Source organism: Lissotriton helveticus, chromosome 8, assembly GCF_964261635.1.
Source record: "Lissotriton helveticus chromosome 8, aLisHel1.1, whole genome shotgun sequence".
In the NCBI taxonomy this organism is placed as follows: Eukaryota; Metazoa; Chordata; class Amphibia; order Caudata; family Salamandridae; genus Lissotriton; species Lissotriton helveticus.
The window spans coordinates 715,479,178-715,623,356 of NC_136069.1; positions in this window are offsets into that span (position 1 = coordinate 715,479,178).

Consider the following 144,179-nt stretch of genomic DNA (forward strand, 5'->3'; position numbering starts at 1 on the left):
GAAGATACACCAAATTTTATGGGGCAATGGAAATGATGTGGCAATGAGCTTGTTGGGATATGTTTATGCGGACATAACGTACGCAGTTGGGGGGGGGGTGTTCCACTAGGTTAAAATGCAGGATGCCGACTCGACAGGGTTGACACACACTGCAGCTGATTCTTTGATGTTTGTGTGATTGACTACAGTTGCGCCGCCCGGCCTCCGGGATATGGGCTGATGGGCCGTGTCCACAACTATACCCTGGATCAGCATACAATTGATGGTTTAGAGATGCAGCCCGCGGGCTGAGGACATATGTGTTTTTTACCTGCAACAAAAATAAAGTTTTTTAAAAAAAAGCATGTCCCAGCATATTGTGGCCCTTGCCTTGTCCGTACTGGCACACACATGCCAATAAAGTCTCCGCAACTTCACTACTGTCCAACTGCAATGAGTATTGATTTGATGTACCAATCGTGTGGCACAATGAGCATCAAAACCTACACAGGGAGGGACTGAGTGATGTCTGTACAATGTCGGTGGGTCCATTTTGACTCCTCCACCTCTGTGAGCCAAACACTGTGTTTGGGATAGTTGTTGGCAGGCCTGTGCACTCACGTGTCTCCAGCAATGTGAGTATGGTGTCCAACCTCTGTCCATGTGGAGCAATGCTACGAATCATAACAGAATGTGTCCACACAGATGTGTGTGAGTAGGTATGCAAAGTGAATTTCTGGTGCCACATGTAATGTAGGACACCACTTCTGGCCTGCTACCGATTTGGTCATTCCTACACACAGATGTATTCAATACATGGACGTGTGCCTACGTTGGGGGGGTTGCAAGATTGTCATTAATGTGCAACAAGGCCATAGCTAGTACTCACCTTCACAGACAACCACTGGCCATGTGGCTCAGGGTTCAACATGTGCATTGATGTCATTTACAATGGTGTACCTTCTTGTGCAATCATTGTCCATACATACATACATACTTTCACACTTGAGTGAACATAGTCATGCCACATCTATGTGATTTCAAATGCTTTATTCACATTCTGGTGTATTCCGGAGCTGGAGCTGGAGCTGTGCATGGCCATGCCAAGCCCACATTACATGGGAGCCCGGTGGTGGGCCAACCAGAGTCCTCTGGGGATTGGTAAGTGATTTTGGAGAGGGGGAGTGCAGTTTGCTGCAGGATTGCTGTATTATTGTCAACCAGTGAAGATATGTCAGTACATGTCGGGGTCCAGGTGTATGTCACAGAGTGTTCTAGGGGTCAATGGAAGGTGTTGTCCCAGGGCATGATGCATAGGGCAGAACCAGGCAGAGACAGGTCATATGGCGGTGATGGATGCTACTACCTCATTTGTGGAGAAGTGTGGCTCAGGGGTTAGAGGCAGCAGACCCGGAAGCTGAGATCGGTCCTGGACCAGGGTTCAATTCCCCGCCTCGGCGGGTCTTGGGCTAAAAATTCCACGGACTCGATAAGTCTCGCCCCGGTGCCTCCTCGACTCACGGGTTCACACTCTGCGACTCTGGGCAATAGCTTGCTTAATCTCCACAACGGCCCCTCGCGGCGGGATGCCTGACTTTCACCTTGTGGATACCCTGCTATCTCACAGGGGAATATCAGGATGGGTTCCCTAAGGAAGCGCCGGGAAACCCACTGCGGGTAGCTGTGCGCTATATTCCTCACATAGTAATTACCATTCACATCTTAGTCCTCTGATATTTTCTCAGTGTCCGGTGTGTCTGGTGTGTGTGATGGGGTAATGGCTGCATCACTGGGTGCCACTGACACATCAGGGTGCAATGGTGATGGGGCTGCATCACTGTGTGCCACTGACAGGGGTTGGAGAGGTGAGTGTCACAGTTCCCACTGCAGTCATCTGGGACCAGCTCAGTGGCAGCAATGGCAGGATGATGAACTGTAAGGCATGGAAGATACCGCCTACATCTCGCTGGTGTTCAGCCGTGGCAGCTATACTTCCAGCCTGCATCTGCTCCATGGTCTCAATTGTCCTGCGTATCTGTGCCAACTCTGTGCTGTCATCACTGGTGCCTGTCTGACTAGACAGTTCTTGTATTTGAGAGATGGCCCCAGTGATGTCAGCCAAGGATTGTCGTGGAGCATGGTGCAGACAGTGTGTGTAGTTAGCGATTGTAAGTGGTCCTTGATGGGAATCAGACACCAACGTTTGGCATCGATGTTGGCTTCCACAAGCTCGAAACTCACCCGCAGCTGATCATGTGTTGTTCCTGGGGGTCCTGGTAGACAGCTGTGGTGATGTGTGTTTCCTGCTGTGTGGTCTTTGCAGGTGGTGGGGTCACCTCGAGGCAGCTGGACTGCCCTGCTCCCTGGGGGTGGGGTGCGGAGGCTGTCCATTAGCCGTTGGAGGGTGTCTGAACAGATGAGCAGGTTGTCCTCTTCATCATCACTGATGGGATTTGTGGTCTGCTCTGCAGTAGGTTTTGTTTGTCCCCCTGCAATGTTAAGGGGAGATGCATGTTAACAGAGATTCCCATGTATGTTGCAGCTTTGCAGCTGTTGACAAGCATACTGCATGACAATGCACATTGTGACTGTTTTGGTGGAGCTGGCTATTTTATGGCAGACTGGGTTTTCTGAGTACATGACGGATGTGTGGTAGTACCCGTACATTGTCATCACACAGTGTCAGGCAATGCCAGATGTGAGTGGGCAGTTACTGCGCACAAGCAAAACCTGTTGTGTCCTCTGTCCTGTGGTGCAGCTCTGATTTCGTGGACCCTTGTCCCTTTGAGGTGGTGTGCCTTTGAATTGTGTGCTTTTCGGGGGCTGGGATATTTGCGACTTGGGTAATTTTTGCCCTTGCACAGATTTTGTGGCCTTGTGCATTGTTTGTCTGCTGCGTGTTTTGGATGGCATGGGTTGTAGGTGCATGTGGATGTGTCAGAGTGTGACCTGCTCCTTTACGGATGTGATCCACCCTGGGCCACCTCGCTGTCGATTTGTGCACAATGTCATTTCTTTAGGTCGCTGCCATGCTATCGGTCATGCAGTGTCACTTGCTTAGTCAGTGTGGCTCAGACAGCCGCTGCTTTTCTGATTTCATCACATGTGCATGGGTTGGTAGTGTTGTTGGTTATTCGGAGGGGGCCCATATGTGCACATCGTGGACAGGGGCCTACTTGGTGTTTGTATGTGTGCTGCAGTGTGCCATGGGTTTCATGGACAAGATCGGCTGTCATTGTGCGTGTGCATCATGCTACACATGATTGTGCATGTGTGCCATTGTGTCCATCTCCCCCAGTCCCCCAGTCCCTGGTCGTCACTCACCCTGTTGTTGTTGGGTCAGGTCATATCAATCTGTGTCTAGGCCCCTGACTCCTGCCCCCATCTCCACATTGGTGACTGCGGCCACCATTTCCTCCAGCTCATCCAGCCCGTCTCGTGGCGCAGGACTCCAATCTCCAGTCGCCGTTGCTGCCTTCCTGTTGGCGGCGAGTTTCTGTTTGGTCTGCCTTTGCACATCATGCAGCGTCTCTTGTCTTCCTCCATTGACCTCCTCGCCACTCCGACTGCATTGACATTGGTGACGATGGTCTGCCATATTTCTGTTTGTGTTGCCTGTGCCGCAGTGGAGGTCACGAACAGTTGTTGGTAGTGTCCTATCACCTCCGTGACAATGATCCTGTCTTCCTGCGGACTGAACCCCGTCCTCCTCTTCTCCTCGCCCTTCCCCGAACACGGGGTTCCATGTTGTTCCTCCGTGAGGCTTGTGGGGTTTGGCTTCTCCTCTGAACTCGGTCCGGGTGCATCCATGGTGCTACGCAGTTTGAATTGGTGTTGGCGTGTTTTTTTGTTTTGACTTTTATAGTGTGTTTTCCCGCATGAAGCGTGGGTGTTGCAGGGCTGTTGCTGGTTATCGATGATTTTGGTATTGCGCTTTGGGGTATTGCAACTTTTTGGGCGTTCGTGTTTCACATTTTTTGTTAGTTTCGTTGACTTTTGCGCAATCATTTTGCACATTATCATGCTACTATTGCATGGTACCGCCGGGTTGGGAATAGGACGTTAAGAAGGTGTTATTTTCTCGCAATAGACTGCGATATGCACAGTTGCATTAAGTTACTTTTGCAATGGTTATCATACGTTCTTAAAAATATGCCCCTAAAAATGTAAACATTGTCAATCATGTTTGGTCTAGCAAACACCTACAAATGAACTGCAGATTAAATTTTGGACTCGTAGGTTGAAAATATATCTTATCTAGAGAACCATGCATTCATAATTTCTTAGACCTGACATCTTTGGCATGGTATTTACCCAAACTTTTTTAATTCACTTCCTCGCTGTGCTAAACTTGGTTTGTTGGTATTAGAGCTCTTTGTACTTTACCCCTGCTCACCAGTGCTAGAGTGCTTGTGTTTTCTCCTTAAAAGCACAGTACACTTGTCCTACACCTAATTGGCACATTAAATTTACTTTTACGTCTCAGTAATTGGTACTAATTTTTCCCAGGGCACTTATTGTGCTACGCACTAAGATAGCACCGTAAGACATGTCTCAGGCCTGACACTGGAGCCTATAGTGCAGTTTTAAACTGTCATTTCTACCTGACAAAATAAAACTTTTGTCAGACCTAAAACTTGCTTTTTATTACTTGTAGGCTACCCCTAAAGGCTCATAGTGGAGGTTGCATAGTATTTAAAAAGTAGGACGTTTGTTTAAGCTCTACATGTGCTAGCAGTGAACAACTCCAAAGTCAGCTTTCATTGTTGTAATGCCTGTCTTTCCCGTAGACTAACACTGGGTTACCTTATTTTAATTATTAAGTAATAACTTCAGAATGGGAGCAGATAGAGAGCTACTCTTTACACTCAAATTAATTTTAATTAAAAATCCTCTCTAACGATAAGGTCGGATGTTAGATTACAATTTTGAAAATGACACTTTTAAAAAGATGGCATTTTTTCTGTCTGAAGTTTCTGGGGTCTTTCTAGGAGTTTCCTGCTGCCTGAGCATTTTGATGGTTTCTCCTATCAAGAAGGTGTATTGGGTCCAGGCAGTGAACAATGGGACCCGTATGCAGCTGAGAGGGGCTTCCTGGCTGGATGGTTGGGAAGGAGCTGGGACCTGCCCTGATTATATTTTAAAGGTCCTTGCTTGCTGTACACACAAAGGAATCTGACACTGACCTGTCCTTGCCTTTGTCACCCTAGGCAGTTTGGATGTAGGATCAGGGGAAGAACTGACGAGAACTAGTTTTGGGGGTAGCCAAGGGAATTCCCCACACAACTGCTGGCACCAGGTATAAAAATAGGACCTTGGAAACCACTCATCAGAACACTCCTGGGCCTGTGGAAGATTCAGTAGGACTAATCTGCTGTGAGAAGAACTGCCCCGCTGCAGGAAGGACTGTCTTGCTATCTGAAGAAGGAAGACTGGACCTGCGTCCCTTGTATGTAAATGTAAATGTAGTTGAGCTTATATAGCGCACAGCTACCCGCAGTGGGTTTCCCGGCGCTTGCTTAGGGAACCCTTCCTGGTATTCCCCTGTGAGATAGCAGGGTATCCACAAGGTGAAAGTCAGGCATCCCACCGCGAGGGGCCGTTGTGGAGATTAAGCAAGCTATTGCCCAGAGTCGCAGAGTGTGAACCCGTGAGTCGAGGAGGCACCGGGGCGAGAATTATCGAGTCCGTGGAATTTTTAGCCCAAGACACCACCGAGGCGGGGAATTGAACCCTGGTCCAGGACCGATCTCAGCTTCCAGGTCTGCTGCCTCTAACCCCTGAGCCACACTTCTCCACTGATCCTAGGCTACTGAGAGTGACTCCAAGCATCAGTTGGATATCCTCCTGTGTGAGCTACAGTGGTGCAGTAAGTTTCCAATGGCCTCTCTGCAACTACCCAGCTGACCAACACTAACTGGACCTACCTTTGCCTGCCCTAGCCCTTCTCTGGGCCTCTGCTGGCGTAAGCCCTAATTCCCAAGAAGGGCCTCCCAAGTCCTGGAACTTTTACTGGCATCGGTGAGATTTCCTCCTTATTATAAGGTGAAAATCCTGAGGTTTGGGCTCCTGACCATGAAGTGATCTCTCTGTGATGAGAATCGACTACTTGAGAAAACCGCCAACTTGAAGCTCCACAGGGCCTGTTTGTCACACCCACAACAACTGTCCATGATGAGCGGCAATACGAGACCTGCTCTTCCAGCCAAAAGTGACAATCTCCTGGGCTACTCTAACAGAAATCGACCTCTTCACATCAGTCTTGAGAAGGTAACTTTTCAGTGGGACCAACCTGGTCCCTGTATCCAACCCACATTCCATCGCATTTGGCATAACCTCGTGAGTTTCACCTGATCTTGTGAGACCAGAAAACCGCAATTGATACCTTCAGCTTCACTAAAAACCAATAGCTCCTGTTCTACTATTGAATATTGTTCATTTTGGTGTCATTTTATTTAGTAAAATGTACTCTATTGTCTAAATTGGTTTGAAATGTTTCTTGTGTTATCACTTTATTACTGTTTGTGTGCAGCGTGAGAAGTTAGCCTGGCATATGTTGTCCACTATTCTAGTGGGCACCTTGCACCAGTCTAAACGACCCTTATGATGGTGGTTGTAAAGTCAACCTTATAGATCAGCTATCCTAGTAGTAGCATGGACCAGCAGTCTTAGGCTAAAACTTCAGAGAGCATGTGAAGCCAGCTGTGTCACCATATATAATCCCTTGAATACCAAATGAAAGGACACCACACAAGGTATATATCAGAAATATATGTATTTATTACTAACACAACCCCTCTGCACTCTTTATTAGGTCAGAGTTGGAGATACGTTTCAAGTTACTCATTTAGCATACTATAAGTTGCGCAAATACAATTCTGCCCTAGGGGCCTCACAAACCATATACTAAGTAAGTGGTATAAGGACCTCTTCAGGAATGGTGAATAGGCCTAGGGCCTACGGAATCGCTGGGGCTACACTACAGAACCAAAGGTTTGGAAGTAGGAGACCCACGTAAGACGCGTGCAGTGTGGGAACAAAGACGCAAGTTACCATTGACTTACAATGGAGAACGAAGAAGTCACAAAGTTACTGATTAAGGACACTTCCGGGTGGACTACGGTGAAACCCCTTTAAACTAGGACACTTGGATAGTCAATACCCACGGGAGCACCGGAGTACTCGAGTTCCCTCACCCAGGGAAGCCCGGTGCATAGGTGTCTTTTCGTGTCGGGTTTCGTCGATGCTTTCAATGGAGACCTGCAAAAGAAGTGCTGGAGGCGGCCAAAGGAAGAGTGTCCGGGTGGATCCAAGGGTGGATCAAGGAGCTGAGGAACCTGAAAGCAGAGGGGACACAGTCTGGGTCACTAGCCAGTGACCAGGAAGCAACCAGGATGGAACCAGGTGATGTTTGCCATGCAAACAAGTGAAGAGGTGAAGCTTGTCTCTGCAGCCACGAGGAACAGGAGGTGTCGACGACAACCAGGAGCTGGATTCGAGCTGTGCCACAAAGGTTCTAGTTGACTGCAGTGTTGGTATATGGATTGGACCCAACAAGCCTTGGCAACCGCAACCCATGCAGGAAGTGAAGATTGGCTTCAGGTCAGACCAGCAAGGTCTGAGGGGCTTCTCCTTTGCAGGGAAGCTGGAGCAAGCCTGGAGCAACCAGGAAAGCAAGATGATTTTAAAGTTTTACCTTCAGGGGGCTCACTAGCCAACGGGATAGCAACCGGGAAGACACGTCAAGCTGAAATGCAGGAGCGGGCCCCACCACAGCACTCGTGGAGTGTGGAGGGCTGAGCTTCGGTGCAAACAGCGCTCAGGTCTAGGTCTTCTTGTACACCAATGCACAACTGTGAGTTACCTCAGGAGTCGATGAAGTTAGCAATTTGCAGGATGTCCAGGGAGTCTGGTCCCAAGTCTCTTGTGTCCGCCACAGGTCTCAGCTATGCTGTGGATGTGGGTTGGAGTCCAAGAAGTCTGGAATTCCAGTCCTGAGTAGCTGAGTCTTCGGGTTCCATCTGGAGCGTCGACAAAGCAAACCGGCAAGTTACTGGTGGGGCCTGTTTGAACAGCGTGGTCACTCCTTGACCACAAGGGAGATGTCTTCCGTCTTCTAGTCGATGTAGAAAGTCGAAGGTCCAAGAGTTTTGTTTCAGAGTTTCAGTCCAGGATAATCTAATGTCTCTAGACACAGCTCCTATCTTTATACTAATCTAAGCGGCTGGATTACCTGCTAGGTCCCTCCTATGAGTGGACCCAGAGAAGGGGGTGGTTACACCCCTTTCTCTTTGTCCAGTTTCGTGCCAGAGATGAGGCTGGAGTGCCCCAGCAACTGGTTTGAACCGGGCTATGCATGGAGCATCTTATGTGCCTCAGGCAGTGTCTCATTTTGCAGCCCTCCCTGCCCCAATACACTAAAAGCCTGTCTGGGGAGGTGCTAGCACCTCCCAAGGCAGGAAACCTATTATCCATGCCTCCCCTACTGGAGTTTCGTCCAGCAGCAGGACGTCAGACTCATGTCTGTGGCAGCAGCATCCATTTTGTGATGCTGAGGCTCTGTTTAACTTTAAAAGGGTAAAGCAGTAACTACATGTCTTCTCCCTCTAGAAGGGTGGAATGCTACCCCCGCTGCCAGAACTGGTGGGGGGTATATTCCAAAGTGTGTGACACCTTACACGACATGTTTTGATAAAGCCAAACCAAAGTTAGCATTAACCGCAAAGATTATAATGCACTTTAGAGTATATAGTATGGCTATATCATATAACAGCTGTAAGGACATGGTTCCGAAAGATGCAGAGGGGCTCAGCTCATGCTAGGGCACCCTCTCACATAAAACCAAGCACTCTGCCTCCAGGATTGTTAAGACCTGCCATAGGAGTGACTTATAGGTTACTATGTGTCTATATATAAGGTAGATATAGATATACTATATCTAAGTAAGGGGTGATTACACCACCTTACCCAAGCTGAGTGATCAGCCTGTGGTGTCAGTTTGGATGGCCAGCCAGGGGTGGCATAATACATGCTGCAGCCCATGGTAGGCCTTGGATGCACCTATGTCCTGGGTACCTATGATACACTATACAGGGGCTCACTAAGGTGACCCAATACCCAATCAGGTATGTACCTAAAGTACATGGTATCAATTTAGAGAGAGAACAGCTGGGCTGTGGGTCTGATTAGCAGGCCCACAACCACACTAAAGTCGAAAAACCAGAAAAAAACAGCAAAAAGTGGGGGTGACCATAGGAAGCAGACCCTACTCCCCCATACCCCCCCCCAAACGCAGGGTTATTAAACTAACCTTGACCAGTTGAGTCTTCATGTTCTAAGTGGAAATATCTGGAGAGTCCAACTGCATTGGCATGGTCAGTCCCAGGTCTATGTTCCACTGTAAAGTCCATCCCCTGTAGGGAAATGGACCACCTAAGCAGTTTGGGATTTTCACCCTTCATCTGATTTAGCCACAAGAGGGGCTTATGGTCTGTCAGAATCTTGAAGTGAGTACCAAACAAGTATGGCCTCGGCTTCTTTAGGGCCCAAACCACAGCAAAGGCCTCCCTCTCAGTAGCTGACCAACGTTTCTCTCTAGGGGTCAGCCTTCTGCTAATAAAAGCTATTGGCTGGTCTTGACCATCTTCATTCAATTGTGAAAGAACAGCTCCCACACCCAACTCAGAAGCATCTGTTTGGACAATGAATTCTTTGGAGTAATCTGGACTTTGCAGAATAGGTGCAGTGCACATGGCCTGCTTCAGGTCATCAAATGCCTTTTGACAGCTTACTGTCCACTGAACTTTCTTTGGCATTTTCTTTAAGGTGAGGTCATTAAGAGGAGTCACAATGGACCCATAGTTCTTAACAAACTTCCTGTAGTAACCAGACAGGCCCACGAAAGCTCTGATCTGTGTCTGGGTGGTTGGAGGAGTCCAGTCCTTTATGGTCTGGATCTTGCTCTCCGGTGGTTTAACCTGACCCCCACCTACAAGGTGGCACAGGGAACACAATCTTACTCTGCCCTATCTGGCACTTGGTAGCCTTGATAGTTAGGCCTGCCTTCTGCAGGGCCTCCAAAACATTCTTCAGGTGGATCGGGTGATCTTCCCAAGTGGAGCTAAAACAGCAATATCATCAAGATAAGCTGCACAGTAGTCATCCAGACCTGAGAGGACTTGGTTCACCAACCTTTGGAATGTGGCAGGTGCATTCTTCAGACCAAAGGGCATTACCACAAATTGATAATGTCCTCCTGGGGTTGAAAATGCTGTTTTGGCTTTTGCATCCTCAGCTAGTCTGATTTGCCAGTAGCCAGCTGTCAAGTCAGATGTGCTCAAAAACTTGGCAGAAGCCAATCTGTCAATGAGCTCATCTGCCCTTGGTATTGGGAGGGCATCTGTCCTAGTGACAGCATTGAGACCTCTGTAGTCCACACAAAACCTCATCTCTCTCTTACCATCTTGGGGTTGGGTTTGAGGTTTAGACACTAGGACTACAGGACTGGCTCAAGGGCTCTCTGAGGGCTCAATAACGCCCAACTCCAACATCTTTTGGACCTCTGTCCTGATACAGTCCCTGACATGATCAGGTTGCCTGTAGATTTTACTCTTCACAGGCAGACTGTCACCAGTGTCTACCTCATGGGTGCACCAGCTTATCTGGCTTGGAGTCAGAGAAGACATATGTCTGTAGGACTGTAGAACTTGTCTGCAGTCCTGCTGCTGTTGGTCAGTGAGGCTGCCTGCCAAGGCCACTCCATCAACTGATCCGTCATCAGGGTTCTGAGAAAGCAGGTCTGGGAGAGGGTCACTCTCCTCCTCCCGTCCCTCATCTGTAGCCATGAGCAAGCCAATGTATGCCCTGTCAACATTTGCCTTCAATCTGTTGACATGAAGCACCCTGTGGGGGCTCCTGGGAGTTACAAGGTCAACTAAGTAGGTTACCTCTCCCTTTTGTTCAACAATAGTGTGGGGTCCAGACCATTTGTCTGGGAGTGCTGCTGGGGGCACTGGCCCCAACACCCACACTTTCTGTCCTGGCTGGTAAACAGTTAGCACAGCCTTTTGGTCATGCCAGGCTTTTTGAAGTTCCTGGCTAGCCTCAAGGTTTTTGGATGCCTTTTTTATGTACTCGGCCATCCTGGAGCGGAGACCAAGTACATAGTCCACAATGTCTTGTTTAGGCTTTTTGAGGGGTAACTCCCATCCTTCCTTCACCAGACAAAGGGGTCCTCTTACAGGATGCCCAAACAGAAGTTCAAAAGGGCTGTAGCCAACCCCCTTCTGTAGGACCTCTCTATTAGCAAGCAAAAGGCAGGGCAGAAGGATGTCCCATCTTCGCCTAAGCTTTTCAGGTAAACCCTTGGTCATGCCCTTTAAGGTCTTGTTGAATCTCTCCACCAGACCATTGCATTGTGGATGATAGGGTGCGGTGAACTTATAGTTCACTCCACACTCCTTCCACATAGCATTCAAATATCCAAACATAAAGTTTGCACCTCTGTCTGAGACAACCTCTTTCGGAAAACCCACTCTTGAGAAAACTCCCAGGAGAGCTCTTGCCACAACAGGTGCTGCTGTGGTCCTCAGAGCAATAGCTTCTGGGTATCTGGTGGCCTGATCCACTACCACCAGAATAAACCTGTGCCCAGATGCTGTTTGGGGATCCATTGATCCAACAATATAACCCCCACCACAGGTAGCGGTATTAGGGGGCCTTTGTGGTGCCACCTGATTTGTCACTGGCTTGGCAGGTGGCACAGGAGCGAGAAAACTCCTTGGTATCTTCTAACATGTGGTGCCAGTGGTAAGGTAAGTATTACTTTTATTTGATTTCGTTAAAAATCATAAAAGCATGAGAAAAACACATATTACATAATAATTAACGAAGGTTAAAATCTATGAAATGTAGACAAGTAAAACCATTGTCCTTTCGTAAGCTTTGGTCGCTGCAACAGTTAAAACGGTAACATTGTAAGAAGTTCATTGCGGTTCGATATGAAAAGAGCAGTATTTGATGCCTGTGCAGAAAGGGAGTGACCAGTCAGTCATATGCCTTTGCCGTGTGGACTATTGTCTTTTTTGTCCAGTTCTTTGGCTGCTATTTTCCAAAAGGTGATGGCTCGACATGACAGCTGAATTGACAGTCCACCAAGGCATTGTATCACTGCAGCTCTGCATGATCTCAATTGGTGCTTCCTAAAAATCTCCCGAAGAACTGTTTTTCGAGGTTCCAATAGCACGGGGCAGATGCATAAAAGGTGTAATAACAACCCTTCTCCTTGTTCACACAGGCGACATTCTTTAGTAGGCCATGTAGACTTCCATTTCGGGGTTAAATCCTTTGTGGGGAACGAACCCAACCGCAACAGCGTCAAATAGTGCTTTTTGTGATGCGAGAAGTGTTTGGACAAATACGGTTGGGGTTTCAGAAACTGGTATGATTGAATCACTGCCCATGCATGGTTTTTCTTAGCAAAGGCAGTTTTATCAGTTAGTAGCACTGTGGTGCCAGTGAAAGTGAGGGACAAACCTGTCCTAAGTCTTGTTCTGGCCCAGATGTCCTGCTAAGGGAATATCGTGGGCTACGGTAAGAAGGGAGCTCCTGAATCCCAAAGGTATGACCAACCTCCTGGAAGCACCAGGCATGGGGTCTTTAGCCTCTGAATAAAGGAGCCCTTCATCCCAATACACTTTATGGGTACCTGTAGCATTCCCAGCAGTCTCAGCAGCAGCTTGCAGTCTGAGGGGTTCAAGAGAGGGGCAGTCCAACGGCGCCTGCCTCAGATCTGCCCTTGAAGGTCCCCCTGTCCCAAGAAACTCAACCTGATCAGGCTCAAGCTCTTCTAGGACAGTTCCCTCTTGGGTCGCACAATCAGCTTCCTCAGAAGGCTGATCCTCATTCTGAGGCAGGGGGGAAGGCACTGCCTTAACCCTACTGCTCTTTCTCTTGGTAGGCAACTGGTCCATAGTTTCAGGATCCAGGGCCTGTTCAGTGTTGCACTTTTTGGCCTGTGACCAGGTCACAGCAAGGACATGTGCGGATATACCTAACATCTCTGCATGGGTCCTATACTCCACTTCAGACCAGACTGAAGATTCCAGATCATTGCCAAGCAGACATTCTACAGGGAGGTCTGAACTAACAACAACTCTTTTGAGGCCAGTTACCCCTCCCCAAGAGAAATTAACAATTGCCACACAATGGGTGGTAGTGACTTTGCTTCCATTGGTCCCCAGGTAATTGTCACCTAGTATTATCTGTCTAGGGTCCACAAAGTTAGGTATCACCATGGTGACACTGGCACATGTGTCCCTGTAGGCCTGAGCCACTTTGTTATTAATTGAAGGTGTCTGTTCGTACTTTCCCAAGTTGTTGGGGCTCACAGTAGAGGACATAGCCATGTCCACATCACAGACAAGAACAACTTGAGTTGGTATTCTAACTAGGCCAGAATGGATCTCAAAGACCCAGGGTTAACCCCACTATAGCCTTGGGTTGAGAACCACCACTATTAACTGTACTAGGTGGTGCAGGTGCCTTTGGGGCAATAGTGGTTGGAGCTGTCTCCTTTTTGGTGCAATCACTGGTCCAGTGAGTATTAACTTTACAATTTTTACACCAGGATTTCTTTGGGCCTTCCTTTTTCTTAGATTGTTGGGAACCCCCACCATTAGAAGCTTTTTGGGGACCTTGTGAAGACTTCTGGTCTTTTGCTTTCTCCCCACCCTTTTGGTCTTGCTTCTTCTGATCAACACCTTGGTTCTGGACCTTCTGCTTCACCCTGGTTCTGACCCATTTGTCTGCCTTCTTTCCCAGTTCTTGAGGAGAGGTCAGATCAGAGTCAAACAGGTGTTGATGCACTAACTGGTTCTGACAATTATTAAGAATGTGTTCTCTCATAATCAAATTATACAATTCTGTATAGTCTTTGACCTTACTGCCCAGTAACCATCCTTCCAGAGCCTTAGTGTCTCAATCTACAAAGTCAGTCCAGTCCTGAGTCTGTGTCTTCTGGGTGTCTCTGAACAGCAATCTATACTGTTAAGTGGTTAAGCCAAACCCATCTATCAGAGCACTCTTCAGGGCAGTGTAGTTGTTAGCATCCTCATCACTAACTGTGAGGAGCTTGTCTCTACCTTTTTCCGAAAAGGAGAGCCATAAGATTGCTGCCCACTGACTTTGGGGTACCTGCTGTACTTTGCAAGCCCTCTCCAAAGCAGTTATCCACTTGTGGATTTCATCCCCACTCTGGTAGGGAGGGACAATCTTACTTAGGTTTCTATGGTCATATGACCTTTCCCTATCTCTAGGGATGTTGCTGCCACCAGTGGAATCTAATCCACTCAACTTTTGCTCTCTAGCAAAAGCCAGGGTCTCTTTTACAAGGGCAATTTCTTGCCTCTTGATCCTAAGCTTGACTTCCCTCATTCTAGCCTTATGCTCTCTTCTCTGAGGGGAAGTCATTCTCCCCATTGCTGAGGTATCTGACCCTACTGAGTTACCAGAGTGGTGGGAGTCACTGGAAAGTGACCTCCCCCTTCTGTGCTCAGTGTTAGGCCTACTTGGGGGCCTGGATTGGATTCTCTCCTGCCCAGCCCCAAGTAGTCCTAGGTTGACCTGGTTCAGTTCTCCAACTTGGACCTGATCATCATCCTCCTCATCATCAGAACCCCCTGGATGGTCATCCTGGGAATCCTCTATTGTGGGATGCCCCCCCCTCTTCCACCACCTGTCTGATCTGGGTTTGCTGCCTTTTCTACATCATACTCCACTAATAGATCTATCAGGTGTCTCAGGGTTGGACACTTTCCTTGTCTCAGTCTCCTAAGTGAACACAAACGTCTAAGCTCATTAAAAGTAAATGTGTCATAGTTAGAAGGGACACTGGGAGGGTCCACTTCTGTGGGGAGAGACACAATAGGCTCTCCTCTCAAGGACATTCTCTAGTGAGGTGTGGTTTGTGCACCTACCTACACTACGTGTTACCTACTAGAACCTCTCTAGGAGTTGTAGTCAGGGTGTGCTAGGCCCTTTGCTCTACAACAACTAAGTTCAGTAGAACTTAAGTATTATAAGACTTGATTTATATGTACCTCTAGGTACCTTAATGTGATCTTTCAAATGACATCTTAAGATTATATGGTAAAACAACAGCAAGCTCTTATCCCAACCGCTGCGCACCAATGTGAGAAGTTAGCCTGGCATATGTTGTCCACTATTCTAGTGGGCACCTTGCACCAGTCTAAACGACCCTTATGATAGAGGTTGTAAAGTCAACCTTATAGATCAGCTATCCTAGTAGTAGCATGGACCAGCAGTCTTAGGCTAAAACTTCAGAGAGCATGTGAAGCCAGCTGTGTCACCATATATAATCCCTTGAATACCAAATGAAAGGACACCACACAAGGTATATATCAAATATATATGTATTTATTACTAACACAACCCCTCTGCACTCTTTATGAGGTCAGAGTTCGAGATACGTTTCAAGTTACTCATTTAGCATACTATAAGCTGCACAAATACAATTCTGCCCTAGGGGCCTCACGAACCATATACTAAGTAAGTGGTATAAGGACCACTTCAGGAATGGTGAATAGGCCTAGGGCCTAGGGAATCACTGGGGCTACACTACAGAACCAAAGGTTTGGAAGTGGGAACACAGACGCAAGTTACCATTGACTTACAATGGAGAACGAAGAAGTCACAAAGTTACTGATTAAGGACACTTCCGGGTGGACTACGGTGAAACCCCTTTAAACTAGGACACTTGGATAGTCAATACTCATGGGAGCACTGGAGTACTCGAGTTACCTCACCCAGGGAAGCCGGGTGCATAGGTGTCTTTTCGTGTCAGGTTTCGTCGATGCTTTCAATGGAGACCTGCAAAAGAAGTGCTGCAGGCAGCCGAAGGAAGAGTGTCCGGGTGGATCCAAGGGTTGATCGAGGAGCTGAAGAACCTGAAAGCAAAGGGGACAGAGTCTGGGTGACCAGCCAGTGACCAGGAAGGAACCAGGATTGAACCAGGTGAAGTTGCGATGCAAACAGGTGAAGAGGTGAAGCTTGTCCCTGCAGCCACGAGGAACAGGAGGCGTAAACGACAACCAGGAGCTGGGTTCGAGCTGTCCCACAAAGGATCTAGTTGACTGCAGTGTTGGTATCCAGATTGGACCCAACAAGCCTTGGCACCGCAACCCACGCAGGAAGTGAAGATTGGCTTCAGGTCGGACCAGTAAGGTCTGAGGGGCTTCTCCTTTGCAGGGAAGCTGGAGCAAGCCTGGAACAACTAGGAAACAAGATGATTTCAAAGGTTTGACTTCAGGGGGCTCACTAGCCAATGGACTAACAACCGGGAAGACGCATCAAGCTGAAATGCAGGAGCGGGCCCCATGCAGCACTTGTAGAGTGTGGAGGGCTGAGCTTCAGTGCAAATGGCGCTCGGGTCTAGGGCTTCCTGTACCCCAATGCACAACTGCGAATGACCTCAGGAGTTGATGCAGTTAGCAATTTGCAGGATGTCTGGGGAGTCTGGTCCCACGTCTCTCGTGTCTGCCATGGGTCTCAGCTTTGCTGTGTATGTGGGTCAGAGTGCAAGAAATCAAGAAGTCCAGTTCTGAGTAGCTGAGTCTTTGGGTTCCATCGGGAGCATTGACAAAGCAAACTGGCAAGTTACTGGTGGTGCCTGTTTCAACAGGGTGGTCAAGGAGTGACGACAAGAGAGATGTCTTCCGTCTTCTAGTCGATGTAGAAAGTCAAAGGTGCAAGAGTTTTGTTTCAGTCCAGGATAATCCTATGTCTCTAGACACAGCTCCTATATTTATTCTATTCTAAGGGGGTGGATTACCTGCTAGGTCCCTCCTATGAGTGGACCCTGAGAAGGGGGTGGTTACACCCCTTTCTCTTTGTTTAGTTTCGCGCCAGAGCTGAGGCTGGAGTGCCCCAGCAACTGGTTTGAACCGGGCTATGCATGGAGCACCTTGTGTGCCCCAGGCAGTGTCTCATTTTACAGCCCTCCCTGCCCCAATACACTAAAAGCCTGTCTGGGGAGGTGCTAGCACCTCCCAAGGCAGGAAACCTATTGTCCAGGCCTCCCTTGCCAGAGTTTCATCCAGCAGCATGACGTCAGACTCGTGTCGGTGGCAGCATAATCCATTTTGTGATGCTGAGCCTCTGTTTAACTTTAACCGGGTAAAGTAGTAACTACATGTCTTCTCCCTCTAGAAGGGTGGAATGCTACCTCCGCCGCCAGAACTGATTGACACCTTACTCGACATGTTTTGATAAAGCCAAACCAAAGTTAGCATTAACCGCGAGGATTATAATACACTTAAGAGTATATGGTATGGCTATATCATAGAACAGCTATAAGGACATAGTTCCTAAAGATGCAGAGGGGCTCAGCTCATGCTAGGGCACCCTCTCACATAAAACCAGGCACTCTGCCTCCAGGATTGTTAAGGCCTGACATAGGAGTGACTTATAGGTTACTATGTGTCTATATATAAGGTGGATATAGATATACTATATCTAAGTAAGGGGTGATTACACCATCATACCCAAGCTGAGTGATCAGTCTGTGGTGTCAGTTTGGATGGCCAGCCAGGGGTGGCATAATACATGCTGCAGCCCCTGGTAGGCCTTGGATGCACCTATGCCCTGGGTGAATCTATGACATAATATCGACAGACAGAATATAGACATATAAAAATATGTTCTATCTACATAAAGGTAAGTACAAAAATAGCAGAAAAAAATATCGTAGTACAAAAATATAGAAGTAAAAAATATCGTTTTTTTATGTATTAATAATAATGTAATAATAATTTAAAAATACACATAATTTAACAAATTATAGATATAAACATTAAAGCATATTTAAAAATGAATAACTAATACATATACATTTAAAATAAATTTAAAACTCTACATATAAATTAATATAAATACTTACTCTACATATTGCATCAGTAGTGAAAGCGTTGGATAGCGTAGGGTAAAAATTACTATTCCCACTCCAGAGGGTGCAACAGTAGGGAAAGCGCTGGATAGTGTAGGGGTAAAAAATTACTATTCCCACTCCAGAGGGTGCAATAGTAGGGTAAGCGCTGGATAGCGTAAGGGTAAAAATTACTATTCCCACTCCAGAGGGTGCAACAGTAGGGAAAGCGTTGTATAGCATAGGGGTAAAAAATACTATTCCCACTCCAAAGGGTGCAACTGTAGGTAAAGCATTGAATAGCGTAGGGGTACAAATTACTATTCCCACTCTAGAGGGTGCAATAGTAGCAAAAGCTCAGAATAGCGTAAGCATTATATTAACATACTTATCAATTAGATATTTTTTAACAAAAAAAATATATAAAATTTTATTTACAAAAATATATGACTAAATACCAAATATTTATAATTAATAATTACTTAAATAACAAAAAATTACTTCCCACGCTACTCCCCCTTTAACACACAACACACTACACATACAAAAAAACACAATTAATATAAATATCAATTAATCAATTAATAACACTTAATATTATTAAATTGATGTAATTATAAATTAACTAATTGACAAATATTAATTACCAATTAATAATTAATTACCAATGAATAATTAATTGACAAGATATTTACAAAAATAAACAAAATGTATTAATAAATTATTTATAATTAATATTATAAAATAATTTAAAAAAACAAATTACCAATGAGTTGATTAACAATTAATTAATAATAAATACAAATAAATAAATGCAATCTCTTTAATTAATTTAATTTAATTATTTCACACCCTATTCCCCTATAAACACACAACCCACTACACATAAATCAATCACATAAAAATGTAATTATCATTTAATCACTTAATAATAATTAATTACCAATTAATTATTAATTTACAATAACAAAAAATAAAACAATATTACTACATTAACTAATTAATTTAATTAACTAATTAATAATAATTAATTACCAATTAATGATTAATTAACAATTAATTATTAATAAAAAATATTAAATAAACATAATTAATTATTTATAATTAGGGCTCCCGGTTTTATGGTATTTATTTTTGGGCCGTTTCCGTCTGTATTTATCCATATTTATTTTTGGGGCATTTTATCTGTATTTATCCACATTTTTTTTGCAACAAGCAAAAGACGCCGCTACAGCTAGTATTTTCCCACATTTATTTAAATTGACCCCATATTTATGATGGAAGCACAGATCCCTGCTTAAATCTTACTTTGGGCTCCTGTTAAATGGCGTTGCTAGTTCATAGGAGATGGAATAGAGTTTCCCAGCGCCTGCATACCCTAACGGGTAACCAGAAACGTTCTAGAAATGTACCACTGATTGATTGACTGTAAGATGAACTAACACCTAGGTTCAGAAAGGGCGGATTTCCTCCTTCCCGAGCACATGGCAATAAATATGTTGTTCCAAATTCTGTGATAACAGTGGCACTTTGGAAGTCAGACATATAGTGCTTTATAGCGCATTGCGCCTCGGGACTGCTATTTCTAGGACATGTAAGTAACATGTCTAGTTTCTCATCCCCTTTTGCTCTGTGCCCATGGTCTGCTCTCCACCTGCTACCCTTAGGCACTTGGCTTTATCAAAATAAATTCTGCCAGGTACATGATGCCTTCTTGAACAGTGGCTCTCGTACCAGTGCCAAGGTTAGCCCTGCTATTGACCCAGAGTATGGAAAATTGGCATCCTATAGCACAGTGAGTTGGTGCGCCTGTTGTGTACACCAAGTGGGAACTCAGGCCATGTGATCAATTTTTTGCAAGGCTACTCCTCCTTTCATCCTTCCAAACTGCCCAAGGCTACTCCTCCTTTCATCTTTCCAAGATGCCTGCTACTTTCATGTGGTTTACTTTGCTAAGAAATAACATCCCAGCATGTTTCTTGGAGCTCTAACACTCCACAGCCTGCCAGGCTCTCAAAGGGTGTGACAGTTCAGGCGCGTAACGCCCATTGGGCTGAAAGGGATTCAGCTCCCCCCTTCCCTGTCGTGTGTGGCAGCCCGGGCGAAACAGCTTCCTGGGAACACACACGGCTGCAGCCGAGTACTTCACAGCTCTTTAAAGGACCATTTATGTGTTAACGAGGCTTGTTGTTTTTCACCCCTTAGAGCCCCTGCAGCTACACTCTGCATATTGCTGGAAGAGTCGCCCCCCCCCACGGAATTTTTAGTTGCCCCTCCCGAAATGTGGCCCAAGCTGCGCCTCTACTCTGACTGTCAACCTACAAGAGGAATTGTGCCTTACAAAGCAGGGGAGGGAGCTGTGCCATGTTGTACTTCTCAACCACGTTTTGACACTACCCCCTCCTCCCCCCCACCCCACCCTCGTAAAAACGGACTCAAAACAGAAATTTCACACTTACAGTAGTGGAAACGGGACTGCTGGTATAATGGGTGTCGAGGGAGATAAAATGAAGTCCCCTTACAATTATTATCTTGTCGGTTCCCTCCAGAAACTGCACATTCTCCCCCAGAAAGTGAGACTCGCCAATCTTCAATACAGCTCTCCCCGCAAACTTCTCTGCGATCAGAAGCAATTAATCCTGCCATCTTCCAGGAAGGCCAGTGGTGAAATAACAGTACACACCGAAGTACAGCAAGCAACAGTGGGTATCCAGGGAGACAGTAGGGGCCCTGGCCTGGCTCCATACTGGGGCGAGAGGCACAGGGGACCAGTAGAACTGGGCTAGGGAAGGGCGCAGCAGGCAAGCGGAGGCTGGGGTGCAAGGTGCACAAGGCCGTCTGCTACGAGGTGCACAAGGGCTTGCGAGAGGCCGTGGGAGAGGGAGTAGCTTCCTGCTCCTCGCTGATACCTGCCGCTTTTCCTGCACTGCTGCCCTCTCCCACTGGATACGACCAGGATTGGCTCAGGGTCACAGCCGTCATTAAAAGACCCTGAGCCAATAGGTCAACAGTAGGTTACTAAAAGACCCTGATTGGCAGGAACTGAAAGCAACTCTGAAGCACGGCAGCGCGGCAAAATGTACTAGTATTTTGCTGTTTCTAAATATAAATACAGAATGGTTTTCCGTCTGTATTTATATGTAGAAATCCGTATAAACGGAAAACCGTGAGCCTTAATTATAATTAAATTAATTCCCACCCTATTCCCCTATAAACCCAAAACCCGCTCTGATACTAAAACCCAAAATATAAACAAAATTACTAATTTCTAAACATACATTAAAAACATGTTTAACAAACATATGAAATACATAATAAAATACATAACACTAGACAAAATTTCGATATTAATAACATACATACCTTAAAATCGATAGTCTGTCCATCGATATTATTGCACATCGATATTCTATGCCATCGAAATTAAAACATCGATATTATTGTATATCGATATTTTAATTTCGATATTTTGTCTCCCTACCGCCCTGGGTACCTATGGTACACTATACAGGGGCTCACAAAGGTGACCCAATACCCGATCAGGTATGTACCTAAAGTACATGGTATCAATTTAGAGAGCGAACAGCTGGGCTGTGGGTCTGATTAGCAGGCCCACAGCCACACTAAAGTCATAAAACCAGAAAATCACAGCAAAAAGTGGGGGTGACCATAGGAAGCAGACCCTACTCTCCTACATGCAACATAAAAACTTTACACATTTCCTCTATTTAAGCCTGACTGCTTTGTGCCAAGCTACCAGAAGGTTAAGCACAGGTTCAATTATTGACTTCTTACAATGCCCTTGAGATCCAGTCACATTCTATGAAATGAAGGTAGGGCACATAATTATCATGTGCATGAGCACAAGTAGCTGCCTGCCAAGCACATCCAGAGCAAGACATGTTCCAATTCTTTAAACTCTTTGCTATTTTGTAAACATGACACTCTTAGCACATTTCTATTTAGGCAAATGTTGACATCTTTGGAGGAAGACCTATTATATCTGCAGAATACATGCATGTCCATCCAACCTTTCAGCCAGTGTTTAACCAATGCTGGCATGCTAGTCCACTCTGTTTTTCGGTGAATCAACAGGCATAGGCAATAAAGGTGAAATCAGATGCAGAGATTTTCTAGAAGAACTAGTTAATGAATTCCAATCAGGGGCGTAACACAGGCCCCCTCAGTGCGGGGGTGCTCGTGATCTGCAGGGGGCCCCCTCAGCACGGTACTCTGTGGCTGCTCAGAGTTCAACACGTGCCATCGATGAAGACAGAGTACTTAGCAGTGACCTCAGCCTTTTACCATCAATTGCCATCTGCTGGTGTCTCTGCACCGCTTCTCAGCCCCTCTTTCATTGGCGCTGTGAGTAGGGGTGATGCATCACCCCTATATGCTTGATGGAGTTCAACAAGAGAATTAACAATGAAGAGGCCTTATTATTAGTCTTGAAGCATTTTGTGTGTGTTCAGATACAAACTGTCTTGTGACAAACAGCATTAGTTTGACAAAGAGCTGCTAATTGTATTAACATATATATATCTGTGTTTGCAGTTCCTTTCTGTGACTGCCTGTTTAGGGTATTTTGCCATTTCAACTAGTGACGCACTTGCTGAGAAATAGCTGAAACAAGGCCATGGTACCCCCAAAGGATTTCTAACAAATACATACATAAAAACGTGCCTGCTTTAAAAAGCAAACTCCAAATATCTCAAAATATATATTTGCAGCATGGAAAGTTCACTAATGGTACTTAAGGGGACGCACTGGAATTGAAGGGGGCATCTTGGCTGCTTGCTCCTGTCTCTCAGCTGCACACTCTGGCGGGAGCCTAAGCCCAAAGTCACCATCTCCATCCCACATGCTGCATCGTATCTCCGAGACGCTTTTGGGGCTGCCATTAACCCTGGTGGGACAACAAGTCCCAGGGTGCATCAAGGGACACAACATTACCACTTCCACTACTGCAGGTGAGGGGGAGGCACTACCATCACGCTGCAAAGCGCAGCCAATCCCCTGCGGATGGGACACGCTGGAATTGAAGGGGCCATCTTGGTTGCTTGCTCCTGTCTCTCAGCTGCACACTCTGGCGGGAGACTAAGCCCAGAGTCACCATCTCCATCCCACACACTGAAACGTTTCCCTGAGACGCTTTTCGGGCTGCCATCCACCATGGTGGGACTATGAGTCCCAGGGTGCATCAAGGGACACAGCATTACCACTTCCGCTACCACAGGTGAGGGGGAGGCACTTCCATCGCGCTACAAAGCGCTGCCTCTCCCCCGTGGCGTGGGACGTGCCAGGGCAAAGCCCTGGCCAAGGGTGGGCCTGTCCTTGCTCGTCATTGCCGGTTGGAGTCTGGGCTGGGCCACCCCCCTGACAACGAGCCTTTGGAGCTGTTGAGCATCTCCCCAAATACAAACTACAGAAGGTACTGTTTACATCACCATTGGGGCTTTTTTTTAACACTGCCTAACATTTAAATTTTCGGCAAAAATCAAAAGAGGAACTTTGAGTACGTATAGCTACATTGACATTTTCTGGATCTTGTGCCTGCAGCCTCTGGTGTTACTGTATAGTGCTGTGTTACGTTGCAGACTTAGTTGCCTTGTAGAAAATATATATAGCTGATTAACAGTTGTAACAATGGGGAAACGGAAAGAGATTGAAGCTGATCAGGGAAGTGCTAGGAAAAAGCGATTAAAAAAAAACGGGCCTTGGCAACTGCAAAAGGTGTTGAGAGTAAAGGGGGACTGGCGAGGAAATTTCAGATCGTATAGAGAATATTGTCACCAATTGTGAGGAATTGTTGACATTACCCGTTCCAGCCCCTATTTCCTCAACAGCTGGAAATCCCCATATTATATCCCTCCCTGCCACTGCTGGATATGGAAACATCCCAAATCTATTCAAGCTTGCTTCTAAGGAAACCAAATTGTCTGCAGTTGCAGCTGAGCCTAACATAGTTCTATCTAGTGCGCTGGATATGGATGGTCCGTCTTGTCCAACAGAAAATAGCGGATTTGAAGAGTTCCCACTGCGCAATCGTTTTGCTGCCCTTGCTGTACCTACTGAGGATTCGCACATAGATATGCATTGTGTCGTCCCCATTCACGCACCCATATTGTCCATTACCCCAAGCCCAGATATTGTGCAGGGAGTAGGAGATGATAGTAGTGGTAGTACACCATTGACCCCTGACCTCCTGACTGAAATAGCATCATTAAAAACAGTATAGCGGCCTTAACTTCACTAGTTCTCAAACTTTACCAAATAATAGACTTCACCAATGAACTACATGCAATGCCAGCAGCTTTACCAATTGCTCTTTCCACCCAGGCTGGTCTTGTTGAGAGGCAGAAAGTTTTAAATGAGAACCAAAATGGACGAAACACACTGCCTACGGATTTAGATCCACACCGTTTTCAAACTACTAAGGCAACCACTATTGCCCTACTTGGGCATTACAGACCTTTTGAAGTACAAGGCAAGGGAAATGTAGTCGCAACACGGGACAAGGTAGCACCTAGCACATCACCAAGATTAGCTTCCCAGGCCCCTAGCAGGGCATCTGCATACCATAAAGCCCCTGAGGCATCCCAGGTATTCAACCACAAGCAAGATATTCCCCAACCAATCCCAATTTTTCTGACTAATGCTCCTAATGCCAACTTTAAATGCCTTAGACAGGAGAGTGGGGACGTCCTAAAAATTAAAGCCATACATTGGCAGAGACACGTCAGGGGGTGCAGATCTATAATAAGGGAGGACATCATCCATGCCAAGAGGTGCATCTTGGCTCATAGCCCAGTGGATGCAATTAAATTAACATTAACTACAAACCAACTAGTGCACAATCGAATTGCCTTGGAAGTAAGATCTCATTTCAATGCATCAACAAAGATTAGGCTGAGACTGACTGTCCCCCCCAGTCCAAATGCAAGTGCGAGTAAAGCACCCCTGGCTACCCCTACTTCAACACTCTCGCAGATTGATTGACTCATTCCCTCACCTCCCAGTCCAGCAAGGAATAGCTGTAGTATGGCCCAGACAATCTCTATAGTCCCTCCCCATCTACACTCTGAGGATTGTCCAACTGAGCAAGAGCAGAGGAGTTGTTCTCCAGTAGAGCCTGACCATTCCAACTTATCATTGGCAGCGAATACTCGCTCTCAGGTTAGCGATCCAGCTAGAAGGACTGACAGCCAAGTTGTGCTCATTTTGCAAGCTTTACCCTCTCCCCAGTTCCGGGTGGAATTAGTTAATGGGGATATGATGAACATCTTCTCATGGAACCTGGCAGGCATTAGTCGAAAGTGCAACTGTCCGTATTGGTTGGATCTGGTTTCTCGCCGGGAAATATGTTTATTCCAGGAAACCTGGTCCCAGATTTCCTTTACATATTCCTGGGTTTAAGTCCTTTTTCAAACCAGCAGTATCTGCCAAAGCGGGAAAGGCTTCAGGGGGGCTACTTATCTTGGTAAATCTGACCCTGAATTGTGAAACAAAAGACCTGGTTACCAATGTTCCGGACATTTTGGGGATTAGGCTAGCTAATTGGAATGGACAAACTGGTGATATGTATAACGTACATGCTAGGAGCCCCGGAGGTGGTAGTTTGACAACACTTCTTGCTTTGGATAACCTATTGGGAGACAGGAATGTCAGTTACCCGCTGCTAATTGTGGCGATTTTAATGTTACATTCAAACCCCTTGATTGGGTTGAGTCCTTTGACGTGACCGAAGAGGATAAAGTATGGAGGGTACCTCCGTTGGAATTACCTCCAATCAAAAAATGGTCACATGCTGCCCTCCAACTGAATGTAATATCCCTAGAATATAAGCTAAGGGCCACTAATGGTCAAACTAATTCCAACAGAAGTGGTGGAATGACCTTCATAGGAACAAATGGGTCAAGTCAGATTTACTGTATATTAGTGGATCTGATCCTGTGGCCCCTAGTTCAGGACATGCTTACACACCAGGCCTGTGACAGCGACCATAACTCCCTACACCTATCCATTAGTCATCTATGGGGGAGTATTCAGCAGGATTTCACTGCCCCACTATGCACAAGGGAGTTGAGTGCACAAATGACAAGAGTCAGCTTAAATGGCCCATGGTCTTGGCGGACAAATCTAAAATGCAAAAGATTAATGAACCACTAGTTGAGCATTTAGTGACATTAGAATCAGTAAGTAGTGATCCACACTCTATGAATATCTGTAGCGTCCTCCACAGAGCTTTCTTTGAGCAATTGGCCACATTCTTTTATATGCCCTCTAAAAAGATTAGATCCTCGCGGGGTAGTCGCCATGGAGTAAATCCTTGGTATAACAAAGACTGTAGGTCAGCGAGAGTGAGATTGATCACAGCAAGTATCCATGATTGCAGAAGGGCCTACAAACAGGCACAGGGTAATGCCAAAAAACAATGGGATGAAGGGAGATGGGAAGGGCTAGAGGAGGCTGTTGGTAATCCTTATCCTTGACAATTTGGGTTGTTAGTGGCCAAAACAAACTTCAACCGCTCTCCTCCCCTGGCCAACAGCATAACATTAATAGAATGGTACAATCACTTCAAGGAGCTATGGGGCATATTATCAAGGGGGGCGATAGGGAATTATCGCCGCTTTAGTGGCCGTTTTCGGCCGCTAAGTGGCGATAATTCTATCGCCCTATTAGCAAGCTGTCGCTAACAGCAGTTAGCGACAGCTTGTAGGCGATAGCGAGCAGTTTGGGGCCCGCTTTGCATGTCAGCGATATTTATTGCTAATGACATGCAAAGTGGGCTTCCCCAACCTGTTAGCGACTGATAGCAGTCGCTAACATCGCTATCGCCTATTACCAACACAGGCGTAGCGATGGAAATATTCTCGCTAAGCGCGAATATCTCCAAAAACTAACGCCTGCTCTGACCAGTTCTTAGCCATTATATCCAATGGGAGGTGGATATAATGGCTAAGACCCTGTTACCTATAATGCGTGAATACCCCTGTATTCTCAGCGATATTCGCGCATTTTGCCGCTATCACCGGGAATTTTATCGCTTTTGAGATAAACGTTACTAATAGCACGTTATCTCAGCGATTAAATCCGGTGATGCCCGGCGATAAAAAAATTGCCACTAAGCCTACTTAGCGATAAATATCGCTATTTGTTGGTATTATGCCTCTATATTCCATAGGTAATATTACTGATAGCTTTCGGATGCCCCCCCAGCTTGGATGCCCAAAGAAGCACAATTGTATTTACCAGGAAAGTGATAATGAGTTCCTTAGATGCCATTATACCCGCCAAAGCCTCAGGCCCAGGTGGCATCCCAGGCGATCTCTTTCGCACTGACAGGGCGAACTGGGCAACATATTTTATGAACTTGGCCAATGATATTGCTGGTGGAGGAAGGATTCCGGATTTGTGGAAGGGGGCTGAAGTGATCGCAATTTTTAAAAAAGGGGACAGGTATAAGCCCTCCAACTACCGCCCAAATAGCTTTATAGATTGCGCCCAAAAGGTCTTCTGTCTCACGCTCTTAACTAAAATCCAAACCTGGATGGATGAGAAGAACATCCTCTCTCCATTACAGGCCGGCTTTCGACAGAAGACCAGTACTATTGATCAGGCTTTTCACCTTCTCTTGCTATATTGGAAGGTGATCGTCTTGGGAAAAGGCAGCCTATATCTTGCCTTCATGGATCTTAAACCTGCCTTTGACCTTGTCTCAAAAGATCTTCTTTGTCAAACCCTCATGAATATGGGAATGCCCGTTGAAATTTTAGAACATTTGGTCAGGCTGCATGATGATAATTTTGCACATGTGAGGGGGGGTAATCAGGGGCAACTTATCGACCCAATCAAGATCCGGTGTGGGGTACGCCAAGGGTGCATTTTGGCCCCTACCCATTGCTTCCCTTTATGTCAACTAGATTGTCGTCCTTTTATGTTCAACTCCGGCTGATGCCCCTTCATTGGCGAACCAGAAAATAGCTACTTGGCTGTTCGCTGATGATACTCTTTTAGTATCCAAAACTCCTATTGGTCTCCAGAAGCTCCTGGACCATTTTAAGGCCTTCTGCGATGCAAGGGGCCTGGTTATCAACACTACTAAAACCAAGTTGATGTTAATGAACCCTCGTAAAACTTAAACTGAACCTGGTCTTAGATAATGTCCCATTGGAGAGGGTTAACTCCTTTGAGTATCTGGGCATAATGTTGTCTGATAGCATGACTTGCAATAATCATTTGAACAAGGCATCCCTAAAATTCTCTCAGCTATCAGGGGCCTTGCGGCGCGAGATTTGTTTATCATATACTAAGCCCATAGCCCCAGTCCCTAAGTTTAATAGCTCAAAGGTTGTGAGTAGTGTGCTCTATGGGCAGAACTGTGGGGTCTAGTGGATGCAAGGAAAATACCAACAGTTGAAAACAAGTTTCTTAAGAGTCTTGTAGCCCTGCCTCAAAGCCCCCCCTCCTTCCATTGAAACTGGACCAGGGAGTGAGGTCTATACATGATCAAGCGAGTCTGCGCCCCTTGCTTTTTTGGTATAGGTTGGTCACTACTCCCGACCTGGCCCCTTATGTTGCTGCTTTTAATGAAGTTTCTGCTTTAGACAGGAACAAAAAATAGGTATGATAAAATATGTCTCCCAAATGAGTCTGTTAGCTCCCCACCAATGTATTCTAAGGACCCGATAAAGCATCAATATTGGCTATGGGTAGAGCAGACCACCTACTTGAGGATTCGTCATGGTTGCTTAACTGAAGTTTTTCTAGATATAAAATCCTCTAAACATCTTGAGAAATATTTTGATATCATTAAAGTGCCTGGGTACAGGAAATTGTATACGCAGTTTAGGTTCAGCTGTTTACCTATCAATGCTTTTATCAATCTTTGGCTAAACAATAACAGCCAGCCCAAGGGATGCCCATCCTGCCCAGACCAAAATAAAACTGTAGGCCATTTTTCTTTGCATGTCCTGCATATGCTAGACCCAGAAGGAATTGGTTGGTTCCATTATGTAGACAGTTGGGGACTCATAGTCACCTTGACACCATATGGATTTTAAGATCAGATACGAGACTATCCTTTGTATGTGCAGTTGCAAATTTTCCTGGCTAGTTTTGGGCCATTAGACGAAGGCTGCTGTCTACTCTTCCTTGTGCTAGGGACTAGCTGCAGTAACAGTCCTATGACTTGAGAGCGCTTTAATTTTCAGGATCCCGTTTTTAACTTCCCTTTTAAAAGTTTTTATTACCATTTTTATAATTTTTACTTAAATTTATAAAGGCAAAAGGGTCTCTATTAGCAGCTTCAGAGAGTAAACTGTGGAGATCGTTAGACATTAATGCACTCGCACTTTATTTTTGTTTGATCTATTTTACTTGGTTCTAATTGAGTAAACACATAGCAAATGATGCATCTTAGTGATCTTTTCTGAATTTATCAATTACATTATGAGATACACTGACTATTCAATCCTGGTGTACTAAATATTTTTTTTATTTGTGATAACTGTATCGTGGGTTCCACTTTCAAGGAAGAATATGTGTGTATCTTTTATGGTTTTATCACCAAAATAAAGATTTAAACTGGTGGTGGTACTTAAGTCAGGTGATGTCTATGGCCGCCATCGCCATTGTAAAAACCGTCTCTTGGTAACTATTTGGTTACAGTTCTAGCCTATCACGGAAAAAGACACACCTGTGCCTCAGTGGCCTAACAAAACTTCAGGCCCCCCCCACCAAGTTACATGGAGGGGACCCCCCATGCTCCGAACCAATTCAAGCCTGCTGCCCATGCACAGTGCTGGAGGGGCCAACTGAAGCTCATGGTAACCCCCCTGCACCGCGGGAACTGCAGGGGCTATCATTACGCCATTTACCCATAGGGGATCTGTAGTTGTATAAGATAATTTGATGTGACACACCTCAAATCAACCCAGCTTCCCAAGTTGAATGTGAATGTAACAGTAGAAGACACATATTAGAAAAAGGTCCTAAAAGAGCAAAAACCGCAAAATTCAGGGTGCTTTTTTGAATGGCAACCTAAGACAGTAACTACGAGCTTTGTCAGAATTTCACAAAAGGGTAAAGTTACTAGTTGATTCCCTGTCAAACAGCACACACTGCACAGTAGTGTATGCAGATCATTGTTTTCAGGGTCAATTGATGTGATAAAATGCTGTAAAAATGCTTAGGTTGTTAAATCAAATGTCAGAGGTGGAAAACTGCATTCCTGTTGACATGGAGTGACCTTACAAAAATGTAGGGAAAGCCTGAGCCATCGTTAAATGAACACTATGTGTTGCTGGCTGAAAGAGTGCTAGATGACTTAATCAAGCTCAGTGGCATAGCTATCATTGGTGCAGCCCACTGCACAGTACAATGGCTGCATTTGACTACTCAACCTGTAAGCAGGAGGATGGTTTTCCTTACTTGCATTAGGGCTGTGTGCAGCCTTGCTACACACTGACCACCTGTGTAGTTTATGCAGCGGCTTAAGTGAAATCTCCTGGCAGTTGCTTATCTATTTTCTTAATTGAGTCAAGCCTTGGTATGCAGGACATTCAAAGATACCAGACTCTGCAGCTGATAAAAGAACGTTCTGTTTTAAGAAGACCCATTAATTACACCGTCTTTTAAAATGAAAGCAGGACAAATAAATCTGAGGTGTGTAACTATTGATTTTTAAAACATTTCATCAGAGACGTGTTTTACTAACAAAAACACAAAACAACTGGTCCTACAGAGTGTGTTTGTTAGCACTTAATCTTCAAACTAACGAAAACCAGGCACAAGACCCTACCCTCCATGGCTCCAGACACACTACGGGGGTATGCAATTCTTTATTTGGGGACAGGCACAGACCTACTCAGGGGCAAGTGTCAACTTCCCCCACCACTCTAGCTCAGGAAGACCCATCAGCCCAGTGATGGGCCATCGGAATATGCAGGGCACACCTCAGATCCCTTTGTGTGTTACTGTCTAGAGGGAATGCACCAAGCCCAACTGTCATCCAACCCAGACATTAATTCTATGGACAGGCAGAGGCACCGAATGGTTGACGTATGAAAATGTCATCTTTCAGGCATGGCCAGCATCATGGCAGAGTAGACGTGTTTCACGAGAGCTCCGCTGGCCCCGCTCGTGTTCCTGCCATTATCCTGCACCTCTTCACTGTCTGAACGGCAGCCCGGCAGGCAGAAACCCGTCAGAGTGAGGCGGTGTCGCAATCGGGATCTCCGATTGTATCCTGATCGAGAACTGAGCAGTTTTCGGATGCCCGGGGCCGGAGCGCGACTGCTTCTAAAATGGCAGCGCTGGCGCACTGAATCAAGCCCCGCCCGAGAGAACACGGTGCAGATGAAGCGACAGCTGGAGGTGGAAGCACGGCGCTGCCGTGTGAACCTATGCTTCGTGTGGAATTTTCTCCAACGTTGAGCGGCGCAGTGGAACAACCCCCAAGAAATCCAAGTGGAAGTGCGACTGTGAGGTGATGGCTGATCAGTAGTACGAGGCACGGGGGTAGCGCCTGCATCCGCATTGTTGAGCGCAACACAACCGATTGGCCACTGCAGCCTGTTCTGAATAACGAGGGTGCAATCGGTGCTCCAATGCTCCTTTGCTCCCCGGGGCTGGACTGCCTTGTGTGGGTGACGGCGCCGCATCCCTCTCCTGAGTCCTGATCAAAGTTGGGCCTCGCGCAGTCTGGGAGGCACCTCTGCCGCCCGGGGTGTGACTCCTGGAGTTGACGATGAGATGGGCTCCCCCCCTTCCCCCCACACTAACATGGTGTCCGGTGCCCCGGCGGAGGTGACTTGTTAAGTGGGGCGACCCTGACAGGAGCGCTGCTGGAATTTTGAAGCCCTCTCGTCGAGGCTGCCTCCCTGGAGTTGCTGCACTGTGACACCCCCCCACTCACCTTCGGGGCATTGACAACATGCTGGGGAACAATCTTGGCACGTGGGTCTGACATCCTGGTTGGGCCCCAACGGGGTCTGGAATCCGGCTGCTTCGCAGTGCCCTGGAGTTCGGGGAAGACACCATTCGCAAGTGGCGCCGCTGCATCAGGCTCCACGCACTGTCTGATGAAGAGTTGAGGGACACGGATGTTACTATTGGCCCCTTTTCATGGCACCAGTTGCGATTCACTTGGCCCCCTGTGGCCTATTTGACGGGTCCTGCACCCTCGTGCCTGCTTTCCTGAGCTGCTGAAGGCGTCCCCTCCCTCTGGCTGGGGAGCCTTCACTTGTGTCGCGTGATAGCGCTACAGGGGCGGACGCATCGCTGGATTGGTTAGTCTGGCGAGGTACCTGCGGAACCTTACATTGCCCGGAAATTCTCTGCAACAGCTTATCCGGGGTTGCGCCCTCCCCTGACTGTCCTAAGACCCTGTCAGTGCAACACCTGCAACTTAGCGGTGAGCGTAGCGGTCCATGCTAAAGTTGACTGGATTGCCACTCCCTCCATGCCTTTCCACCATTGTGAAGGACAAAGACAATCTAGACAGGGTAAATTGTATTGCTTTGCCAAGGCCCTACCAATTGCGCGGGGTGCGGAGGGCGGACCTGCCCCTCCCACAGATAAGCGATACCAAAGGGGACGACGGACGGAGCGTTTGAGCAAATCAAACACTCACCCCCAGTCAACTGATCTGGGTTTAATCCATCATTATTCTTTAGCTCACTCCACCACCCCAGTTCTGACATGGCCATATTCAAATCAGTCTGACCCTCTGCCTCATGGGAACAGTCCAGCCCGAACTGCCAAGCCATGTCTTCCCTGGACCGGAAAGAAGCATCTTGGGACCGGTTTCTGGCTAATCAGCCATCAAAGATTGATAATGGATTAAACCCAGATCAGTTGATTGGTGGTGAGTGTTCAAGATAGCCTGGCTGATGAGGGTTATAAACCCGAAACCGGTCCCAGGAGGATTGTTTCCGGTCCAGGGAAGACATGGCTTAGCAGTTTGGGCTGGACTGTTCCCATGAGGCACCGGGTCAGACTGATTTGCATAAGGTCATGTCTGAACTGGGGTAGTGGAGTGAGCTAAAGAATGGTGATGGATTAAACCCAGATTAGTTGACTGGGGGTGAGTGTTTGATTTGCTCAAACGCTCCGACCATCATCCCCTTTGGTATCGCTTTGTTCACCCTAAGTTGGCAGGGTATGCCCAGACGTGGGTCCCTTGCTCACTTTGCCACTGGATTCAAGATAGCCTGGCTAATGAGGGTTATGAACCAGAAACCGGTCCCAGGATGCTTGATTCCGGTCCAGGGCAGACCTGGCTTGGCAGTTCGGGCTGGACTGTTACCATGAGGCACAGGGTCAGACTGATTTGCATATGGCCATGTCTGAAGTGGGGTGGTGGAGTGAGCTAAAGAATGGTGATGGATTAAACCCAGATCAGTTGACTGGGGTGAGTGTTTGATTTGCTCAAATGCTCCATTCATCATCCCCTTTGGTATCATTTTGTTCGTCCTAAGTTGGCAGGGTATGCCCAGACGTGGGTCCCTTGCTCACATTGCCACTGGATTCAAGATAGCCTGGATGATGAGGGTTATGAACCCGAAAACGGTCCCATGATGCTTGTTTCTGGTCCAGGGATGGCATGGCTTGGCAGTTCGGGCTGGACTGCTCCCATGAGGCACAGGGTCAGACTGATTTGCATATGGCCATGTCTGAACTGGGGTGGTGGATTAAACCCACATCAGTTGACTGGGGGTGAGTGTTTGATTTGCTCAAAAGCTCCGTCCACCACACCCTTTGGTATCACTTTGTTCGCCCTAAGTTGGCAGGGTGTGCCCAGACGTGGGTCTCTTGCTCAGTTTGCCACTGGATTCAAGATAGCCTGGCTGATGAGGGTTATGAACCTAAAACTGGTCCCAGGATGCTTGTTTTCAGTCCAGGGAAGACATGGCTTGGCAGTTCAGGCTGGACTGTTCCCATGAGGCACCGGTCCCAAGATGCTTGTTTCCGGTCCAGGGAATTCATGGCTAGGTAGTTCGGGCTGGACTCTTCCCATGAGGCACAGGGTCAGACTGATTTGCATATGGCCATGTCTGAACTGGGGTGGTGGAGTGAGCTAAAGAATGGTGAAGGATTAAACCCAGATCAGCTGACTAGGGATGTGTGTTTGATTTGCTCAAACGCTCCGTCCATCATCCCCTTTGGTATCGCTTTGTTCGCCCTAAGTTGGCAGGGTTTGCCCAGACATGGGTCCCCTGCTCACTTTGCCGCTGGATTCAAGCTAGCCTGGCTGATGAGGGTTATGAACCCGAAACCAGTCTTGGGATGCTTGTTTTCAGTCCAGGGAAGACATGGCTTGGCAGTTCAGGCTGTACTGTTCCCATAAGGCACAGAGTCAGACTGATTTGCATATGGCCATGTCTGAACTGGGGTGGTGGAGTGAGCTGAAGAATGTTGATAAATTAAACCCAGATCAGTTGACTGGGGGTGATTGTTTGATTTGCTCAAATGCTCCGTCCATCATCCCCTTTGGTATCCCCCTCCCACAGATACGGCGTCCATCCTGCAGGCTATCCGCGAGTCCATGGAGAGTTTGGAAGGGAGGATAGCAGAGGTCCGCTCTGAAATGATATTGCTGCGTCAAAAGCTCCGCAGGGTCTCGGACCCAGTGACAGAGGCCAAACACCGCATCTGAGAGTTAGAAGATACTTCCAAGTCACACATAAGGATGTTGCGGGGCTCTTGTCATCTGTAGCGGAGGTGGCCTGAAGAGTGGCTGATGCAGAAAATAGCGCCAGGAGGAATAATCTCTGATTTGTTGACTTTCCTGAAAAAGTGGAGGGGAGTAACCCAGTGCAGTTTCTTTGACATTCCTGAAAGATGCGCTACCACACACGCCGTAGGGGGCCTGTTTCGTTATAGAATGGGTGCAGCTTTGCTCCTCCCCATGGGCCCCTCCACGACCCCTGATAGCATGCTTTCTGAACCTTCACTACGGAGACTTAATACTGAGAGGAATCCGTAAAAAAGGGGAGATCCGCTACGAGAACACTAAGGTGATTGTCTTTCCTGACTATTCTTGCGACGTACAAAAACAGAGGTAGACCTTTGATCAAGTCAAGATTAAATTGCGTTCTATGGAGATCCAATATATGCTGTTGTTTCCAGCCAAATTGAAGATTATTTTCCGGAACTTTAAGTTGTTCTTCCACACTCCGGAAGAGGCATGGTCCTGGGTGGAGGAACAAACGCGACTACGGCGGCCAACACAGAAAGGTTCAACTAACTCTCCGCTTAAACGAGGGGCCCGGTCCCAAGACAGACCTAAAGACAGACGCCGAAGGCAAGGCTTGCGGCCCAAGAACTCAGTGGGTGGTATACCAGGTAGAGCACTGAGGTCTGGAGGTACGGACACACTCCTATCGGACTCTGGCGATGATGTGATTCGCTTGAGATCAGCTGACTCCCTGAACAGAGCGGATGATACTGGCCAAACCGACTTGTCTGAACGAGAAAACTGACGAGATGCCCAGTGCCCACCCCCTACTTAACAGTATCCTGCGCTTAGAGGCGACGGATCAAGACCTCCAAGTTCCCGACATGCAGACCGGGCAGCTCCTGTGGAGGGCAAAGAAAGAGACTTGAGAGGCGGGCCCGCTGGCCGCTGCCGGACAGTAAGACTTCCCTGAGCTCCAGTGGAAATCCACTAGTTTAGGATTGAGCTGGGAAGGCAGTTGGTGTGTTGTGATTATATTGGTTTTGTGTAGTTAATTGGGTGGGAGGAAAGGGGGGTAAATGACCTCTTAGCGGACAATCTACTCCAAAGTTGCCATGTTGACGAGTGGGAGGGTGGGGAGAACGTCAAAAGAGTGTGGGGAGGGGGGGCTGTTGTGTTGTTTTGAGTAATGTTTGGAAATAGTTTGATGGGAACGGAGTTTGTTTGATTAAAGATCGTGATCACACTGATGCAGATGGTGGGAGGGGTGGAGGGTGGGATACATTCCTGCTGAGAGCAGGCACTGAGACAGATTTCACGGTTGCAGTAGTATGACAGACGGTAAAAATGCATTCATGATGTGGAATGTCAATGGTTTGGGTAATAAGGTGAAGAGGGGGTTGGTACCCCGATATCTTAAGAGATACAGACCTGATATAGTATTCCTACAATAGACGCACCTGTCGGGATCGACTTGCTTTTTTTTGGGACGGGGTGCTACACCACTTTGGCACACGCAGGATTTAGGAAGTCCCCTCCCTTTCATGTCACACAAACGTGGGTGGATTCTGAAGGGACATATGTGGCAGTTAGGGGTGTTTGGAAACGCCAGACATTCCTCCTAGTTAGTGTCTATGCACCCCCTCGGCTCCAGCAACGCACATTAGATAATGTGACTGCGCTCCTCTTGGACTCTGGCCCCACCATACATATCCTTGGGGGAGACTTCAATGATGTACGGAACCCCTCGATGGACCACTCCTTATGTCGAGGGAACGCCCCCGATGTCACGCCTTTGGCCCGGTTTTTAGAGTCGCTAGGCCTGTCTGACCAGTGGCGACGGCACCATCCGCATTGGCGGACGTATTCTTATTTTTCAGGTGCCCACAAGGTGTTCTCACGCTTAGACTATCTTCTCGCCCCGGCGGGGGAGATACAACGAGTGGAAGATATAGATTATTTGGCTAGGAGCATATCAGACCATTCTCTCCTGCTCATGAAAGTAGGTGGTGGAGGTGGTCATTGATCACCACAATGGAGGCTCAATGCATGAGAACTGCGGGATGAGACAGTTGCTGAGGAGCTCCGTGTCGACTCTCAGCTCGGAAATCTGCTGCCCTGATTTCCATTGATCTGCTTCCGAGGAAAGTATAGCACATAACTTATCTAACTTCTGTCTAGCTTGAGACGGCCAGTTAAGTTCACTTTCCTCTATTTCTCTTTTATAGAGGTTTGATATTTTAGAGGGCCCTTCTCTATTCAATCTCTGCCTGAAGTTCAATGATGCTTGCAATCCCCGATAGTTCCAGGCTCTTGCAATCCCCTATAGTTCCAGGCACACACATATTGGAAACAGACGTCAGCAAGCATACAATTAATCCAAATAGAACAAAAGCACCTGCCAAGGATGCTAAGTACCCTGAAGGCCCAGACGGCCACCAAGGCTCACTATGTTATACTATATTATGTTGTTCACATTTGTATAGCACTAACAACCCTTTTTCCATAGCAATTTAGGCTCATAAATCTAGTCAATTGAATGATATCAATGTAAGATAAACTGGGCATGAAACCAGCTAATGAGTACTTACCTTTAGAGCATAAGGGGTCACACTGGCTAAATCACAGAGGGTTGGCAGAAGTCCATAAAGGGACAGAGATTGCCCCGTAAGCCATCTACAAAAATGCTGCTATGCTGGTGGGTGTGCATTAGCCATATCGGCTGCTTTTTTGTTATGTCTGAGCGGCTGCTCAGGACGGAAGTATCTGGAAAGGAAGTGCTTAATGTGTAATAAAGACGTCTGGGGTCTCAAAGGTCCACCATACACTCGGATTGCTGGGAATGCCAAATGCCACGCTATTTAGTTTTTAATCCACTTCAGGTCTCTTTGTTCCACCACCAAGCACTACCTGTCTCTTGCTCTCAGTCTTCCACGTTCTTCTTCATCCCGACTTTTTACCTTTCTCACTGATTTCCTATCTGTATCTTCCTCCTTTCTTCTCTGTTTTCAGGCTGTCTTTCTTTTGATCTGGGTCAAAGTGTAATGACGAAAGATAAGTCCTGGTCCCCAAAAGTGAGTGCTGGTGCAAACCACCAGCACAAATTAAGCACTTCATGGCACTGTCTTATGGGCACAACAATGGTTTTAAGTTAAAGGGACTGAAAGGAGAGGCTCCAAGCAGAGTTAAAGTATCTTGTGGAAAATATGAGCCATGTGGCACACTTCTGGGTTCTCCATAGTCCACTAGGGTCTGAAAGTCCTAAAAGATACACTTGCACTATTCAAGGTGCAATATGATCATGAGAGGTGTTGCATCAGAATATTGAACTGGCACAAAGATTGTGTCCTCACTATTGTTTACAAAAATAACACTTGATTGGTGTTCAAAATGATATTTTTAAAAACGATATTTAGAACAAGACATTTAAGCTAGATAATATTTTTGTATACAATATTCAGACAATCAAGCCCATGAGAAGCATGGCTATGTGGTCTCCTAAGAACAAATTCTCACAAATTAGGCATGTGTAGTATAATGTGCATTTTGCAATGGCTTTAAATGTAAGTGTCAGGGCTGGCTGCATCAAAGCTCTCAAGGGGTTCTGAGCCTTTTCTATAGAAAGAGAAGTAAACAATAGAGATTGGTCTGTGAAGAGAGAGGGGGAGGTATAATTAACAGATCTCAGTGTTATGGAGATCTCCAGTGTCTTCTTGAGCAGACTGAAAAGCAGGGTTGATAGGATCAAACTTGGAGAGACCACACTTGAGACAGTGGCACAAGGAGCGGCAATCTACAATCTTCACTACCCATGTCCTGTTAAACCAAACCAAGAACAAGTTAAATATCCTGCCACCGAGTACCACCCAGGGCTTTATGGGTAGGAGGGCTCAGTGAATGACCATGTCAAATGCAGGTGAGTTTTCTAAGGGCACTAATAGATGTGGTAGACTTTTAACTAGCATACAAAGAGTGTGATCAAACACAAGGGCTACAGCAGGCTCTGTGCTACATCCTGACTGGTTGACATCTTGTTAGAGGTCGCTTGACAAGTATTTTTAACTGATTAAGTTATCCCTCTGATCTTCAAATTTGCAAATGCAAGAAACTGTTTCTCAGCATGTGAGGAACCAATAAGGTAATGCATGTAAATATTAGTTAGGGGTGGGCAGTTTCTAAATGCCTGGTCTCTAACCCTACAGATTGTCCATAGACGTATATTACTGGTTTGTGTGAGCAAAGTCTATTGTAGATGGGTAAGCAGCAATCAACCAATATTTAGGATTTATAGCGGTGGGCCAGCTGGGGGGGATTTCGAGAAATGACCACAAGGGAAAATTAATTATTTAATTTTCCCTTGTGGTTGTCTCTCGAAATCCCCCTCCAGCCAGCCCCACCACCCCACCACTCTTACCTGCAGCGACTGTGGCTGCTTGAAGCTTGCTTCAGTCCTAATAATGATGAATGGCAATCCAGCAAATCTCAAAGACAATTGATTGTAACTGACACCCCTAGTTTTAAAGATAGAGGGCCTGTTAGGCCTGGCATCTTTTGATGTGGTTTCCCTGTCTTTTTACTTCTGTCCTCCTGTTTTTGATTGTGTGCTGGACTTCGTTTTTGCTGCTGTTTGGACTTTAGGCACTTTAGCACTGCTGACCAGTGCTAAAGTGCATGTGCTCTATATCTAAAATGTAATGGCATTTGGTTTCTCCATGAGTGGCATATTTGGTTTACTAGTAAGTCCTGTGTACAGCGCACTACATTTGTCCAGGGCCTGTAAATCAAATGCTGCTAGTGGTCCTGCAGCATTGATTGTGCCACCCACATGAGCAGCCCTCTAAACGTTTCTCAGGCCTGCCACTGCAAATCCTCTGTGCACAGCTTTTAACTGCCATGTCGACTTTGCGAGTGCACCTACTTGCCATGCCTCAACTTTCCCTTTTACTATATGTAAGGCACCCCTAAGGTAGGCCCTGGGTAGCTCTAAGGGTCGGGTGCTGTGCATTTAAAAGGTGGGAAATGTACTTTTAACTTTTACATGACCTGGTAGGGAAAAGCTTCTAAATTTGGTTTTCACTAGAGCAAGTCCTATTTCTTACTTAGCTCCAGGTGTCCCCCTCCAGCACTGTGCATGGGCAGCAGGCTTAAATGGGTTAGGAGCATGGGGGGCCCCCTCCATGAAATTAGAGCAAGTCCTATTTCTTACTTAGGTTAGCATTGGAGCTGCCCTGCAGCATTTTACACAGGTACCTTCCAACTGGGAGCTGATAGAAAATTGGAGTTGGTTGTCTCTGGACTCACAATTTAAAAGGCCATCTTTTTGTGAAAGTGTTTTTTAAATTTCAGATCTGAATATTTCACTTTTAGAAAGATGGCATTTTCATACTTCAACCATTCGGTGCCTTTGCCTGTCCATAGAATACACGTCTGGGTTGGATGACAGTTGGGCTTTGTGCATTCACTCTAGACAGTAACACACAAAGGGAGCTGAGGTGTGCCCTGCATATTCCGATGGCCCATCACTGGGCTGATGGGTCTTCCTTAGCTAGAGTGGTGGGAGAAGTTGGCACTTGCCCCTAAGTAGGGCTGTGCCTGTCCCCACATAAAGAACTGTATACCCCGTAGTGTGTCTGGAGCCAGGGCCAGGGAGGGTAGGGTCTTGTGCCCGGTTTGTATTAGTTTGAAGATTAAGTGCTAACAACCACGCTCTGTATTACCAGTTGTTTTGTGGTTTTTGTTTGTAAAACATGTCTCTGAATAAATATTTTAAAAATCAATAGTTACACACCTCAGATTCATTTGTCCTGCTTTCATTTTAAAAGACGGGTGTGATTAATGGGTCTTGTTAAAACATGATGTTCTTTTATCAGCTGCCGAGCCTGGGATCTTTGAATGTCCTGTATACCAAGGCTTGGCTCAGTTAAGAAAATATATAAGCAACTGCCAGGAGATTTCACTTAAGCTGCTGCATAAATTACACAGGTGGTCAGTGTGTAGCAAGGGTGCACACAGCCCTAATGCAAGTAAGGAAAACCATCCTCCTGCTTACAGGTTGAGTAGTCAAATGTAGCCATTGTATGGTGCAGTGGGCTGCAACCATTATAGCTATGCCACTGAGTCTGGTTAAGTCCTCTAGCGCTCTTTCAGCCGGCAACACATAGTGTTCGTTTAAAGATGGCTCAGGCTTTCGATATATTTTTTGTAAGGTCACTCCATGTCAACAGGAGTGCAGTTTTCCACCTTTGACATTTGATTCAACAACCTAAGTATTTCCTAGCGTTTATCACATCAATTGACCCTGTAAACAATGGTCTGTATACACTACAGTGCATTGTGTGCTTTTTGACAGGGAATCCATCAGTAACATTACCCTTTTGTGAAATATTGACAAAGCTTGTAGGTACTGTCATAGGTTGGCATTCAAAAAAGCATCCTGGATTTTGCGTTTTTTGCTCTTTTAGGACCTTTTTTTAATATTTGTCTTCTACTGTTAGAATCCCATTTTACTTGGGAAGCTGGGTTGATTTGAGGTGTGTCACATCAAATTATCGTATACAACTACAGATCCCCTATGGGTAAGTGTTGTAACGATAGCCCCTGCAGTCCCCGCGGTGCAGGGGGGTACCCTGAGCTCCAGGTGTCCCCCTCCAGCACTGTGCATGGGCAGCAGGCTTACATGGGTTAGGAGCATGGGGGTCCCCTCCATGTAACTTGCAGGGGGACCCCCTGAAGTTTAGTTATGCCACTGATTCCAATAAAAGTATCACTGTATTTTTAGCCTAAAACTCAAGTGGTGATCTGCTGTGCAATATTCTCAATGTACCCGCTCTGACCTAACCGTCTTAAATGTCCAAGTGAAAAGAATATAGATGAGACCTCAAGAAGAGCCTCTTTCAATTTATGGCGATAAAGCCTCAGAGTAGAAACAAAGGGAAAGGGAGAGGGTTTGTGATAATGTACCAGAACAACTTGCAATAACATTAAATCCATACTGAGTATTCCCTCCCACTGATGAACTGATGTTAAACCTATTTAAGTCTGAAAACACTTAAATTCATCCTCAGCTACCATCTCCCTGAAAGGAATGAGACTATGCAGACAGAACTGCTGAAGCTCATAATCCCTAACATATCCCTAAGGGTTTATTGTCAGGTGGCCTGTTGAACGTCAGGTCATTGCCTAAACACGCCAACGAAATCTCACAGCTCATTGACAACCACCATCTTGACGCTCTATTCCTGACTGAGACCTGGACCCACTCCGATTGTAATATAGAATTGGATTGGGCTTGTCCACAAGATTTTAAAATCCTGCATCTCCCTAGACCAAAGGGTCGGGGTGGTGGAGTCGGCATAATATATAGAGCCTCTTGGTCCATAAAAACCCTTGATATGGACCCAGTGGCCGGTATGGAAATACTTGGCCTCTCAATCGACTGCCACTCTGGAACAACTTTCAAGGCTGTGATATGTTACCGCCCGCCGGGAGCCTTCAATTCCACACAGCAGCAGTCGCTCCTTACCACCCTTACCAATATGGCTACCTCTCATAATAAGCTGATCGTTCTGGGCGATTTTAACCTATGGCCTAATGGCAGCCTGGACTCTGCTCTCTACAATCTTCTACTTTCCTGCGAAAGTATGGGACTTTTCCAGCTGGTCCATAAACCTACACACTCCGCGGGGCACCAGCTCGATCTAATCTTCTCCTCTCCCCAGCTAGTATTCCTGAGCGACATTCTGCCTATGTGCTGGACCGACCATGCGCTTATTAAATTTTATATTGCCGGCAGCAGGGCCAGCAGACCGTCACTCAGCACCAGCCCTGATTATCTGTATAGAGACTGGAAAGCTCTGGATAAACTAAGACTGACCGGCCCCGTATTTGAGGTGGAAGACAGTTTCTCCACCGCTCAGTCGGTGGAGGACAATTACTTGTCCCTCTGCACAAGGATATTCAACACCTCCGAACGCCTCGTCCCTCAGAAAAAGGGCAAACCTAAGAGAAGAGTACCTGCCCCATGGTTCGATGACTCTTTGAGAGCCCTCAAACTAGCCTGCAGACAATCAGAGAGAAGATGGAGGCAAGGATACTCTGATACTAACAAAACTCTTTGGAAAGATAACCTCCGGGCGTACAAAACTGCCATTGCCCATAATAAGGCCAACTATTACTGTTCCACCATTACCAACGCCTCTAATAGTTTGAAAAGCATTTTTCAGATACTTAAAAGTTTAACCCATCCAGACTGTGTCACTTCAACGCAGTCTCCCACCCAAGCCCTTTGTGATAATCTTGCAGCATTCTTCATTAATAAAATCAACACCATCATTCAAAACCTGAAGTCCCCCCCTCTCTGGGAGGCCCCAACATCCAGGGAGCCAGCACCAGCTCTCAAAACTTGTCGCCGGTAGGCTCCAGCTTGACGGCCACATTACGGGAATTCCCCCCTATCCCTGTTTCCGAGTTTGAAAGACTGGCGCTTGGAATCACCTCGGGTTCCCCGCTCGACCCCCTGCCTCCAAAAATTTGGAAAAGTTTTGGAACTGAACTTTTCGGCACCTTGCGCCAAATATGTAACCAGTCTTTGCACTGTGGCTATGTTCCAACCTCGTGGAAACAGGCGCTGGTTACCCCACTCCTAAAAAAAACCTCCCTGAGCCCAGATTGTCTATCTAACTACCGACCCATCTCCCTACTGCCATTTCCAGCGAAAGTCGCCGAACGATGGGTTAGCTCTTGCCTTTCCAGTCACCTAGAGCAGAACAACTTTTTAGACGATCTCCAGTTCGGCTTCCGTCCTGCCCACGGCACCGAAACAGCGGTCTTGACAGCCATGGAGGACCTTCGCATGCGTGCAGACAGGGGCCAGCCTGTAGCATTGATACTGCTGGACTTGTCTGCCGCATTCGATACGGTCAACCACAGTACGCTGCTACAGAGACTCGGTGAAGCAGGGGTGGATGGCACAGCGCTGCTTTGGTTTCACTCCTACCTGCGGGACAGGAGACAGGCTGTCTCCCTCCCCCCATTTCAATCCACCTTCGCACCCGTGCCCCAGGGAGTTCCCCAGGGCTCCTCCATCAGCCCCATCCTTTTTAACGTGTACCTCATAGCGCTGATCACGTTAATTAAGTCTTTTAGGATAAAAACGATTAATTACGCTGACGACACGCAGCTCATTCTCTCCTGGGAAGGAGAAGATTCCATCCCTTTAACCACCTTCCATGACTGCCTAAGAGAGACGGCTGGGTGGCTCCACAGAAACTCCCTCCAATTCAACTCCTCCTAAACAGAGGTTCTGTTCTGCGCTGGCACCAATGTACCTCGCCAGTTTCCGAGTGACTTCTGGCCTCCAGAGACAAGAGACAAACCTCAGCCAGTCTCCTCGGTCCGCAACCTGGGAGCCATGCTCAATAACAAGCTGAATATGGAAACCCAGGTAGCAAAAACAGTGGGAATTTGTACAGCCCTGCTACGCTCCCTGCGAAAAATCATGCCACTTCTCCCTGCACAAGCCCGGGCATTGATAGTCAGGTGTACGATTCTTAGTCGCCTTGACTATTGTAATGCCCTGCTCCTTGAGTCCCCAGTCACGCTGCTGGACCGACTTCAAAGAATTCAATCTGCCGCCGCCAAGCTGGCCCTTGGCTGGACGAGAAGGTCTTCGGCCACAGCAGCCCTGGCCGAGCTACATTGGCTACCTTTAAAGCAGCGTGTGGCTTTCAAGTCCCTCTGCATCGTTTTCAAGGCTCTGCACGGACTTGGGCCCAAACCCCTGCAAACTCTGTTTCTGTGGTACACTCCTACCAGAGACCTACGATCATCCTCGGCCTGTCTGGTAAAGGTGCCCAGATACAATAAAGCCAGAACCGGGGGTAGATCCTTCAGGGTCGCAGCGGCCAAATTATGGAACAGTCTGCCCATTGACATTCGCCAGATCTCTCAACTTCTTCCATTTAGAAAACGCATCAAGACCTGGCTCTTCCCCTAAGTCTATCAGCCTGCTAGTTACCCCGGTCTCTTATCAGTAGAGTATTCTCTAGCGCCAGGAAGCCTGCAAGGTATCAGCTGCGCTCTACAAATGCTCAAAATAAAAAAAAAATAACTTGAAACATCCAAAAAGAACTGTCTTCAACAATTTGAGTCTGTGATTCATAGATGGTAAATGAAGCAGAGTCATGGCAGATACTGAAGGCAGTGAAGGCTGATTAAAATGTTAAGTTATGTTAACCTAGGGGCATATTCTGAATTGTCTAACACAGTTAAAGTTAGAAGGCTTATCATAAAGGAAATTGACTGGTCAGATCACCTAGTAAAGCTTGTTTCAGATCGATGCCAACATATTTGTGACGGCCAGAAAGTAGAACAATGTTCCAATGGGAATAATTTAAATACAATCAATACATACGCAGGGACTGACCAGATGAAAACCTGCTTCAACAACAAATGTTATAAAATGTTTGATTAAATTATTCATAGCATTGCATGACTGGATGACAGTTACACAAGCGTGAGAAGGTGCTGCCTGTGAATGTGCAGTGAAACTTTCACTGCACATTCACAGGCACAAGATGAAAAGATGTGTGAAAAAAACAACATCCAGTGTGCATAATAAGAAAAAAAAATCCCAATCAACTGGACATAAGTTAGTAGAGGGTAAACAACTCTATCAAGAAATAGGAGAATGAAACAGTTTTGCAAGGTCTTACCCATTGCAGTTGGGTGTAACTAATTTGCATGTGATTGGACCACTCATGTCATGGTTGTATGAAAATCAGTATAAAAAAGAGCAGCCCAGTCTAAAATAATAGGTCACATACCATTTACAGAAAGAAGAAGCCTGTAATGCTTTTCAGAGATGCTTCTTTCTCATTGAGCTTTCTCAAGAACATGAGGCTTAAGACTATAAGGATAAGTTACATGTAGATTAGTCAAAAGGCATAAGGAACGAGAGGCTTGATTCACACAGGCAGAGGTGGCCCGCACAGGTAAGCGCGGTAAGGCGGGCGGGGAACAGGGCGGAAGCCGACAGAATAGGTGTTATTTATTTATTTAATTATACCTATTCCATCGTCTGTCGACTCCCCCCCACTCCCAACCCGCGCCCCACCCAGGCACGGCCCGTGAAGGTCGTTATACTGGGGCGGTGAAGTCAGGCAGGGGAGGGTCAGGGTGGGGGATTGTAAAATGCGGGATATGGACCATTAGAGGTAAGTACCTATAAAAATAAATAAAACGAATTTCGTTGCCCACGCTGCACCACATTTGGCGATGCAGCGTGTGCAACGAAATTCGTATTATTTATTTTTATTGGTACTTACCTCTAATGGTCCATATCCCGCATTTTACAACCCCCCACCCTGACCCTTCCCTGCCTGACCTCACCGCCCCAGAATAACACCCGGCGCGGGCCGTGCCTGGCCCCACCCCTCCTGACCACCTCACTGCATTTATTTGTGCCGGCCACGGCTGCACAGAGGTAACCTTACACACATTCATTTAATTTTACTATTTTTGCTGTTCACAAACTCCGAGTTAATAGTAAGTTATCGCCTTTTGAGACTTCCCAGTCGGGCAGAGAACTCCGCACATAAAAATAAAGGTCAGACCTATCTTTTTATGTGCAAAATTTTTCGCTTCGACTACGGAGTCTCCGCAGTTGTAAACTTACTAATAACTCAGAGTACGTGGATAGCAAAAAATAGTAAACTTACTCAAAAGTAGAAGTTTACCTTTGTTAATCGAGCCCCGGTTTCCGCCATTATTTAACACTTTTTTTTCAAAACAACCAACAAATGTGCACACATTTAGCATTAAAATATAATTTATATGCATTTTCTGCATTCATATTCATTGAGACTATTTTGCAAATGTGACTAAAGATTAGCATTTAGTTCGTCGACAAACCAAGCTATTTGTTTACCTGGAGTTGATTGGCTGATGACCACCTTCTTGGACTGTAGAGAGCAAGATCACACATATAACTGGCCACGTGGCTGGTGATTTGTGTCACAGGTGGGCGCGGGAGAAAGTTGTTGTGCATCATAATTAGGAACGACTTTCAAAAGTCTTTCTCCTCTTCACAAGAGTGAGTAATGACTTGCAAGTGGCTGGTGCCTATGGGCAGAAAACCCAACCTGTGCAGAATATAGACATTCTTATTAATAACCCGAGTTCACAAGTTTATTTTTTAAAATATGCTACATATTAATCTTTTTTCTTATGAGCTTTTAATGAAGGTCTGGTCTTAATTATATTCAGTTACAATGCAAATTAGGTTTCAATCATCAATTCATGAATATCATATTTGAAAATGGAAACACAAATGCCAACCACATTTCATTTAATATGCTTACAGTTTCTGAGCTAATACAGAAGATGCATTTTTAATTATTTTACAAATTAAGAGACTGCCTCATTCGTTAGTATAGTGTTTCTCGTTAGTTGATGTAAATACTTGCAAATGCTGTACAGATGCAGCATGTGTTTTCCCCAGGCAGCTGACAAGAAACAATTTTGCCTTATAAACTTCATTTACATTTCTATGTGATGATTATGACATAGTGCTCCTCGACGTCTTCGAAAATCATTAATCAGAGTGATGAGCAAGAGGCTTCAAGCAAATGCAAAAACATTCTATAAATGCTATACATCCCAATTTGTAGAGTTTAAATAATGGGGTATTATTGCCAGTAGTAAAATAGAATTATGGTACAGATTTCTCCAAATGGTTGCACAATTTTCTGTTATGCATAGAGTCTAGATAGCTACATTGTTCAGAATAGTGCTGTTGTTTGTGACACCTTAAATTAATATGTATAGTCTTTCATAGTAACAACACAGTTGGGCACATACTGATCTCAGACCATCAGGGAAATTCAAACTTGCATTCTCTATTTGGGTCAGATTTATTCTTGAATATTTACAGTCAAACATGTTATTTGCTCTTTTGCAGTCAGTACTTGGGAGTTTACGAGGAATGTGCGAGCATCTCCACCTCTTCAAGCAAAATAAAAATGTGCCTAATGGAGAGCTCCATAAGAAATTCAAAAAGGAAATTTTCACTATTTGTGTAGTAGTTTTCTGCCACCAATAGATGGTATCCTAACGACTAGCCATTTTCTTAGGGCAGCTACAGCCACGGAGAGCACCCAGTAAAAATTATAGATACGCTCAAGTTCAGTGCTTATTGCTCATTAGTTAGTTGCGCTTTGTCAAAGCTTTAAATAGAATCACTTATAATGAGCTTACCTCGCTTGCCTTTTACCTGCCTTCCTCGATTAGAGGAGAGATGTATGGGCCTATCTATGAGGCTGTTTGTGTCGCAATGTGGTGCAAGAGCGAAGCAAACAATAAGATAGATTTTTGAAGCCACGCAAAGCCACTTTGTGTGGCTCTAAACATCTGGAGTAATGCATTGCTGCGCAAATCGCTGCATTGCGTTACTCTGCTCTAGGGAGGCGTTCCAGGAGCATCGCATGGGTGTTCCTATGCAACTCCCTTGGATTTTTATGCATCCCCGATTTACAGTTTGTAAACCTGTGGATGTGCCAAAATCTTTTACCTTCCCTGGGAAGGTGTAACAAGGAGAAATATCTCTATTTCCCCTTGTTTCTTCTTCTTTCTATGTGTGCTGCGGATCACTGACAGAATATCGACAGTCACAATATCGAGATGACAAAATATCGAGGTAAAAATATCGACTGCCAAAATATCGACTTCCTATCTTCAAACAGGTAAGTACAAAAATATCGACTCCAAAATATCGAGTGTAAAAAATATAGACTGTCAAAATATCGAATTTTTTAAATGTCTTAAAAGTAATTTAAAAGTAATATAATAATAAATAAAATTATTTTTAACTTATTTAAAATACTTAAATAAACGTAACATTAAAAAATAATTAATATAACTTTAAAGAAATTAATTTTTTTTTTTTTCAAAACCAATTTTATTATGAGTTCAAGCAAATTTCAGGACAGCCCTCCACAGTCAGGAGGAGACTGTCAACGACAAATAGAAAGAGACACAGCATTAGTACAGCATAGAACTCAGCGTTATAGACTGAAAGATATCGAACTACCCCACCCACCCAACCCCAAAACGCCAACCAACCCCGCCCGCAGCTACCCACCCCTTATCCCACCCTAACCCAGTGCACGTGATCACAGTTCAGCAACAGGAGATGACCTACAAAGGTGGAGCCGGCCAGCAGCCTAGAGTGCGGGATCCACATCCAGCGGTAATGCATCATCTATATCCACGGGGGGTCAAGGAGCAGGCCCCTGTAATCCGCCCACCGTTTCCAGATTTTGTAATGTTTGCGGGGACATCCCCGGGCTTCGAAAACAGGCTGCTCCAGACCCATGAGGAAGTCCAGGCCCGCCTTCCAGGCCCGAGTGGGGGGGCGCGCTCGCTCTTCCAGGCCTGCGCCAAATCTCTCTTCGCCACCACTAGCCCCAGCAACAACAAATGGCGTTTGTAAACATTGCCCCCCACGTTTTCCAGAACATGAAGAAGGCCCAGCCTAGGGGTACGGGGCAGGTCCCATCCCAACACCTCAGACAGGCAGTCCCAAACCCCAGCCCAGAATCGAGTCAGTCTCTCACAGGACCACACAGTATGAAAAAGGGTGCCCTCTTCAGAACCACACCTCAGGCACTCCGGGGTCGCGACAAGGCCTGCCCGCCATAGACGGTGTCTAGTATAGTAAGCCCGGTGGAGGTATTTGAACTGGATGAAGCGGAGGCGGATAGCTATAGCAGCACCCCGGGGAGATTCAAGGGCCTCGCGCCAGTCGTCGTCATCCAGGGGACCAACATCATCCTCCCAAGAGGCCTTCAGCGCCGAGAGCGAAGGGGAACAGTGAGTGACCAGAGAACGGTATATCTGAGAGACCTTCTTGTCACCCAGGTCTCCCATAAAAAGTTTTGCCTCGATGGGACTAAAGTCAGGGAGCTGCTCCAAGCCCACCAGGCTAGGAGTAAGAGCGTGGCGAAATTGAAGGTAGCGGAAGAACTGGCTCCTGGGCATGCTAAATTCAGAACTGAGGTCCTGAAAGGATTTTAGGGTAGTACCAGAGAGGACATGGCCGAGGGACGAGATCCCGATCGCATCCCAGCCGTCAAACCCGGACAGGGACGCCAACGCCGGTAATAGGCCATTACGCCACAACGGGGTTTCAGCCGTCACCCGACCCCACCAGCCCATACGGTGCAGGGCCCGCCGCCAGACCGCGAAGACCACCTGGGTGACCTGTGGAAGCATTCGCCTCCGCCCGGCCGAATACAACAAGGTGTGAAGGGAGGCGCCACCCATCAGAGAATGCTCCAGTGCATAGGCCGGATCACTACGGTCCCCATACCACCACTCGTTAAGCACAAGGAGATGGGAGGCCTGATAGTAAGACAAAATATCTGCGGTCGCCAAGCCGCCGCAGTATGTAGAGAGGAAGCATGTGCGCAGCGCCACTCTGGAGGCACCTCCAGCCCACAGAAACCGGCCCAGCACAGAGTTAACAGTACGGAACCACTGCGGGTGAACCTGGAAGGGATGATTCTGCAATTGGTAAAGGAGACGGGGCAAGGCCACCATCTTAAAGATGGCCGATCGGCCGTAGATATTAAGAGGCATGCGCGTCCATGTCTTGACGTCCAGTTGGACCCGATCCCACACTGGCTGGATGTTCCGGTCCCACGCCACTGCGGGCGAAGCAGAGAGGAAGACACCCAGGTACTTCACACCCTCCACAGCCATCTGAAGGGATGCAGCCCAAGGGCAGGCCACTGTGTCACTCCCCAGCACCCATATGGTCGACTTGCCCGGGTTAAGGAAGAGCCCCGATGCCTGACCAAACTCCTGCATCAGTTCCAGGACACGAGGACCCGTACGCTGCAGGTCGGACATGAAGAATAGCACATCATCCGCATATAAAGCAATGCGGTCCGAATGATCCGCACCCCAGACGAAGCCACGGTAGAGCTCATCGCGGCGCACCATGGCGGCCAGCGGCTCCATGGCCAGCGCGAAGAGGTAAGGGGTGAGCGGACAACCTTGACGCGTGCCCCTGGACACTGGGAAACGAGCTGATGCCGCCCCTGAGATACGCACCGAGGCTGTGATCTCGGTGTAAAGCAGCCTGACATAGGAGAGGAAGACCGGGCCGAGGTTCAGCAGCGGCAACAGGGTAAAAAGAAAGGTCCAGCTGACCGAATCAAAGGCACTATCGATATCAGCCAGCAGTAGCGCCGCCGGATCCTCCGAAGACTCAATCGCTTGTATTGCGGCCTGCGCCCGCCGTATATTGTGTCTCGTTGCCCGGCGCGGCATAAAGCCTGCTTGATCTGGGTGGACAAGGGCTGATATGTGTGGAAGCAAGCGGTTCGCCAGCGCCTTGGCCAGGAGCTTGGCCTCGAAGTTAATGAGGGATATGGGGCGATAAGATTCAAGACGATCAGGGGGCCTACCCGGCTTCAGGAACACCACGATTTTGGCATGGCGCCAATCCGGTGGGAGGCAGCCATGGTCTCGCGCCTGTTCCAGGGCCCGCAAGTAATGCGGCCCGAGTTGCAGATGGAACTTCTTATAGAATTCGCTTGGGAATCCGCTCGGCCCCGGCGGCTTGCCCACATTCAGTTGACCAAGCGCGTCACCCAGCTCCTCAGCCGTCAGGGGAAGGTCCAGGGCATCGCGCACCTCATCGGACACAGCAGATGGGGGAACCGACGCAATATAATCTGCAATAGCGGCGGGGGAGAGGGTCTCCCGGGAGGCATATTGATGCCCATAATAGCGCGCAAAACTCGTTGCAAGAGTTGCTGGGTCCGTGATCGCCACTCCTGCACCATCAACAAGGCCCGGCAGGGTAAGAGGCTGCAGGGTCTGTTGGCAAAGCCTATGGAGCATAGTGCAAGACTTGTCACCCCACTGGTAAACTCGGCTACGGGTAGCAAACCACGCCTGACGAGCCTCGTCTAATAAGACCGAGGAGTAAGACTGCTGTGCCTGCAGGAGCAGTCGCAGCGCCATATCATCGGGTGCCTCGCTGTGTCGAGCCTCAAGCTCCTCCACCCGCTCCGCAGCAGCAACAATGCTTTCCAGCCGAGTCCGGCGAGCAGACGCACACCAAGCAATATCTATTCCCCGCAGGGTGGGCTTCATAGCCTCCCAGACGGTCACTGCATCCATCCCCCCAGTAAGGTTGTCCTGCCAATAGTGGGCGATCGCGCTACGTAGATGTTGGGAGTAATCAGGGCGCTGCAGATGCCACGCGGACATTCGCCATCTGAAAGGGGGGCGTGTTTTGCACAAGTCAATTTGAACCGCCACTGGGGAATGATCAGAGAGCCCGCGAGGCCGAATCGCTGCCCCCATCACTCTGTCAAGGAAAGCCCTCGGAACAAACACACAATCCAAGCGCGGAAGGGAGCCATGGACAGCCGAAACATAGGTGTACTCTCGCCGCTCCGCATGCAAATGTCTCCATACATCCACCCAACCCAGACCATCAACCATAGCCCCCAACCGTGTAGGGGAGGACACAAGTGCCACTCCAGGCCTCCTCTGCCGGTCCAAAGCCACGTCCATCACATCGTTCCAGTCACCACCAATCACAGCCATGGAGTGGGGGAGTTCAGTCCACAAGGCAAACAATCGTTCAGCTAAGGCCCATTGCAGGGGGGGGGGGGGCATATACACAGCCAAATACAACAGGCTCCGCACCAACCTTCCCTTGTACAAATACAAAGCGTCCCTGGGGGTCAAGCCACTGATGCTCATGAACGTATGCCAGCCGTCTATGAATAAGAACGGCCGCTCCCCTGGAGCCCCTAGTAAATCCGGCATGGAACACCTGATGAAAGCCAAAGCGCTGCAGACTCAGGGCCTTTGTACCCAGCATGTGTGTCTCTTGAAGAAGGAGCACATCCGCCATGTCCCTCTTAGCCCAGCGAAGCACCGCCCCCCGTTTAATCTTGTCCAATAAACCCCGTACATTCCAGCTAAGAACACGCATGGAAGCGCCAGAGGGCGCTGAGTGAGGAACTTCAGCCATTATCATATTGCACCCAGCTCCACACTCCCCGACTCCCGGCCCATGCTCCAGACCCCATAGTCGCAAAATCCACAAAGACCACGTGCACCCCAGAAAACAGGACCCCAAACCCCACAAACCCCGAAAAACAGACCCCCCCATCTAACCACCCAACATCCCAAGACCCCCCTCCCCCACCCCAATACCTCAAAAAACAATGAAGCATCTGTCGCGGCATATGGTACTCCAGGCCCAAAACATAGCGCCAAAAGTCAGACATGCCAAAGGATCCCAACCAACCCACCCTACCACCAACCAAGCACACTCCCAACACCACCCCCCAAACCCAACAGGAGGAGGCAGCCCGCAAAGCATGCCCCAACCCCCCTCCCCCCCAACATAAGGCACAATCAAAAGCGGTGCATGATAAAGAGCATCAGTTCACATGAGTCCCAAACAAAGGCCAAAAGAAAAAGAAATCAGACAATACTGCACCAAATTATGTCTGTACTGCCGACCGGCAGGTGGTCACCGCAGCGGACGGCAACAGATGAAAAACAAGGAGCAAAATGTATATATGTGTGTCATTTCCCGTCCGCGCAGCGGGCGGGCGCAGCGGGCGCGCCGATGGCGCGCCGAAGGCGCGCCAAAGGCGTGCCCGTCTGCGCCCGTCCGCGCCCAACCGGGCCCCGGGGCCAAAACCCCTGGCTCTTTTTCCAAGGTGTCTTATTCGTATTCCAGCAGACAATTACTTGACTTAAGACCTAATACGCATGAAATGCATTCACTTGATATGCTTGATTGTTTTCCTCAGCACTGCCCCGAATGTCCATTTCTGCTAAATATTCCTTTATTGTGCAATAGTCAACGTCAATTAGTGACTACTCCTTCTGGATTTTCATTTATTAGTCATAATTGTCGTTCTTTGCCAAAACATAAGCGTAACATTTTCGATCTGCTTCAAGATGAAGCGCCTGACGTATTATTCATCACTGAATCTTGGCTTCATGAGAGCTCCGGCCCTGACATCGCCGAAGCGCTGCCCACTGACTACGCCATTGTTCGAAATGACCGTCCTAAAAGGACGGGGGGCGGTGTGGCGATTATTTTTAATAAAAAATATCAGTGTCACTCGGACCCTATCACCTTTAACGGATGTGATGCTTTGTCCTTTAAGCTTACTTTAAATCCCAAGTTTACTCTTACAGGGCTTTTACTATATTGCCCTCCGGGCACGGTAAATTCTTGGTATACCCAGTTTTTGGACTATTTATCTTCTGTGCTTATTTCTTCCAGTAACTTTCTGGTTATCGGTGATTTAAATCTACATTTAGACAATCCTAATGATCACTCCGCTGACAATTGCATTTCTGACCTTGCTGCTATGAATCTAATTTTATTCAACAAGGGCCCTACCCATAAGGGTGGACATCTCTTGGACCCCGTCTTCTCAAATTTTTCACAGATAACATGTTTTCCTCCTCTGCCCGTCTCCTGGTCTGACCATTACCTTGTGAAATTTACTATAACATACAATAAAACACATACGACACCTATTTCTGTGATGAACCTTAAAAAGAGAATTTGGAAAAATCTGGACATAGCTGCCTTCAATAAAACACTGTATGATCTTATGCCCAAATACCCGCTTGGTCTAGACAACATAAATGCTTTTGCCGACTCGGTAAATTCTTGGCTCTTCGAGGCTATAAATATTTGCCTCCCTCTCTCTAATAAGAAAAATATTGTCCACAATTCCCCTGCTCCATGGTTCAATGAAACCCTCCGTGCTCACAAATCTCAATGTAAAAAACTTGAGAGAACTTGGAGAAAAGATTATTCTATCCCTGCTGGGCTTGCGTATAAAGCTGAACTAAAACTTTACCATAAGGCCTGTGCTCTCACCAGAGCCACCTATGTCAATAACCTGATCACAGGAGCCATAAATAAGTCCAACGTCCTATTCAAGGTGGTAAAAGACCTTGCGGGTTCTCAGACAGTTGCTATACCCCCTCCTCTCTCCAACACGAAATGTGATGAACTGGCACAGTACTTTACATCTAAAATTGATAAAATTTATAAAGACATTGCAGCCCAGGAGAAATCCATCATTAGCGTACTTCCACCCTTTGTTACTCCTTGTCCTCAGGTTTCAATAACGTCCTGGCCTAATCTTGTACCCGCTACCCTCCAGGAAATTTTAAACAACATTAAGTCTGGCTCACCTATGGATCCCTTACCCATTTCGGTTTTACGTCAATTTGAGCTTCCCCAATTAGAGGCAATTTGTACTTTGTTAAATGCTTCTCTTGATTCAGCCACGGTCCCTCAGAGCTGGAAGCATGCAATGGTGACCCCACTTCTTAAGAAACCCAATGCGGACCCTAATGTTGCTGCCAACTTCCGTCCAATCTCGTTGCTACCGGCTTTTTCTAAAATTTTAGAACGGCATATTCACCTACATTTATCTCGTTTTGTTGTCACCAATAATCTCCTTCATCCCTCCCAGTCTGGCTTTCGTCAAGGCTTCTCCACTGAATCCACTCTTTTAGGAGTAACTGAGAATATTCGCCAACTACTCGATCGAGGCGAGACGGCTGCACTGATATTGCTTGATCTCAGTGCAGCCTTCGATACTGTCCTGCACAGTATCCTCCTCAGTAGCCTTGCCTCCTTTGGTATCTGTGACAAAGCCTTACACTGGCTTTCGTCCTTTCTTTCCGATCGGACTTTTCAAATTTTTTCCAACACCTCCACTTCCAACACTTATTCTTCTCCTCATGGTGTGCCCCAGGGTTCTATTCTAAGTCCTCTTCTTTTTAATTTATATGTTGTTCCTTTAGCACATGTTGCTTATCTCTCTGGTCTTAAACTTTTCACGTATGCTGATGATTCACAAATTGTGTTTTCCTTATCTCAAGCTGACCCTTCATCACCTTCCTCTTTGCAATCTGGTCTTAATGACATCTCTCGCTGGATGAGCTGTAACTTTCTTAAGCTCAACAGCGATAAGACAGAGGTGCTTGTCTTTGGTAACAAGCCTGACCTATGGAGTTTGAGACACTGGCCATCAACTATGGGAGATTTACCCATTCCATCGGAACGAGCGAGAAATCTCGGGGTCATTATCGATAGGGAGCTATCGATGAAGGATCAGGCAAATAAGGTTGCAGCCACCTGTTTTACTATTCTTAGGTGGCTGCGTAAAATCTTTTGGATCCTGCCTTCTGACACCCAGAGATCCGTTGTAACGGCTCTGGTGACCTCCAGATTGGACTACAGTAATGTGCTCTATCTGGGGGCGACCAGGGAGGTTATGCGCCGTCTCCAATTAGTCCAGAATGCCGCTGCTCGGCTTCTGTGTGGATGTCGGAAATATGACCCAATTTCCGAACGCATAAAACAACTCCACTGGCTCAACCTTGATAAACGAGTGAAGTTCAAGACACTATGCTTCATGCATAAGATAAAGATTGAAGCTGCCCCCACCTATCTCCAGTCTCTTGTTAAACCCTATGTTCCTGCACGCTCTCTTCGCTCCTCCTCCCAACATCTTTTCTGTGTGCCTAAGTTTAGGCTCACTAGAATGGGCGGTCGTTCCTTTTCTGTACTAGGACCTAGACTCTGGAATTCTCTTCCTTTAGACCTTCGAGTAGAGCACTGCCATCTTCGCTTCCGCAAAGCCGTCAAGACCTGGCTTTTTGCCCAATAATTTCCTTCGGAAAGCTGTTACCTTTAAGACCTGGTCTGTTGCGCTTTAGTTCCCTCTGGATTATTATGCTATATTGTCAATTAGCGCCGGGAAACCCTTACGGGTAGCTGTTCGCGCTCTACAAGACTAATAATAAATAAATAAAATAAATAAATAAAATGTCGGTGGAATGTAATCAGGGCCCCCCGCCAGAGCAATCCGTCTCCGGCTGCGTGTCCCCCAAGAGGGGGTCTCGGGACAGGGACCTCCGCCTCGAGCGAGATTTGCGATGCCGCTTCCCCTTGTTCGGTTGGTCGCTCCGTTCCTGAGAAGAACTGCGTGAGGACCCAGAGTGCAGCCCTGGCTGGATATGCGGTCGAAGCCTGACCGTCTCGTCAGTCCAGGCGAAGACGGCCTCCGGGGTATCGAAGAAGTGGGTCTTCGAGTTGAAGAGCACGCGAAGGCGGGCCGGATAGAGTAGCGAGTACTGGATCTTTAGGCCCCGCAGCTTGGCCTTGGCTGCCAGAAAGGAGTGTCTCTGCTGCTGGACCAGTTTAGTATAGTCCGGGAAGATCATCATTTTACAGTTATCAAACAGCAGGGTGTCCTTGAGCCGGGCCTCTCGGAGGATGACGTCCCTATCATGATAGTTAAGGATCCGAGCAATAACCGGGCGGGGCCGCTCCCCTGCCGGCGGCTTTTGTGTTAGGGCACGGTGGGCACGTTCCACCACGAAGCAGCTTGACAGGGCGTCCGGGGGTAGCCAGCTCTCCAGCCACCCGGATAGGAAGGCATCCATAGGCCCCTTCTCGCAGTCCTCCGGGAAGCCGACAAAGCGCAGGTTGTTCCGCCTTGCCCGCCCTTCCGCATCCTCCAGACGGAGCGCCAGGCCCCGCTGCGTCTGCTCCAGGTCAGCGACTCTCTTCTTCAGGGCTCCGACGTCGCTCTCCACCGTTGCGACCCTGGTTTCCGCTTCTGTGATGCGAGCGACCGCGTTGCGGAGGTCCTGGCGCAACAGCATTACATCGGCGCCCACCGCACCAATCTTCGCGTCCAACATATCCCGAGATTGTGTGATGGCCGTCAGCAGCTCCGCATTGTCCGGGCCAGCAGCTTGACCTCCACCGGCCGCACCAGCACCCCCCCGGGGCCGGTGAACTTGTCGATGGGCCCCGTCGTGGCGGCAGCATGACCACCCCTGCCTCTCGTCATGGCCACTGCCGGGGCAGCTCAGTGAGATGTATTTGCTACGGGGGAATGGTCGGCGAGCAAGGTTCAGTGCGTCCTCAGCACACCAATCCCTCGGGATCCGTCCGCCCCCAGCCCGCCAGGACACAGGCCAGAAGCACGGGAGAGGCGCACCACCAAGGCGCAGATATTGCAAGGCAGGGGTCCGAGGAGGAACCGCCGGAATGGCGCCTCTAGGCCGTCCGCCACAGCCAGTGCATCCGACTCTTCGAGTCTGTTAGGGGAGGCCGACCAGGATGATCCTCAGGTCCGCACCGCCGAGCCGTCGGGACACCACACCGCAGGAGACGGCCAACGGGCCCTCCGGTCCACAGCCCCGGTGACTCCACTCCGACCCTGCGGGCCAAGACGCACAACGCCCGGCCCGCGGCTAGGGTCCTCCGGTGGGCAGGACAGAAATTGAGGTCCCGGCTTACCGCGCGGCAGTCAGGCCCAGCAGGCACAGTCGTCCACGGCCGCGCCGGCGGCAGTCCCCAGCAGCAACGATCACACCGCTGTGTTCCACCGGACTCCCGCTAACTCCTGCACCAGGAGAGACGAGGGAAGAGGGTGTAGGGCCAGGATAAATCAGCGGATAAGGATCGGGCCGGCAGGAGCTCTACAGAGCCGCGTCCGCCATCTGCGCCCTCCAAGAAATTTATTTATTTTTAATACATATATATATATACATATTATTAACAAAACATATACAATATTTTTACCGTAGGATAGCAAGAGTTTTAATTTACTGTAACAACTCCAGTGAGTGCAACAGAAGGGAAAGCGTTGGATAGCGTAGGGGTAAAAATTACTATTCCCACTCCAGAGAGTGCAACAGTAGGGAAAGCGTTGGATAGCGTAGGGGTAAAAATTACTATTCCCACTCCAGAGAGTGCAACAGTATGGAAAGCGTTGGATAGCGTACGGGTAAAAATTACTATTCCCACTCCAGAGAGTGCAACAGTAGGGAAAGCGTTGGATAGCGTAGGGGTAAAAATTACTATTCCCACTCCAGAGAGTGCAACAGTGGGGAAAACGTTGGATAGCGTAGGGGTAAAAATGACTATTCCCACTCCAGAGAGTGCAACAGTAGGGAAAGCGTTGGATAGCGTAGGGGAAAAAAATTACTATTCCCACTCCAGAGAGTGCAACAGTAGGGAAAGCGTTGGATAGCGTAGGGGTAAAAATGACTATTCCCACTCCAGAGAGTGCAACAGTAGGGAAAATGTTGGATAGCGTAGGGGTAAAAATTACTATTCCCACTCCAGAGAGTGCAACAGTAGGGAAAGCGTTGGATAGCGTAGGGGTTAAAATTACTATTCCAACTCCAGAGAGTGCAACAGTAGGGAAAGCATTGGATAGCGTAGGGGTTAAAATTACTATTCCAACTCCAGAGAGTGCAACAGTAGGGAAAGAGTTGGATAGCGTAGGAGTAAAAATTACTATTCCCACTCCAGAGAGTGCAACAGTAGGGAAAGCGTTGGATAGCTTAGGGGTTAAAGTTACTATTCCCACTCCAGAGAGTGCAACAGTAGGGAAAGAGTTGGATAGCGTAGGGGTAAAAATTACTATTCCCACTCCAGAGAGTGCAACAGTACGGAAAGCGTTGGATAGCGTAGGGGTAAAAATTACTATTCCCACTCCAGAGAGTGCAACAGTAGGGGAAGCATAGGGGTAAAAATTACTATTCCCACTCCAGAGAGTACTTCAGTAGGAAAAGCGTTGGATAGCGTAGGGGTTAAAATTACTATTCCAACTCCAGAGAGTACTTCAGTAGGGAAAGCGTTGGATAGCGTAGGGGTTAAAATTACTATTCCAACTCCAGAGAGTGCAACAGTAGGGAAAGAGTTGGATGGCGTAGGAGTAAAAATTACTATTCACACTCCAGAGAGTGCAACAGTAGGGAAAGCATTGGATAGGCATAGGGGTTAAAGTTACTATTCCCACTCCAGAGAGTGCAACAGTAGGGAAAGAGTTGGATAGCATAGGGGTAAAAATTGCTATTCCCACTCCAGAGAGTGCAACAGTAGGGAAAGTGTTGGATAGCGTAGGGGTAAAAATTACTATTCCCACTCCAGAGAGTGCAACAGTAGGGAAAGCATAGGGGTAAAAATTACTATTCCCACTCTAGCGAGTGCAACAGTAGGGAAAGCGTTGGATAGCGTAGGGGTTAAAATTACTATTCCAACTCCAGAGAGTGCAACAGTAGGGAAAGAGTTGGATAGCGTAGGGGTAAAAATTACTATTCCCACTCCAGAGAGTGCAACAGTAGGGAAAGCGTTGGATAGCGTAGGGGTAAAAATTACTATTCCCACTCCAGAGAGTGCAACAGTAGGGAAAGCGTTGGATAGCGTAGGGATAAAAATTACTATTCCCACTCCAGCGAGTGCAGCAGTAGGGAAAGGGTTGGATAGCGTAGGGGTTAAAATTACTATTCCAACTCCAGAGAGTGCAACAGTAGGGAAAGAGTTGGATAGCGTAGGCGTAAAAATTACTATTCCCACTCCAGAGAGTGCAACAGTAGGGAAAGCGGTGGATAGCGTAGGGGTAAAAATTACTATTCCCACTCCAGAGAGTGCAACAGTAGGGAAAGCGTTGGATAGCGTAGGGGTTAAAATTACTATTCCAACTCCAGAGAGTGCAACAGTAGGGAAAGAGTTGGATAGCGTACGGGTTAAAATTACTATTCCAACTTAAGAGAGTGCAACAGTAGGGAAAGAGTTGGATAGCATAGGGGTTAAAATTACTATTCCGACTCCAGAGAGTGCAACAGTAGGGAAAGTGTTGGATAGTGTAGGGGTAAAAATTACTATTCCAACTCCAGTGAGTGCAATAGTAGGGAAAGTAAATACTTCATATATAAATATAAATAACATAAATAGTAATACCAATTACAAATTAATTAAAATATTTTACCATTGTATAAAATATATTAAATAATTATTTATAAATACAAATTAAAATTATTTAATTATAAAAATTACCTACTAATACTAAATAATTACCTATTAACAATAAATTAATTTACAATTCAAAAATGAATCAATTAATTTTAATTACCAATTATATTTTAATTAATTACCTATTAATAATTAATTAACAATTAATTCTAAATAAATACCAATAAATTAAATGACATATTTAATAAATTATGATTAAATTACTTCCCACCCTTTTCCCCTATAAACCCACAACCCGCTACAGAAAATAAATTAATGAAATTAACATATTTATCAATTAATCAATTAAAATTATTTACCAATTGTATTTGAATTAATTACCAATTATTATTTAATTAACAATTAATTCAAAATAATTAACAAAAAATAAATTAACATATTTACTTATTTATAATTAAATTACTTCCCATCCTATTCCCCTATAAACCTACAACCCGCTACAGAAAATAATTTAATAAAATTAACATATTTATCAATTAATCAATTATAATTAATTACCAATTATATTTTAATTAATTACCAATTAATAATTAATTAACAACTAATTCTAAATAAATATCAATAAATAAATAAAAAAATTTAATTAATTATAATTAAAATACTTCCCACCCTATTCCCCTATAAACCCACATCCCGCTACAGAAAATAATTTAATAAAATTAACATATTTATCAATTAATCAATTATAATTAATTACCAATTATATTTTAATTAATTACCAATTAATAATTAATTACCAATTAATTCTAAATAAATATCAATAAATAAATTAACAAATGTAATTAATTATAATTAAATTACTTCCCACCCTATTCCCCTATAAACCCACAACCCGCTACAGAAAATAAATTACTAAAATTAAAATATTCATCGATTAATCAATTATATTTAATTACCAATTATATTTTAATTAATTACAAATTAATAATTAATTAACAATTAATTCTAAATAAATATCAGTAAATAAATTAACATTTTTAATTAATTATAATTAAATTACTTCCCACCCTATTCCCCTATAAACCCACAACCCGCTACAGAATTATATTACACAAAAAATAAAAAATAATATTAACTTACCTTAAATTCGATATTTTTGTTGTCTATATTATGTCTAGTCGATATTATGTCCATTCTCTATTTTTGATTCGATATTATGTCCATTCTATATTTTTGATTCGATATTATGTCCATTCTATTCGATATTAATTTTTTCTAGTCGATATTTTTGTTGTCTATATTATGTCTAGTCGATATTATGTCCATTCTATAGTTTTTTACTCGATATTGTGTCTAGTCGATATTAAAAACTCGATATTTTGACTCTATACCGTGTGCTGCATTCTGCAGAACACATAAAAAGAGGAATATGCCTCCCAGGTTTGTTTTTGTGCATGAAAGTGTTCCTTCCTGCACAAAATCAATCATGCATGCAACACAGGCACCATTGCACCATGGTGCCAGGATGCCTGTGTTGGTGCTAGGCTGCCAAAAGGGCGACAGAGCAAGAGAAAGGACAGGAATGCGCTGTATTGCCCTCCCCCTTTCAGGCAGTGCTGCACCGTAAGATGACCTGCTGTGCTGCACTGAGTGACTTTCCCATAAATGAGCCCCTGAGATTTGATCTTGGCATGTAGAACCTTTGCTTTTGTTTGGAAACAGATGACAGACACTTGCTCTGAAGTTCTGTGTTTCTCATGATCTTACTCTTCTAACCTGTTTGTTATAGAACTGAAACCAAAGGTCATCAGTACCTAATCTGAAAGCCTCTATGGTTTGCTGTAAATGATTGCCATGGACCAGGGAGCTCCTCTTCCTGATGACTGCAAGAGAACACCTTCCTGCATACTATGATCGCCACTTTGTAACAAATACATTTTGAAGAATGAATCTAAATGCAGTGCACAGAAATTTCCTTCAGCAATCTTGGTGCCATATCATGATGGTTGTGCTTGGACTAGACATCCGTTTGATGATCAAGGGTGTGTCAATGGTATGATGGGATTTCTCCATAGGAGTACTTAGTTGGATGATGTCCAGGCATACATGTCAGTGAATTAGGACAGCTTTTCTCAATTTAACTTTTAATTAAGAGTCTTTCACTGTAGTTGGTGCAATAAATCAAGTGACAGATTTGTCAACATTTTCTCTCCAGTGCAAAGTCACCAAATGTAATGCAAACTGGCAGTGTTGAATTGTTATTTACCTTCCAGCTCAAAGCTTGTTTTGTGCTGGAAAGATACCTGAAAAAAAAGGTAAACTATTGGTTTGTGCTGCAGGCGTGGCTTGGCAGGATAGTCGTTCTGAAGTGAATCTGAGTTGGTCTGTAGCCTCATTCTATAATCCTGCAGCTTCTGCTTTCATAGCGAGCAGCAGCAAAATCGACCCACGCCACCCCTCTAGCACAGTGAGAATCTATGTGGCTGGGATATCTTTCTTTTACGCCATTGTAGGCTGATGAAAAATTGACAGTGGAGGTCAGGACCTGTGGTTGGAACTGATCATTCTACACAGAACAGATACAATCTTTACCACTCATTACCATGCAGTAACATAAGGTAACATAACATACTGTAATATAACATAACATACGGAACTGTAACATAACATAACTAACCCTGGGCGAAGTGTTGCCTACTTCGCCCTTTGCAAAGTAGGCGTAGCAGGCAACACTACGCCTACTCCGTGGGCGTAGCGAAGTTGCCCGCCATCCGACTCCCTCTCGCCCTCCCCTACATACCTAATTTTTGTAAATGCTGAAATAAAATTAAATAAAAGGCACTTACCTTGTCCGCTGTGTCCCAGGGCTCCCTCTGCTCGTTCGCGCCGCAGTCGCCGCCATCTTGGATACCAATGCACATGCGCGGCCGCCCGCGCATGCGCATTTCTCGCGAGTGATGTCATCAGTGATGTCACTGACCATGTCACGAATTGTTAATATGTGACATCATCAGTAGTGCATTGCGGGCGCCCGAGTTATAGTTAGCAGAACTAACTATAACGGAGGAATTTCAATGGTTTTGTGTGAGTGAAATGTCCAGCTAACTATAACACCCCTGAAACCTATGTTTTTTTCTGTGAATTTCCAAGGTTTTTTAAATGATAATTCCTAACTATAACCTGCTTGAAACCTATGTTTTTTTAGTGAATTTCAAAGTTTTTTTTAAATGATAATTCCTAACTATAACCTGCCTAAAACATATGGTTTTTTCATTGAATTTCAAAGGTTTTTTAAATGACAATTCCTAATTATAATGTTGACCACTTCCCCATATTTTCAACAAGAAACCAAATCTGCAATCCTACCTAAAAAAACAACAGTTATTTAATGCAGAGACAATTATACTGTATGTGTTCAGCTTTTGTTAAAAGAAGAGACAAAAATCGTTCGTCCATATCTGTGCTCAGTACTGCCTTCGATCTACAGTGCGGACAGCAGGGTTCACAACTTCATTTCAGCTTTGAATCTATACTATTGATAGCATGATATTTAGCCTTGATTTATTTAAGGTAGAGATAATTGAACTTTATGTCCTCAGATTTTGTTAAAGGACATGACAAAAAGAATTTCTTGATGTTTGTGATGACTACTGCTTTCGATCTACATTGTGAGGGCTCACGATTCAGGTGGAATTGTGAGTTTACATGGCGCATTCCAGTAGGCAAGAGACATTGTACCTGTGAGACCAGCCCGAACCACAAATCATCGCACAGTGTGCACACGCTGAGTTCTTCAGGTACCACTAACTCACTGCATCACAAGTCATCTCCTGTGGCCTTATTAAGACAGAATTCACTAGGCAAAAAACATTGCTCCCAGTTCAGCTGGCCCACACCACGCATCATCGCTGGCTACGTAGGCGCTGAGAGCCACACCTACCACTAACTCTATACAGCTCAAGTCAATGCTACATGGTTGTGGGCCCGTACTGACGACTGCCTCCGGTCTATACTGCGAACAGGAGGGCTCACAATCCAAGATAAGTACCGATGCAAATTGTGTAAGAGACTATAATCGGTTAAGGAAACCAAATGCTCCCAATCTGCAACATCGCCACCAAACATACGTCCCCATTTTGAGAAAGTTAAAATGCACTGCGTGAAGGGCAATTGTTTATTTTGTTATGGGGAGCAATCATTTGACCTAGTTTGCAGAACAATTGATAACGATTGATGGTTTTTTTCCCCCTCAAAGTACATGCAATCCAGTATGCAACATTCAATGCTTTGAGTGCAACCCGTTCAGACCACGCATCATCGCAGGGTGAGCACACGCTAAACACAAGACGTACCACTAACTCAGTACACCATAAATAATCGTCTGATACTTTATTAAGGGAAAATTCAGTAGTCAAAAAACATTACCCCCAGTGCGGCCTGTCCGGACCACGCATCATCGCAGGTTACGTACACGTTCAGTCTCAAAGGTACTACAAACTAAGCGCACCATAATTCATCTCCACATGGCCGTATTTAGGCAGGATTCAACAGACTCTTCATTCATTATTTGCAGAGTGCAGTACCAAACTAAATAAAACGTCTATCAAACCCTATACAATATCCCTTGAGTAGCCTTTCTTCAAAAACTTCTTTTATATCAGTTCTAGGTTTTGTTGAAAAATAAAATTCACGCTGCAAGTGCAAAGGCACACTCAATGGCAGTCTACACTGCCGACAGCACAGGTCACAACTTGAACTATAATGTCCCTGAAACATACACATTTCGACAATGTATCCCAGACGTGTTTCATCTTTTATTTCAATCGTGTTTACAGATTATGCAGTCCAGTCGGCAACACGCTGACTACCAGACTTGCCACTAACTCAGTGCATCATAAATCATCGCCACATGGCCTTATTAAGGCAAAATTCAGTAGCCAAAAGACATTCTTAGCAGTGCGGTCTGCCTGAACCACACAAACCGACCCTACCTTAGTGCACAACAACTCATGAACCCTTTACAATAGAATCGTTTGTGTATTATTTCACATGTAGTGCTCCTACCTTTGTACCGCAGAAGTCATAAACCATTTACAATTGAATATCTGTGCATGATATCATGATTACTATTCTACTTGTTACCAACAGCAAAGTAATAAAATGGAGTCGAGCACATGTGCCCGTACACACTTCAACTATCTATTTGTGTCTGTGTATTTATTATGTTTGTAAAATGCTGCTCCTACGCCCTGCCACATTATATTGTTATATAAATAACGTATACAACCATCTTACCTCTGACAGCAAGTGTGGGATATTCCTCCTTTTTTTTTTTAGCATATTTATATAGCGCAAAATCAACCCAAAACTATATCAGCAATTTACATGAGTACAATATTTACAGTAAGTATGGGCGGAATTTGCGAATTCGCGTTCCGCAAATTCGCGCGAAATCGAATTCGCAATCCGCAAAATCTGCGAATTCATGCGAATTTGCGTATTTTTGTTTTTTTGCGTGTTTGCGGGGTTTTTTGCGTGTTCGCGGGCCGCTTGCATGGCACAGTTACCCATGTGGTCGTGTAAGGGCACTGCACCCTCTGGTTCACCACTGCCACCCTCTGGTTCATCACTGCCACCCTCTGGTTCACCACTGCCACCCTCTGGTTCACCCCTACCACCCTCTGGTTCACCACTGCCACCCTCTGGTTCAGCACTGCCACTCTCTGGTTCACCCCTGCCACCCTCTGGTTCAGCACTGTCACCCTCTGGTTCACCACTGCCACCCTCTGGTTCACGACTGCCACCCTGTGGTTCATCACTAGCTGAACCACAGGGTTCTAGCAGGCGGCTGACCCTGTGGCAGGGGGTTCGCGCCTGTAGCTAAAGGAAGCTGCACCACTTGACTTGTTTCCAGGAAGAGACGCTGTTTTAGTTAGCGCTCCTGCACAAAGCGCAGAGGCGCGCTTTTAATTCTCCCTGCTCACCTCTTCCCTCACGGAATCCTGACGCTCACTCTCCACTCCTTCTGAGCGCACCGGCACGGCACAGCGCTGAACACAGCGGCGGCTCGCAGCGGCTGGGGCCGACATTTTGCATTGGGCTGCTCGGGTGAGGCGAGGCCACGGCCATCTTGGCCACACCCCCACGAGTACCGCCCCTACTTAGGAGCTCAGTTCTTCGCAAACCTTTGGCACTAGCAGGCGGCTGACCCTGTGGCGGGGGGTTCGCGCCTGTAGCTAAAGGAAGCTGCACCACTTGACTTGTTTCCAGGAAGAGACGCTGTTTTAGTTAGCGCTCCTGCACAAAGCGCAGAGGCGCGCTTTTAATTCTCCCTGCTCACCTCTTCCCTCACGGAATCCTGACGCTCACTCTCCACTCCTTCTGAGCGCACCGGCACGGCACAGCGCTGAACACAGCGGCGGCTCGCAGCGGCTGGGGCCGACATCTTGCATTGGGCTGCTCGGGTGAGGCGAGGCCACGGCCATCTTGGCCACACCCCCACGAGTACCGCCCCTACTTAGGAGCTCAGTTCTTCGCAAACCTTTGGCACTAGCAGGCGGCTGACCCTGTGGCAGGGGGTTCGCGCCTGTAGCTAAAGGAAGCTGCACCACTTGACTTGTTTCCAGGAAGAGACGCTGTTTTAGTTAGCGCTCCTGCACAAAGCGCAGAGGCGCGCTTTTAATTCTCCCTGCTCACCTCTTCCCTCACGGAATCCTGACGCTCACTCTCCACTCCTTCTGAGCGCACCGGCACGGCACAGCGCTGAACACAGCGGCGGCTCGCAGCGGCTGGGGCCGACATCTTGCATTGGGCTGCTCGGGTGAGGCGAGGCCACGGCCATCTTGGCCACACCCCCACGAGTACCGCCCCTACTTAGGAGCTCAGTTCTTCGCAAACCTTTGGCACTAGCAGGCGGCTGACCCTGTGGCGGGGGGTTCGCGCCTGTAGCTAAAGGAAGCTGCACCACTTGACTTGTTTCCAGGAAGAGACGCTGTTTTAGTTAGCGCTCCTGCACAAAGCGCAGAGGCGCGCTTTTAATTCTCCCTGCTCACCTCTTCCCTCACGGAATCCTGACGCTCACTCTCCACTCCTTCTGAGCGCACCGGCACGGCACAGCGCTGAACACAGCGGCGGCTCGCAGCGGCTGGGGCCGACATCTTGCATTGGGCTGCTCGGGTGAGGCGAGGCCACGGCCATCTTGGCCACACCCCCACGAGTACCGCCCCTACTTAGGAGCTCAGTTCTTCGCAAACCTTTGGCACTAGCAGGCGGCTGACCCTGTGGCGGGGGGTTCGCGCCTGTAGCTAAAGGAAGCTGCACCACTTGACTTGTTTCCAGGAAGAGACGCTGTTTTAGTTAGCGCTCCTGCACAAAGCGCAGAGGCGCGCTTTTAATTCTCCCTGCTCACCTCTTCCCTCACGGAATCCTGACGCTCACTCTCCACTCCTTCTGAGCGCACCGGCACGGCACAGCGCTGAACACAGCGGCGGCTCGCAGCGGCTGGGGCCGACATCTTGCATTGGGCTGCTCGGGTGAGGCGAGGCCACGGCCATCTTGGCCACACCCCCACGAGTACCGCCCCTACTTAAACGGGCCACCATGTGTCAGCGCAGCGGACGAGCGCAGCGGGCGCGACGGAGGCGCGCCGGAGTTGCGCCTGAGTTAAGCCCGTCTGCGCCCGTCCGCGGCCGACCGGGACCCGGGCCTACTCCCCCTGGCCACTTTTTAAAATACTCGTCGCTGGAACTTCTAAACCTACGCCCTTACACTCTCCAGGGTTCCTGCAAGCACTCTCTTGCCCCACGTACATTGACTTGCATTCAACGTTTGGGTCTTTCCTCTTTCCCCACTTCTGTGCCTCATGCCCAGGCTTTAATTCAACCCCTTCCTGAGCCTCAATCTGCATCTACGGCAAAGCACAGTTTACGCTGTTACTACCTCAATACTCGGTCCCTGGTTAAAAACCAAATAGACATTTTTCTTTTCTTGGAGGAGGTAAAACCCGAAATTTTTTTATTAGCTGAAACCTGGCTGACCCTTCACTCCCTCCCCGATGTACTTGTTGCACTGCCCGCAGAATATTATATCTTGACAGCCAACCGTACACCTGGGAGGGCGGGAGGTGGAGTAGCAGCTATAATTCTGAAATCTCTCCATGTCAGGGAATTACCTTCCTTGACTCTTCCGGATACCGAGAACCTAGTGATTAACCTTGACACTGAAAGTGGGTCCCTTATTTTGGTTCTTATTTACCGGCCTCCCCAATATATGGCCAATTATCCATCTCTCCTGGCGGAGCAGCTGGCTTCATACGTAGTCAGCCACTCTAAAATCATCCTCATTGGGGACCTAAATTACTGGTTCGACAGCACAGACACAGACACTCAAGCTGCTGAACTGAAAGACCTGCTTACAGATCTCAATCTAAATCAGCAAATTAATGTACCTACTCACCAGAAAGGCCACAGCTTGGACCAGATTTGGACGCATAATTTATCTTTATCCGACCCAGTTATCAGCCCTTGTATATGGTCGGACCATTTTACTATCTATTTTACACTAGAAACACGTGGAAATGTCAGATCCAAGCCATGCAAGAGCAAAGAATTCCGCAAGTGGAAAACCATGGACCTTCCAGGATTTATTGACGTTTTAAGTAAAACCGTACCACCACCGTACGATGACCTGGACACCAGTGAGAGAGCGCTGTCTAACTGGCTACTCAACGCAGCTGACCTCTCAGCCCCCCTGGTATTGGTCCCTAATATCAGAGGGAATGAAGCTCACAAATGGTTCTCCCAAGAACTGAAAGAACTTAAACTGGGGGTCCGACAGAAGGAACGGAAATGGAGACAAGGTTACTCCTCTCAAGCCAGGATAGTGTACTGTACCGCAAGAAAGGAGTACCAAAAAATCTTGCTCCAACATAAATCCAACTACTTCTCCCAAAAAATTTTAACTTCTTCAAACAAAACTAAAGTTGTTTTTAATATAGTCAATGAGCTCTGTGACGATGACAGGACAGCTCTCTCAATAGTTCCTACCCAGAAGTTGTGTAACTCTCTGAATGAATTTTTCAGAGAAAAGATTGTAACTATAAAACGCAACATTGCTAGCTCTCCTAAATCGTCCCCTTTGGATGATATTTTTAATAACCCTATTACATTAGATACCCTTCCTGCCATAGACCCTAAAATCTTTTCCACTCTCTTGGCACGGGTCAAGTCTGGCTCACCCGATGACATTTGCCCACCCCACATTTTCGCAGAGATTGGGCACTCCATTCCTCATGGGATCCTCCCTTTGCTCAACGACTCTCTTGACCAGGGAAAGGTCCCCGCAGGGTTCAAACATGCTCTATTGATTCCCCTGATCAAAAAACCCGGTCTTGATCCTCTTGATCCTTCTAACTATCGTCCGATATCCTTGTTGCCATTCCTTTCCAAAATCCTGGAGGCACATGTTGCTAGTTGTCTCTCTCACTTCATTGAATCTACTGGATACCTGGAGCTTAATCAAGCTGGGTTTCGACCGGGGCACTCAACGGAGATGGTGACACTGGCGGTCCAGAATGTACTAAGATGCAATGCAGACAAGGACATTCCCCAAGCACTGGTACTTCTTGACCTGTCGGCCGCATTCGACACGGTCGACCATACTATCTTGGTCGACCGTGTCGAACAGGCTGGCCTGAGAGGCTCGGCACTTAGATGGCTGAAGTCATTTATCTCGGAACGCACCCAGGCAGTGAGATTAGGAACCTTTACAGCCCCTAAAATCAAAAATGAATGTGGAGTCCCTCAGGGCTCGTCTCTGTCCCCACTTTTATTTAATTTGTATTTACGACCCTTGCTATTCTCATTAAAAAAGTTCAGAGCCTTAATTTTTAACTACGCAGATGATCTGCAATTGATCTTCTGTTTAGACACACCTGGCGCGGTCACCGAATTTCGGGAGACCATGGTTCACATTCAGAGATGGATGGGCCTAAATCACTTAAAACTCAACCCAGGCAAAACTGAATTGATTTTGCCTGGGAAGAGTGTACTGTACTGGGGACCACATTTCTGGCCTCCAGAAATGGGTGACCCCCCGGCTAAGTCCCAAACAGTTAAGAGCCTTGGAAATTCTTTTAATGAAGATCTATCGCTCAAAAATCAGGTAGGGACTGTGGTATCTGCAAGTTTCTTTCAACTTCGCAAGATTAAGAAGATCGCCCACCTTTTAACCCACCCTGCTCTGATTCAGGTCATTATCGCTCTTGTGTTGTCCCGTCTGGACTATTCCAACAGTCTGTACTTGGGTCTTCCAGCGGGGCAGCTCAAGAGACTTCAACTGGTCCAAAACCAAGCGGCCAGGTTGATCTGCAAGATCCCTAAGTGGCAGTCCATTAGACCAGGACTGGCCAGTCTCCACTGGTTGCCAGTAGCGCAGAGAGCAGCTTTTAAAGCAGGATGCATTATCTTCAGGGCTCTACAAGGTAAGGGTCCTGGATTTATTAGCAGCCTGCTTGTTAGTTACACTCCCTCTCGCGCTCTCCGCTCAGGTCAAAAGAACCTGTTAGTGGTGCCGCGAATCAGGAAACAACGCCAAGGAGGTGGATCTTTCCATTTTTTGGCCCCCTCCCTGTGGAACTCTTTGCCATTGCCGTTAAGGCTCCATGAAGATCTGTTAGCCTTTAGACAGGCTTTTAAAACTTGGCTCTTCAAGCAAGCTTACCCTTAGTTAATCCCGTTTCCTTTTTTTCTGTTACATGTTATGTTTTGCCAGTTTTCCACAGCGCCATGAAGCCTATGGGCGTACGTGCGCTTAATAAATTTAATTTAACATAACATAACATAACATCACAGCACCTCTGGTTCACCACTGCCCCCCCCCTGGTTAACCACTGTCACCCTCTGGTTTAGCACTGTCACCCTCTGGTTCAGCACTGCCACCCTCTGGTTCTCCACTGGCATCCTCTGGTTCACCCCTGCCACCATCTGGTTCATCACTGCCACCCAGTCACTTATAGGCCAATGCTGCGTCAAAACCCTGCCCTGCCACCCTCTGGTTCACCACTGCCACCCTCTGGTTCATCACAACACCCTCTGGTACACCCCTGGCACCCTCTGGTTCAGCACTGTCACCCTCTGGTTCACCACTGCCACCCTCTGGTTCACGACTGCCACCCTCTGGTTCATCACAGCACCTCTGGTTCACCACTGCCACCCTCTGGTTAACCACTGTCACCCTCTGGTTCAGCACTGCCACCCTCTGGTTCACCACTGCCACTCTCTGGTTCACCACTGCCACCCTCTGGTTCTCCCATGCCACTCTCTGGTTCACCACTGCCACCCTCCGGTTCACCCCTGCCACCCTCTGGTTCAGCACTGCCACCCTCTGGTTCAGCACTGCCACCCTCTGGCTCAGCACTGTCACCCTCTGGTTCGCCCCTGCCACCCTCTGGTTCATCACTGCCACCGTCTGGTTCACCACTGCCACCCTCTACCGAGACCTTTTGTGATGCAGCAACAGCAAAAAAGATGCGCCATTGTGCTGGGTATTAACAACGTGACGCATCTGAGAGATGCGATTCAGAAAAGGGGGTGGTGATGAACAGAGTGTCTGAATTAAGCAGACCACTCTTACCCAGTCCAACGATCAGGGCTTGATCCATCACCGTTATTTAGCTCACTGCCCCATCCCAGCTCGGAACCTGGCTATATGCAAATTAGTCTGTCCCTGGCCCAGTGCATCATGGTAACAGGGCAGACCAAACTACCAAGCCAATTCTTCACCAGAAAGGAGACAAGCTACCGGGGACCGGTTTCTGGCATTTCAGCCTCGTCGGCCCGGCTTGCTTGAATCCTGATGGAGCAGTGAGCAAGGGACTCATGTCTGAGTATACCCTGCCACACCTATAGTGGCCAAAAACGATTCAGAAAAGGGGGTGGTGATGAACAGAGTGTCTGAATTAAGCAGACCACTCTTACCCAGTCCAAAGATCAGGGCTTGATCCATCACCGGTATTTAGCTCACTGCCCCATCAGAGCTCAGAACCTGGCTATATGCAAATTAGTCTGTCCCTGGCCCAGTGCATCATGGGAACAGGGCAGACCAAACTACCAAGCCAATTCTTCACCAGAAAGGAGACAAGCTACCGGGGACCGGTTTCTGGCATTTCAGAGAGATGCGTCACGTTGTAAAGCCCTGCGCCATCAGGAGGCGTTCCGGCGGAGGGGAGGGTGTTCCTGCGCAGGAACGCCTCCTAAAAGTGGCTGAGTGAAATCTACAAGATTTCACTCAGTCACTTATAGGCCAATGCTGCGTCAAAACCCTGCGCAAGGCTTGAGGCAGCATTGGGGAGATAGGGCCCCAGATCATTGCTGGAGCTGTGTCGCAAGCGCCACGCAGCTCCAGCAATGCGCTGCTTTTACGGCACAGATGCGTGACGCATCTGTGCCGTTTTTGCCACATGGGTGGCGGAGCTGCGGCGCGCAATAACTGGCGCATCCCTGGGAATGCGCCAGTTATTGTAAATCTGCCCCAACGAGGGAGCACTTACTGATTAGACAGTAGAAAGTACTCCAGTTGAGTAGAGGTATTGCACAAAAAGGTGGCATCTTCGTGGACAAATACGCAGGGCGGGATTCATTCTGCCTCCTGTTAGACTCTTTTTTTTGCCCTTCTGCCCTCTGTTAGACTCGTTTTCCCCTTGTTTTTCTGGCCTTCTGCCCCCTGTTAGACTCGTTTTTTGTGCCCTTGTGCCCTCTGTTAGACTCGTTTTCCCCTTGTTTTTCTGGCCTTCTGTCCCCTGTTAGACTCGTTTTTTGTGCCCTTGTGCCCTCTGTTAGACTCATTGTTCCCTTGTTTTTCTGCCCTTCTGCCCTCTGTTAGACTCGTTTTATTTCCCTTCTGCCCTCTGTTAGACTCGTTTTTCCCTTGTTTTTCTGCCCTTCTGTCCTCTGTTAGACTGTTTTTTGTGCCCTTCTGCCCTCTGTTAGACTCGTTTTTCCCTTGTTTTTCTGCCCTTCTGCCCTTTGTTAGACTGCTTTTTGTGCCTTTCTGCCCTCTGCATCACCACATCATCACTCAGCGCTACCCCAGCATCACTCAGCACCACCACATTATCACTCAGCAACACCACATTATCACTCCGCACCACCACAGCACCACTCAGCACCACCACAGCATCACTCAGCACCACCACAGCATCACTCAGCACCACCACAGCACCACTCAGCACCACCACAGCATCACTCAGCACCACCACAGCATCACTCAGCATCACCACAGCACCACTCAGCACCACCACAGCATCACTCAGCACCACCACAGCACCACTCAGCACCACCACAGCACCACTAAGCGCCACCACAGCATCACTCAGCACCACCACAGCACCACTCAGCACCACCACAGCACCACTCAGCACCACCACAGCATCACTCAGCACCACCACAGCACCACTCAGCACCACCACAGCACCACTAAGCGCCACCACAGCATCACTCAGCGCCACCACATTATCACTCAGCACCACCACAACACCACTCAGCACCACCACAGCATCACTCAGCACCACCACAGCATCACTCAGCACCACCACAGCACCAATCAGCACCACCACAGCACCACTCAGCACCACCACAGCACCACTCAGCGCCACCACAGCATCACTCAGCACCACCACAGCATCACTCAGCACCACCACAGCACCACTCAGCACCACCACAGCATCACTCAGCACCACCACAGCACCACTCAGCACCACCCCAGCATCACTCAGCACCATCCCAGTATCACTCAGCACCACCACAGCACCACTCAGCATCACCACAGCACCACTCAGCACCACCACAGCACCACTCAGCGCCACTCCTGCATCAATCTGTGCTACCATTCAACAACAACTGGTTCAAATATGTTCTCTCAATGTTTCAAACTTTATTACAAATGTCACATAAAGATGTTAATATTTCACTTCTGTTCTTGGATTTTCGTCACAATAAAATACACTGAACATAATCTTCACAAAAGTTATTTACAAAAGTTTAAGCTATTGCCATTATAAATTAAAATCACTTTTATGTAAGTATTAATTATTTTAAAAAAATAAAATCCATTGTAATTTGTAATATCAATACAGCTAAGTCACGTAAATACAAAACATGTTGCATTACAAATGCTATAGGTGTCACATTTACGAAAGTTATAACTATTGGCATTGTAAATGACAAAGCTATTAATTTAGCTATTTTCAAAACCAACACATAAATAAAAAAAAATTAATTTACAAGACCAATAGCTCAAACTTTCCTAATGCGAGACCTATTGCATTAAAAATGCTTGTTTTTATATCTGTCAGTGCTTCCTGTTGAGGTTTAATGTTGGTGACAGGTGCCTCATTGCCTACTTGTAACTATTCTCTGACCCTGCTTCAAGGGTCAGAGCAGGGTCAGAGAATAGTTGCAAGTAGGCAACGAGGCGCCAGGAAGCACTTACAGGCTTACAGCAGCAGGTGCCCAAGTTAAAGTTAATTTCTTTGTAACCCTTTTGTAAAAGGTTACAAAAAAATTGCTTTAACTTTTGCACCTGCTGCTGTAACCCTGTAAGTGCTTGGCTGAAAATGCGTCCCCGCTGATTCGCGGATTTTACTGCGATTTCGCGAGATTCGCGGATCGCGAAATCGCGGAAAATCCTCAAATTCCGCGAGCGGAACGAATTTTCAGCCCATGCTTAATTTACAGTACATTTTCAGGCACGCATAGATTATGTCATTACTCTACAATAACAGGATGTGGACGCAACCCCGAGCCTCGAACACTGATTTCCAGCCCCGAGTTCAACAGTTCATCTGAATGACCACATACGTACATATATTTTCTGCCTTTCATGTGCCAAAAAATGCATCTTAAACCTTTCACAGCCCTGTATTACTACAGCTACAACACTCCACTGAATGTACAACAAACATTCATAATCTCAGAAATGCGTCATGTCCACCATCTTTTATGTATGCAACTATGAATGAATATAGAGTCAGTGATAGCCCGTACCTTCCATGTTAGCCATGTTGTGGAACTTTCTAGATATAATTACGCATTTGCATTTAAGACCCAGGTGACGTCAGCATTACAAGACGGACATCCAAATCACTTGATTTCTCATATAGCTCACGACAAAACCACGCCCATAGCTCCAGAATCATGGTTCAGAGCCTCGCTCAGCACTGGCATACGTCAGGCCAGCGCACTCCGCTTACACTTCCAGGAAAAAACAAAAATGCAACATTGCCCAGATTTCCATTGTACTGATTTCTTAGTTCCAGCTCTAGATGTCAGAATGGCACACACACACTCCCTCATGCCTGGTATACCCAAACACCACACCCATCCAGCACATGCGTCACTACACACGTGACCCTACCAATATAAAACGTGCTCTACGCCATTTTACAGTTGCTCCCCTGGGAAGCGCTGTGATGACCCGTCCTAGTGGTTCGGATGCCTCATGTAGGCCCAAACCACCGACCAATCCCTTCCCTTGCACAGAGTTTCAAAAACATTTCATTGACTGTTGTGTGCTCAACTGTAGCTTCCTGAGCCTAATGTTGATTGGCTTGTTTTTTATATGTGACCTTATGATACCCGCACCACGTACAAAGCCACTTTGTAACACACAGTTTTTTTATAATGCGTTTCAAAAAACAAGTTGTGGTAGGGTGTTTTTAACTTATACTGTCTACTCTGCTTACGAGTTTGTTGACTGTGAATGTATTTAGAAATATTTTTCTAATATCTATTCTATCATAATTGTGTCAACTTTTCTCCTTTAGCGTGGAGTACTGTGTCCTTTCATTAAATGTATAATCTTCAAACCATCCTTGAAAGAAAAAGGGCACAAGCTTTCCAAATATTTTTATTGAGGGCCTCATTTATGAGGCCATGCGTCACTTTTACGCCGCCGGTGTGTTACTTTTTGTGACGCTCCAGCAGCTTAAAAAATGTGCCTTGTTGCACCATATTTACAAAGTGACGCATCTACCTAAATGCGTCACTTTGTAAACCCCTGCGCTACATTATACCTACGCCAGGTATAATGTATGCAGGGTGGGCATTCTGACGCAAGAAAGGGTTATGGATTATGGTTATGGTTATGGTTAATTTTCCCTGTCGAATCCCTCCCCTCCTCCTGCACTAACTTCCAGTCCACTATGCTAACCATAGCTGAGTGGATGTATCACAGTCACTTAAAGTTAAATCCCACCAAAACTGAGCTAGTCTTGGTGGGTGGCCCCAATCACCCATGGAACGCCTCCTTTTGGCCTACATCTCTGGGGACGGCACCAACTCCCGTGAGCTCTGTCAAAAGCCTGGGGGTGACCATCTCTCAAGATCTCTCTATGAGACCCCACATCAACGCGGTCACTTCTGCCTGCTTCTTCCACCTCAGGCGAATACGCAAGATCAATAGGTTTCTGAACAAAGAAGCCCTGACCCAAGTAGTCATTGCCCTCATCACCTCCAGGCTTGACTACGCCAACATCTTGTACGCAGGAATTCCCGCATGTCACCTTCACCGACTTCAGTTGGTGCAAAACCAAGCTGCCCGCTTGATTTTCTGCCAGCCCAGACACCACCACGTCACCCCCCTACTCCGCAGTCTACATTGGCTCCCTGTTTCAAAACGGTGTATTTTTAAGCTGGCATGTACCACCTTTAAGGCCCTAGAAGACTCAGCCCCTAAGTTCATTTCATCAGCATTGTCCCGTCATATTCCTGCCAGAGCTCTACGTTCTGCATCTCTGAATTTACTCGAGGTCCCCAGATTTAAAAGGAAAAGGCACGGAGGCCTGAGCTTCTCTGTTCTGGCTCCCACTACTTGGAACTCCCTACCCCTATCTCTCCGTCTCTGTTCTAAGTACGACAGCTTCCGTACGCTTCTAAAAACTCTGCTCTTTCAAGCTGCATATGATTAATCTCCTCCCTGGATCACTGCTGTTTTTATCAAGAGCGCCAAGAAACCGATGGTGATAGTGCGCTGTATAAATATTTTTAATAACATAGAATAGAATGGAAGTGATGAAGAGAAATCTGTAATATTTCACTGCGCCACTTCTAGGACACAAATGCGTCAATTTCTTACGCCTGCCTCACAGCAGGCGTAAGACTTATGCAGGCCCTTTCACATGGGGCTTGCCCCATGTGAAAGGATACATTGCTGGAGTTGCGTCACTTTTGTGACACACTCCAGCAATGCGTCACTTTTGCGCCAGATACGTCAAATACTGACGTATCTGTAACTCCTTGCGCCATGATGCGTCATACAGTTAATATGACGCATCATTGGTGTCACAAGGAGGACGCAGTGAAAAGTGACGCATCACTGTTTTCACACAGCGATGCGTCACCTTTCATAAATTAGGCCCTGAGTCTTTTTAAATCATCATATGGGTGAGTTGCAAAATCTTTTTTTCATTCATTGGTATTACGTGTCGGAACACATTTTAAAAATGTTATTCAAAGCACTCATTCCTTATGTTTACATTATATAAGTGTTGCCCCGTCATCTTTATTTAAATGATTGGGCTTTTTTTACTTTCAGATAAAGTTGAATAGAAGTGCTACGACACACACTCCCTCACTACTTCATCTTTCCTTTTTTAATTACATTTCATTTCAATATTACATTTAACAATCATATTTAAAAAATAAAAGCAGTATTAATTAACATTTGAAGGCACAATTATATTATTTTTTTCATAAAAAGTGCTTGCGAAGATAATCCTCCTGTTCTTTACGAGTGAAAATTGGTAAAAAGCACTACTCAATATACATACTTTTAACCCATTTTCACTCTAGAAGATAAAGAGTATTCTCCTTTATTCCAAAGTCTTTTTTTTGGCGTCGATAGTGTATTTATAGTACATTTTTCAATCATTATAATATACTTGCATTCTTAAAAAAATATTATTTATTATTCTTTCAAATACTCTGTTGAAAGTCATCCAACTCCACTTGAGGGATCATAAAGTTGAATGTAAATTAAATTATACATTAACAATATGTTCCCTCTGTGGAAATGAAAGGTAAACTCAAGATTATACCATCGCTCGGAATCATTAACTTGCACAAAGTAATTCCTTAATTCACCTGTATTTCTTGTAATGGTTGTTTCGTCAACTCGTTATTATATTCTATTTAAACTTAAACATACTACATTCCATAATCATTTAAATATTTTTGCTTTCTTTTTAAAAATATCAAACATATACCATTTCACATAATTTACCTCTCTTCGATATTCTTTCCTTACTCCGTCGTAATTCATCCAACTACTCTGGAGAGGACATAATGTTTTATGTATTTTTAAATATAAATTAACAATATGTTTCCTCTGAAAAAATGAAAGATGTTCTCAAGATGCTTCCGCAGCCACGTATCATTACCTTCCTCGTAGTTTCTTCACCCGAATTAATTCTCTGAAACAAAAATAATCATCCCACGGGTGTGGTTTATATACTTTTTCGTTAGTTAACACTCTATGGGATCAATTTATTGCTCCTCCCTCTTTTAACTCACGTTTTTCAGTTGACAGGTGCTCTCATTTCCATTGTTTTAGTACGTCATGTGTTTATGTAAACGTACCTCTTTTCATACTTTTTAGTTTTTTAATAAATTCCAAAATTCTTTATTTAAACTCATTTTTCTTATAAAAGCATTTCTATAGGCTGCTCTCTGTTTTTAATACGAGTATTTACATTCATTCCCCTTTTTTTCTGACTTATTATTCTATTACCTGCCTTTTTTCAAACTTTTTTTTCAATACTCTTCATCACCCTAAATCCCTATTTTCACTGCATCTCGTGCCAGAGATACTCTCTATTAATCTTCAAATATTCTAATTCATACCCGAGAATTTATTTAATTTCATTAATCAGTGTTTTCATACATTTCTCTAAGTAATATTTATAATCTTTATTTATAGTTCCTGCCTACATTTTAATACACTACCCCACCCAAAACCCCTATTTTCCCTGCATCCCGTGCCACAGATATTCTCTTTTATTCTTCGACTATTTTAATTCATACCCTAGTATTAATTTGTATAATTCAATTAATCGTGTTTTCTTACATTTATTTATCTAATATTTATAATCTTTCTTTATAGTTTTTATCTTGATTTTAATACACTACCCCACCCAAAAAAAACATTTTCCCTGCATCCTGTGCAAGAGATACTCTCATTTAATTATCGAGTATTTTAATTTATACCCGAGTATTGTCTTAACTAATTCTACTAATGCGTTAATAAACAAAATTGTATATCATAAAATAATAACTATGTATTATTTTTTAAAGCAAGTACTTATTTTCATTTTTTTTTAAAGAAATTGCATTGTAATGGCATACGTTGTAATTGAATAAGCGTTGTAATGGCATGCGTTGTAATAACATGCGTTGTAATGGAATTTACGATGTAAAAGTTTTGTTGTAAGAGCATTACGATGTGGGGTAATCTTTTTTGACTACATAATTTTCCCTTAAAAAATAAAACCCAAACCAGATTGCTTTTCCACATGCATATTAGCAGCTCCCCTTGTGGAAAAGCAATGCGGGCTCCCGAAGGATGCGGGGAGCTGGCAGGACAGTGGGGGCATTGGGGCTTCCCCCACGGCCCCCAACATTTTTTATAAGCCCCAGGGGATGGGGTCCCCAAGGATATTAGAAATGACTGATAGGGGCTATTTTTTTATGGTAAAATTAGAAGTCGTGCACCCAGCGTGGCGCTCAGTGCGACCCCCTGGTATGCACGTGTTGGATGCACAACTCATAATATGTAGGGTGCGCGACTCCAGCGTGTTTGATGCACAACTTCTTCGTGTTTGGGAGCCAGCAATGCTTTTCCACATGGGGAGCTGCTAACAAGCCATGTACTTATGGGTGGCACTGACAACACTTTTGAGCATGTGCGCCTAGAGTTGGGAACACTTTTAAATAAATGGAGAGGTGCTTACACCTAATAGGGCTATTGTGATTGGAAGCACAATTCGTGTCATGTCTGGAGATGAATTTCACTGGTTTTGTATGAGTGAAACCTGAGCCTAACTATAACATCCCTGTAAGCTTAGGACCCTCAGCAGCCAACGGGACTTCCTCCCCAAATAGTAGTACACCAGAAGGTGTGTTTGCAGAGTAGTAGAGAAAGGTGGCAAGCCACGAAGACTTCTTAGCAATCCCACAGTGGGCAACTTACTGAAGGTAACAGAAGGGGCAGTTGGCCCACAAGGACATCCTTGGGAGCTAACAACTCCTTCTGTACCATCCAGTAAGACCCACACAGCAGGATTGCTGAAAGGTCTTCAGAGGCCACGCCCCCTTTCTCCACCACTCTGCACCCGTATCTCTTGGCACACTACTAGTTGGGGAATAAAGTCCCATTGGCTCCAGACGGTCCTTGGGTGCCAACACGCCCTCCTGTTACCTCCAGTAAGGCCCACACAGCAGGATTGCGGAAAGGTCTTCAGAGGCCACGCCCCCTTTCTCAAACACTCAGCAAACATATCTCCTGGCACACTGATGGTTGGGAGATGAAGTCCCCTTGACTTAAATTAGCTTGACATGCCTTAGATGTGCTTCTCTGCACTGGAGTATATTTGCACTATGTTAGCATATAGTATGTGTGCTGGGTTAATACTTCAGAGGACCATGTCAACAGATTGACACTTGATTTGGCTGACCAAATTCTTTGTTTTTCTTTTTTATCTCGTTGGCTCGTACAGTCTAAAACCATCCCTACCTGAAAGATAGTATATGTAGGGGCATAGGAAAGATAAAATGGGACTTTAAAATTCACTTCTTTCCTAGTAAAAACAGCTATTACAGGAGTGATGGGGGCCTCATGCGCCTTGTCCCACTGCCACTGCACCTGCTGCACTGTTGCTGGCTGCACCTCTGAGTGGAGGGTATAATGCACACAGACACATACTCTCTCTCGTTATCATGCACACACACTATCTCACACACATACTCTCTCTTGCACACACATACACTCTCACACTCTTTCTCACACATATACACACCCTCTCTTACACACACACACCCACACACACACTCTCACACATACACACACTGTGCACTGGACATGCTGTTCTCGCCTTGAGACTCCATAGTGTTTAGAGTGCATGTACCTCCGGGTGGCACTGACAACAATCTTGTGCATGTGCGCCTTGAGTAGGGAACCCTTTTAAATAAATGGAGAGGTGCTCACACCTAATTTCGGTGTTGTAATTGGAAGCACAAATTGCTCCATGCCTGGAGATGAAGAGGGGTCTACAGTGGTGTCTTCTCATCCCCACATGCATCAAGGCAGCTGGCATTTCCCAAGCATGCTTTGTGTTGGTGCTGAGCATCAGAGCAGCACGCTCCACCTCCTACTCTTAATTAATACGCAATGATCACTGAACAGTAAGTCGTAGCAGGAAATTCCGGGGTGCACATTGCAAACCAGTGATGTCATTGTTACTGCACGGCGTCTGAGAGTCAGGGCCACACAAATGGCCGCCAGTTACCTGTACATCCTGGACCCGGCGACCGTGCCACGCTTTCAAATGTTTTATTTCCAAACCTGGAAATGCCTTTTTTTCTGTTACTCTTTTGTATGAAACAGTGGGCTGACATGGTTAGCCTCCCACTTTTTGCCTGGAACATGATGTGGTTTGGATGGAGAGTGCACAGGGTCCCTGCATACCAGTACCCCTGTGCCTGAGCCCCTTCCTATGCCAGAGCCCCTTCCTAAAACTGTACACGATTGGAACAACTTCCAATCCCCATGTAAGTCCTTTGTAAATGGTACCCCTGATAACTAGGGCATTGGGATTGAAGTGGGTCCCCTAGGGGCCCCTCACTAAGGCCAGGCTACCTGCCAGTTCAGCCTGCATGCCTTAATGCAGATACAAATGACCAAGTCGACATGGCACACTGCCTCGGTGCCACGTCAAAGCAGCACTGCCTAAGGTATAAATAAGTCACCCTCTCTAGCAGGCCTTACAAGGCCCAAGGCATGGTGCACTATATCTCAGGTGTGGGCATATCTGCATTAGCAGATATGCCCCTACAATATTTAAGTCTATTCTTAATATTGTAAGTGCCAGGGAAGCAATAGAGAGTACATTGGCTGGGAACTCGACAACTCGAGCTCCCCAGCACCAGGATGGCTTCACTAAACCCAAGAGTGTTTGGTACCAAACAACTCCTCTTAATAAACCCACACTGATGCCACACGCCTCCCAAACCTAGTGTGGTCTCTGACTGGCTTTAGGCAGCCTGCAACCACCAGACATCTTTCTGGACCCCCGGGGTCGACTGCCCCTGCTCTCTGGGGCCAGAAACAAAACCCATCCTGGGCGGAGGTGTCACGCCTCCTCCTTCAGGATGATCACAGTGCTCAAGAGGGAAGCTTCCAAGACCTTCCCCCCTTTGTAATGCAAACCCAGCCTCTGCTGCTAGCAGCAGATGGATGTCCCTAGTTTAAACCCCCATTATTGGTGGGAGAAGCAGTGGGAAAACTTAGTGAGAACAGGAGATGCTAACTCCACCCCTCAGGGCTGAAGGTAAAGTGAAGCACCTTTTTCAGTGCCCACCATCTTGAAGATGGTGGAACATATTCAATCAGGGCTAGGGCTATGCCTCCCTCCCTCAGGAGGGAGGAATAATAGAGAGTGTAGACACCCTAGTTAAGGATCCCATTGGTCCCTACCTGTCACTCCCTGTAACTCCCCTAAATCTAGTATTTCAGGTGCACTCCAGACCCTGCAATCAGATTCTGGATGACCTAAGAAGCCCGGACACCAAAGAGCCACTCCAGCAAGTAAGAAGTAGGACCGGTGGCTGACTTGGCACCTTTCACCCTTGCTAGGCAAGTCGACTCGTCCTGCAGGCCCAGCAACCTTCAAACCCTGGGAGGACTGACTGCCTTCTACAAAGATCATGAAGCTCCCATGGACAGCAGACCTGTCCAAGAAGAAACCAACTTTAAAACCGAGGATCTCTGCCCTAAAGAACCACAAACCTGCCTCTGGACCCACCCTGCACCTGACAACCACGGCCCAAGTCCAAGTAGCACACCAATCCTGCGAAGGTTCCCCAGCGATTCTTAACCAGAGTTCACTGTGAGTTGATCCCTGCTGGACTGTACCTCTAGCCTCAAGCCAATGACTCCCACTGACCGCGACCTGCCCAGTAAGCTGTTCTCCATGGGAAAGGACATCCATGCACCAAAACCCTTTAGCCTTGGGGAGCTTGACCAATGGTGTCCCTATGTCTTCTAGCATCAGAACTTACCGGGGCAGCTGTAGGTTTTCTGCGTTCAGCCTCCTGGCCAGAGCCTGCAACCTTTTTCAAAACCCATCTTCCCCATTGATTTATATTGGACATCCGATACTGGGTTGGCACTCTGCACCTGGCTGTCCCAGTGCCGCTGAGGGTGTAAGTTTGATGCTGCATTGTGACCCCAGTGCTTACCTTAACTCCCAAAGATTGATCCCTGACACCAATATACTTACCTGTGAGCTACTCAACTTTATTCACCCCCAGTCTTCATTGCTTAACATTGTGCACCCCACCCCAAATTTGACCTCAGCACCCGGCCACCCCTGTGCCACTGGTGGTGCACTCCTGGTACTCATTTGAAACTTGCCTGGTGTTGGCCTAATCACTCAAGACTGGATTTGTGAGTCATGCACTTACCTTCAAAACTGCATTTACGTTTTCCTCCCATATTAGCACTTTTGGCGCTCATGACGAGCTCAGCTTGTCATGAGGCACAGTGGAGCTGTGCTCATGATGAGCTGAGCTCGTCATAACCTCCGCGGAAAGCCCACGCGGAATAATTCCCCTCCTGTGCGGGGCGTTCCATTGAGTGGGCGGAGTCACGACGAGCTCAGCTGCCGTGGAATTCTAGGAAGGCAAAACTCAAAACAAATGCAGGAAAGTGCCTTCCATGTCTGCTTTCCATTAAAACTTCAAACTCCCTTAGAACTTCCTTTCACCAAAGAACGTCATCTCTATTTGTCACGAGTATTATCAACTGGATTGAACAAAAAAATTTGTAGAGGTTGATCTGTGATTTTCAACACATTTAAGCTGCTCGAAAGTTCCAAGCAGATTAAAACGGCAGTGTGCAGTATATCTCACGTCACATAAACAAGACTGCAGTACTAGAGCCCTGCAACTTCAAAACAATCAGGCAAAATGTGCTCCCATATCTCCTTTCCCAGGTACACAGTGAACATAAGCCACAGTGGAGGTGCAGTAGGGCCCTCGCAGCCCCCTTGGCTTCGGTACGGCTGAACCTGCTGGCTGTACTGATTATATCCACACCCCTGGGACACTGTAGCCCAAACTAACCAAGAGACCAAGGGCCAGATGTAGCTCGCCAAATACCGGTCGGTAACGGCCGATTTCGGCCGTTACCGACTGGTATTTGGGATTTGTAATGTAGGGGGCCATTGATTTACAGAATCTGTAATTTTACCGATTCGGTAAATATACAGAGTCAGTAAAATACCGAATCGGTAAATTTACCGATTCTGTAAATCAATATGTAGGTGGCACTGTAATCAGTGCCACAGGCCCTTACCGAATCGTTATTTACCATGGAATACTATTCCATGGTAAATAACGAATTCCTGTGTACATGCACATCTGTGCATGTACACCTGTGCAATGTGGCACACAAGCCAGAAACAGGGGTGCAACAGGGTGTCAAAGTGACACCCTGTCCCCCTTGTAAATTCGGTATTTTTACTGATTCGGTAATTACCAAATCGGTATCTGCCATTAAATCCTATGGGCTTCAAGGCCCATAGGAATCAATGACAATTACCGGTTCTGTAATTACAGATTCGGTAAATACCGAATCATACCGATTCGGTATTTGTTACCGAATTGCTACCTACATTTGACTTACCGATTCATGAATACCGAATCGGTAAAATTCTGTATTTATGAATCGGTAATTCACATTTACCTACATCTAGGCCCAAGACCCCACACCTGACACTGAAAGCATTCAGTCGGTAAGGCAGCACCTAGCAATAAATGTGGGGAAACATTAGAAGTTACATCCAGCAAGCAACACCTGCAAGAAAATACAAAGCATATTACAAGAAGGAATAATTATTCGTCACGATTATTACAAGAGTTGGAATTATTTGAGTAAATATGATTGTTAAAAATTAATGGAAGCTGTAAAAACATTAAATTAATAAGCACGGTGCTAGATGGTTGTCGCTAAAGCTGTATGAAGGGCAAAACTCAACCAAAGTTTGGAAATGAATCGGCTCTCTGAGTGAAAATGAAATACATTTCAAAAGATTGACAGCTGGGAGGAACAAAGCTAGTTAATCCCACTCACCAATTTGCATTTAATCTTTTTGGTTTGGAAAACAATGCGCTGCTAATTACAAACAGGATACACTTAATCAGATTAAATGTCTTTTTTTCAAATGCAAAAAGCACAATTCTTTTAATTAAGCTTGAATTGGCCTCTGCAGCTCACGTCGGCGCTTGGTGCTTGTGCTGTCATTAATTGTCAAGATGTTTGTTCAACTGAAAGGAGCGTTTTTAGTGAAATTCTAGCATTTTCATTTCTTATCCCAGGGAAGTCTAGAGCAATAACATTAAAGAAGGCTCTGAAGCGCTGCATGGTTTTTCCTTTCACAATGTTCGCTTTCCAGTTTATGTTGAACTGCATTGTAATTATAATCATTGTCGATTAATTACAAATTATAATGGCACTTCTGCTTGTGGCAGCCACAATGATATCAGATGAATTCATTAGGCAAAGTGATGTGAATACCTAACGAACATCTAATTATACAACACTTAGAATCAAGTATGCAGAGGTTCCTTCTGTATCAATGCAGCTCGATTTGCATTTGTGTTTACCATTACGCTGAATAATGATCAGATTACGCTATACGCTTATGAACTAGAATTGGCAAAGTCAGTGTGTCTGGCTGTAATATGCTAATCCATGCAAACACAGGCATGCAAATATGCACACTGATCATTGCAGCCATGAGCAACTGGGCCTCCTACTTATGTTCTTTATTTTTTACTCCACAAGCAGGTGGTGATGGTAGCACCAGTATACCAGATTTGTACAGTGCTAACTGCAGCGCTGGAAGCTTGGGAAACAAGCATTTGCAATGCAATCGGTCTTGCCTTTGGGACCTTATATGTATTTAGATATGCAGCACATTAGCCTGAGTGCTGAAACATCTACTGATCTTTAACATGGAGGGAAGGTAAGCACCAAACTGTGAGACATGCCAGTTATGGGACCACATGGAAAGAAATATTGCCTTTCAGCAGGAAATGGTATAGTCCAAAACTCTGATTTTGATCTAAAATCAGGGCCTTCGATAGTCATATCACTGAAAACACAAGATTAAAAAAAAAAATGTATTGACTATGGGTGCTCGTGGAAGACAATTTTCTATGGACTGGAATCTAGAGAATGCTAAAGCGGTTCTGGTATTTTACTGACCTCTGCTGGTTGATTTCTATCAAGAAAGTTAAATAGAGATATGTGCCGGAATTTTTTTTTAAATAAAGGGGCATATTATCAACAACTAGCGATATTTATCGCCATATAAGCTTAGCGAAATTTTTTTTATGGCCGCGCATCGCTGGATTTTATCACAGCGATAACGTGCTATTAGCAACGTTTATCTCGAATGCGATAAAATATCCGGCGATAGTGACAAAATGCGTGAATATCGCTGGGAATCCAGCAATATTCAGGCATTAACGCCAATAGGGTCTTAACCTGAATATCCAACTTCCATTGGATATACAGGTTAAGAAGTGGTCTGAGCAGGCGTTAGTTTTCAGCGATATTAGCGCTTAGCGCACATTTTTTAATCGATACGCCTGCGTTGATAATAGGAGATAGTGATGTTAGCGACTGCTTTCAGTCGCTAACAGGTTGGGTACGCCCCCTTTGCATGTCATTAGCGATAAATATGGCTGACATGCAAAGTGGACCCCAAACCGCTCGCTATCACCTAAAATCTGTCGCTAACTGATGTTAGCGACAGCTTGCTAATAGGGCGATAAATTATCGCCGCTTTGCGGCCGAAAACCGCTGCAAAAGCGGCAACAATTTCATTTCGCCTGCCTTGGTAATATGCCCCAAAGTCCCTTAACTGAAAGCATTTCTGGTATTTTACGGACCTCTACTGGTCATTTTCTATCCAGACAGTTTAAAAGAGGCAGTTGAACAGAAACAAAAGTACCTAAGCGGAAGCAGACAAGCCCTAGGGATGAGAGCCTGAGCCCACAAAGTACATACACATATAAGTATATACTAAAGTATATACAAGAGGTCTTGAATGCTTGACCTAGTAAAAACAAAGCAAAACCAAGGGGGGTGATGGACAGAGTGTTGAACAATGCAAGCACTCACCTCCAGTCAACTGATCTGGGTTTAATCCATCATCATTCTTTAGCTCACTCCGCCTCCCCAGTTCAGACATGGCCATATGCAAATCAGTCTGACCCTGTGCCTCATGGGAACAGTTAGCCCGAACTGCCAAGCCATGTCTTCCCTGGACCGGAAACAAGCATCCTAGGACTGGTTTCTGGCTAATCACCCGTCATCAGCCAGGCTAGCTTGAATCCAGTGGCAAAGTGAGCAAGGGACCCACGTCTGGGCATGCCCTGCCAACTTAGGGAGAACAAAGCAAAACCAAAGGGGATGATGGACGGAGTGTTGAACAATGCAAACACTCGCCCCCAGTCAACTGATCTGTGTTTAATCCATCATCATTCTTTAGCTCACTCTGCCATCCCAGTTCAGACATGGCCATATGAAAATCAGTATGACCCTGTGCCTCATGGGAACAGTCTTGCTCGAACTGCCAAGCCATGTCTTCCCTGGACTGGAAACAAGCATCCTGGGACCGGTTTCTGGCAAATCAGCCGTCATCAGCCAGGCTAGCTTGAATCCAGTGGCAAAGTAAGCAAGGGACCCACGTCTGGGCATACCCTGCCAACTTAGGGCGAACAAAGCAAAACCAAAGGGGATGATGGACGGAATGTTGATCAATGCAAGCACTCACCCCCAGTCAACTGATCTGGGTTTAATCCATCATCATTCTTTAGCTCACTCCGCCACTCCGCCACCCGCCGGTCCTACGATGCTTGTTTCCAGTCCAGGGAGGACCTGGCCTGGCAGTTCAGGCTGGACTGTTCCCATTGGGTGCATGGTCAAGACTGATTTGCACATGGAGAGGTCCAAACTGGAATGGCATGGTGAGCAAAAAAACTATGGATTTAGGCCCAGATCTCTGTACTGGGGTGAATGTATGACATTGTTTTCCACTTTGTCCATCAATTGTCCTTTTTGCATATAGCGCCCCGAGTGGGACGGGTATGCTCAGTCGTGAGTCCCATGCTCTCCATGCCACTGGAGTCATGCTATCCTGGCTGAAGAAAGCCCAAAACTGGTCCTAGGATGCTTGTTTCCAGTCCAGGGAGGACCTGGCCTGGCAGTTCGGGCTGGACTGTTCCCATTCGCGCAGGGTCAAGACTGATTTGCATATGGCTGGGTCCAAACTGGAATGGCATGGTAAGAAAAAAAACGATGGATTTAGGCCCAGATCTCTGTACTGGGGTGAATGTATGACTTTGTTCTACATTGTGTCCATCAATTGTTCGTTTTTGCATTTGTCACCCCTAGTGAGAAGGGTATGCTCAGACGTGAGTCCCGTGCCCTCCATGCCACTGGAGTCAAACTATCCTGGCTGATGAGGGCTGAAAGCCCAAAACCGGTCCTAGGATGCTTGTTTCCAGTCCAGGGAGGACCTGGCCTGGCAGTTCGGGCTGGACCCTGTTCCAATTGGGCGTAGGGTCAAGACTGATTTGCATATGGCTGGGTCTAAACTGGAATGGCATGGTGAGCAGAAAAACGATGGATTTAGGCCCAGATCTCTGTACTGGGGTGAATGTATGACATTGTTCTGCATTCTGTCCATCAATTGTTCTTTTTGCATTTGTCACCCCAAGGGGGACGGGTATCCTCAGACGTGAGTCCTGTGCTCTCCGTGCCACTGGAGTCAATCTATACTGGCTAATGAGGGCTGAAAGCCCAAAACCGGTCCTAGGATGCTTGTTTCCAGAACAGGGAGGACCGGGCTTGGCAGTTTGGGCTGGACAGTTCCCATTGGGCGCAGGGTCAAGACTGATTTGCATATAGCTGTGTCCAAAGTGGAATGACACGGTGAACAAAAAACAATGGATTTAGACCCAGATCTCTGTACTGGGGTGAATGTATGACATTGTTCTGCATTCTGTCCATCAATTGTTTTTTTTGCACTAATAAAAACAAGGGCACAAGGCTTGGCTGCATTGAAAGAGGCAGGTTACACACAGACAAGGCACAAATATTTTGTACACATTTTCAAGGCCTTTGTTTGCCTACATAAGGTTGCGGCTTTGAAGCCAAACCTACGGGCACTGCCACTGTTAGTTCTCATGGTAGAGGTGTGGTACGGTGGGAGATCGGCAGAGTCCAGAGTGTAGGGCTCACGGATCTTTCGTGGGTAACATCCCAGCTCAGATTCATGCGACCATGGGCTATAGTTCACGAAATCTCTTCGGCAAAACCCCATCACCTGGATACAATTAGAGGTGATACGTTGCACTTTAGAAATCTGGAATTAATATTAATATTTGTTCTCAATGTGCTTGCGGTTTCCCGATTTTACCATTTCCATTCTATTAAGGTCAGGATTTGAAAAGAATACATACGCGGTGTAACAAATCCAATTTGAGATTGTTAGAGCATTGCATGTGGTGTGTCTCTATCAAATGAAATAGCCTGTGCCTGATTGCAATGATATGAGGAGGGCTATGTGGATGTGTTCATCTTTTCCCAGTGGAGGTTGAAATCTCCCAAAGAAATGAGTGGATCAGTTCTGTCATGAAAGAAACCACCAAAAAACATGTATTGGTATCATATGAGCAATATTAGATTTTCAACCTATGTGGTTTAGTTGCTATCATGGGTAATTTGAATAAGAAGTAGTAGTCTATGTCAATCAATCATGATTATTCGGATATGTGTTATCCATAAAAGTACATACATTTTACATAATCCATTGTTGATAAAAGATTGTGGCTAAACATTGATTATATTACAGGCTTATCGCTTAGGTATTTCTCATTTTCAGTTGCATAATCCTTCGCCAAGTTTAGATCTACAGCTAATCAATAAAATATTACATGGGTATCACACATACCCAATTACAGCTTCAATGCTAAAGTGCAGGGTGCGATGTGCAAATATGCAGGGGGCAAGCAAATTAGCAAATCACATGACCAATTGCAGCTTCGATACTAAAGTGCCAAGGTGCAGTGTACAAATATGCACGGAACAAACAAAGTAGTAAGTCACACAGCCAGTTCTAACTTCAGTACTAAAGTGCCAGAGTGCAGTGTGCAAATTGATGATCACAGAGCCAATTGCAACTTCAATGCTAAAGTGCAAAGTGTGATGTGCAAATATGTGTGAAGTAGGCAAGTTAATAAATAACGTTAAAATTACAGATAGCAGCATTGTAAAAAAGTCCCAATGTGCAAAAAACAGGAAAAAAAAAATTGTAAACAAAGTACTCTATGCGCCCTGGTGCAGAGTAGGAATATCGACGGAGAAATATCGTGTTACATAAATATCTCCGCAGAAATATCGAGTGGAAGAAATATCGACAGCAAAAATATAGTTTGACCAGAATATCGACTATCGATAACAATAATATACTTGTAATAAATATCGTTTACAAAAATATAGTTTACAAAAATATCGATTTATTAATAATGTTATGTATTTTAGTGTTTTTGAAGAGAACTGATTGTCATTTTATTATGTGTTTTGGAATTGTATTAGTTATTAATGTATTTTAAGTTGAATTTTGTGTTATTAGTTCCGTAGCCGGTTGTGGGTTTATAGGGGAATAGGGTGGGAAGTAATTTAATTATATAAAATTAATTGAATAATAATGTGTTAATTTATTAATAATTGTTTCATAATTAGTTGTTAATTAATTTCAATTAGTCAATTATTAATTAATTATGTTAATTGACTAATTATTTTTAGGTGTGTGTTGTGGAGTTTATATGTGTAAATGGTGTGAAGGGTGGTGAGTAATTAATTATTTATTGATTAATTATTAAATACTTTTTAAATTAATTACCATTAATTAATTGTTAATTATTAATTGTAAATGTGTAATTAATTATAGGTTTGTGTTGTGCTGTTTATAAGTGTATATGGTGTGAAACCTGGTAATTAATTAATTAATTAATAAAAAAACATTAATTTTCATTAATTAATTAGTAAATAATAAATGTAATTGTGTAATTAATTTTAGGTGTGTGTGGTGGATATTATAGTGAGAATTATTGTGTAATAATTATATTTTATTATCTTTGTTAATAAAAATATATTTAAATGTATATATTAATTATGTTTTTATTTGAAATTAAATTTACTAAACATTTTGATAGTTTATTTTTTTATTGTTTTGGGTTCCAGCACTTTCCCTACTATTGTACTCTCTGGAGTGGGAATAGTAATTTTTACCCCTACGCTATCCAACGCTTTCCCTACTGTTGCACCCTTTGGAGTGGGAATAGTAATTTTTACCCCTACACTATCCAGCGCTTTCCCTACTGTTGCACTCACTGGAGTGGGAATAGTAATTTTTACCCCTACGCTATCCAACGCTTTCCCTACTGTTGCACTCTCTGTAGTGGGAATAGTAATTTTCACCCCTACGCTATCCAAAGCTTTCCCTACTGTTGCACTCACTGGAGTGGGAATAGTAATTTTTACCCCTACGCTATCCAACGCTTTCCCTACTGTCGCACCCTTTTGAGTGGGAATAGTAATTTTTACCTCTACGCTATCCAGCGCTTTCCTTACTGTTGCACCCTTAGGAGTGGGAATAGTAATTTTTACCCCTACGCTATCCAGCGCTTTCCCTTCTGTTGCACTCACTGGAGTGGGAATAGTAATTTTTACCCTTACGCTATCCAACGCTTTCCCTACTGTTGCACTCTCTGGAGTGGGAATAGTAATTTTTACCCCTACGTTATCCAACGCTTTCCCTACTGTTGCACCCTTTGGAGTGGGAATAGTAATTTTTACCCCTACGCTATCCAACGCTTTCCCTACTGTTGCACCCTCTGGAGTGGGAATAGTAATTTTTACCCCTACGCTATCTAGCGCTTTCCCTACTGTTGCACTCACTGGAGTGGGAATAGTAATATTTACCCCTTCGCTATCAAATGTTTTAATTACTAATGTTTTTGTTTTGTTATTAAGTGTATGTATTATTATTATTTAATACTTTAATGTGTTAATTAAATATAGAATATTTTATTTTCTTCAAAATGTTTTATATATGTGTTTATTTTATTTTTATATAATTATTAAAGTTTATAAATTAAATAAAGATAATAATAAAATGTATTTAAGAAAATATATGTATATGTACACATTTATTGTGTTTATATTAATTAAATTAAGTTTATTTGTTATAAATAGTTAAAATATAAATGTAATTTAATTTATTTGGTTAATAATATTAATAATATATAATTATTTAATTTAAGTTATAATATTTTTTAAAGTCGATATTTTTTACAGCAATATTTTTTACATCTATATTTTTGAGTCGATATTATTGTACTTACCTGTTTAAGTATAGGGAGTCGATATTTTTGTAATCGATATTTGTACAACTATATTTTTGTAAACTATATTTTTGTTGTCAATATTTAAACAGGGAACCATGCGCCCTCATATTAATTGTGTTACATATTCCCCTATTTGAGAATACGATCCAGAGGTATATGTAAAAATGCGACCTAATCCAACATTCAGGGATTCATGGAAGAGCGTGAGCGGATAGCCATTTTCAGAAAGGTACATACTCGGTATATTAAATCAACATTTTAACCTGCAGGATTATTTTATAGGCAACCTAATATCCGTTATCCCCTTTGACCTACAAAACGCTATCAATAACTGTATACTATATATTTGATAAAAGGTGGAGAAAAATAAAAAATGCAGCATGGACTGTTTTCCTATATTGCCACATGGGCAAGCCAGATTGTCGATATTAGGTTGATATCCTAAGGGGAAACACAACAAATATTTTATTGTACCCGATCCAAGGCAGAAAAGAAGGCTTCACTCCCAGCGAGTAATATCTTTTAACAGATAGCTGGCAGGTAGACATGATGGGGGTCCTCCTTCTTCTGCCATTGTTATGTATTGTCTCACGGATACTTTGGTAGACTCCTGGGTATGTCTTATGTCCCCGTAATGTTTGTATAATATTTTGTGAATAGATTTTCCATCAATACTATCTAATTGATCGGGTTTAAAAAAAATGTGGCTAAGGTTAACAGCTGTCAGATTTGCCCGTACTTCTGCAATCCTCGATATATCACCTCCCCTGTCACATTTTAAGCAATCAGCCAAAATTTCCCTTGTTAATGTGGCTGCTGGATTTTGCCAAACTTTTAGCCAAAACAAGGCAGGGTGGGATCTGATATAATCCTCCAAATAGGGTAATCTTAGCTCATTATGAAAGATGAAAGTAGATGATGAAATCGGTAAACCTAAAATTCTCCTACAAAATCTATTTTCTTCAGCCTGGACACTTTTCAGATTTATATAGCCCCAGGTTTCAGCCCCATAAGTCATAACTGGTACGCATTGTGTCCTATAGATTTTGAGTAAGGATAGTACCACCTCTATTCTTTTTGGTTGGGGGAGGCTTATAACTGAGTTTATTGCTTTTAAAAATTTAGTTTGTCCGTATGCCAGATGCGGTGTTCAGGACCCGTTATCTGAAAATGTTAAGCCTAGATATGGGAAAGTGCGGGTACATAACAAAGAATCTGTGCCCAAAGTAATGTTATTAACCCCTTCGATGCTGATGACGGCCCCCAGCAGTCATGCATCACGGGGCTCGTGTGCTGATGACGGCTGGGGGCCGTCATAAACCCGCCCCTCGCGATTCTGCCGCACAGGCGCAGAATCGCAGCCACGCTCAAGGGGTTAATGGAACATTTCTTAGGGCCACAACACATTAAAAAGGATTTCTTAAAATGTGCACAAAGTTAAAACTATTCATAAAAGCTCCAAAGCCCCTGACTAAAATTCATAGTGCATAGGGTGTGTGCCCCATTAAAACAGCGTCATCCGCGTATAGTAGGGAGGGCAGTTTGTTACCATTGATTGTTGGGACATCTGTTGTTTGGTTGGACAAGACGTTATGTAACTCATTAATATATAAAATAAATAAAAGTGGGGCAAGGTTGCTCCCTTGTCTAATGCCTCCACCTACTACTATGTCCCCTGAAACTGCCCCCTCCTTGCTTATTCTCACCCGAGCCCTGAGGTCCCTGTGCAAGTATGCTAAGAAATACACCATATCTTTGTCCAGCCCATAATCTAGAAGGCATTGCCAGAGCCTGGATCGATTAACAAAATTGAAAGCGGATGTGAGGTCCATAAATGCCAGGTAAAGGGGACTGTGTCGGGCGATGGTATATTTCCCATTGATTAAGTTGAGATTCAGACACTGTTCCACCGTTCCAAGAAGACTTCGGAAGCCCAACTGGCATTTATTTAATATGTTTGCATCCTCTGCCCAGGTTCTAATCTTGTTAAATAAAACTCTCCCCAATATCTTAAGAGTGTTATCTGTCAGGGAGATAGTTCTATACCAACTTGGTTTAGATCTATCTCTCTTTTTGAAAATAGGGACTATTACCGATGTGGACCAGGTGTTTGGAATCTTTGTTGTTGTTAAATTATTAAAAACATTACATAACAAAGTGGCCCGAAACTCTGGCCTAGATTTTATAAGGTCTATTGGAAGCCCATCCGGGCCTCGCACTTTATTTCCCAGGCTCTGGTCTATTGCATCCTCAACTTCTGTCAGAGATATTGGGATTTGAACAGGATTATGATTTTTAAGGATGTCTTCATATTGAGACGATAAGGCATATATTTTTGAAAAATGAGCTACCCACGCCTCGCTTGTTATATTACAGTTTAACGGGGTAGATACAGTGCCAAACGCTGTTAGTGATTAAGCGGCTGACCAGAAACCGTTTGTATTGTTAAGCTTGGCAGCGCAGGCCAGGTTACTCCAATGCTCTTTCAAAACCATGTCCCGCCTACACTTTACTGCGCTTTTATAAGTAGGCCTTAGCACTCTGATAAGGTCAGGGTCTCTGGGGAAAACTAACAGATCAGCTCTAAGTTCCCTGTTCCCCCTAGAACAGATACTATCAAACCACCTAGGGTCAGATTTAGGTGTGGCTATGGGTCTAGAAATTAATTATTTGATGCCTGCACATAATAGGTTGAAAGCAGATACTGCCACTGGGTTAGAATCTGTGAAAGTCAGACAAGTCTCAGAAGAGTGATGGATACGTTTTTACCATCTGTTGACACACCTTCGTGGAGTCCATACCCTTCCATTTAACTCTTAAATTGTCAGTGGAGATGACTAGATTACCATATCCTGGCTCTTTTCTAATTTTGGGTCTAGGGGCTGCCCTAAAAGAAACTAGGATGGGATTGTGGTCTCCTAAAGTTGATGCCCTGACCTCTGTTGAAACTAAATGATCCTCTAACTGAGCAGATATAAAAACATAATCTATAGTTGACGCTCGTCCGGAACCTCAATAAGTAGGTATTGGGTTATCCTCGTTATTTACAGCTGCGATATCCATGACATTTATAAAACTACTATTTGATGAATGGCATATTAATTCGTATCCTCTTTTGCAAGGATTAACTGAATTATGTTTGGTGGGACTCTCAATGTTTCCCCCTGCTATTTTAGCGTTAAAGTCTTCACCCAGACATATCCCTACCGGATTATATTTTTCCAGCAAGTTATGCTTGCCCAAAATAAAGTCAAAAAGATTAACAAAATTAACATTAGGTGAAGTTAAAAAATCATTATTATAAAAATCAATAAAACAAATAGAGATGCCCCGTGTGTAGATCAGTATTCGAAAGTTAGCATTATTGGTGGGGATTGATTTCACTCTACCGCCTAAAATAATACTGACCCAAATCGATAAACCACCTGAAGGTTTGCCAAACTTAGGATGAGGAGATATAATATTGAAACACTCATATCCTTCAAAGTATAACTCTTTAGTTGCCCAGGTCTCCTGGAGCATAAGAATGTCAAATTGATTGATCAAGTTAACCCATTCTTCAATATTTAATTTAGAGGCCAAACCGGCCACATTCCAGCTCAGCACCCGTAATAAGGATGGGTCAGAATGATCATCCAAAATGACACTTTCCACCTCATTGTCAATATTAGTTATAACAATCTCCGTGGGAACAAAAAAAGCGGGGTCAGTTGGTTGAGATTGGGGCAATGGTCAATCAAGGGTATCTAGATCGGAAATGGCAGAGAACCTCTCTGTCAGCTGGAAGGGTGGGCTAGTGAATGGGTGTTGTGTAAACGGTGGTCTATAAAAGAAACCAAGCGGTAATACACATATATTTGTAGGTAAGGGGCAATTAGTCTCTCTAATGTTCAATATCGATCTAACAGTGCCTGGGCGACGAAAATGGATGACAATACAATCGCCCGTTACGGTTTTTCTTGCAGGCGCCATCCATCCCACCCTTCATGCCATTATGATTTCCTCTATATCAGATCTCCTATATCTTTTATATTTCGCCAACCAATCCATATATTTGTTCCGTAATTGGTCCCAGGATTCTGATTTATTTTTCTTTAATGGGGGTACCCCTGCAAGAATCAAAACATACGGGTAAGAGGCAGGGGGTAAATTTAGAACATCCTTATTAGGCTCCACGTCCGCACTGGTACAAGTGTCGGCTGTACTCGTTCAGACTATCGGACTAGCGTGGACGTCACTGGGGGTTATGTTTTGGGTATTGGCAGATCCACTACGACTTTTAGGGACTGTAGAGTTTTAGTTTTACTAATAAGTGGCATTTTTGCAATTTGGGGCACTAGTTGCCCGCTCAGGGCTAGAATTTCCTGTCCTGGGAACTTGCCTCTTGTGATGATTGTTTGGGTTCCATACATGGTGGCTTTACCTTAGTATTTAAGGATTCCAAGTGATCTAAACGCTTCCATAGCCTTACAAAACTTACATCTACAAGTAGTCTATGTGTATAAGGGCAGCCCTTCCACCACCACTGTTCCTGTTATCATGGTGAAGGATGTTTCATCCTAGTGGTAGGATAGTGGTATCGAGGATGAGCAAAAAGTTAATATTCTGAGATCGGGAAGGCAGCTTTGAATTGTTTTTCAGTGGGTGAGTGGAGTTGATTCTTCTTAGGTTGGTTTGGCAGATTAACCTTTGACTGTGTTAAGGACGGTTACTACTGGAGATTGGAGAAATAGGATGTTCTGTGGGTATGTGGGAGGCCTGGGTAGCATTTAAATTACACAGATGTAATGCACACAGTTTTGGAAATTTCGAGTGATACAAAATTCTCCAAACTATGCCATTACAACCCTTTGTGTACTTCTGTGCAATTTGCTGTAAACAATTACCATTAGCGTGCTATACATAGTACAAAATACATCGAACACACAGAAGTTGCGGAACTGCTCTTGTTCACGATTCTTTTATTCAAATAGATCCATGGATTTCATGCTAAAATAGCATGGAATGCAGGATTTGCATTTCATATAATTATGCAGAATTTTGCATAATTTTGTTTGACTTTGCAGACATGTTTGTACACAAAAGCAAATTATTCAAATGTCATACACCCCTAGTATTTTGAAGAGTGTGGAGCATCAGGTGTAATTATGAGAGAGAGAGAGAGAGAGAGAGAGAGAGAGAGAGAGAGAGAGAGAGAGAGAGAGTCCCTAGTAGATGGTACCTCCTGTACCCAGGGCTTGTGAATGAAATGCTATTAGTGTGATGCAGCCTGCATTGTGCCCCCAATCAGTGACTTTAAAATTACATGGTTGTGGAGTTAGTTGTTTGGTTTAGTTTACATCCTAAATTTACATTTACACATTATATGAGTGCTTTGTGAAAATGCATTTTTTTAACATCCTGAATTTACATTTACACATTATATGAGTGATTTGTGAATTTGCATTTACACATTATATAAGTGCTTTTTCACAGATGCCACATCTGTGTTAGCCCCGCCCATTTGTTTTACAAGAACCAGGGATTCCAGCCATGATATGGGGGGATTGGCATGAATCCTTTGAGACCTATCTTGAGGGAATACGGGGAGAAACTTTTGTAGCATCTCGCAAACTCGCATTGCTAAAACACAAACTGGTTGTGGAAGGTAGAAAGGTGTTAAAAGCATTACCCAAACCTCTATGTGTTATGTCCACCAATCCCGAGGGTGAAGGTGAGTAGTATGAAACTAGTTCCGGTGAAACCATAGAAGCTGAATACTTATTAGCCTTGAAGGAGTTGGAAGATAATTACGGTAAAAAAACAGCATAGTGGTGGAGAGACAAAAGTTTTTTTCAAGGGCGCAGCTGGGGTGAAAGCGTGGAACAGTTTTAGGAACCTTGGCTGCCACATGCACATTTAAGGACTTGCATGAAGAGATGTTATATTCCATACATGTACCATAATATAGGCCCTGTTAACTTCATTACCCTTCACCTATATTCTTCTCTACATTACACTGGTAACGGTTTACAGGGACTGACCTTTTACCTAGATACTGCACTGCATTCAGAACGCAGGTTTACCCTAGTTCGAAATCTCTTACATTATGCAGGAGGATTCTTGGAGGCACAGCAGGACTATCATCACCTGTTTAATATCTATGTATAAAGTTCATGCCCGACATCATCTTTAGGCCGACTCAGTAATACAGCGAGGTAGGACCCCATGGGAGACCTATGGGTATATATACATCACATCTTGCTAAGAAAGATAGAGGAGACCGAGACTTCCCAGCATACACACTGACCAGAGAAGCTGAGGTTCCTGCATGCAGACACTCCAGCTCGCAGTGGTCTAACATCCCTCGCGGGGTGTCCAACTCAAGACCCGGATGGTTCCCACAGTCTCTCACTTCAGGTAATGGGTTGACTGAATCCTAGAGGGATTCTTGGCTTAACATCTATATACATGCTATGTACATGTAGGTACATCTAGTTAGGAAAGCATCGTAGGAGTATGCATCTTTTTATCATGTGTTTTATATATATATGTATGTATTCATGAATATTGTAAGATGGTAGAGCTATACCATCTATTTAACTTTATAGTACTGCTAATCATTTATATCTTATACTGTCTCACAGTTGTTGCAGCTCATCTATTCTACACTAGAATAACAACTGTTCAATAAATACTTATTGAAAACGCCCAGCCTGTTTATTCTGTGTATCTCTCTGATTAAAAACTAAGTAGGCATGAGTGACTGAGCAGAAAGTAGTATATTGGTTCCACAGTGCTGAGGGATCAGGGTTGTCATGTTCAATGGTTGCCAAGAACTATCCTCTCCTTGGTAAAAGGAGATTCTAGTGGCACTGTGAGCTAGTTGGTACAAAAGGCCAACATACCCGGTGGGGATGTTCAAAGTCAGTCTGTTACCAGTCCTACAGTCCATGTTGTCCAAATGAGCAGTACCTGTATAACTATTATGGGAGCTACACAACAGAGATAATTAGGGATCAGTTCATCAACCGGACTAACAATGTTAAGATTCAAGAAAGATTGTTAGAGTTAAAGGATCTTTCATTGCAAAAGGCTATTGATATTGCAAGGAGAGTAGAGAACACTTCTCAATATGTTAAGGAGCTCAGTAGCGAACAGGTAAGGGACATAGATGATTCAATAAATGTGGTTCACAAAATGAAGAAAGTTGCAGATGAAGCAAAAACTTCGAATCGAAACCATTTGACAGCAAAGCACAGACACACAAAAAATAGACGCACATGCTGCAGGTGCGGAAGTCTTAGACACACTGCTGAAGCAGAGAAATGCCCTGCCTCTAAGGTCACTTGTTTCAAATGCAAGAAACGGGGTCATATTTTCTAGAATATGCAACTCAAGTGGTAATGACCCTGGGACACTTTCTGTAAATTTGGTGAGGGAATATGAAGATGAGGAGTATTCAGAGGGTGAACAAAAAATGACATTGAAGTCATGGTAATTTGTGATGATAATATAAATGAAATATCAGAAGGGTATCAACCACCTAAATGTACATTGTCAATGGACAGAGTAGACGTATCATTGAAGGCAGATTCATGTTCCCTTTATACTATAATTGACAAGAGAACATGAAAAATCACAGGCAAATGTGAGCGGTCACCACCAGATGTTGACCTGAAGGAATTTGTGGCACAAAATTACGTTTATTGGGATACTTATGTGTCATCTAGTTTGCAAAGGCAGGTGCACACACAGCAAGGTGTATGTGGTGGAACAAGGTAGAGCCTTATTGAGTTGGAGACAGCAAAGAAGCTTAGGTATGATGCTAGATCCTAATCATCCTGACCAAGTTTTGCTGACTCAAGATGCAGTGAGTGAGTGACAACAAGCTGGGATGTTTAAATAAGTTTGAACACAACATTGTATTGAAGGCTGGTTGTGCTCCTATCGTTCACAAGGTCAGAAATGTATCATTTGTTCTGCGCACGCACCTTTAGGAAGAATTGGATAGGTTGTGTAAGGCCAAGGTCATTGAACCAATAAAGGCATCAGAAAGGCTCAGTCCCATAGTTTTGGCATGCAATCCTTACTGAAAGTTGTGCATGTGTGTGGACTTGAGGGACTTGAACTGTAATATATAGGGGGATCACTATCCTCTACCACGCATCAGTGAGATGGTGGCTAGTATAAAAATGCTGTGTATTTTTCCTCTATTGACTTGTCCAACGCTTATCATCAGGTGCAATTGAATTCTGATTCCAAACATTTGACAACCAGATGCTGGGGGATGCACTAGGATACTGTTGCTAAGATATATCGGTGCCACAATACAAAACATCTCTACTTTTAAAGCACATGGGATACCTTCATGTGGCATGAAGAAGTTTATTGGTAGCAGTACAACCCCCGAGGCACGAGGTCCTTCTCCGCCAGCAATCGCTTTTTCTCTCTGATCCCTGGATTCCACATTCTGGAATCCAGTGGAGATGACAACCAGATGCTGGGGCACTAGGATACTGTTGCTAAGACATAACAGTGCAATGTTACAACATATGTGCCACTTATGGATTTCATGCCAAAAATAGCATGAAATGCTGGATTTGCATTTCATATAATTATGCAGAATTTTGCATAATTGTGTTTAATTTTGCAGACATGTTTGCATAAATACACAAAAGCGAATTATGCTAATGCCATACACCTGTAGTATTTTGATGTGTGTGGAGCATCAGGTGTAATTAGGAGAGGGAGAGAGAGTCCCTAGTATATGGTACCTCCTGTACCCAGGGTTTGTGAATTAAATACTATTAGTGTGCTGCAGCCTGCATTGTGCCACCCACTAAAATAGCACTGTAAAGCATGGTTCCAGGCTTGTCTTTGTAGCCTGGGTGTCCAGTTGCAATCTGCCATTTTGACCTGGAAAAACGAACCTTTTGCCAGGTCTAAAACTCCCTTTTTAATACTTATGGGTAACACCATGGTAGGCCCTAAACGCTTGGTATTTAAAGCATAGATTATGTATAATTTGTTTTGCATGTCTTGGCAGTGATAAACTTGAAAGGTCATTTTTCAATGTGACAAGGAAGGAACTCCCATAATTTAACACTGGTTTAACTAATAACTTTAATAAGTGCTATTTTCCAAGTGTAATTTTGCAAGTGTAATCCGAGCATTTTTTTGGTTCACTGTTAGAGCCATTTTTAATGGTCGAAAAAAAGTTTGCAGTGGATTAGTGGTTCATTGGGCTTAAGTCTCTCTGCTAGGAATGTAGGGCATTTTTGTTGTTAAATACAACTTTGTGCTGTTTACATCTGAACAATGTGTGCACAAAAAGTGCCTCTGCCTTAAAACTTTATGCAGACACCACGACTCTTAGACTGTGTTTGCCTGTATTTGTTCAACGCATAAGATGACATTTGCTAGGATAAAAGATATTGAACCTGTGCTCTTCTATTGTGGTGTCCTCTGTGTTTGAATTTACTTAAAAGTAAAAGCAATGGCAATCATCTTGCTCTAGATCTGCTTCCTGGCATCACCCTTCCTAACTACCCTGCCCCTCATTTGGCCACTCCAGCCCACACAAATAATAAAACTTGAGTCACTGCTTCTGCAATGTGGAGCCTGTAAGCCTTGGGAACTGGGTAAGGACAAATGATCTTGTGAGGCTTCCTCTCTTTCCATTTGTATTTACAGCAAGCAGCCAAGAAGCAGACAATCAGCGGTAAAACCTGCGGTAAAGAAACCATACCTCTAATTCAGAGCAGACACCAACCACCATGATTAGCCGACAGTAGGAGGCGGCAACAGTTTAACACCTTCACTAAAACTGTGCATGTGGCCACCAGGAGGCATACACACTTCAACATAAAAAGTCTCTTGGTTGATTCCTCAGCAGAGGGAAAGGCAGTTAATCTGGACACCATGAGCAAGGGGGAGAGAGATGCTAGGACTACTAATCTCTAGGTCAAAGCAGTGGCATCCCAGCAACTAGTCACTCCAACATTTGGGCCTGAGTCCATCTCTCCAACCCCTAAATAGGCACTAAGGATATTGGAAACTCATCCTTCCTTCCCCAAGTACATGTTCGCCCAGAGGACCAACAGCAGCAGAGATTGCTTATAAACCAGACACCAATGAGCACTCTCACATGTCTTCTCCCTGGCTTCACCTGTGTGTGTCCTTAAAGCAATGTCATAAGGACCTCAACACAGGGTGGAGGCATGACAGATGCTCCTCATGCATGGCCTTGAATGGAGATTTGAGATGACAGAGCATGGGATTAAAGATCTGCATGATGCCAGGCTGCACAGCACCAGGAGATTGCCTTCTTGCTGCACTTATGGATGGCAACCATGTTTCCTCCAGGTCAATCCATTCCACCCCACCTACCATCTTTGACCGTGCACATTCTCCCATTAGCATTGTCCCTGCACCTGTTCGATGCATCCTCATTTTCAAGAGATTTCTGGACCTGCCCAAACTGACAACATGCTTGTCAGCGTCGCTGGTTCGTATCACTTTTAATTCTGACCTTCAGGATGGACAGAAATGTGTTTCTCCAACACAGCCGGAGTGATAATAAATCACGTCTGACATTTTTTTAGACAGTTGGCATTGATTTTTAACCTTTGACTTTGATGTTTGAAAAATGACTTTGTTTTCCTTCTGTGTATTCAGTGTGAGTTTGCCTGTTGATGGATGCGTGACTGTGATGTACTGCCTGGTACTTAAAATATATCCTTGATTGTTTCACACTTATTATGACTCTTAGATCATATTCCCCTTCCTAAACTCCAATGTTAATGAGCTGACATACTGCATAAAAGAAACGCATAAGAAGTACAATGTGTAAGGAAGTGCAGGAAAGGTTGCAACATGCATATCTATGTTTAAATATCTATGTTTGGAATGGGAGACAATATTTCTATGGGGAAACATCTATTTCAACGCAGGCATTACAACATAGTGCCTTCACAATGCAGTCTGTACCACAACTGTGACGTTGCCACAAATTCCAATACAAAGACTTGCTTTTGGGTATTCGGTGTTGGACTGGTGTTGGATTTTTAGTCCAACACCTTCTCTCCTGATACACCAAATGGAGTTGGAATAGCATTTTAAAGTATTCCAAAGTCCAGCGCTTCCCTAAAGCAAGTCGTTGTAATGACTTGCGTTGCAATGGAACTCGTGTTAACAACACAGTTGTGGTATTGAATATGTTGTTAAGCTGGGCATTGTGTTAGCATGTGTGGTAACAAATGCTTTTCATTTTTATGTCTGAGATGGGAAAACACACATTAGGGTTGTGATGGTGAAGGATGGAGACAATGGGTGGTTCTTGATGCATTCTTGGGGGTGTAGGGTTTCGACCACACCCATGGGGGCCCATTCAATGTTTCTGCCTATGCACCACCGGTCCCGGTCTCATTTTAATGGGGGAAAGACTCAGTCTCTGTAAAGGCAGATGTGAGCCGTGCTATGCCTGTGGAAGTACAGAGCTTTCCTTAAGCAAGTTGTTGTAATGACATGCATTGTAATGGAACTCGTGTTAACAACACAGTTGTGGTATTGACTATGTTGTTAAGCCATGCATTGTGTTAGCATGCGTGGTAACAAAAGCTATTTATTTCTATGTTTGAGATGGGAAAACACACATTAAGGGTTGTGATGGTGAAGGATGGAGACAATAAGGGGTTCTTGATGCATTCTTGGGGGTGCAGGATTTGGACCACACCCATGGAGGACCATTCCATGTTCCTGCCTATGCAGCACGGGCCCTGGTCTCATTTGAATGGGGGGGACGTCTCAGGCTCCCTAAAGGTGGGTGTGAGCCGTGCTATGCCTGTGTATTGTTTACTTGGGAAAGAGCTGGAGCACACTGCCTGGAAGAGAGTGCAGCTCAGGTCACACTTGAAATGCTGGGGTTACCTGGGTTATGTGCAGCCACAAGGTCCATGGCTGCCCAGAAACAAAATCAAGGAAAACCTGGAAGAATGGCCCAGACAGTTGCGAAGTAAGGGAAGGACAGGGGCATGGAAATCATCCCCTGAAACTCGGTACAGGTGTATGGGACACCAGAGGAGGGTGTGCTGGACCCTGCCAGGGAGGACAGTGACTCCCTTGGAGACCTGCCTGAACTTGATGAATGGCAAGTGGAGAGTAAGCCCACCAGGGAGGAGTTTTTCAAGACAGAGAAGGAGTGCCAAACACTAGCAGGCACAAGGTATCAGGCTGAAGTCAAGGCAGCTGTTGTCACCTCCGAAGATCACCTAATCTAGTGGGAGAATGCCGGAAATGGGGGTCTCTAATTGGCAGGTTGTTAGCCTGTCCAAGTAAGGACCCCTCTTCCTAGTCAGGATAAGGGGGATACACTACTGATTTAACACCTGCTCACCCTGCTTGGTAGCTTGGCATGAGCAGTCAGGTTTACCTCAGTGGCAGTGTGTAAAGCATTTGCACATTACCAACATTAATACAGTGAAAAAACTATAAAAGGACACCACACCAGTTTAAAAGCCTAAAAGCAATAAGAATCCCCATAACAATTCTCAGAAATCTCAATAATCAAACATAGGCCTAAAATACAGTTCCTTGAAGTTGATTGCTCTGTCCGGGGCTATCACAGCATCGTGAAAAACAAATCCAAACAGTTTTGGCTTACCCCGGCATCGGGGTCAGCTACGGCATCAGAGAGACCCGCAAAACAGTACCTTTAGAAATGCAGGGCATCGGCGATCCCTCATTGAACTCCGAAGAGCCAGCATTGGCAGGTGTCTGTTCCAGAGGTCAGTGCAAGAGTCGTTGGGCCCTTGAAGTCACACACGTTGCAAATCGAACTCCTTGCAGTTGAAGTCAGGAGTGCCGGCGTCATCAGGTGTCAGAGCAACGGTGCAGCATGCGGTGCCCTAAGGTCGCGTGCAGGCAGAGGCTCAGTGATGGTCATCCAGAGGCATCCGTGAGACCAGCGCTGAAGTGCGAATTGATACAGTGTTCGTCTTGGTGCTGGCAGGTCATGGTGCTAGCTGCGTCGTCGACGTACTGGAAGCGCTGTTGTTGGCTGATGAACTAGAGTTGATGAGCCAGGGTCAGTTGGCCAAGGTTGCAGTGCGTGATGAGGGTGGTGTATTGTGTAACTTATGAGCAGTGCCCTCGAACCACCATGCCAGCAGCAGATTCGATGCTGGCATGGAGCGGTGGAATCGGGGATACCAAGGCGGGGGCGTGAAGCGAAGCGGTGTGAAAGTTTGTGCCCACAGGCAGCAGTGCCAGCAGCGACTCGGTGGAAGCGATAAACGATGTCACCGGTGAGACCAGGGTTGCGGGGCGAAGTGCAGGAGTGCCCTTTGTGGCGCCTTTAGGTCACTAAGCCGGCAACGGCAACGTTGAAGGTGACGGGTTGCTTTTTCCTCTGTTGCAGCCCAAAACAAACTGTTCCTAGTGCTTGTAGCAGATGAACTTGAAGTCTTTGCTCTTCCTGAGACTCCTTGAATGGGGGCAAGCTCTACCTCAAGTCCTTGGAGAAACTCAAAATAATAAGTTGCAGAAAGTTCTGTCCAGTCCTGTCTCTTCCCAAGACAGAAGCAGCTACTGCAGGCCAAAACAGCAAAGCTCAAAGGTTCTCCAGCTCATCTTTGTGGCAGGTTTCTGAGTCCAAAATATTTCTAAAGATTTTGGGTCTGGGCACCAATATTTATACAACTTTTTCCGTTGTTCCCTTGTGGCAGAGAGTCTCTGAGCTTAGTCCAAACCAGTTATGTCCTCTCTGGTCCAGCCTTTTGGCAGGAGCAGGAGACAGCAAACCTTTTGCCCTTACCCACCTATTTTTTCTGAATTTCGTTTTTGTTGGCCTTAGGACTCCAGTGTCCTTCCTTCTCTTCCTCATCCTCTCCTGCCTGTCTGCCAGTACCCCACATTGTCCTCCCTAGATTGATGCTTTTCCCACTCTGTTTTTCTAATCTGCAACCTTCTCCCAGGCATCCTCAGACTTTTCCCTGCTGTGCTCCAAGTTCCCCTCAATGAACCTTCAAGATTTCTCCAGTCCCTTGTCTGATACAAGCTATCACCTCTTCACTTTCTCTTATGCCATTCTGACAGCCACCATGGGTATGTGGGTATGTGTACGTTGGCTGGGAGTCATTCTGCTATTGTAAGCAGTAAACATCATAGTAAAAATAATTATTAGTGTAATTGATGTAAACAGAAGCAGCTAGGCAGTGAACAGTTTTTTATTTATAAAAAAAAGCATTAAAACATTTTAGAAATCAGTAAGTATAGTGTCAGTGCCAGCCCTAGTGATCACACATTGAAAAGGCATTGGCAGTGAATATAAGTGTGTATGTAAAGACGCAGCCAACTTAAAACGGAGAAGTAAACTGGGTACACAGATTGTGGGCCCGATTCAAAGAACTAACTTAAGATAAATTCCGTAACTTACTACCATTTTGGTATTCACAGAAGGCACTTACTCATTGATGAGTAAGTGCCTTCTGTGAATACCAAAATGAGTAAGTGCCTTCTGTGAATACCAAAATGAGCAAGTGCCTTCTGTGATTACCAAAATGAGTAATCTATCAATCCTTTTTCCCATTTGCAAATGGGCAGATTCTCCGAATCGGCTCATTTGCGAATTGGAAAAAGCCTTTTGGGATGTATCATCCCAAAAGGCCATCACAAAATAGAGAATTGAAAACTTTGCGATTCTATTTTTTGTGAATGCAATTAAGGAATTGCAAATTGTGATTCCTTAAATGCAATTCTGGAAGCACCAGAAATTAGCAATTTGGCATTCAGGAATTGCAAATTACCATCAACTTCAAGTGCTATAGAATGCCACCTCTGTTTCAGATGTCCTAATCCATACTTTGCTTTTCATCAACCTCATGCTGTCTGAGCCTTTCTCTCACCTCACATCCCTGCAGTTCTAATATGTTGTGCTGCTCTTTCTTCCCATACATTTTCCTGCCTTATCCCTTCCTCTTCCTATTTGAGGTAGCTGCTTCAGCTGTGTCCCCTTCCCAAGACTTTGTAAGGCCCCTGTTCTCCCCTTTTCTGCCCTTTGTCCTCAGCTCTCTTTGTCTTCATATCTTCAATTTTGCTGTGACTACAAAGACTTGCTTCGCATACCTTCCCTCCTTACATCAGCATCACACCATCTTTCTCAATTAAGCCTGCCCATTCTATTCTTGTTCCATTTTACTCCTCACTATATAGATCTTCATCATATCACTTACCTTATCATAAGTGCACTCTTTTTCTTACATTGTGAATTGCATCTCATCTCAATACAGTTTGGTTCCATTGTTTCAAATGTGTTTCCCTCTCTTTAACTGTACCACTCTCCTTGCCTGTTTCATTGTCTCCAAGACTGCATGTTGCCTTCTAAAGCATGCCACCAAAGTCCTCTCACAACTTACTGAAGCAAAATGCAGTCAAAACCAATTCACTCAAAACATGTCTACGGGTTACACTAGGCCATTATACCTATTAGAAAAAAAACATTACAACAGGTGTTTTGCTTTTGCAGAAACAAACACTTTCCATGGGGTGCCCAGGTCGGAAACCACCCAGCTGTGGCCTTCCTCCCTATATCTAAAGACAGAAAGTCCTCTGTCTGTCTCCCGTTTGTGCAGTTGCTGGCTTTTTCACTCCTTTGACAGCAAGTATCAAACAAGCTCACAGAGTAGCCTTCCTGTCACATGAGGCTCCATATTGGTCAAAGCTGGCCTTCAAAAAGCACCCATTTATTAGGGAGTGACTCCCTAATCAGGCATGGTGGGACTGATGGTTTTGGCAGAGCAATTTTAGGTAAAAAGACAGGTTTTATTAATCCTCTTTGCACATTGAAGAAGCCTACAGATGTCCCCCACCTAAAAGGTTCTGCCAGCCCTCCTTAATTTAAGTTTCACTTCCATCTGCATGAGTAATGAGCAAATGGTGTATGCACACTTCCTTTAGAGAGCAGTATAAGTGTGGAGGTTGGGTGAATGTCAGACAATATTGAAATTGAATTGAATTGTAAAGAAGTATTTATATAGCGCATGGCTACCCGGAGGCATCCCAGCGCTTATAGTCAGCAACGCGGTGGGGTCCTTCAGTTTGGGAAGAGAAGAGTTTTCAATGATCTACGAAAGACGAGGTGATTGCAAGAGGGAATTAATTTTGACTTCCTTCTGTACGTGGAAATCCAAAATGGTGTGGGGTTTTGTGCAAGACTGACTGTGTCCCTCCTGACCTGAGAGCCTGCACTTTTTCATGTAATTCCTCATACAGTGTCCTGCTGCAAGTATTGCTAGATGTTCCCTTTGTTGTTCACTTGCAGCCCCCCTGCATGGGTGGTCCTATCTCAGCCTTTACCTCGTGCCTCAAGGTTTGTCCTGCTGTCTTGGCCCAATAAATATATGAACATAAGCTAGTTGGAGCCAGCTCAGGAAGGGATCTTGTTGTCCATGGACTTATCATGAGATGTTAATGCATGGTTCATGCAGTATTTGATTGGAGGAAATCTGTAGAGTTTGAACTATGAAAGAGAACTGATTGGTCACAAAATACTGGCCAACCTGACCAGTGTTTTTTTACAGGATCCATTATACTCAAGGATGTGCAGTTGAGGAAATACGGAATTCTGTAGGCAGAGTGTGACTCACTGACACCCTCTTGACAGACTAGGAAGTAAGTGTGGCCAAGATTTTCGCTTGTTGCTCTACTGCACCGTTTTGTTAAATGTGCCCTGGCTGCTATGATAGGAGTTGCTTCATGACGTTATGCTGTCTGGAGTAGGAGATTCATCAGGCTAGCTGCTTGAGGACCTTTGGGATCTGTCATGCGCTACCACCCAGCTTCTGCTCAGCAGAAAGAATCACCAATAACTCTCTGCATCACCATGGGACTCAGGGGAAGGAATGATACCTCTACTGCTTGGTGAGCCACCATTTTTGCCTGGATCCACCACTGCCAAAGAGACACTAGTGCACCCCTAATTGCTACCTCAGAATCAATCTTTGAATCTTGAGAACCCCCTTATTAAGACCTCCTGTTTTGAAGAGGTCAGAGAGGTAGCTAGGTAATGCTTGGCTGAAACACTGCAAACCATGTCAAAATATGTAAGACAGTTGCAGAGATATATGCATATGAAACCCTGTTTCATAAACAACCACTGTTATCTCAGCTGCAGGTGTCTGTTTCCCTTTGTCTGGTAATACTGCAAGCATGTGAAAAATCCAGCCATTGCTTAACACTTTTGTTTTATAAACAGCGTGTACTGGTTTTCTGAGCACACACAAGGCATACCCACAACATAAGGGATTAGGAACCAGGCGAGGACCCACAACTAAACATCTCAAAGACTATAATACTCCCACCATTTCCTCCACACCTTGGCATGGTTCCAAGGGCATTCCCTAGACCCATATATTGTCTCATCCAGTTTGCCATGCATGCCAGCCCAAGGCAGAGTAGGAGCCAGCAGTGAGTTCTAGTGCCTTCTCCACAAAGAGAAGTAGGAGTGGAAGAATCGCTTAAAGAGTATTTTTATGGCGAGGCTAATAGGTTGGAAAAACTGCCCTCACCCACAAAATTGTGGCATGCTTCATCCTTGGCTCCACCCCAAGCGTTGGTCTGCGTAGGGGTGTGTCACAATTGGAATGTAGTAACCTGAGTCTACTCTGATGCCGGATCTCACTCTATACTTTTTTAGCAACAAGGGGCCCCAATTCAGTCAGCCAGGGACCTCGGGGAACAATTTTATGAAACAACAACGGTCCCATGCATGGATTAATAAACAACCAATAAATATAGACTAAATCAATTCTATATTTCAGAAGGACATGCCCAGCCGGACAGAGGTCATTCGGGTTTACTGAATAAACAGAATTCTCAAGATAAAACAAGAATACCTTCCACAAAGCCCCTATGTGGTGCACAAGCCTGTGCCCAACACTCGCGGGGTGATTACAGTTGGAGAGAACAGGAAAGGTTCAAAGGCAAAACAAGCGTTTTCTGTTTACATATGCATTGTACAGAAAATATCAAGCAGCACCGTTACAGAAAGTCAAACAATCAGATATTTGTATAGGGTGCATGAGCAAGTCGACGGCGTTTCGGTTCCACTAAGGAGTCATAGGAACCATCATCAGGACAAACAATTAATTTTGCCTTTTTCACTAGACCTCAATTTTGCCGAGGAAGCGCGTGTTTGGTCAAGGCACAAGTCGATGCTCATTATAGCCCGGACCGACAGCCCCACTTAAGGCGGCGGTTGCCTAGTTACACAATCGTAACCGGACGACGCCAGGGCAAGCCGATATATACGGTCATGGAAATGTTCCCTGGCGTCCTTAAGTGGGGCTGTCGGTCCGGGCTATAATGAGCATCGACAAGCACCTGAACATATTCCAACATAAGTATGAAAAGTAGAACGGTAAATCTTATTCAGTTATGTAACATGGGCTAGACGTAGGGATCCATCATAGTAGCCTCCTGCTAATTCATTTTCTCTAGAAATCGAAAGCTAGTTTAATGTTAGTCCCCAATTCCAACAAAGTTACTCATATATCTAACATAAAGAGGAATAACATCTTGGCCATACAATGTGCTAGGATCCATGTTTAATGTTCTTATCATTTTTTCTACTTCGATTTCACCCACACGGACCGTTTAATTTCGTGCATAGAGATGGCCTGCTCTCTTATGTGAATTTCCGCGTCTGCATGGCACTATGCCTGTGATGTTTAGTAAAGAATAATGTCAAAAAAACACATTTACAAAACTATCCATCACAAGGATTTTATGTCAGTCTGCCCCTATTTATGTCGTCTTTTGCTGAACGAAGCCTATTTGGCAGTTCTTACCTGTAGATTTGTCGAGTGCTTGTCATTATTTTAGAAATAAGGACCCTGCTGTTTGTACCATTCGCTGGGCTCTTCTTGTGCAATATTCAAACCTTAATGCAAAGTTCTCTACCTAATGAAAGGCATGCGAGAGCAATGTACCCTGCACAATAATCACAATGCTTTGTTTTTATTCAACATTGTCCTTTTCTTGCTCTGTTCTGTTCAATATACGAATGCATATTTAATGCGCCCGTGTGCTTCCAGCAGACCGAATTGTTCCGCCTTGTGTTTTCCTTCAAAGTGATCAATGCGACCCAGGGCTTTAAGTGGGCCGGGTCTCAAGGGGTCTGAGCACCGGCAGTTTTTTTCAGGGGGTCTCGAAACGGGTCTCTATCGGGCTCTGTTTTGAGCCCTGACACAGGCGGTCCGTTTTTTTCGCCAGATTGCAGTGACAGCAGTTTGCTGTCACTGCAGTCCGGAAAAAAGTGCCAGGATGCAAACCAAAGCCCGATAGAGACCCGTTTCGAGACAGCCTGCACACCTATGTGCGCTGCCCACACTCCTCACTTCTCATTAGCAGTGAAGTTACGGCATGACGTCATGCCAAGGTGAGCGTTGTGGAGGAAGGGAAATCCTTTAAAGAGTCATTTTCTCCTTGGATTTCCCTTCTCTTTCTGAAACGCAAGAGTAGCAACATTGTGGTAGGGTCACTAGGGCTTTAAGTGGAAGCTTTTTTAATATTACATAAAAGCCATAGTTGCAGCTTATTTATCTTCTGCAACTAACAACCACTGACAAAGCCAATAGTCCTTACATGTTGTGGGTATGATGTTACTTGTTGTATCACATATCTGGATGCCATGACCGAAACAGCAAAAAACAAGTCGGGCGGCACACTATGCGAAGCACAGATTTTTAGTGTGAGTGTTTTAAAGCCACGCCCCTAATTACACTGGCCACGCCCCTTTGAGAGACCCCCCAGTTTTTTCATCCCACTTAAACCCCTGATGCGACCTCAGTTCTTCTCTTCCCAAAGCGATGTCCACAGAAGATGAAGCGGCGCGAGACCATGAGCCCCAACAAACAGTGCTTTCCATTTTAGATTAGCTCTTAAGCTTGTTTTGAATATGATCTCATTCAAATTCCTTCTAATGAGCTCTACTACCTTATCTGCTGATTCCCATCCTTGCGTATTCGAGTACGAGTGGCTCAATGCAGCGCAAAACCGGACTCTTAAGTTTCAGCTGCCCCCATTTCTTTTCGGTTGTTTTAAATTCCAGCATTTCATAATTGTAGAAGTATGTTCAGTGGTTATGCCCTCCTACTTACCAGATCAGTGGCTTGTTTATTATCTGACTTTGCGAGAAATATATGCAGCTTTTTGGCCATGAGAAAACTGCATGTGGTGGTGTCAATCAATAATATCATAGAAAACTTTGGGGCATATTACAAACAAGTAGCGATATTTATCGCTAAATAGGCTTAGCGATTATGTTTTTTATCGCTGCCTATCGCTGGATATGTTAGCGGAGAAAACATGCTATTAACAACGTTTTTCTCCATTGTGCTAAAATATCCTGCGATAGCGGCGAAATGCGTGAATATCGCTGAGTATAGAGCGATATTCACGCATTAGCGATTAAATGCTCTTAGCCATGTTATCCACCTCCCATTGGATAACATGGCTAAGAAATGGTCTGGGCAGGTGTTAATATTTGGAGATATTCGCGCTGGCACGAATATTTCCATCCCTACGCCTGCCCTGCTAATAGGCGATAGCGACGTCAGAGACTGCTTTCAGTCGCTAACTGGTTGGGTACGCCCACTTTGCATGTCGCTGACATGCAAAGCGGGCCCCAAACCGCTCGCTATCGCCTAAAAGCTGTCGCTAACATCAGTTAGCGACAGCTTGCTAATAGGGCGATAGAAGTATCGCCGCTTAATTGCCTATCGCCCTGCTTGATAATATGCCCCCATATTCGGATTATATTACAAACCAAAAAAGTTACACACCTTAAAAACAATATAAGTATCAGTGCATTGTTAATATAATATCCAGAACAGCAAGAAAAGTTAAATAAATAATTAAAAAGCTTAAGGAAAACTCTTTACAAATCCGTGTCATTTCTGGAATTAACAGTTGCTTTTAAAAATCCCACTATAAAAAATAAACAGTCCTCTTTCAGTAATTGAAGGTACACTAATGCTGTACGAGCCTGCCTAAAATTCAATCTTTTTAGAATAGGTACCAAATAGTGTTTACGAGGAAATTCATACAAATGACATAAAACATAAAATGCAGCATATCCTGCGGAGACTTTCCGTCGCAGGCGCAGGGAGCTGCCACTTTACTATTACTAAAACATTTGGGTCTGGCAAGCATAAGGTGGAAAAGGTTCAATTGAAACCTGGTCAGTAGGAATTTCTTGTGTGTGGACAATGACCCCATGATATATGGCTCTGCTCTTGGGGTTGTTTTAAGCATTATGTATGTCCGCACACTTGGTTTCTGTACTTCCTTAGCTTCTCTGTCCACATTCCTTTCTGCCAGGAAGACAAAACTGCATGTGGCAGAGTCCCTTTTTCAGTTTGGGAGCTCATATTAGGAAAGATTTACAAAAGCAAATGAGTATATTTGCATTATTAGCAGTAGTCCTATTAACAGCTAAGGATGTACTACATTTGGGAATAGACAATCATTCCTTTTAGTACACCTGGAAAGCTGTGCCATTTAGTGCTAAATTTGTAAGCAAAGAAAAAAATGAGTGCTGGTGCCCTACGTTCTGCTTAGAAGGCCATGGCCAGTGCAGTTAAATGTTTTTTTTTTTTTTTTTTGTCCTCATTCGCCATCAGATAAGTTCAGGGCTATTCAATTAACTCATGGGGCCCCATTCTCAGTTGGCACCAACTGGAGAGCTCTGTATCTAGATGGATATGCTTTACACAGAGCCTCTCTACTAGCTTGTTCTGTATCACATGGGGCGTGTCACAGACACCAGAGAGATTATGTAAGTTAATGTAAAGGCTTAATCATCGGACTAATTCATCCTATTAATCAAGGAGTGCCCAACCATTCCTCAATTGGAACCCAGAAATCTTTTTCGTTATTTTTGTCTTTTTCTAATTTAACTCCATCCAACTTCATTGTGTATTTAATGGAGATTGCCCAATCTAAAAAAGTTGGAGGAGGGTCCTTGATCGCCCTTTTGCAGATTTCTCTTCGTGCAAGTAAAATCAGATATAAACATAACTTGTTTTCCCATCTAGACATACACTCATAACCTGGAAACAACCCAAAGAACACCAAGGTTATGCTTACCTGGGTGCTTACTCCAAAAATTACCTCCATACCTCTATTTACATCCACCCAAAAATGATGTAGCTTTGGACATGTCAAAAACATATGGACATCATCCGTATTGATCTGGAGACACTTTGGTCACTTTGGCCTGGACCTTTCAAAAATTTTGAAAGCTTTAAGGGAGACCAGTACACCCTGTAAATACAAAATACATGATTTCTTCTTAAATTTGCAGGTCGAACTGTAGTATACAGAATGTCATGAGATACTTGCCATAAATCTTCAATTTGACCGCTAGGCAAGTTCTCTCCCCACAGCTCCATCTGAAGTTTGAATTTTTCCTCTGCCAGGTCGAGCAAGAGCCAGTAGAGGGTTGGCACCTCATTCCTATTTGGGATTTTCCTCCCCAATGTCCTTTCCAATTCATTGGACATGCCCACATAATTCCCGACGGCTTGATGCCAACGTTTTATTTGCCGTACTTAAATTTGGACAGCCCATTATCTGCAAGTGAATTAAGCACATCCCAAGAGAGCAGAAAACTTCCTGTATCAGCTGTCCCCAACGCAAGACTCCTGCCTTTATCAAAGGAGTTGCCAAAGAGTCTCTTGTGCACTCTGGTGAGCCTAGGGCATTCTAAATGGGTGCAAGTGCGCTAAAATAACTAATCTTTAAGGCCTTCTTAACTTTAACCCAAGTACTAACTAAGCCTTTTAGTATCTTCAGACAAACTTTCCTAAAAAATCTTGGGTCTCCATATTTATATAAGAAGTCCTTCTTTCCTCTCTCAAGATCTAGTACCATTTCTTTAAAACAATATACCAATGTCTGAGCCGTCTGGTAAGTCCATGAGCATTTTCCCTGCCCTCAATGCAAAAACTCCTGTGTACAGAACTAGATCTGGGAGGCATAAGCCTCCTTTGTTTTTCTTTCTGCACAGCTTCTTCCATGATATTCTGATACCTTTTATTAAAAGCCAGCGGGATATTTTGTAATAAGAATATTTTTTTAGGAAGCATCATCATTTTTATTAAATTGACTCTACCGATTTGCGTCAAAGCTAAATGAGCCCAGCCCGTTAAAGAGTTATGTATTTCTTTTCTGATTTTCTGAAGATTTGTTTCTGCAATATTATCGATATTTTGGGTAATCAGTATTCCTAGGTACCACAACACTTTTTTTGTTGGATAAGCGCTAGCATCTAGATTCCATGCCATACATTCAGTTTTATTTGTGTTTATTTCATACCCCGAAACACAAACAAAATTCTGTGCTCCTTTGTAAATTAACGGGATTGCAACATTCAAGTCTGATGTAAATACCATTAAGCCACCTTCCTTTCCCATTTCCTAAATTTAAAAGGAGGTATACTTGGATGTTGTCTGATATTTTCAGCCAAGGGCTCAATGTATAAGTTAAAAAGCAATGGAGATAATGGGCGACCCTGCATTGTGCCTCTCTCGATTTTAACTGGAGCAGATAGGTTCCCATGCACTAGAATTATGGCTAAATGGGCTTGATATATGAAGGAAACTGTCCTACAGACTCTTTTTCCTAAATTACTCTCTTTTAATATATATTTTAAGTAGGCCCAGTTTGCTCTATCAAAGGCATTCGTGGCATCTATAGGTATTATGGCCAGAGGAGTTTTATATAGAGTTGCTATATCGATTGCCCCTATCAGATTATAAGTGAGATCTCTGATTCCTCTCCCCCGAACAAATCTCTTTTTATCCCTATGGAGTAGACCCTCTATCACTCCATTCAACCTCTCTGCAAATATTTTTGGAAAGATCTTATAATCAATACTGAACAGAGAGATAGGCCTGTATGAGTCACATGAGAATGGTGATTATGAGGGTGGTATATCCTCCACCTCTTCAAAAATGTGAGAGAATAATGTTGTCAAAACGGGGATAAGTACTTCACTCAAGGCTTTATATGGTTCCGCAGGTAGCCCATCTGGGCCTGCGGCAGTGGCGTAACGAAAGCTGAGAGGGCCCCCCTGCATGGTACACAGAGGGGCCCCCATTCTGGATTTAATCTGGAGCTTCAAGGCCTGAGTACTGGCCTGAGGGGGCCCCCTGCAGCTCAGGGCCCACCACACTGCAGGGGCTGTGGGGGCCCGTGTTATGCTCCTGGCCTGCGGCTTTCCCAGTGTTGCCAGATGCTATGGCTTTTCTGATCTCAGCACTTGAGATCAGCATATCCATATTGCTAGATTTATCATCAGCAATCCTGTTCGGGGTAGGCTGGCCCATCCAACCTCTGATTTCCCTTCCCTGGACAATTAAGTCTTCACGATAGGCTTCCTCTAAATGCAACTGAAAGGCCTTTTCAATTTCAACTGGGGTCTTAAGTAAATTCCCTGTAACAATAGAGATTAGCTCATTGATGTTTCCTCTGGCCAGATCTTGTTTGGTCTTCCATGCCAGGAGCTTTCCACAGCTCTCCCCATACTCAAAATGAGCTGGCTTGCCATCTCTTTTTCAACCTTGAATAAAGCACACCCGCCAAGTCTGACCTAAGAGACTGTAGCTCTGATGACATATTCGCATGCAGAGAGCTACTCTCATGAGTGGTAAGGTAATGCTCTGTTTCATGTATTTACTTCTTATCCCTCAACTTCGGCTCTATACTTTTTGTGCCTGGCTATTTGTAGAGATGTTATTAGACCCTTTAAAAAGGCTTTGTATGCATCCCAGACCACTTGTATTGGAGCAGTGCCTACATTTATTTGGAAAAAGGCTTTTGATTCGAGAGTTAACTTCTCAATTATACTCTCTTCCAGAAGAATGGCACGCGCCAGTGTCCATCTCTTGAGGATCGATTTTACTGGTACCTTAAGTGATAATGTCACTGCTGAATGGTCAGAGAGATGTTCTCCCACATGGTTAATATCCTGAACCTATTCCTTTAAGTCTGTGCTCAACAGGAAATAGTCTAATCCAGACTTGTGACCATATTTTCTGTTATGGAAGGTGTAACCTCTTCTATTTCCCATTTTACTCCTCCACACATCATACCAGGCTGTTTCATTGCATTTGTAATCAGTGCACTTGTTGGAAATGGACCATTTTGCAGGGGGGTTGTCCCCAAACTTTTTGCTTCTTCCTCCCTTGTTTTTCCTGGCCTGTGGTTGTCGGCAATAGGACTCTGAGCACTTTACCACTGCTGATCAGTGCTAAAGTGCATAAGCTCTCCCTGAAAATTATTACTGTGATTGGCTATCCATGATTGGCATATTTGTTTTACCTGTAAAGTCCCTACTAAAGGGCACTGAGTGTGCCAGGGCTGGTAACTCAAATGCTACTAGTGGGTCTGCAGCACTAATTGTGCCACCCACATGAGTAGCCCTAAAATGGTGTCTCAGGCCTGCCACTGCAGTGCCTGTGCGCAGTCTGTGTACTGCCATGTTGTCCTGGCCAGTGTACACAGTGACGAGGCCTGACCCTTCCCTTTTCTTATACATTGGACACCCCTAATGTAGGCCCAAGGTACCCCCGTGGGCAGGGTGCAGTGTATGTGAAAGGTAGGATATGTACTAGTGTCGGTGACATGTCCTGATAGTGAAATACTGGCAATTTAGTTTTTCACTATTTTTAACGGCCATCATGCCCATTGGATAGAATGGGGAATGCTGTGTCCCATGTGTACCTGCATATCTCCCCATAGGAGCAAGATGGGAAGCTGAAGTCTGGTATCCCTGAACTCAGAATTTGATTATGCATCTTTTAGGAAAGATGTTTTTTAAATTCTGTGTTTGAAAATAGCACATTTAGAAAGTGTTTTTTCCCTGTTCAACCTTTCTGTGTGCATCTGCCTGTTGTGTATTGACTGTCGGGTTTGTGAGCGACATGGGCTGGGAGTGGCTGCAGGAGGTCGGGGGGTCAGCCCTAGGCTGAATAGACCTATCTACACTTAGAGTGGTGGAAGGAGTAGCACCTGGGTCTGAATAGGGCTGTGACTGCCTCCCATAATGCTGGCTCCACCTCCTGCGGTGCGTCTGATAGCCCTAGCCCACACTCACAAAGGAAAAAGACATGCCCTGGCAGAAAGCACCCAGAACTGGTTGGAGCTGGATCCTGGACCCCTCACACATGAAGAGCAAAGACATTTGGGGTATAAAAGTAAGACCTGAAACCCCAGTAAAATTAGACTACTTTTTAACCAAGGAGGAACCTCTGCCCAAGAAGATAACCTGAAGAAACTGAGGAGAAGTGATGCCCTTGCTGTGTGTTCTGGAGCTGGTCTGCAGTTTACTGATTCTGCTGAGGGTGAGGTTAAAGGACTTTGCTCTGTGCTGTGTCCCCCCTGCTTCAAAAGAAAGGACTTTGCTGTGTGCTGTGTCCTAAGAGTCTCCAAGGGCCTGAGAGGAGCTGGCCTCTTGTTGAAACTCAGGTAGATAACAGTTTGCTAAAGAAGACTTTTACAAACAAAAGGAAAGGGGACTTTGCTGTGTGCTGTGCTTCCCCCCACCTGCTTGAATACCAGACTTTGCTGTGTGCTGTGTCTGCAACAAGTCTCCAAGGGCCTGGGAAGAGCTGGCCTCCTGTTGGGAACGCAGGACATCCAGTTCCCCAAGAAAACATTTGTACAAGGAGTTGGGTGCGTGTCTCTGCGCATAACCTGTGCTTTTAATTAAGACCGCCTGCCCAGGTGATTCGAGAGTTCGGTGTGCGATCAGCACACAGCGGGGCTAGGTGAGGTCAGCCATGCCTTTGCTTTCCTAATCCACCCTCGAGAGTGTGTGCCTGTGCACTATCCGAGGTGGTTGGCAAAAGGGGCCGAGATCACCACCGCTGGCCCAGTGCAACCCATGGGGAAGTGTTGTGCCCGGAAGAATCACTGCCGTGGCCTGCCCGAGGCCGGGTCCACCAGGAGAGAAAGGGCCGTGAAGATTCCCTGGTCGAGATCACCGCTGCAGAAAAAGGATCTGTAGCGGGGCGAGCCTCCCACTGATTCAGAGGCTTGGCTTGGTGGTGCCGTGCTAGAATTGGTTCCCGGTCCGTAGAGTCACTGCCAAGGCCGCGCTGGGATTGGTCCCAGCCTTCCGGGATTCCTGCCGTGTCATCACTGGGCTAGGCTGGGATTGTTCGCCGGCCTAGAGTGCTCTCCCACGCTCTGAGAGGGAAGCAAGGCTGAGCCTGAGACCGGGGAGCATCCCGGAGAAGGAGAATCGCCCGGCCTGCTGAATTCACCCCGCATTATGGCAAGGTAAGGCTCGCAACTGCGTTTTGAGCCCGCGGGCTGAACAATACCTGACCGTTTCAGTTTTGCCCGGTTTACCTCTCGCAACAATGTAGTTGGGGGTTGCAGTGCAGAGGACCTGTTCCGGTCTCCCAATTCGGTTGTGAGCATTTTGGGGGGCATTTGGTTATTATCGCTGGCCGCGGAGTCAGCTGTAGGGAAACCCTGAAGGGCTCAGCGCTGCCAGCCTTGTATCCCGGTGCCGCATGACAGGCACTACTGAGCAAATGCTTGTCAAATAGAAGAAATACAGTCCCTGCAAGTGCCAGATTTCTGAGACTGTACTAATCACACACTATTTGCTCAAAAGACTACACCTACAAGCTATTTTTGGTAACATCAGTGAAATATAGAATCAATAAGCTTGTGGGGTTGAAAAGAGCAGTCCAAAGAACCATTCAAAGAAGAGCATTAATTGTGTATGTTTGAAATGTCGTTTTGATCTTACATAACTTAGATAAAGATATTTATATTTTTATACAACCTGTGTGGTGTACATTTGTGGTGTTTCACTGTGTTACTGTGGGTGTTAGTGCAAATACTTTACACATTGCCTTGGGGATAAGCCTGTCTGCTCATGCCAAGCTACCAAGATGGGGAGCATGGGTTATCAACAGTGTATGTTTGCCCCTTACCCTGACTAGAGTGATGGTTTCTGCCTGGTGTTGGCGCAAGCCTCAGACAAACAGAAATCCCATTTCTAACAACACTCATTTTAAGATTTTGAATTGCTTTTGTGTGATTTATCCAACATCGGGTCCAGGACCACATTAAAATCTCCAGCCTGTATTAACGGATCTGTATAATTTAACAATTCAGAAAGTAGATTCTTAAAGGGAGTAGGGTCATCTGTATTTGGGCCGTAGTTTCCTGCTACTGTGAACTTAAATGCATATCATTTGATTTTAGCCATTGCCCATCTCCCCATCTCATCCACCGTACTGGACTCGAGAGAGATAGCTGAGTTCTTTTTTATAATTATTTCAACTCCCTTTGTTGAAAGATGTTGCATTGTACAGATCACTTCTTTAATCCGTAAGGATTTAAACTCACTTTCTAATAAGTGGGTCTCTTGCAGTATAAGGATCTGTTATGAAGCACCTCTCAAATATTGGAAAATTTTCTCCATCCTATACTTTGTTCTTAAACCATTCAGGTTCCAAGCGAGAACTTTTAACCTAAAATTCTGACTTTTTAGTGGGTTGGCCATCTCTCTGATGTCTTTTCTGATTGAAACATTCTACTCAGGCAATTCTGACATATATATGTTTTTTCACACTGCTCCCCACCCTGTGCTCCCCCCTCTACCCCCAAAGTGATCCCTTCCCTGGAGAACCCCCCTTTCGTCTTCAGTGGACTCTACCTTGGCCTATGCCGCCCCCTTCAGACAGGAGCTTAATACGAGATTGCAAACATTTCTTACCCCGGGAGTTGACTAATTTCCCTGTTCATGTTCCCCCTGCGCCCCCAATATAGAAAGCAGGAAATTCTAACCATCTTCCACTCATCTAAACAATTGCATTCTGTTATTATGCATTACTTGCAGGTTGCAGGACATTTTAGTTGTGCTGTTGCACCCAATTTTTTCAGGGGGTCAAGTAACTTCCCCAACTGCCACTGCCTAGAGGCTGTGATTGCTGAAACATCTGATTGCATTTGGAATGTTACATCCTCTGCAGATAAGGAGTTTACATTGAGGGCCTTATTAAGGATTTATTCTTTTAAACTGTATGTTAGAAAATGCACTAGGATTTTTCTAGGTCTCGTTTTATTGGGATTGTTAGATTTGGGGATCTCTAGTTGGCAATGGTTATCACCTTTGTCCAAATAGGGACCCTTACTTCTAAGTCAGGATAAGGGGATTACTCTCTTTAATAACCCCTGCTCACCCCCTTGGTAGCGTGGCACGAGCAGACAGGCTTATCTCAGAGACAGTGTGTTAAGCATTTGTGAATATGCACAGTAATACAGTGATAACACTACAAATGGACACAACACAGGTTTTATAAAAATAAGTATTCTTTATATAGACTTAAACACAAGACCATAAACGACAAAAATCCACAATACTATACTAAAGGTTACTTAAAAGGTGATAAAAGTCTCTTAATTCAAGTTGATGGTAAATGAGACAAAGTTCTCAACAAAGTTCTTGGATGCGGCACGCAAAGTGAACAAAAGGCTCGCAAAAGGGGAGATGCGTCGGTTCCATGACCCGGGGGAACGGTTGCGTCCTTCCTCAATGCTTGCGCAGAGTAGGGGACTCGTCGTGAGCCTTACCAGTGCAGAGGTGATGCGTAGATTCTCGACCTGTTGCGGTGTGCAAGATGGCGCCTTGATGCGATGCGATGCCGATTCGATGATCCAGTTGCGATGCAAGAAGATGGCGCCCTTGATGCGGCGATGCGATGATGATGTGATGACGCCCTGGCAGCCTTGCGACGACTCTGTACTTTGGAGCCACGACAGGCCCTGCGATGCGCTTCTCCGGCGATGCGATGACAGCTCTCTCGATGCGTTGCGCTTCTCCAGTGATGCGACGGGAGACAGCTTCGATGAACACACTCCTCCAGGGAGATGCGACGAACTCTCGCTTCTCGGGCATTGCGATGATTTCAGCTGCAGCGGCGACACGCTTCTTTTCGATGCGTCACGCTTCCAGCTCCCAGCGGCACGCAATTGACTGGAGTCAGAATTCCCAGCAAGGAAATTTAGGAGGGAGCTGGAGGTGAAGTCTTTTGGCCCTGAGACTTCAGCAGGAGGCAAGCCCAGTTCAAGCCCTTGGAGAATATTCTGTAGATGAAAGTCCTTACAAAGTTCATTCTCCTTTCCCTTGGCAATGAAGCAACCACTGCAGGCCAACCCAGCAAACAGCACACTGGAAGAGGGGCAGTCCAAACTCCTGCAGCTTCCTTGGTTCTTCTCCTTGGCAGAAAGGTTTCTTGTTCCAGAAGTGATCTAAAGTCTGTGGGACTGGGTCCCAATATTTATACCAAACAATCCTTTGTTCTCTGAAGGCAGAGAGGCCTCTGCCTAGTTTAGACTAGTTCCTGAGCATTGTGTTTACATGACTCTTCTCTTCCTTTCACTGTGCAGGGCAGAAACATCAGACGCCCCACAGGAGGTGGAGCCAGCACAGGGGAGGGAAGATGCAGCTCTGGAGTACTCTGTTAACAAGATTCCCCTTCTCCTTTCACTGTTCAGGGCAGAGACATCAGACAAGCCACAGGGGGTGGAGCCAGCATTGTGGAGGGAAAGCCCAGCCCTATCCAGGTCCCAGGTGCACTCTCCCCCTCCCATCTGTCCCAGACTGTCTCCTGGAATTTCCCCAGCCCTGTCACACACAAACCCAGACAAGGAATACACAAGTCAGCAGAGGCGGGCTCAAATGGTTAGGCAAGCAAATACCTACTTTCTAAAAGGGGTATTTGCAAACACAGAATATTAAAATAAACGTCACTAAAAGGTGTATTTTATTATTCTGAGTTCAGGCATACTAAACTCGAATTTCTACCATATTCCCTGAGTCAGTTAGCATTTTAGGGATGTAACAATCTTCACTGCCATTCTAATCTATGAGAACAGGTAGCCTTCAATAGTGAAAAACGAAAATGGCTGTAATTCACTACTAGAACATGCTACACACATCAGAGCAGGTCCGACCTTATACTTACAATGCACCCTGCCCTTGGGCCTACCATAGGGGGGTCTAATATGAAGCAAAGGGAAGGTTTAGGGACTGGCAAGTGTGTGCACTTGGCCAAGTCGACATGGTAGTCACAGAGTACACACAGGCCTTGCAATGGCAGGTCTGAGACACACTTTACAAGCTGCTTCTGTGGGTGGCACAACCAGTGCTGCAAGCCCACCAGCAGCATTTGCTCTACAAGCCCTGGTCACACATGGTGCACTGTACTAGGGGCTGACAGTAGATCAAATAAGCCAATCATGGAATCCAATCAGTATATCAATTTAAAAAAGGGAGCACTTGCACTGTGGCACTGATTAGCAGTGGCACAGGGCCCAAAACATATAACCAGCAAAATTATGTCAAAACAGAGGAGGCAATCCGTCAAAAATGGAAGGGAGACTCACGGCAATGATGTCAGTTCTAACAGGGATTTAGCCTGAAGGGGTCTCTGTGTACTCTTGTATATCGGCCATAAGAGCCTCCTCCGAGCACCCAACATGAGTAGCTTGTTTTATTAACTTTCCTACAAACTCTTTCAGGTTGCTTCCCTCTGCCCCTTCTGGTACTTTAAGTAGGCGAATATTATTCCACCTTTGGGAATTCTATATAGACTCTAGTTTGTCTTGCATTCCCAGTTCTTTCTCTTTCAGTGCTATTATGTTTCTTGTATTGTCCCCCATCTGGGATACTAGTTCAGCCACTTTGAGTTCCAATGCTGTAGTCCTAACAGCAAGTGAGTCCAGTTTAGCTTCTAGTTTCTCACATGAGACTTTGTTGTCTGCTGGGCTACTCTCCGAGACCAGGAATCTGTCTTTCACTTCCTTAGGTAGAGCTTGTAATAAATCACGCAATGATTGTGGTGAGAGGTGGTCAATAGTGTTGCCAGTAGGTGCTTGCGCTACCTCAGACTCTGCCAAAATGTCCCCGGAAAGTCCCGCTTGGTTTTTGTCTAAATATACTTGAGATGCAACTACTTCTCTGAGAGTACCCGGGACTCTCTGCTCCACCACCTCTGCAACTGGGATTATTTCTGCTTTATCAGCCATTGCTAGGCCCTGTAAGCCATTCTCTTTCTGTAATCCTTCCCCATCCATGAATAAAGGAAACCTGTTTGAGGTAGGAATGCTATTCAAGGAAGTTAGGTACTCACTTGGGTCATACACTGACTTCTCGTCTGTTGGTATCATTATTAGCGTATTAGGGGCTACTTTAAAGTAACTTCTTAACGAAGGTGCCAATTTAGGGTTTTGTCGATTCAAGGGTGCACTCTTTTTTTGCAAATATTCCTGTTTGCACACCGCCAAGTTTCCATTAGTTGATTTATTTTGAGTAGGTAACTTATTCTGTTTTTTATTTTGCTGTACTTCTTGTTTTCTTCCGACTCTGCTACCCTGAGAGACCACCATATGTAAATTCAATTTTGTGCTTGTTAGAGAGTATCTGGATTGCACCGTTGGCTGATTTGCCCCCAAAACCCGCCTGGGATCTTCTGACATACAAACAGGTTTTCACCCTATAATCCCACACAGCTCTACTTCGCCTCCCGCTCTCACCTGCAATCCTGCGCATGGTCTCCCTATTTCTGGCTCCTCTAGTAATTCTTCCCTATGCTCTTGCTTCTGGTTCTGCAGTCTTTCCAACGCAGCAACTGTGCTGCCCCTGCCTCTCCCACCCAGGAAGGGGAAGCTTGCTACGGCCTTCCGTCCGGGACCCAGCTTGCGGGCTGCGCGAGACCAGAGCAGCTCCCAACTCGCTTGGCAACCCTGTGCTTGCAGTTTTGCCGCTCCCAGCAACCCTGAAACGCTGATCTTCACTGGCTCCAGCTCCACTACTTTGTGCAGAGGCCTCCAACAGCCTCCGACGTGTAAATACAGACCGGGCAACACCACAAGGTCGGCAGGCATAAAACCCAGAATGGGTAAGGGAAGAATAACTTCAAAACGGCTCAAAATTCGTTCACACAGCCATTAAATCATACCCTCAGGTTTCACCATCGTTTGTCAATATTTCTACACCTAAATTACTCTATCGTTGTATCCCAGGTTAAGATTTCAATACACTCGAGCTCCTGACTCGCGGGAGCCTCCCCGACCTGCTACTCGCCAGCCGCCATGTTCTCCAACTATGACCTCTCTCCAATGCTGTTAAATGTTGACGGGCCAAATACCAAGATTGCAAAGTTTTGAATCCACGTCAGGCCTTTTTAATCCACTAACAGTCGTTCTTTGCCCCTTTATCTCGCCCTGGCAAGTTCCTACTGTTTCCTTTTTTGATGTTTTTTTCTGTCTTTCTCTTCTTATATCTTTATGCTGTGTGTTTCTTTCCTCTCTTACTCTCCATAAATGTCTGATGCATAAAAATAATAACTGGTCCCCAGGGCAACAGCCAACTAAAACTTAGCCCTGGGGAAAACATCTTTCTCCATGAAGATCAGTGATGTCATTTGAGATGTCATCAGTGATGTCATCAGTGACATCACTGGCCATGTCATGAGTGATGTAATAGGTGAGGTCATAAGCAGTGCATTGTAGTGTCGTAAGTCATAGATAGCTCAGCAAACTACAACTGCTTTGTTTTACTGGTTTTGTATGAGTGAAATCTGAGCCTAACTACAGTGTCCCGGTAATCTTTGTTTTTCCAGTGAATTTCTATGTTTTTTTAAATTCTATTTCCTAATGATAACATCCCTGCAACCTTTGTTTTTTTCAGTGAATTTCTAAGGTTTTTTTGTTAAGGTTGCCTAACTAGAACTTCGCTGTAACTTTTTTTTATTTAAGTGAATTTCTAATTGTAACCTGCAACCTTTGAGTGTAAGAGTGAGTGTGTGAGTGAGTGCATGAGTGTCTCAGTGGGTGTGTGAGTGTCTGTATGGGTCAGGGAGTGGCTGCATAAGTGTCTCACTGGGTGTGTGAGTGGATGCATGAGTGTCTCAGTGGGTCTGGGAGTGGGTGTGTGAGTGTCTGAGTCAGTGCATGAGTATATGAGTGAGTGTCTTAGTGGGTCTGTGAGTGGGTGTTTGTGTCTATGTGGGTCTGAGAGTGGGGCATGAGTGTATGAAAGGGTCTGTGAGTAACTGTGTGAGTGGCTGTATGGGTCTGTGAGTGGGTGCATAAGTGTCTGAGTAAACGTCTGAGTGTGTCTGGGAGTGAGTGCATGAGAGGGTCTGTCAGTGGGTTTGTGAGTGCCTGAGTGTATGTGTGTGGGTGTTCATGTGTCCCTTTTATCCAACAAGCGTCCAAAGTTTTGAACAAAATAGCTTCCCAAGTGGAGTTCTTTCTGCTGGTTAAATACTAAGTGCTTGCTCCTTGGGTAAATGCCCAGTACATATTGAAAAACACAGCTGCATAAAGGAACACGAGGAAGTGTCACAAGTGGCCTTGTGGTCATATTGCAATGTGATTGTTTCTGGTGCATCTTCATCCAGGAATAAGTGATAACATGAATCCTCCTATAGAGAAGACAACAAGACTACAAAGAGGTAAACCTCCACCAAACAAGAGTCCTTCCTCTTAACTATATGAAACAGGCAATTTTTTGTTTGTGGAGATGCCCGTACATATTTCCCTACATCAGGAACTCTTCAACAAAATCTGCGGGAAACGCACTGGGGGCCACTTGTTAAGGAATAGGCAGGAAGATCTTTGTATACTGTTAAGGTGGGCGGGGCCAAATGGGCGAACCTTCAAAGTGATTTGTGCATTTCCATACTTGTAGTAATTTATAGGGAGAATCATGGACTCTGCTCTGACCAAGACAGGACAACAAAGAACCCACTCGTCGCAGACACATACAGAATGCGCTCCAATAGATCAATGATGCATTCACCTCCACAAAGCATTTGAGATCATTTTTCAATATGGAATTGCTGAGAAAAGACACTTGCTTTGCCTTTGCCAAGCCCAGGAGTTAGGATCATTTGTTTTTTACTCAAGTGGAGCTTCACCTCCTATGTTTATATTTCTAAGTATCTCCCGTTTAGGTTTAATTTCTAATCAGGGACCACATACCCTAGACTTAATGGGAGAGGGGGCTGCGCATCCCCCTCCAAAGAAAATTGCAGCCCCGGGACTCCAACTGCTAGGGCCTAGCTAAAATGTAATGGGGGGCATGCAATACCACTCCCCTGGCCGATTTTGGTCCCAGGGACGATATCCCTTGGGGCCCGGCCATGTCCCCATGGGTGTGCTATGAGACTGTTAGGGGAGCCTCAAGGCCCCTACAGTCCTAGCAGACTCCCCACCACCTGCGGGGCCCATCACTGCAATTTTACGCAGGGAGCTGCTGGTAAATGCAGCTCCCTTTGTGCAAGTGGCAATAGTTTAATCTCTTCCCCTGCCTGCATGTCTTGAGGCAGGGAAAGAGATGAAAACTCCGCTACGCGCAAGCAGGAGTTTTTTTACAGGTCCCGCTTGCTGAAACAGGAGGGTTTGCTTCTCTCTTGGTGGGAGCTGTCAAAGCTTCCACCAAGCCAAATCAAACAGTGGTGGGCACCCTGGGACATGGAAGGAACCAGCCCAAGGCCATTATTTGCTCCAAAAGGGGACCGAGTGGCCCCTCTACTTTGTTCTGCACAGTACGGCCCCTGGTATCACCAGGGCCATGTATGACCCCTTGCTATATTCTTTCATTTAGACACAGGGAGGTGGAGGTCCCTGGGTCTTCCAATGGCCCTCGGAGGGTGTTCTGTGTGGTCCCTTCCTGTTTTTTCAAAGACCCTCAGGAAGGTGGTGTCTCTGGGGCCCGGGGTATGTCTGCGTGGTCCCCCATGTACATCTATATGTATCCTAAGAAGATGATGGTCCCCGGGGCACAAATATCCCTTGGAAGAGGGCCATGTTTGCCCCCCCTCCATATATTTAATAAATATTGACGTTCCCCTTGGACCTAGCCCACCAGGGGGCTTCTTGAATAACAAGTGCTTCATTCTGCTGCATTGGACCTGGGTGAGAGCCACACACAGCGTATCCACAGGACTCCACCTACAAGGCTCCTTCACTCTTCAACACCACCTCATCACTTCCACAGCACTCAGAGGCGCATTTAACCAATGGCAGGCCCCCGCAGCATGGGCCACTTCATTCTGCCGCATCGGACCGGGGGTGAGAGCCACACGCAGCGGGTCCACAGGACTCCACCTACAAGGCTCCTTCACTTTTCAGCACCGCCTCATCACTTCCACAGCACCCAGAGGTGCATATAACCAATGGCAGGCCCCTGCAGAGTGGGATGCGCACAGGTGTGCCCGGGCCGTCCGGGACCGATTGAGGCTGGGCAACACCCCTTGGGTTTAGGTCCAGGGGTGCCATATCTGGTCATCAGCCCTTTCTTCCCTCTTATAAACTTCACCATTGTGGGGAGCAAAGAAGGAGAACTTGACTGAATTTCCAAGGAGAACTTGACTGAATTTCCGTGAAGACCCTATTAGAATGACAAAGCGGTGAGACTAATGAACAATTAATCACATTACTAGCTCCATATAATTCTGCTGAAAACTTTAATACGTGTGTAGCAAGAAGGACTTTTATGGGATAGTTGACTAACATAGTTTTTTACTGAGTCATATGAACCGGTCCATCATAGAAGTGTCCCTATATTTGTTCCTTTTTAATGAATTTTTCTAAGTCCTAATTCAGCTGAACAGTGATTTGATTATTTTAACAGCCATACATTCTAAATGTTAGTTTTTAACCCATTGTTTTTATTGGGATTTTATTCCGTATTTACCTATTGTACCCAACTCTTGCACCTCGGCACTTTTGGACTGACACTTTAAATTTAATTCATAACATATAGCATTTTGGACTTTACATCTTGAATTTGAACTTTTACTATTGTGTATTATGACTTATAGTGAACTACTTACCTTGTTTAAGACATTTCGTCAGCCCTTATCCCTAGACATCTCTGTGTTAAAATGTTGTACCTCTACAAAATACAAAATGGTTGGGCGCAAGCCTCAAGAACCTGTAGCCGACACCCCACACACTACTATAGACGCTTTCCTAGTGCGTGCAGTTAGTGTGATCAGTGACAAGATAGATAGAAGGGAAGTGGGCTTGGATGGCAAGGGTAGTGGTCTAATGCAGGAGGAAATCAGACAAACAAGTGGGCTCATCCAAATTGAACAACAAGGTACCCCAAGGACAACCAAAAGTCATACAGTAACACAAATACAGTCTAACCCCAAGCAACTGCACACACCTAATGGATCCTCAATCCCCAAAAGAAAAAGAGGCTGTAAGAAGAACAAAATAACTGAGGGAGCAACAAAATTAGGAAAGGGCCACGGCAGAATTTGGAAGACCAAATATGTGATAATACAAATGCCTAAGGCACCCCTATAAATTTACAAACCTCCCATATTGTAACTGTTATAGCAATAAAGGTTAAAGAATTAATAAAACCACTTTATCAAAAATTAGATAAATTGGCCAGCGAAGTAACTGAGAATAATGGTTTGCTGCAGAACACAAATGATAGTCTTGGGGAAATGAGGAATCTAATTAAAGGGAGTCCTATTGATCAGATACCCCAGCCAATAGCCAACACAGATAAAGCATTAAGTATGGCAACAGGCAGAAACCTAGGAAGGGTACAGCACAACATGGCATGCACAGGGACCAATAATGGAAGAGAAGAGTTGGGAAACCACCCGCATTTAACTCAGCAGTCCCTGAATTCTGAACCTTGCCGAAACAGAAGGGCAGACTCCAAGATGGACCAATTAAAGTTAACACAATTGAAACCAAGAGTAAACAGGGCCTTTGAGGGAAGAGCTGCTGTCCCTATAAATTTACCACCAGAATGCTGCCTGTATGGTGCAATTATGGTTAATGTTCACCCATTACTTCCGGGCCAAAGGGAGCCACGTGATACACTAAGAAATAAAGTGGTCCACTGGCTAAGAATTGTAGGTACCCAGTGTCTGAAGCAATACAGATACTCTTAACAAGGAGAGTAAACTCTATTGGCCCCTTAGCCAAGAGTGTTAAAGGGGAGTGTACCATTATTAACTTTAGGAACTCAAGTTGGGCTAGAAACACCTTGGACAGAACAGTATTACCAATATGTTTGGAACAGAATGAGTTACTACAACCATTAGGTTTTTTTCTATAGAGATCTAAGACCTATATCTAATAAGAAAAGTGGAAAAAGTTACCATACCATAGTCTGATACCTGCCATGCAAACCTATTCCCAATATGTGTTACCCGTGTCAAATAGGTATCAAGCCTTGAGTAATTTCCAAGAAAATTATTGACACAGAGCCACCCGTTTACCTAATGTGGAGTATGTCTCTATTGGAGACGGCTTAAGTGAAGATGTAGCCGGGGTATCTACAGCCAATGTTTTATTAGTGAATACTTCACATGTCCCTCTGAATATCAAAGACCCAAACGTAGAGACTAGACATATAAGTATGGATGAAGAAAAGAAAAGTGAATAAGTGAATGTTTCAGGTATAATTTGGGGAATACACCAGAAAACGGCTATACAATTGTCACCTGGAATATAGACGGCCTTTTAAGTAAAAATAATTTATTAAGATGGAAAGATTTCATTAACCCGTTCCGTGCTCGTGTCGGTAGAGCACTACCTCGTGGGTGCTGCGCACGACCATTGGCCGACACATCCCCGCCCGCTCAATAGAACACCCTCACAGCGGCAGAATGTCTGCCACGGTAAACGGGTTAATGATCATGATATAATCTGTTTACAAGAAACTTGGCATATTGATCATGTCTACATAGAAGGGTTTACTTCTTATAGTTGATCAGCGGTATCGTCATCTGCAGGTAGAGCAAAAGGGGGGGCTTTAGATCCTTATGTCATATAAACTACCAGTTGTTGCCAAAAGAGTGATGACAATCAGAGAACACTCACATATTACATGGTTGTATTATAAGGATGGCAGGGATGTAATTTTGGTTAATCATTATAATAATGTGTTTGATTCTACTCGTAGCAAAGTGGTATTTGAATTAGATGAGGGGCTTGATAATTTTATATCTACAATTAATACAATTTCTTTAATCATACGAGTTGGTGATTTCAACACGCAAACATGTCCACTGTCTATGACCAGGGTATGTGGGTGTATTAGTGGGGAAGGTGATGACCATGTGCATTTCCCATACAATAACTATGGAGATGCCCTGAACACAATGATGGCGAAGTATGATCTTGAATTGTTGCAGTGTGCCCATGATATTAATGGTGGGATGTTACCAACTTTTATAGGCAGAAACACAACATATGTTATAGATTATGTGTTGATTTCTACTAATATCAAGTTCAAGTTCAAGTTCAAGTTCGTGCATTTGTATAGCGCACTACTCACCCAGAGGGTCTCAAGGCGCTAGGGGAAGGGGTATATTATTTGTCGAATAGCCAAGTTTTCAGTTCTTTTCTGAAGGAGCTGTGGTTCTGAGTAAGGCGAAGGCGGGTGGGGAGTGAGTTCCAGGTCTTGGCAGCCAGGAAGGAGAAGGATCTGCCACCCATGGTGGATTTCCGGATGCGCGGGACTGCGGCGAGGGCTTGGTTGGACGATCTTAATTGGCGGGTGGGTTTGTAGAAGGACAGTCGGGTGTTGAGGCATTCGGGTCCTAGATTGTAGAGGGACTTTTGTGCGTGGGTGAGAAGGCGGAACGAAATTCTTTTGTTGACGGGAAGCCAGTGGAGATCTTTTAGATGTCCGGTGATGTGATCTTGGCGCGGGATGTCTAATATGAGTCTCGCTGATGCGTTTTGGATGCGCTGGAGTTTATTCTGTAATTTTGTTGTGATTCCGGCGTAAAGTGTGTTACCATAATCCAGTCGACTCGTGACCAGTGCGTGGGTGACAGTTTTTCTTGTATCGAGGGGGATCCAGCGGAAGATCTTTTGGAGAATGCGAAGTACGTTGAAGCAGGAAGACGAGACGGCGTTGACTTGTCTGGACATCGAAAGAGAGGAGTCTAGGATGAAGCCAAGGTTACGTGCATGGTCTGTGGGTGTGGGTGCTGTGCCCAGAGCGGAAGGCCACCAAGAGTCGTCCCAGGCTGATGGGGAGGATCCTAGGATGAGCACTTCCGTTTTGTCTGAGTTGAGTTTTAGGCGGCTCTGTTTCATCCAATCGGCAACTTCTTTCATGCCTTCATGAAGATTGGTTTTGGCGGTGCTGGGGTCTTTGGTGAGGGAGAGGATCAGCTGGGTGTCGTCGGCGTAAGAGATGATGTTGAGGTTGTGTTGGCGCGCGATGGAGGCGAGAGGACTCATGTAGACGTTGAAGAGGGTGGGGCTGAGTGAGGATCCTTGAGGTACGCCGCAGATGACTTCTGTCAGGACTGTGTAACTTATCTTGCTCACCAAGGTCTTGCACAGGAACAGAGATGCTAGAACCCAAATCCCTCTGAGCAATGTCGGTGGGTCAATACTCTGAACCCTCCCTTCATTACCCTAAGGGAAGGGGGTATTGTATAAAATAATAAACAGAGAAGAGAATGGTCCTGCGGTGGTTCCCTCTGGTCTCAGCCTTCTGTGACCCGGTAGTTAGAGGAACCTAAAAGCAATAGCACAACATTACATTCCTGCCTTCCTGTTAACCACTTGCCTACTCTTGATTGCGTGTTTTCTGCTCACCCACCCTTGTGCTGCTGGACCTTGCCTCTCTCCTTTATGGAATGATACAGCTCAGCTCTTCTATCAGTTGTCACTATTGTAACAAATAAACAGCAAATATAGATTAATTTCTTTCCTGGTGATTCTTACCTTATGTTACCCAATTATATTTTTTGGTAGGGATAGTGCACTTACTTCACTAATATAAGAGCTTTCTTTTAAGATGGGTTTCTGTTTTGAATAGTCTTTCCTTGTTTTATATATTAGAACCTCTGTCTGATGCCTAACTCCTCTCTCTCTTTTTCTTTTCAGGCTCACAGAGCTCCTCGAGCAGTTTTAGCAGTTGAGGTAAGTATATACATTATTTACATATCGTCTTTCTTTTCCTTTTTAGCGTTTACTTATAAGTCCTATTTTTCAATTGAATAACAGTAGCTTTCAAGAATTGCAATTCACGTAGTATATATATATATATATATTTTACATTACGCAGGCGATAGGTAGCTGTTCACTTAGCTTACGTCTTTTCAGTGACTGGACGGTAGATGCTTCTTGCTCGGTCTTGCCCCTCGGACTGGAATCTCCGATAGAATTAGACGGACGGCGGTTTCTTCGAGTTTCCTCTGAAACTCCCTCAACGCCCTGGCGGCTGTCAACAACCTTTGTCCGTTTTCTTCCAGACGCTCACAATGCCCTCAGAAACTCGCGCTTGACTTTCTGCGCCGAGTCTCACCAACGAAGTGCTCAGATACTCAATTTCTTTAACTGGGAAATATTCTTGACAGGAATCTTCATCACTTAGGAAAACAACCCTCCTCAGCTAGGTTCTTCGGTGAAGTGCGCGTTTTCCAGGACGCTCGCGCTTCACATAGAAGTCTCAGCAGCTGGGGTCTGAGAAACTAGAACGTCTGCTGTGTTCTACGCTGGCAACGACGGCGGCCATCTTAAGTCTCCAAGATCGCACCTTGTCAGTCCAAGCGTTTGTAGTCCTTCTTGATTTATTCAACAGCGCAGTTGGATAGGTAATAACAGAGCCCACAGATTGAGTCCTGACAGTACCCCCCAACAAGGTAGATCCTTCCTTTCTTGGCTTAGTAGGGAATCTTTGATGAAAGGATTTTACTAATCTTGGTGCATGAACATCCTCTTCCTGCTCCCAAGATCGTTCCTCTGGACCATAACCTTTCCAGTCTATCAAATAGTACAGTTTTCATCTGGAGCACCTGGAATCCAAAATTTCTTTTACTTCATACTCCGTTCCGGTTTCCAACTGAATTGGCTTTGGTGGTAATTGACTCCTCAGACTTGCAGAAGCCTTCTTTAACAGTGAAACATGGAAGACTGGATGTATCTTCAACTTGGATGGCAGTTCCAATCGATAAGTGACCTGATTAATTTGTTCCTTTATAGAGTAAGGACCGATAAATCGAGGTTGAAACTTCCTGTTTCCTTTAAGTCTCAAGTTTTTGGTACTTAACCAGACCTGGTCACCTTTAACCAGAAAAGGTCCTGCTTTTCTCTTCCGATCGGCATATTCCTTGTATTTTGCTTTAGCCGATCGTAGATTGTTCATGGCCTCTTGTTGAATTCGAAACAAATGCGACATGACTTCTTTTACTGATGGAACTGCTATTTCCATTTGTCGTATGGTTGCATTTGGATGTCTGCCATAATTCACAAAGAAAGGAGAGAACCCTGTCAAGGTATTTTTTGCATTATTATGAGCAAATTCTGCTGTCCACAGATATTCCGACCAATTCCCTTCTTCTTTCAAAAGGAAGAGTCGTAAATATTGTTCCAATTCTTGGTTTACTCTCTCCGTCTGCCCATCTGTCTCGGGGTGGTAACTAGTGGAGAACCTAACTTCCGTCCCCAAACCTTCCATAAAGGCCTTCCAAAAACGGGACACAAATTGAGGACCCCTGTCCGAAATGACTATTTTAGGAATTCCATGTATTTTAACAATCTGGGCACTAAAGTGAGCAGCTAACTGTCTGGCTGTAGGTACCCCCTTCAAAGCTGTGAAATGGGCCATCTTTGAGAAGGCATCCACCACTACCAGAATGGTGTCGTATCCCTGACTTACTGGTAGGTCTGTTATAAGGTCTAATGTAACTGTGTGCCATGGATGGGGGGGTGTGGGTAGGGGTTGCAATAACCCCTTTGGAACCTGCCGTTCTGACTTCCCCTGCGCGCAGATCTCACAGGACTTAACATATCTCTCAATATCTGACGCCATTTTAGGCCACCAATAATGTCTCTTGACTAATTCCTCCGTCTTAGCTTCTCCTTTGTGGCCAGCCAATTTGTCGTCATGACACTCTTGCATTACTTGCTGTCGTAACTCGATTGTTGGTAGATACAAGGCATTCTGATGATATGGCAATTGTTGAATTATTCTTCTGTTGGTGTCTTCCTCCACCCATCTCTGCATGGCCTCTTCACTCATGACATCTGCTATTGACTCTTGTAGTTGAATGGTGGGTATGGCTCCGATAATCGTATCACTGGGAATGATTGGCTGAATGTCTTTGGAGGTTTTCTGAAACTCTGTACCAATTCTGGATAGCGCGTCTGCTTTCCCATTTTGGGCTCCAGGACGAAAAGTGATTATGAAATCGTAATCTGCAAAATACAGAGACCACCTCAGCTGTCGTGGAGTAAGTGTTCTGGCCGTTTTCAAGAATTTTAAATTACGATGATCCGTAAACACCGTTACTTGATGTCGAGCCCCCATCAAATAGTGTCGCCACTCCTTAAAGGCATCTTTGATAGCCAACAGCTCCTTCTCCGTGATGGTATAATTCACTTCAGCAGGAGATAGTTTTCTGGATCTGTAGGCAACCAGATGTAGTTGGCCAGTGGTCTTGTGTCGTTGTGACAGCACTCCTCCCACAGCTTGATCTGACGCATCAGTTTCTACGTAAAAAGGCTCTGAGGGGTCAGCATGCAACAAAACTGGTGCTGTGGTAAAATCTTTTTTTAACGATTGAAAGGCCTCTTCCGCTTCTTCCGACCACTCAAACTTGGTTCCTTTTCTCAGTAACTTGTTGAGAGGGAGAATCTTCTTGGAGAACTCGCTGATAAATCTCCGATAAAAGTTAGCAAATCCTATGAAGCCTTGAACTTCCTTCACACTTCTCGGGGATTTCCAGTTTGTCACTGCTTCCACCTTGCGTTGGTCCATCAAAATTCCGGAAGGTGACAGTACGAAGCCCAAGAATTCCACCTTGGTCACATCAAAGGCGCATTTCTCTAACTTCACAAACAATTTATTCTCCTGTAGTTTCTGCAACACTCCTCTCACTTGCTCATGATGTCTTGCCACATCGGAAGAATAAATTAGGATATCGTCTATGTACACAATTGCACACTGATCAATAAACTCTTTCAAGACGTCGTTGATGAAGTGCTGGAAGGCGGCCGGGGCATTGCACAATCCATAGGGCATCACTTGATATTCAAAAAGCCCAAATCTTGTCCGAAATGCCGTTTTCCACTCATCTCCTTCTCGCATCCGGACTAGATGATAGGCCCCTCTTAGATCGAGCTTCGTATAGATCCGAGCCCCTTTCACTTGGTCTAGAAGCACTGAGATTAGTGGTAGAGGATATCGATTTTTCTTGGTTATTTTATTGATGGCTCTGTAGTCGATGCACGTCCGCAATTCCCCTTCCTTCTTAGGCACAAAAAATAGAGGCGACGAAACAGGTGATTGGGACGGTCGAATGAAACCATTGGCAAGATACTTATCCAAGTACTCCTTCAAATGTTGATGTTCCTTCTCGGTCAAAGCGTAGACTCGACTGCATGGCAAATTTGACCCGGGCTCTAATTCTATCTTGCAGTCGTAAACTCGATGTGGCGGTAAAAGTTCTGCTTCCACTTCATTGAATACTTCTGCGAATTCCTTATATTTTTCAGGGATTTCTTGAACATTGATCACGCACAGGGAATGCTCGATGGTACTCAAGGCCTGCGCTGGGGTGTTCTTTTCAAGTTGATCCTTTGAATCGAAACAATTTTCACAACAGTAACTTGAATCCATCACTATGGTTCTGGAACTCCAATTAATTGTAGGATTATGCTCTGTAAGCCAGGGGAGGCCAAGAATCAATTGGAATTGAGGGGCATCTATCAAATTGAACTGAATTTCCTCCTGATGTCCCTCTCTGGTTGTCAGCTGGATAACTTCTGTGTGGCTCACGATGGGCCCTGAAGAAAGATTTGTCCCATCTACAGCACGTACTGGTTCACTCATTGCCTTCCGAATTGCCTGGATTCCAACCCTTGTGGCAAACTTTAAGTCACAGAAATTCCCTGTGGCACCTGAGTCAATCATCACCGACACTTCAGTCAAGGTAGTCTGTCTGAATTTCACTTCCATCGTTAAAACTAGATGCGGCGCCGCTGACTGTAACGTGTTCGCGACTTGGTGTTCATGTGGAGTTATTCCTTGAGTCGCACTCACCTGTTCAACTCCTCCCACAGATGGTGCCATTAGTTTTCCTTCGGCTTGAATGGACCCTTTGGTTTCTTCGGACACTCTCGGACGAAATGGCTTCCGGATCCACAATACATACATTGGTTGTTCGTTCTTCTTCTTTCCTTCTCTTCTTTAGTCAAAGGGCCTCTTATAGTCCCGATTTGCATCGGTTCAATTCCTGTATGATTATTAGAGGTTTTAGTGCCATCTGACCGAGCCCGGTCAAATCTCGGAGGTATTACCTTAAAATCTTTCTTCTTCTCCCCACGCCGCTCTCCTTGACGGAAATCTATCTCTAACACTAAATCTATCAGTGCTGAAATTTCGGTAGGTCGATTAGGAATTTGAGCCAAGGTGTCTTTTAATTCATCTCTCAGCCCGCGATAAAATACTGCGGCTCTCTTGCTCTCTGGCCAATTGGTCTCTACTACCAACTTATTGAATTGAGCCAGATATGCGATTAAGTCTCGATTCCCCTGTCGTAGATCTAAGAGTTCATTATCCACCACCTGAGAAATTCTCCGACGGTCGAAGATTCTTAAAAACTCTTGTTTAAAATCCTCAAAATTCCGTAGCAAGGGGTCAACTCTTGTGACTAGGGGCATGGACCACGAAGCTGCATCTCCACTTAGATATGAAAGTATGAAAGCCACTCTAGACTGCGCGTCGGGGAAGATCGAAGGGCGGCACATAAAATGTAATGAGCACTGTGATAAAAATATCTGCGCTTTCTGAGGATCCCCATTAAATCTCTCTGGAGCTACTAATGGAATGACCGGAGAGAGAGAATGTATTACCTGAGTAGTGGACCTATTAGTTGTCTCTAAGACTGGGTTCATGGCTTCTCTCTCCAAACTACTTGGTTGGCGTAATCTTAACGCCAACTCAGCAGTTTCTTTCCTAGCACTAATCACTTCTTGCCTCAAGCTTCGATTCTCCTCCCTCACCGCTCCCAATTCTTTCTGTATAGCATCTAGGATTGTACCTAAGGACTGGACATCAATTCCTTCTGCCATCTCTGTTCAGGTGCAAAAGGCTACTTGGGCACTTCACTCTGTCAGGACTGTGTAACTTATCTTGCTCACCAAGGTCTTGCACAGGAACAGAGATGCTAGAACCCAAATCCCTCTGAGCAATGTTGGTGGGTCAATACTCTGAACCCTCCCTTCATTACCCTAAGGGAAGGGGGTATTGGATAAAATAATAAACAGAGAAGAGAATGGTCCTGCGGTGGTTCCCTCTGGTCTCAGCCTTCTGTGACCCGGTAGTTAGAGGAACCTAAAAGCAATAGCACAACATTACATTCCTGCCTTCCTGTTAACCACTTGCCTACTCTTGATTGCGTGTTTTCTGCTCACCCACCCTTGTGCTGCTGGACCTTGCCTCTCTCCTTTATGGAATGATACAGCTCAGCTCTTCTATCAGTTGTCACTATTGTAACAAATAAACAGCAAATATAGATTAATTTCTTTCCTGGTGATTCTTACCTTATGTTACCCAATTATATTTTTTGGTAGGGATAGTGCACTTACTTCACTAATATAAGAGCTTTCTTTTAAGATGGGTTTCTGTTTTGAATAGTCTTTCCTTGTTTTATATATTAGAACCTCTGTCTGATGCCTAACTCCTCTCTCTCTTTTTCTTTTCAGGCTCACAGAGCTCCTCGAGCAGTTTTAGCAGTTGAGGTAAGTATATACATTATTTACATATCGTCTTTCTTTTGCTTTTTAGCGTTTACTTATAAGTCCTATTTTTCAATTGAATAACAGTAGCTTTCAAGAATTGCAATTCACGTAGTATATATATATATATATATATATATATTTTACATTACGCAGGCGATAGGTAGCTGTTCACTTAGCTTGCGTCTTTTCAGTGACTGGACGGTAGATGCTTCTCGCTTCTCTTGCCCCTCGGACTGGAATCTCCGATAGAATTAGACTGACGGCGGTTTCTTTGAGTTTCCTCTGAAACTCCCTCAACGCCCTGGCGGCTGTCAACGACCTTTCTCCGTTTTCTTCCAGACGCTCACAATGCCCTCAGAAACTCGCGCTTGACTTTCTGCGCCGAGTCTGAGTTCCGACGTCTCTCACCAACGAAGTGCTCAGATACTCAATTTCTTTAACTGGGAAATATTCTTGACAGGAATCTTCATCACTTAGGAAAACAACCCTCCTCAGCTAGGTTCTTCGGTGAAGTGCGCGTTTTCCAGGACGCTCGCGCTTCACATAGAAGTCTCAGCAGCTGGGGTCTGAGAAACTAGAACGTCTGCTGTGTTCTACGCTGGCAACGACGGCGGCCATCTTAAGTCTCCAAGATCGCACCTTGTCAGTACAAGCGTTTGTAGTCCTTCTTGATTTATTCAACAGCGCAGTTGGATAGGTAATAACAGAGCCCACAGATTGAGTCCTGACAACTTCGGTGGCCTCTGAGTAGAATGGGGGAAGTCGGACTCTTTGAGTTCTCCCGGCGAGGAATGAGATGATCCAGTTCAGGGCTTTTCCTTGAATGCCGATGTTGCTGAGGCGTTGTATAAGGGTGCTGTGGCAGACTGTGTCGAAGGCGGCGGAGAGGTCGAGTAGAATGAGGGCCACTGTTTCTCCGTTGTCCAGGAGTGTTTGGATGTCGTCGGTCGCTGCAATGAGGGCGGTTTCGGTGCTGTGTTTGGCTCAAAATCCAGATTGAGATGCATCAAGGGAGTTGTTGGATTCAAGGAAGGCGGCGAGCTGGCTGTTGACGGCTTTCTCGATGACTTTGGCAGGGAAAGGGAGGAGGGATATGGGTCGGTAGTTTTTCAGTTCAGAGGGATCTGCTGTGGGTTTTTTCAGGAGGGCGCTGAGTTCGGCGTGTTTCCAGCTTTCTGGAAAGGTGGCAGAGTTGAACGAGCAGTTGATGACATTGCGGAGTTGGGGTGCGATGATGGAGTCAGCTTTGTTGAAGATGTGGTGGGGACAGGGGTCAGAAGGCGAGCCAGAGTGGATTGAGTTCATGAGGTGAATGGTGTCTTCAGTGGAGATTGGGTTCCAGGCGCTGAGGTTGTTAGTTGGAGGAGTAGGATCAGAAAGGGGTGGGGCGCGTTGATCGCTGGGAGAGTTTTCGAAGCTGTTGTGGATGTCGGCAATTTTGTTGTAGAAGAAGAAGGATAGTGCATCGCAGAGGTCTTGGGAGGGAGTGATGTCGTTGGATGCTGCGGTGGGGTTGGTGAATTCTTTGACGATATTGTAGAGTTCCTTGCTGTTGTGAGTGTTGTTGTCGAGACGTTCCTTGAGTGCTGATTTCTTGGCAGATCTGATCAGTTGGTGATGTTTGCGGGTGGCTGTCTTGAGGGAGGCCATGTTGTCTGAGGTTGGGTTTTTTCTCCAATTCTTTTCCATGGTGCGGCATAGTTTCTTGGATATTTTAAGTTCATCATTGAACCAGGGAGCCATTTTGTTGGCTGATTTCATCTGGTGCTTTTTCAGGGGTGCTAGTTCGTCTGCACTGAGGGTGATCCATTGCCTGAGGTTGGTGGCCGCTTGGTCTGGGTCCAATGAGAGGACATATCACACATATGTACTACACACCAAGGATCGCCCAGCTAGCATTTAGGAACCATAATTGTCTTATAATGACGATATTATTATGGGGCAATAAAACCTTAATATTATGAGATACTATTGCTAATAGTGCCCCGATTAGACTAAATGGAACGCAAATTAAATGGGCGTGGGTCGATCCGACTAAAGTACTCCACGATATTGTTGTAAAATACGGAGCAGAGATTTCATACTGCCTTGAAAAGGACTTTAATGCTTCCTCATTGTTATCTAATTTTGGTAAACTAATATATGAGAGTCTGTCGTGCAAAGTCCGGTATGGCCAACGTGGTGAGTGTACCCCAAGTTTTCAAACGTAAAACGGGGCATCCGTGTTTTAAGCACCACTGCTTTTTATTTTATTTATAAATGAGGTTGATAAATCCCTCCAGTCAGTGCAGGAGGATGCACCCCAAACACCTGGTAGTCTCATACCGATTCTGCTTTATGCAGACGATGCAGTCCTTCTTTCCAGAATTAATAAAACAAAAACATTTCCCATGGAATGTGGCACTAAGCATAAGATTAGGTTATGGTGATGGGATGCACTCCTATTTTATCCAATTTTCCATGCTAGTCCTTTTGCCTCAAGTGATGTGTGCACATTGGTGGAGTGTCCTGCCCACAAGGCACCTGAATATACAACTGCGATATTCCCAAACATTTGCGAATTTCACCATGAATTAAAATAAAAAGGTTTTTGCCCTTCCGGGATCCTCCTGCGACCCCAGAACTAAGGCTACGGGGTCATCAGTAATGTCATGAGTGATGTCACTCTCAATGTCATGAGTGATGTAAGATGTGAGGTCATAAGCAGTGCATAGCAAAATCCCTCTAACCTTGGATTTTTTCTGTGAATTTCTTAGGTTTTTAAAACATGCTAATTCCTAACTATAACGTCCTTTTAAACTTTGTTTTTTTCAGTGAATTTCTAAGGTTTTTTCAATGTCAACTCCTAATTATAACACCTCTGTAACCTTTGTTTTTTTAAGAGAATTTCAATGTTTATTTAGGTTTTAGTCACATTTTCAGTGTGATGGAGAAAGGAGGCTGGGCCTCTCACCAGCTATCTGGAATCCCGCTGTATAGGACTTACAGGATGCCGAAACCAGTCCCAGGATGCTTGTTTCCGGTCCAGGGAAGACATGGCTTGGCAGCTTGGACTGGACTGTTCCCATGAGGCACAGGGTCAAGATTGATCTGCATATAGCTATGTCTGAACTGGGGTGGCGAAGTGAGCTAAAGAATGATGATGGATTAAACCCAGATCAGTGACTGGGGGTGAGTGTTTGAAAAGTTTCAGCACTCCGTCCACCATCTCCTTCTGTTTAAGGACTTACAGGAGGTACCAGGAAGGCTTCTTGGCCTCCAAGGTCACTCTGGAGTAAATTGGACTTTATATCCCAAACAGTAGTGGGCCAGGAGGTAAGTTTGCAGGGTGGAGGATAAAGGGGGTGTGGGCTCCAAAGACCTCTTAGAAATCCTACTGTGTAGGAAGTACTGCAGTTTTAATCAAAATAACAATACCTAGGCAACTTCGGGGTCCTGTTAGGATATCAGGTACAAAAACACATTGATAATGAGAACACAAATTTTGTGTGCAGTGAAGCAGTGTACAGGACAGATAAACTAGTATAACAATTTCATATAAATCTGATTTATTTAACGAATATCACAAAGAGTATATTTTATTAATTTTAAATAAGAAGAACATATACACAATCAGTCAATAAAAGAATTGATACATAAGGTTTCAACATATATATTCATAGTTAAAAACAATTTGCACAAATAAAATTATACATTTGTAAAAAACAAACAAGTGGATAAATGAGGAATCTCTACGCGCGTTTCGGCGTTACACACGCCTTCTTCGGGAGACCACTTGTGATTTCTTGAATTCTTGAAGCCCTGATCTTTTGACATGGGTAGGAGTGTTCTGCTTAATTCAGATACTCTGTCCATCACCACCCCCTTTCATGAATCGTTTTGGCCACCATAAGTGTGGTAGGGTATACTCAGATGTGAGTCCCTTGCTCACTGCACCATCAGGATTCAAGCAAGCCGGGCCGAAGACGGCTGCAATGCCAGAAACCGGTCCCCGGAAGCTTGTTCCTTTCCAGTAAAGAATTGGCTTGGTAGTTTGGTCTGCCCTGTTCCCATGATGCACTGTGCCAGGGTCAGACTAATTTGCATGTAGCCAGGTTCTGAGCTGGGATGGTGCAGTGAGCTAAAAAACGGTGATGGATCAAGCCCTGA